Source organism: Aphelocoma coerulescens, chromosome 26 (assembly GCF_041296385.1).
Source record: "Aphelocoma coerulescens isolate FSJ_1873_10779 chromosome 26, UR_Acoe_1.0, whole genome shotgun sequence".
Classification (NCBI taxonomy): Eukaryota; Metazoa; Chordata; class Aves; order Passeriformes; family Corvidae; genus Aphelocoma; species Aphelocoma coerulescens.
Window position 1 is genome coordinate 7,439,934 of NC_091039.1, and position 142,958 is coordinate 7,582,891.

The 142,958-nt window shown below is 47.3% G+C and overlaps 2 protein-coding genes across 3 annotated transcripts in view; one reads left to right on the top strand and one right to left on the bottom strand.

Annotated features, from left to right (window-relative positions):
- Positions 1–2,086, top strand: part of DDX20 (DEAD-box helicase 20) — a 7,749-nt gene extending 5,663 nt beyond the window's left edge. The window contains exon 11 of the mRNA XM_068995868.1: positions 1–2,086. This exon is cut by the window's left edge and continues 1,927 nt beyond it. The gene's annotated coding sequence lies outside the window, so the exon portion shown is untranslated.
- A 4,155-nt stretch (positions 2,087–6,241) lies between these two features.
- KCND3 (potassium voltage-gated channel subfamily D member 3) lies at positions 6,242–107,825 on the bottom strand. Of its 2 annotated transcripts, XM_068995801.1 has the most exons (7): positions 106,717–107,825; positions 31,511–31,673; positions 17,151–17,252; positions 12,011–12,103; positions 9,349–9,405; positions 8,201–8,448; positions 6,242–6,446 (listed from the first exon to the last, which is right to left on the bottom strand). In XM_068995801.1, the coding sequence occupies exons 1-7, from the start codon at positions 107,823–107,825 to the stop codon at positions 6,242–6,244; spliced, it is 1,977 nt and encodes a 658-aa protein (XP_068851902.1). The 2 variants fall into 2 exon arrangements, with proteins under 2 accessions (XP_068851902.1, XP_068851903.1); XM_068995802.1 differs by lacking the exon at positions 9,349–9,405.
- Positions 107,826–142,958: the final 35,133 nt, after the last annotated feature.

Below are 142,958 nucleotides of genomic sequence, written 5' to 3' on the forward strand. Positions count from 1 at the left end.
ACTTCCCACACTTACAGGAAAGCTTTAATTAGAAATGGAATTACCTATTAGTGCTAAAACTAATTGATATTTCCTGTTTGGCTTGTACAGAGCTGTCCTGGGGCAGGAAAAGCTGAGAGTGCTGGCTGGCTCAGGGTGCTGACCCCGGGTTGCCTCTGCACTGATTTTGAAAGGTTTTCTTTCTGTACTTTGTTCCTGCCTTACTCCCTTTGTGTCACAAATGACTCCAGGGAGGGGTTTCCCTTTGTCTTCGTAGTTGGAAAAGGGCAAGACAGCTTGATTCTGTTTCCAAGATGATTTTTTTGTGACTCTTAACATTCCCAAAGAGGACACGGTGAGAGATGCACTTCAGTATCTGCATTATTGCTGTCCTGTGACATCCCACTGATTTCATTAATGACTGCTTGGGGAAGAGTTAATTTCTATTTAAATGCAACTTGAGTGGCCTTGGTCAACACCCAAAATTCTCCAAAAGAACTTCCCAGAAGTTTTTTAGAAGAAATTACAGCATCCTGTTGGTATTTGTGGCACATACTCTGTTTAATCCGGATTGGATACATCAGGTACAGCAGTGGCACAAGACTCAATACTGTAAATGATATACAAGTTTCAACATATGCACTACAATTCCAAAAGAAGACAACAGGAAACTTGGTTCTTCTAGAAAGTTGTTCTCAAATGAAGCTACCTGCAGTTGTGTCCAGTACATTTCGTATCTGTCCTCTGATGTTTGTAAAGCAAAGCCCATTTAAAGTACGAAAATAGAAAATAATAAAGTTGAGAGCTTCTTATAACATAGAACTCCTAAAGAAAACACCATTGCATTGGAATGCCATACTGGTTTATCAAAAATAGACCATCACACCATTTTTAGAGACTTGGTTGGCCCGAGGAGCCCCTGGGAGCTCCCAGTCATGGTTGAACAGTGGGGAAGAGCATTGGTGTGGTTGGGACCTTCCCCCAGCTGAGGCTCTGGAATAGCACTGGTTTAACCCAAAGTGGGAAGGGACACACGGATACACACAGAGGAACAGACTGAGAACAGGAGGAGGGATTTTCACAAGCTCTTTGTCACCTGGTCTTTTGTTCCACCTAAAGCATTTCTGGCACAGGTTTTGCTCCCTGAACAGAAGTAGCAGTTCTGGCTCTCAGAATTCCCTGTGGGATTTTGGGGTGTCATGAATTGAGCTCCACTCAGTGCAAGAGGAGGTGCTCATTGCTCTACAGGCTGTAGAGCTGGCAGAGAGGTGAAATGACTTCTTTGAGGTCACTTAGTGGTTGCTCAGGAAATCAGGAGCAGAACCCAGGCTGCTGATGCTCAGCTCCTGATGTTCACTGCCTCCCCTTTGCTCTTACAGTTTTAGAAAATCACCATGGACAGAGTTTTTGGCAAACACAAAGCCTAAAAAACTTGGGCTTTAAACCCATGGATCTACTGCAGTTGGCTCCAAGTGTTGGAGAAAAAAGTATGTTTTAAAACAAAAAATTAATTGAGATAGACTGGATGGGTGGGTGAATCATGTGGAAAAGGTGTTTTATTCACCTAACTTTAAGAGCAGAATTGAGTTTGCAGTTCAAAGCTATTGATATTCACCAGCCCTCCACGAGTGCTGACTTTGTAACTCTGCCTTAGTCCAACAGATGAAACACTACGAAGTCCCAGGGATGTTGCAACACATAAATTAAATGTGATTTTTCATTTCCTGAATTTACAATACATGCAAGATGCAGCATGTTTGCAACCTCTTTACTTAAAAAAGCAAAATCTTGAAGGAAATTTGCTTTCTTTAGCTGGTATTAATCTGATTTTCATGCACATGCCTGAAGCTGTCTAGATGAGAATGACAAATGCTGGGTTGCAGTACAGGTGTATTAGTAACAGGCTTAGGTTAAACAAGTGGCATTGACTAAATTTAGTCTTCCTGGCCAATTAAAGATATATATTAAATTATCCACAAACTTTATTCCACACTAAAGCCATGTGTGTTACTTGGGTTGTCTTTTCCCCTGTTCACTTTTAACAAAGGTAATTATTTAATAGATAAAAGCAGTCTCTGGGATAAGAATTTGGTGCAGAAAGTTTTATATTTCTCATGTGGAAAGGAGAGGAAATGGTGCAAGGGACTATAAATGGCAGCAAGAGAGGGAAATATAAGGAAAGAATTATGGCTGAACAGCTGGGGAAAAATCCTTGACATTGAAGTCTGTCAGTCTGGAATGAGCTCTCCAGGGAGGCAGTGGGAGTCCTGGGAGAATTTGAAGTCTAATCTAGAAAAAGCAATGCCATATCACAGTGAAGGATCTTGTGCTAGTGGAGGATGGATTCAACTGTTTAATTCTTTAATTTTTGTGTGCCAAGATGTCTTATCTGTGGCCTCTTCTTTAGGGGTGTCCTTAAGATTTTTAAGGAAAAATGAAAGCAAAGGGTGGATTTTGGAAAGAGTAGATGGATGTCAAAGCCTATGTGTGAAAGGTATTCATCATGTGCTGCCAGCTGGGTGTGAATCCTGTTAGCAGCTCAATGCCGGTGAGAAGAGAGGAAATCTAATGATAGAAGAGGCTGAAAATCGGTGAAAATATTTTTCCTTCAGAAAAAGCTTTGGAAAGGAAATAAAATGCTCAGAAAAAGGAGTTGCTCCTTTGATATTTTTAATATTGCTTTAGGAATGTCTGAAAAAATAATGCCCTTCCACTTGCTTTGTGTACAAAGAATCCATTTTTATCTCTTTTTTAAAGGAACTTTTCTAAAACTCTAAAAAGTCGTAAGGAATGAGAGGAGGGGGAAGGCTTTGAACTGAAGTGCCAGCACAGCACTGACGTTCTGCCAGGCGCATGGGGCTGTTCTCCAGAGCCTGCCCCTGATCCTGGTGCTGTTCCTGGCAGGGGCACCCCAGCTGGAGCAGCCCCTGCCCGGTGCCCCGGGGATGGCCGGGAGGGCAGGGCCAGGTGCTGGTTTAGTGCCGGGGTCCAGGGTCGTGTGTGAGCCCGGGGAAGGGTTGGGGTGCTGGTAAGGCAGGGCAGCACTGGGAGCACTGGAGGGAATGATCCACATCCTTCAGGTGAAGTTCTGCCTTAGGAATTCTCAGGAGTGGCTTGGCCTGCTCTCGGTGCTGTTTAAGGATTCTGAAGTTTGGGGAAGCTGTTGTGCCTCCCTTTGGTCAGGAGCGAGGGGCCGTAGTGCAGCTCCCTGCTCTGCTCTGTGGACACTGGTCCTTTTCCCCCTGTCCATCCCGGGGATGCTCTGTTGCTGCCTGGCAGCCCCTGCAGGGATGGATTTCTGTCCCTGCAGCTCCCGTGGGTGCTCAGTGCCCTCCCGGGGGGGCTCCCAGGTTTTCCACAGCGCAGTCCCAGGTGCTTTCGGAAGCTTTCCTTGGGCTACTGCAGAGGATAAAGGGAGCTAATGCCTCCATTAAAAATACTTTTAGCCCTCTTCCTCTAGGCTTAGACTTCCTTAATTTTGTGTGTTTTTATCCTCTGAGAGCCTGTGCTGAGGAACTGACAGCGTGGGGCAGCACCTGCCCAGTTCATGGCAGAGGCACAAGCCGTGGTTCCCCAGCAAGGATAACAATTCCTGTTTTAGGGAAGGGAACAGAGGCTGTGGCCGCTTTGGCAATCAGAGCCCAAGCAGCCAGCCAGAAACTCCTGGAACTGGCATTCCTCCTTTTTTTAAACTCTTAAAATTGAATGTTATATTTTCTTTTCCAAAAAGTTTGTTTGACAGCAATTAAAAGCCCCAATAGTGCTTTGGGCAAGGGCTGCCACGATGGCTATTTACAGGTACAGAGATGTGAAGTGCTTTGTTCACCACTCCACACTAAATCAGGAATAAGAAAGGCAGCACCAAGAATCCAGGTGGAATCCCTGACTCTTTGTAATTTTTATTCCTGTCCCCTGTCAGCACGGGGGCATTTCACCCTCACTCTGTGCCAGTGGAGATGAGGTTGCAAAGGTGGGAAGTGGTGGAGAGCAAGGCCTCTGATCTAGAAGGGCAGGGGTGCTCAGATGATGACAGTTAATGAAATTAAAGCAAAAATTAAATTAAAACATCAAGAAAAAAACTCAATAATGGTCAGATTAACTGCAGTATAACCTCCTACAGGAAGCAGCAAAAGGCAGAGCATTTTAATCTTTTAAAACAGGACTAAACATAGTTTTGGGTAACATATTACAGCACTGGAATAAATGACTAGAAGCTGGTGCAGCTACTGGAGGCTCAGCTATAGCCCTACTGTTCCTAGGATGTTGTAGGATTCTAAGGAGGGTATTGAGTTAATGCATCAGCCACCACTCACTCGCAGCAGGAGTGCTACCAAAGCAGGGTGCCAGCTCGTATGTGTAAGTCAGCGTTAATCATCTATACATGTATGAGTCTGTAATTAGTTACATGTGTATGTATATGTGCATATAAATATTACATCAGGAGAGGTTATGACAGATGTTAAAAAAAAATCATCCCTTTGCTGAATCAGCCTCAAACACGCTTTGAGCCGTTCTAACTCTGACGTTGGTAAAATCACTGCTCCGAACAGGACATGGGATGTCTTTCCCTGTTCCCTCCAGGCTGGTGGGGGCAGTGCATTGGCCTTGGAGAGGTTTGTGCCATGACCACAGGGATCAGCCAGACGGGGTGGGACAGGTGGGAGGGAGCGTGGGGGATGTTCCTCACTCTGCCCTTCACGGATCCCCCTGTAAAAGGGGGCTCCAGGAAGGCAGAACGGCAGGAAAAGGTTCCTCTTGGCAGGGGGGAATCAGTTATGTCAGGCCATGAATTTCCTCATTCCTAGGAAGGTCTCAGGACGAGGTGCCAGTCACAGGATGAGGTACCTGGCAGTACCACACAGTGTTCTTCAGTTTTTGGTTCTCTGTTAGTTCATGATTAGACTTTGCCCAAGCTAAGTGTAGAACTGTGAAAAGGAAACGCTGTCTGTACCAAACGTTATCAAACGTTTCCCAAACTCCAGTACTGCTCCCCCTTCTCAAGCAGATCCTGTGCTGGGACTGGAGAACTGAAATCACTGACCTGGTCTATCCCCAAAATCAATGCAGCCCAGAAGCCATGGATGGGACAACTGGAGCCCTAAGACTGTGAAAAAGCCAAATACCTCTCTGTCCATGCAAGATATTTGGCTCTGGGGTTAATTATTATCAAGTATAAATCCAGACATTATTTGGCTACTATTTACAGTGGGTTATACGTCCAGTGCTAGCAAAGAAATTTCTATATAGAAACCAAAACTTAAAAATCATGGGCATACATTACAAGGAACCTCTGTTAGACTCAGGAACGCTTGATGCAGTCAAGTTCAGTGCTTTCATTCTTTGCCATTTGTGTGCACAGTATTAAAAAAGAATCCTACCTTTTTTTTTTCCTTTTTAAAAATACAGAACTGTAGTCTAGTCACACTCTTACAAGTAAGTGATAACAAAAATAGAAAGCAGATACCCAGGTGGGACTAAAACTCTACTAAAGCCTGTCTCTTTTTTTTGTTGTTGTTTTTGCTTTTCTCCACAAATATGTTTCCACAGACAATAATTAGCAGACAAACACACTGTTTGCAATTGCACTGTATTGACTTAAAAGGTGGATACAAAATAGTCTAAATCCAGGGTGGGAGGTGTGTGTGTGCGTGTGGGTGTGCACAGGGGGTGCTGGCACACCTGGGGTCCTGCTGGGCACCCACCCTGGCAAGGCCCTGCTCTGCACACTCACACACACACACACAGCGATGGGGGACTGCTGTGACAGGTGGCTTCTTTTGTCTAAATCTTTTCCTATAAAAGAAAAAAAAAAAGTGAAATTTTGGTTGGTTTAAAGGTTCTGCTCCATGAAGGAAAAAAAAAAAAAATCACAAAATCCATTGTTTTTCACCTTTTCAGTCATTTCCTCATGAATAAATATTATCCATTAAAAACCTTTAAAAAGGTGCTGCGATACACAGTGTTATATTTCCATTTGCTTCAGTGACTCTCTGGTTGCCATGATGATTCCTTCCTCCAGCCTCTGCAGCTGCTTTTTGCCCCGTGCCACGGCACAACTCGCTCTCCACGCAGGTTTTTCCTCCATCCAGCCCCTTCCTCCCTCTCCCACTCCTGCCTCAGTCCGTGTCTGAAGAAGCTGCCCCGCTCGGTGACAAACGCCCGCTGGGTCCATCCAGGCACAAGGTGCAGCGAGGAGGGAGCGGGGAGTGCGGAGGGAGAGGGGCTCCGGGCTCCTTCCAGCCTCCTCCCGCCGGGACACGTCTTACAAGGCGGAGACCTTGACGATGTTGGTGGTGGCCGAGCTGGGAATGTTCGTGGCGTGGCCGGGGCTGCCCGGGCCGGGTCTGCTCTCGCCCTCGGGCGTCAGCGCCGGCGGCGTGGGGATGCTGATGATGGCTGTGGTGATCTGGGCAGCTTTGCAGTTCGGTCTCAGCCCATCATCTGATTTCATGTTGAGGCTGGAACGACTAGAAAACAAATTTAGTGCTTGGCTTGTTTTTCAAAATGAGGTAGTAGAAAGGATGGGAATGGTTGTGGTTCTTAATCAGGATCTTATTCAGCTGAAATATTCAAAGACTCCACTTAAACGTCCCCCCCCCCCCCCCGTTCCTGCAAGGCACCATTTATGTCTACACAGATTACACCAAGCTTTGGTAATGTTCCCCCTGGTTAGGATACAGCTTTCCACAGGGCAAATTATTCTATTTCCATTTCCTTCTTGCATAATTCTAGTTTATTTAAAAGGACATCTAAATACACCGTCCTGTGTACTGCATCTTTTCAGAGCACAGGTAGTTCTTTCTGAGAAAGATGTTGTCTTCCTTGCATTTCAAATACCTCTTTCATATTCACTGTCCCTTGATCTTTTCTATTTTATTTCTCTCTGCAGTAGTTTCAAGGATCTGACAGCTGGGAGCATTCTTATTAGATCTGCATCAATTGCATCCTATAATTAATTACAGAGGGAAAATGATAGGTTGATTTCTGTGCATCTGCACAGCTACAGGAGTCTGCTATTACCAGCCCAACGTGTTCATTTTCAACACAAGGCCTGTCCTTTCAGAATGTAAAGCTCCCAGTTGGGAAGCGGCTGCTGTTGTTACCTCGGAGTGACTCACCAGAGGATGGTTTCTGATCTCTCAAACACCAGGAATAGAACCCACTCCGCTCCCTGGATGCCTCGAGCACAACCTGAGAGTGGGGCAGCCTCAGGCACTGGGTGCTTCTGCCAGTGGCAACCAGTACACCCACTTGGTTGCATTCCACATGAAAAACAACTGAAAAGCTTTTTTTTCTCTCTCCATCCTTGCACAGTTTGGTAAGCAAGTGAAATAAGTGTTGACTTTTAAAATATCACCGGCATCTGATTTAGCACCCAGAACAGTTGACACTCCTGTGAATTACTGCTTCAGGTGCTGGTTTAAAATATTGTCATGTTGAAACTGAAATAGCTGGAGACTTGTTTTGCACTTATTCATTCATAATTCATGCTCTGAAATGCCCTTCTGGCACAAAGCAATCGCTTGCTGCCCTAAAGGCAGCTTTGTTTCAGTTTTTACATCCCTTTGATAGGAGTGAGGAGAAGAGGAATGGGACATTCAAAACCAGCCCTGGTGCACAAAAAAACTTAATGGGCTGAGGGGGATTTAGAAAGTAATTTAATATTTGCAGGAATTATATGGTGAATAAATGATCCTTTTTCAGCAATTTATGTATAAAATGAAATTTTAAATATTTTGTATTAAAGGACACTTCAACTGTGTCCTTTATGGCTTTTTAGGTCACAGCTACTAAGACACCATTGTGAAATTCCTCTTGTTTGTTTACCAGTGATGCTTAGAGTGGCAATTTAGATTTTTGGACCATGGAAATCAGTGGAGTGTCCCGGGGGGACCACATCAGCTCTCCAACAGCTTTGGCTGACAGACACTGCTGGCCCGTTCATTTTGCCAACAGGACCATTCCCTGGGGAGCCTGTTCCGTGCCCCACCACCCTCTGGGGGAAGAACCTTTTCCTGATATCCACCTACAAGCCGCGCTGGAGTCTGGCTTTAATCTGGTTCTTCCCAGGACAGCAAGGAGTGTGGGTCATCACTGGGAGGGACACAGAGATGCTGCGACCAGCCCCTGCCCCTGGCTGGGGAACGGCCCTGCCAGCCCTGCCAGCCCTGCAGCTGGGCACAGCTGGGCCCCAGCGCTCAGCACGACCCCTGCCCTGTACCTGGTGGTGAGGGAGGGCTGCTCGCTGCACTGGATGTGGATGGTGCTGAGCTCCTGCATGCTCCGCAGGCGCGTGGCCGGGACGCTGGAGTTGGGCAGGTGCGTGGTCTTCTTGTTGCGCCGGGAGCAGCAGGACGTGGTCAGCCCGCGGTGGCTGGACAGGGAGGGGCTCCGCGACGAGGGGTAGTTCTGCATTGAGCTCTCCATGCAGTTCTGCTCAAACAGCTGCTCGTCGATGAACTCGTGGTTCTGGCAGGGGAGAAGCAGAGCTGTCACTCCCTGGGGACACCGACAGCCTGGGCTGGGGGGTGTCAGCCCCTGCTCTGTGGGAGATGCTCTCTGCCTCCGTGCCTGCAAAGGGCTGCACCAGGCAGATCTTAAAAAGAAATGACTCTGCCCTCACTGCAACCACGGAAGATTTTGGTCTCCTGTGTCCGCAGGGAAACAGGAGGAGCTGTTGCAGTGACAAAAGCGTGAGGATGTCACTGCTGCCTTGCCCACACAGTCTGAGATTGTCAATCTGTTGTGTTCAAATCCATAGGGTTTGATTTTCTGTTCTTTTTTTTGTCTGGATTCCAGAATGGTCTCAGTAAGTCTGGAATGCCACATGGTTATGAAACCCAAAAGGAGTTCATGCTACTTTTCCTTTATGCCTGGGACCAGGATTGTATTTTATCTGGATGATCACCTGGCCATAGAACTTAATGCTTGCATTGGCTGTTGGGTTCAAAGCATCCCTGCAGTGCATGAGCTGGGAGGAATAAACATGGCAGTGGAGAGGGGAAAGTGTTCAGGGGGAAGGAAATTCAGAAAGCTGAATCTGTAAAGAGCTTTTGTGCTAAGGAACAGGAACTCCTGAAAGAAAGAACTCCTACGTGTGGCTATGAACACCCAGGTAGAGTGAACAGACTTCATCCAGTCCCTGTCGGCTTCAGAAAAGATGGGAAACAAAAGCAACCATGCTGAAGGCAGCCATCAGATTCCACTGGAACAAGTAACAACTCTCACAGGGAACAAGAGCACTGGGAAGCCAAAGGGAGCCACGTGCACAAACTCCCCAGGACCAGACCAGAACGAGAAGTAAGCAAACACTGTCCAGACATGTCACAGAGACCATACAGAAAACAGATCGAATTGAAAAGGAAATACCTTGATGGTGGAAGTTCGTACAGATAACAGGGGATCATCCACAAGATAGGACAATCCCTACGAGACAACATGCCAACAGAAGATAAAAACACAATTCATTGTCCATTCCAGCATTCAGAAGTTTAGTCCCAGCACTGCATCTCTCGCCTCAGCATTCCAGCTCAAGTTTGAATGGGCAACAGGACCTTCTCTCAAAACCCTGAACCAGAATCCTTCTGACAATTCAGCTTTTGAGTGTTTTGTTCATGGAAACAGAACAAAACCCGTAACAACTTTATTACTTTGATCTTTTGAGAGCTGAAGGCAAAGGCAAACAAAGTTTCAGCTGCTGATTCACAAATCACAGATAGGGATTGCTTTGCCATTGTGTCACCAATGGACTGTGGGGTTTGATCAAACTCTGTGAAAACACAGAAGAAGGGTTTGGGTTGAAGGACTGGGTTCAGGGCACTCAGCACTTGGAGAAAATACAGCATGTGAATGTCCAGACTTAATCTGGGAGTTGGAATGGGAGGGAAAAAAAACTCCTTTTGTTTGAACAAACTCCATCTGCTGTGGGAATATGACAAAGTAATCTCTGTTGTGGCAGCTACAAGTACTTCAGGGTCACTTTGTCATCTGACACAGCAGATTTGTGAGCCATTCACAGCCACTCAGCTGGAAGTGTGTGCCATCGACAACCCAGAGACCATGCCAATAAAGAATGTACTCTGAGAATCCTCTGCCTCGTTTCAGGAAAGGTGAATTGCCCATTAAAACAAGTTTGCAACCATGGTACATTCCTCATTCCATTCCTGCAACTGGCTCACAAAATGACTCTTCAGTGTTTAAAAATGCTTTTACTACAATTTAAATTTTCTGTTGCGTAGTGTTTTAATAGATTACGAGAAGTACAGGATCTCACACAAACCCATTGAACTTTCCGGCCCAGTAATTCCAGACCGGAATCCAAATCTGCTGATTTGGTGCTACACCATGGTAATAACTGGCTGAAAAACATGAGGGAAAAACCTGTTGTGCAGCTTCTCCTTCTGAGTTTTAATCAAAATTCAAGTATCACTGTCATTGCCATTCTTTGCTGAAAAAGAGGAACATTTGGAACATTTTCAATCGCTGAGACGCATTGAGCAGGTTTGCGAGCAGTGTGGTGGGCTGACACAGCCAGGGTATCACGCCCACTAATTAGGGTACCACGCCCACTAACTGGGGTGCCGCACCACAAATTAGGGCACACTTTGGCCACCTTACTTCAGCTCATGAGCGATGGAGCAACTCCTGCAGCCCCAGAGATGTTCACCTGCCCCTGGACAGCCTTTCTAAGAGCAGGGCAGACCCTGCAGGCAGGGCTGTCAGCTTTTGTTTGCTTCAGCCAATTTGTTCAAGTTTTCAAATGAAAGTGTTTTTGTGAAATACGGGTCATAGTACTGAAGGGTTGAGGCAGAAAGTTTTAAACTGAAGAGTCAGGTTGTGAAATATCTGTTGGTAATGTAACATTGAAATAAAGGCGAGATGAGTTGTGTAAAACAAATTCAGTAGTCATTGATACAGGAAGAATCAGTTCACTGCCCTTGGCACGGTGACCTTTAGAGCTCGTTGGGCTCAGGTCACTGTAATTAATTACTCAGCTTCTTCCAGTGTTTCTCTGAGACCTAAGTGGTGCTACTCCAGCATAAGCCAAACTATGGAAGTGAAGGTGATTTGTCTAAAAGAAACCCTTGCAAGTCAGAAATCAAAAGTACATTTGATGATGGATGCAGATAGAAAAAGGCATGAATATTTCAAGTGTTAACCTCTCTTCATTCTCTCTAGAATGAATCATGGTATAGATAATGTGTTCCTTTACTGCAGAACCTTTTCTATAAACCTGGAAGCAAAACATATGTATCAAATAAATATCTGAAATGTTCCCAGAGACTTCTGCATACACAATCAGTCAGTAATGAAAAATAAAACTCTGGCTCCCAGCACCTTGCAGGATGCAAACAGAAACATCATGCTGTACCAGCTGCCTGAGTGGCTTTGAGATAGATCACCTGCCCTTGCAAGCAGACAGAGATGAGAAAAGATGTGTGCAACCTTTAAACCCTTGAACAGAGTTCATCTTCTCTGAGCCATCTCCAAGGCTGAAGGTTATTTTTTCCCACCCTGTGGGCACTGGTGACCAGGCTGTGGTTTGGAGTCACCAGCAGCATCTTCCTCCCAAGGCAGCAGGACTGTCCCTTAGTGCTGATCAGCAGCAGTGATGGGTGTGTGATGCGTGGCTGACAGCACAAGGGAAACGCACTGTGGTTCTCTTTCAGGAGCACTGAAGAAATGAAACTTCTTATTTCTAGGATCTCCCTAACCCCTCGCTGAAAATTTGTGTTCAGATGAACTTGACCAAGAAGCTGCTGCTGGCTCTGTACAGACGTGGGTGACTGAGGGGTAGCAGATAATCCCATTTTATCCCTCTGCACGGGAATTGTTTTTATTATTTTAAAGACAACAAAATAGAAGTGCATTTAACCCACTGCAGAATGTTCCTGGGAGCCCAGAATGAGTGCCACCCTCGGAGGGAGTGTGACAGGGGTCACCTCAGAGCACCCCGTGTGTAACCTCCTCCTTGGGGCGCCCCGGCCGGGCACCCAGGGCCGTGGGTGTGGAAGGTTGTGTTGGTACTTACGGTTGTTTTTTCCAGGCAGTGCAGCAGATGGTGGTGTTGGCTTTCGATTAAGGAGGTGCCTTTAGTCATGTGCTGTTCCTCTTCGGTGGATCCCTGAATAGCCACAAAAAGAGGAAGGGAACAAACCCCAAACCAGGTGTAAAACCATGAAAACAAACGGAATCAGCAGGAACTTCCACTGGGGTAAAGATAACAATTTCAGTGTTGCCAGCTCTCGGGTTTTTCTCCTCACTCTTAGGAGGTTTCCTCAATTTTTTTCTTAATGATTTCACTTGTCCACTCAGGTGCACTCAGCTCCGATTCAAACCCTGTGTGTTTCTAGGTATTCTGTAGCTAGGGGGGAAATATGGGAAGGGCTGCTGACTTACGATGTCAAGCTCAGGAACCAGAAGGCAAAGGGAAAAAAAGAATCTGTGCTGCTGTACTTTTCCAAAATACATTAAGACTTCTAAGCTTGCCGTGACCTTTGAATGCCAACAGATGTCCCCTGACCTCGAGTCTCTGTTGGGAGGCAAAGCTGAGCTGCCTGGTTCCCCTGGCTCTGCCCGACCCGGGCAGTGCTGGGCCCTTGGAGCTCGTGTGCCCAAAGCTCCTGACCACGGCTGCACACGGGAGCAGGGAATGGCACAGTTAACATTTGGGGTTTAAGGATATGCTCTTACTGCTATTTAAGTTTCTGGTCTCGAAACCGCCTGTGATTTCACGACACGTTAATCTGTTGTGTGTCTTTGAGGATGAGCACTCTCAAAGACAATGACGTGCATTAAAGCAGCAATTAGGTGGTGTAAGATGTGTCCCTGAGCCTCAGAAGGAAAGGGGGCTGGTGTCTTCTGTAATGCCTGAATCTGAAAGTCAAAAATGGATGTGCATGGCTGGAATTGCTGCTCAGACACAAAACAGCAGGATCTGACTGCTCAGGAGAGGAAATGGGTGGCAGAACATCTTGCCAAGACATTGCTTGTTGCTCTCAAGGGGATCAAATTCAGCTGTGGTTAAAGCACTGCATTTAAATGCACCCCTGTGTCCCACTGCTTCCCCGCAAGTGCCTGCTCTGGATGCCATTCCCAGGCTGGTGCTGGGATCCTTAAGTGAAGGAATAACTTCGTCCCTGACAGGTGCCAAAACACAGCTGAAGTGGGACATTAGGGAAGCTGACTTCCTGTACACAGAATTAATAGAATCCTGTGGGAATGCATCTTAGGCAGGTTATGGATTTTTTTGTTGCTGTTGTTTTGGAGGATGAACATTCCCTGACGTATTTTTAGAAGTGGCCTAAAAAAAAAATCAGTTCCATTTTTCTTATTAACAATCCTCCTGGTGAGGTAACACATCCAGCAGGTCCTGTTGGTTCCTGCTGAGATGACTGACTCCACTGAAGTCTGGGTTGGAATATTTCCCATGGAGGCCCTTGGAAGCCCTAAAGCAGAGATGATGCTGCACTAAAACACTGGGAAAAGAGAGAGGAAGAGCACATATTGCAAACAGTATCTTTTTATGAGGATTTGCCTAAGAGGAACTCTAAAAGGGGTCTGAGAGCCAAGACAGAGCTTCCACAGCTCTGGCAGGAGACCCAAACCAGTTGTTAAGTGTTGGCAGCACAGCCCAGGCTCTCCCTCTGCCTTCCAGCTCAAGGCTGGGCTTGGTCCTGAGGGAAAGGGCTCAAGGGATGGCAGTGACCAGGAATAACCTGGAGTGTCAGGGAGTGGGACTTGTACCTTATCTTCCTTTGGGATTTTTTTTCAGTCAGCTCAGTGTTTCCAGAAGGGCAGAAACACCCGAGGCCATCCCACGTGGAAATTAGGCATGAGATCTGCAGGAGCTGCTGCCCTGGGCCAGGGCCAGGGCCAGTGCCAACGTCCCAGACACTTGGCGTTTTGGGGGTAGCACTGAGGAAAGGGAACCTACAGAGGTTGCATCTGCAGGCAAACAAAATCTGTGTCTTCAGCAGAAGAGTTTGGCTGCAATGGAAGAGCTCGTGGGGGAGGGAGAGCTTTGCTCTTTGAGCAGGGATGCCAAAGATCTGATGCCAGTTACAATTCAGTTTGCTCTTGGAAGACATTCCGTGAACTGCTGGTTGCCTGGGGGGAGGCTGCAGCACACTGTGGTGTCAGTTCTGAAATCCAAAATTCTTCCACTTCACCTCTATTTCAGTGCTCCATCACTGGGTCCTGGTGAGCTGGTTCAGGGGCTGGGCTGGCCCTGCCCAGGGAACAGCCACAGTGCTTATCTGGGGCTGGTGAAAAGGCACCAGACCTGCCGGCCTCCTGCTCCTGGGATATGCACCTCCTGGCACTGCAGCTAAAAGGGAATTTCAGCTGCTGTACAAGGAGATTAGTGCTAAGAGGATATGTAGGCTGCTGCCATGGGAAGGAGCTCACCATCCCTTGAGCACTTTTGACATAAAGCCCACTAAAAAAATCTCAAAATGAGAAGAAAACAGTCTGAGGACTTTGTGTCTAGATGGCAAATGCCACAAATCCACATGTTTGTGAAGCACGAGCCTGCATTCTTGCTGGAAGCAGATCTCCTTCCTGCTGCTGTCCTTGGATGAGTCCTTTTCTTCACTTTGATGGGAGGCTCCGGGCTGGAGACGTGCTGTTCCCTTGGAAGATGGTGTCAGTGTATTCATTCTGGTGCTAATGAAAGGACACTCCAGCACACGTTCCGGAACCCTGAGCAGCCCTGTTTTCCCAATTTACTGGTTTGGCTGCAGAGCCAGAGCCAGGGCACGGCGTGGGGCCGTGGTGACCCCTCCCAGTGTCACACAATCCGCTGGGCCCTTGCTAAACACCCACAGTGAGCCCAGAGCTGTGGGATCCCTGGTGATGGGAGAGAGAACGTCTGGTCATGGCCGTGGAGTAATTGCAGTTGGAATTACTGCTGGGGGACAAAGCAGCCCTGTGGCAGTCTGGCCATGTGCAGCCCATTACTGTTCACACAGATCCTGGGCAAGGTGTCAAAACAGGGCTTGTACCTGAGCAGGGAAGCAGTTTGACACTAATGTGACTGACAAATATGCACAGTATGGAGATAATATTTTGGTGTCTGTTACTGCAGCTACACAAGTCGTGTTCCTTTATGTTTTTACAGCTTAAAAAATTTGGCTGTCTAGACTGTGCTGTCATTCACATTTTGTACTCTTCAGAAGAGTTTGTTGTTCCACCACAAAATGAAAGGACATAAAATCTTGCCTCGTGGAGTTAAACTGGTCATGTACACCTGAAGGGAAAAACGCTCTGCAGTTCTGTAATTAATTAGTGCCACTACCTGGGGATGGAGAGACGTGTTGGGTCTTGATTCTGGCCCAAACCCTTCTGGGATTCTATGATTTAGAGCTATAAACCCACCAGGAAGGAAGTTACAGCCAGAAAACCTTGTGAAAACCTGCTATAGGAGCTCCTATAGATCTAAATTTAGTTATTAATGGTTAAAAATTCCTCTAGAACCTCTTTAGAAATGTTTCTGTTTTCCTTCCTGTGCCTACAGTAGCTTTGTAGCCAAAATGATCCTTTTCCCACTTATTTTTGCTCAAGTGCCAGAAAATGAACCCATTCAGCCAAATAGTTCTCTCAGCCTCGTGCATTTTGGACTTAAGCATTGGTGTGTCAGCTGCTCTTCCCTGAGTGGTCTTGGCAGGGAGTTTTGGTTGACAAGAGAAGTGAGGAGATCCTTGCTGGGATGACAGGCTGGAAGATCAAGTGCAAACTGAGTGATCCTGCTAAGCTCTCCTGGCAATTTTTAAAGACTAGAAACCTAAAGTTTAAAAGGAAATTTTAAATTTTTAGTCAAATTTTTGCATGTTTTCTGGGTAATGAAAGAGCAGAATCCCAGCAGAGCTGACTTCCCAGTCCTGAGCCTTTCCTGTGTGGGGATAAGCTCTGGGATAGGTGTGACCAGTCATGGCCTTTACTTGATACAGGAACTCCTCCTGAACTGCTCAGCAGTGATGTATGGTGCAAGGAACAGATTTCTGAGCGTGGCTGCCATTTGCTGATCAGGAGACAACGCTGGATGTGTAGTCAGAGGGATCCAACTTGTTTTGGAAGGGAGAACAGAGCTGCTCTGGGCCCCCCACCTTCCAAATCCATACTTGGTGTGAAGCGCTTTTGTTGAACAGTTTAGAAAGTTCCAGTTGTAAAGGGCCAGATTTATCTGTCTCAGGCTGCACTGAGCACATCCTACGTGCAGAACCAGGTGCTGCACGACTCCCCTGTGCTGAGCCCACTGAGCTGGGCTAGGAGTGGGCTCATGTCCAGGGGAGCAGCTTTTGCAGGGGTTGGAAAGGTTTTCAGCTTTGATTTTACAGAACTGTTGTGGTTGGAAAAGCCCCCCCAGCTCCCTCAGCTGCTCCTCAGAGAACTTATTCTCTAGACCCTTCCCCAGCTCTGTTTCTCCTCTCTGGGCACAAAAGCAGGGCTGTGTCCCAGGGAGAGTGATATTGAGGATCAGATCCCAAGTGAGGATGCACAAATGAGTTCTAGGCGGCTCTGGGGCTCAATCAAATATTCTTCATCTCTCTCTTCACTCCCCACGTACATGAAAGGCTGATTTATTTGAAATGAAATCCATGAAATGTGCTAATACCTGCTCTGGTGTTGATCAGGCTTAATGTAATAACCTCCTCTCGTGTTTGCTGGTTCTGCTGAGCAGTCTGAGCATTTAAAACTTTCCCCCTCCTGAGCAGCCAGAGGCCTCTGGAGGCCTTTAAAAATAAACTCACCACCAGCCTGCCTGAAACAGGAGCTAGGGAATATTTTCCTTGTCCTGTTGGAGATGATCAGGTAGTAGATATTAGACTCTTAAAAAATAAACGGAAGGCAGTGGGTATTTATAGTGTGGGCTGTGTAAATGAGTCCAGCTCCAACAGCTCCGTCACACCCAGGGATTAGAGGGAGCTGTGAACTTGCTGGAAAGCCAGATCCTTTCCTAGCTCAAGGAGGAGCTCAAGGAAGCTTTTCCCTGCTATCCAGTCGAGCAGCTGGGTTCCAGCTGTGCCCGCACACCCCACGTGCAGTGTGTGATAGCACATCCCGTGTGCCAGGCTGGGAACGAGCAGTGAGCTGAGAGACGGGGGGAGCCCGGGGAGAGGAGCGGGGCTGGGGGGGTGGGCAGCCGTGGAGGGACAGGGCTGTGCACTCACCGTGAGCTCCAGCGCCTCGTTGAGGAGCCCGTTGCGTTTGCTGTGCAGGTACGCGTTGGAGCTGCCCGTCTTGGCCACGCGGATCCGCGCCAGGCGCGCCTTCTGCAGGGACACAGAGCGGGGTTAGGGATGGGGACACAGAGCGGGGTTAGGGATGGGGACACAGAGCGGGGTTAGGGATGGGGACACAGAGCGCGGTTAGGGATGGGGTTAGGGATGGGGACACAGAGCGGGGTTAGGGATGGGGTTAGGGATGGGGACACAGAGCGGGGTTAGGGATGGGGACACAGAGCGGGGTTAGGGATGGGGTTAGGGATGGGGACACAGAGCGGGGTTAGGGATGGGGACACAGAGCGGGGTTAGGGATGGGGTTAGGGATGGGGACACAGAGCGGGGTTAGGGATGGGGGTAGGGATGGGGACACAGAGCAGGGTTAGGGATGGGGACACAGAGCGGGGTTAGGGATGGGGACACAGAGCGGGGTTAGGGATGGGGTTAGGGATGGGGACACAGAGCAGGGTTAGGGATGGGGTTAGGGATGGGGACACAGAGCGGGGTTAGGGATGGGGTTAGGGATGGGGACACAGAGCGGGGTTAGGGCTGGGGTTAGGGATGGGGACACAGAGCAGGGTTAGGGATGGGGACACAGAGCGGGGTTAGGGATGGGGACACAGAGCAGGGTTAGGGATGGGGTTAGGGATGGGGACACAGAGCAGGGTTAGGGATGGGGTTAGGTCTGGGGTTGGGGCTGGGGTTGAGGCTGGGGAACAGAGCGGAGTTATGGCTTGGGGTTGGGGCTGGGAGCACTGGGGATTTGTCCTGTGCTGCCAGTACCGGGAGGGAGGCGACTTTGGGTGGTCACTCTGCCTGGAAAAGGCTGGGGTGAAATACCAGGGGTGGTCAGGAGGACAAGAAGCTTTTGGGAATAGGGGCACAGGCGGCTCTGCGTGTCTGTCTGTCTGTCCGTCTGTGTGCAGGGGGCAGCTGAGCACAGCTCACAGCTGCCTGGAGCACATTGTCTGCCACAGGCTGTTAACAACCCCCCAGAGACAGCACCTGGGGTGCTGCAGGCTCCTTTATGCCTCCCAGAGTTCCTTTTTGGGGTGAGATGCAGAGCACTGGAGCCTCGCGCTGGCCGTGCTGCGGGCACAGGGGCCGTGGGTGCTGTTCAGGGTTCAGGTGCTCTGCACGTGAGGTGCCTTCATTTCTCACCTTCCCCCACCACCCTGGGCCCTTCAAACCCCTCTCTCTCCCCCTCAGCTCTGTCCTTGGCAGTCTCTGTCCCCTGCTCTGCTCGTGCTGCAGCAGCACAGGGACAGTGGGCCCTCAGTGAGCCTGGACCTGTGTCCCAGCAGTGGCAGTGGGACTTCATTAACTTTGGCATCTGATAAAAGAACACTCTCCAAAAATACACATCTCCAGGGGGACAAGTTAGATGATAAGAAGCAGTCCAGAATAATGCAAACAAGAAAAACTGACCCTACCTCTTCCTTTTTGATTATTTTTGAAAATTCCTTTTAGCGTTTTAGTTTTTCTTTTCAATTGCTGCCTGCTCCTCTGTCAAGTGATTTGCCTTTTTTCTTTTCTACTGTTAATTTATGACTCAAACACCATTAAAAGTAAATACATTAAATAGCTGCAGCTATTAAAAAATAATTACATTGTGCTGTAGTTTAAAATGCTGCCTAATCCCTTAAATAACATGGAGCTCGTGATTTTCCCTTCTAATTAGAGGTGCTAATGGGTAAACGCTGTAGGAAGAGGAAAGGCAGGAGGCAAATATCTGCAGTGGGTCCAGAGAGTGGAGCCATTTCAGGAGCTCTATCCCTGCCCAGGTGTGAGCCACTCTGGCCTTCAGCATTGGAAATATCTGAAATATTTGTTTAACATCAAGACCTTGTGTTCAAGCAGACAATTTCTCAGGCAAAGACATGCACAGGGTAAAGTTTGCAGCTTTAATTGGGTGACACAGACTATGACCAATCTGAAAAATAGGTCATCTTTCGAACCCCCCAAAATGGGGACATCTGAAATTGGCTTTATTTTCTATACCTCACCTAGATTTCCTTGTCCCATTTTAACGTTGAGCCTCCTAATCGGTGTGTGAGAGTGAGATCTCTGTGCTGGGCCAAGGTGCTCTCGGCCTGAGACAGGGACAAAACACAGACTGAGAACACAACAAGAAAGTGAAATTGGATCTTCACTTTTCCTGAAGACTTTCCCAAACTGCTGTGTTGCTCTAGGCCCTGAGAAGGACGGGCCTGAGGCTGCAACCTGGAACAAAATCCATGGGGACTGCTGCTATGGAATGGGAGCTGTGGGAGAGAGCCGGGATAAGGGAATGAGGGATGTTTCATATTCCAGGTACATGGCATTGTCCCTCTGTTCCTCATAGTTACATTTCCATTAAATTGTTTCTTTTAAATGCAAGTATGTGCCTTTGTGTGTGTGTTCCTCACTTTTCACAATGATCTCCTCTCTCCTGTAAGCAGGAGTGGATTTTGGATGCAGTGGTGGTTTTTCCAGGGATGCTCTGATGGTCACCACTGAAGATTCCCATTTCTCCCTGTGCTTGATAAAATATCAGCTCCTTTGCTGGAGGAATTGTCAGTGCCCAGCTTACCTCACCTGTAGCAGGAAAGGTTCATCCTCATCTTCAGTTCAGTCATTTATTAAAGTGGATTCAGTCTCAGGCTGTTGTAATGAACATTATTCCCTTTGCCTCCAGGCTAGCAGGGGATCAAATATTAATAGCTGTACTCCATGTGGGCTGGAGATGGTTCTGAGGTCTGTTCCCTTTTCCTTTTGAAACAGGGCCACTTGCTATCTAAATAATTAAGCCCCACAGCTTTTGTAGTTTAGAACAGACATTATTTTAAAAAATGTCAGTGGGGCAGGACAGAAGTTAATCCTATTCTCCTCACACAAAGGATTGGCTGGGATCATCACAGCGCCCAGCGCCGGGTCCCCATCATGATTAAATTTGGTAGATATCTTGATTAACTCAGCTAGAGAAGTTAATTAAAATTGGTGCCTAAAATTGGTTTGGCCCTCCAGACAGTTTCCTCCGTTGGACTAGAAACAACTCTGAAACAACAGTTCAGGTTTTTCTGTGAATGTCTGTGTGCAAATCTGAATTCTTTGGAAAGCGTCAAAGGGTCTCTGTCAAGGGACACAAGCTCTGCCTGGTGCTTGGGTACCTGTCCTGTGCCTGTGTGGGGTGTGGCACTTTGATCAAGCCTGACAGTAAAAAGGGGTTTAAGATCTTCCAAATTCTGCCAGTTTTTACCACATGTGGGCATGTTTTTGTCACCCCTCTCCTGCAGCTCAGCACTCCTGGTCTGGGCACAGAACATGGGCAAGTGGAATACTGTGCTTCTCTGCCCTTCTGCTGCAAGCGTCATTTTGGGGAGGATCGTTGTCTTCTGCATCTTCTCCCCCAAATGTGACAGACTAAAGGTCACCAGGGCTGGGCCTGAGATCACTGTTACTGAATATAACCCCTGCACAGGGAGGCTAAAAAAGGAAAAGCAAACGGCACACTGTGTCTGCATGGAGATGGGGAGAGGAGTTGCTAGGAAACCACAGGATCTCAAAATGCATATGACCTAATCTGGAAGATAATTTATATGATGAAAATAATAATACTAATGACAGCCACTTACAGGTTAGAATGATTAATTTGGTTATCTTGGAGCCCACGTGTTTCTCAGAGCAGGATGGAAGGCAGGGCTCAGTAACTTCTGGGGCTTGCTGGTTTTTAAGAAACTGGAGGCTCAGAATAAGCAGGAAGGGCAGGGAAGAGCTGCAGAAGTGGAGACCTGAGCTGGGCTGGGGAGGGTGCAGCATCCTGGGTGTCTGCACTTCCCAAAGGGACTGGCAGAGGAGAGGGAAGAGCCTGAGTTCATCTTTTTGCTTTTTGGAGAAGTGCAGGGAGCAGGAGCTGCTGGCTGGGAGAAATGCTTACCAGATGGCAGGCTCAGGAAACAGCTAATTATTATTTATTAATGATTTTCATCCAATTCTTATGGAGATAGCGCTCACTCTTGATTTATGTGGGATAATAAACTATTAAGCTACAACCTATGACACAATTGCATATTTGCCAGACAACTTCAGCTTTCCAGACCTTCTGTTCTCGAGCAAGCAGTGAGTGGAGCGCCTGCATGTCAGGAACTCTCTGTGCAGGCCCTGCATCCATTTCTCCCTCTGTGCACTGGAGCTCTTTTTAGCATTATCCCTCTCAGGATGAGGTTGGAAAGGATCTCTGGAATCAAATCATAGGCCACCTGGTCCAACCGTGCAGGGCCACCTCCACCCTGTGTCAGGTGCTTCTTGAATAGCTCCAGAACTGCACACCTGAAGGTATTTGTACATTAACGAGGTCACCTGATCTAGAGCCACCTCCACCCTGTGTCAGGTGGTTTTGGAGCTATTCATATGCTAATGAGTTCACCTGATCTCACCTGCAGGGCCACCTCCACCCTCTGTCAGGTGCTTCTTGAGTAGCTCCAGAACTGCACACCTGAAGGTATTTGTACATTAACGAGGTCACCTGATCTAGAGCCACCTCCACCCTGTGTCAGGTGCTTCTTGAGTAGCTCCAGAACCTGCACACCTGAAGGTATTTATCCACTAACGAGCTCCCTCTGAGCCTTCCCTTCTTGACACCAAACAGTCCCAGTCCTCAGCCTTTCCTCATATGAGGGGTGCTCTGTCCACATTCCATCTCCCTTTACTGCTAAAACCACACCATGAGGGTTCCTGGTAGAAAACACAGCTACACAAAGTAATTAACCATGTTTCACGTGCTAATTCTTCAATAATTAATAGTTTGAGTATTAGTGGTGATTGCTGCAGTAGGTGAGCACCACTGGGCCTTTAAGGCTGAAATGAAGCTGCTCTCCAAAGTTATCAACAGAGTGTTTTGGGTCTGGTTTTTACTCTCAAGGTGAAATATTGCAGCCATTCAGCAAGCACTTGATTTTTTTGCTTTTGTCTGCATTTGTTGCTTGTTTGGGGTTTGGACTTTAAATTCTAGATGGAAAGAACATGGTTGATTTTGGAAGATGGAAAAGGTGACAAGCAGATTGTAGAGTTGAAGAGGAGTTTGTACAGGCTGAACAACAGGGCTTGGAGTCTGGAATGACAAAAAAGTGTTTTCTTGTGGTTATGTTCTCACCTTCCCGAAATGATCTTGTCTCTGGAACCTTTGACTAATTTTTTAGCCTGAAATTCCAGAAGGAATTCAGCAGAGACTTCAGGTTGTACTTCTGAGTGGGAGCTCAGAGCACAGATGTAACTTAGAAAGGGAATGGATGGAACCTTCATCCGGTGCAAACCTGCTCAGCTCCCTGGCCTGTTGTGGTAGTTTTTCCTTGCCAAGCAGAACATGGAAAACCCTTCATTTTAAAAAAAGCATTCAAAAATAATGGAGCAAACAAGATATTCAATGAATCCACTGTCCATGGAGTGCTTTGCTCAGTACAGTGAGGCAGCACTGCTCATCTGTCCTGCTTAGGGCCCTGGGAAGCTGCTCTGCCATCTCTGCCAAAGGCTGGAGTGCCGAGCTGGGGCTGGGGCTGGGGCTGCTCCCTGGGCTTGAGAGCGGGGTAAGATGAGGCTGTTTGGAAAGCAAATGGCCCATCCAGTCAGGAGCAGTTGTTATTCTGGCAGCCACAGCCCATCTGCTGTGGGAATGGACAGGCACCAGAGCACAGCACTGGTACAGGACCTAAGAGTAACTTTTTCTTCTCCTTTTAACCTCTTTTTTTTCCCCCTAAGAAACAAAGTATGTACAGTTGGATTTTACTTCCTCTCAGATCTTTACATTAAACAGATTTTGAGCCAAGTTCAAATATTCTGTCGCTTTTGCTTTGGGGGAGATGTTATGGAGCTGCATATGGAAATCAGATAGTGTAGAACTCATTATATTCCTATATAATTTGATAGAACCACTTACAGTCAGGCCTTGATCTTATTTTGGGCCTCTTCATTACTTTCCAGAGATGAAAGATTCTTCTCTCCTCCTCTGTGCCTCTCCTTTTAATGCTACCTTACCCTTGGCACCATTAAAGCAACAGAACATCATTTCCAATGAACTTTATCATTTAATCTTTTCCAACACCGAGGAACATCATGTTCAGGCTATTTATAGAACAATGCACAGAATATGGAGTTTAATGGACCTGGGCCTCTCTACCAGTCACAGATATCCTGGCTGATTAAACAGGGAATTTTCAAAGGGTTGCAATATGCAAAACTGTTAAGATGGTCAGGAAGCCCCTGGAGCACTGGGCCTGGTCCCCTCCTGCTGTAAACTTCTTTTTGTACATTCTCATCTTGATCTTAACAAGCTCTAGCTCAGACTTGGGCAAGCTCTTATTCCTGGAGGACATTTATTTCAGAAATTCTTTTTTCTGATTCCCAGCCTGTGTGTATTTGTTGCCAATCTTACTCAGTTGTCATTGTACTGTCATTTTCTTTTCACATGGACCATCCCTTTTCTGGTGTTTGCTGCATTCTACAGCAAAGGAAAGAATAACCTTCCCTTGTTTTTGTAGAACTTGGTGATTCTCAATTCCTTTGCTTGTAATTTAAGTAGTAAGCTTTTCTGGAGGCCGTTTCATATTTTTATGCTCTGAAGATTCCCTGTTTATTTTTAATACCTTTAAAAAGTTATCTATGTCTTCATCCACCCCGTAAGGGTTACAGTCAGGCCTTGATCTCTGTAAGGACTGAGTCTATGGAAGTTTTCCCTTGATTGAATTATGTTTTACACAGTTGCTTCAACTTGGCTGAAATTCAAAGCTCCCTCTCTGCTGAAGTTCCCATGCTGCCAGCCCAGCTGAGTGACAAAACCCCCTCTCTTCCCTTCTCTCCCCCTTATTGAAATAATAATAAAAGAAATTCCCATACACACTTTTTTATGGTATTAATGCTGTGACAGGGTTTTAGAGCTTGGGTCAGAATTACTCTGAAGATGTGGTTAAAGAGGTGCCCAATTGTGGTGGGAATAATCTGGAATAGTTGGGATTGTTATGGGGTGTAAATCAGGGTGTCAGAACTTGTCTAGAAATGTATTACTTAAGAAAAAATCTCAGGAAAAGACCCTCATATTTTTCTGCATCATTAGTAGAGATGCTGCTGTTCTCCATTAGTCTAAAATGAGGTTTGGTGTTTCACTGGCAGCCAAGTGTGATGAGCATCTGTCTGCCTGTGATTTATCTGTCTGTCTTTTTTATCTGTGTTTCCAGAGCTCACTTTTATAACCTCTTTCACACAGCTCACACCCCCAATTAATAGCTATAAAGTATTCAGGGGATGGAGGAATTAACAGAATTTTATCTGCTGTCACATGCCAAGGTCCTCTGCCTGGTAGATGAGCACTAATTAATGGTGTGGCAGCCTGTGGCAGCTGCAGGAAAGGAAGGGAATGGCTCCAGGTAGTGCTGCCTAGCACCTGGTCCAGTGAGTGTCACCTCTGTCACCCCTGCAGGACAGGTCCCTGCTGGCAGCAGTGAGGGAACCGACCCGAGCTCCATTCCTCTTCTCCATGTGCGAGTTTTCAGCACTAACTGGGAAAATGTTGTTTGCTGGGAACCAGAATTGCCCAGAACTCCTCACATGACAACAAAGCCGTGTCACGATCGCCTTTCCTACTGAAACTGCCCCTGAGATGTGTGGTGATGCATCTTTCTTGAGGGAAAAATGCATCCCAAACCCCTCCCGTGGGGGGAGTGCAGACTCCAGAACTGGTGTCTCTGCTCACATCCCTGTGCTGACAGCCACAACACGCTGGCTGCAAGCCGGGCTGGCAGATGCGGAGGGAGAATCCTGCCTGGATGCTGTCCTGGGGCTGGACAATCCTGCCTGGATGCTGTCCTGGGGCTGGAGCGCTCCCAGGTGTCCCCAGGCTGTGGGGTTGTGATGGTTACACACTGCCCTGGCCCTGGTTTGTGCATTCCAGCAGTGGCTCCTGGCTGTCCTGCCTCGCCGCTGGATGTGCCGGGGGTCACGGGCAGTGCTGGAATTGCTCTTTCCCTACACATGTGACTGAAGGAGTCACAGAAGGGAAGGATGGAAGGGCAGTGCTGCTGTGACATCAGTTTGTCCAAACAGTGGCGGTGACAGGGACATGAAGGAGGGGAGCAGCTCTGGATCTCTGCCATGGTGACCACAATTTGCACCCACTTTCAGTGACTTTTCCCCTGCCCCAGTGATGTATCCATGTCCACGAATTCAGACATCAGCACACACCGCAGTCGGTGCAGGGGTGGGAGCTGGGCTCATTTGGGAGCTGCTGGAGGCTCAGCTGTGCCCAGCCCACCCCATTCTGGTTATTTAGGCAGGGTGGCAAAGTATAAACTGGATAATAAAGGTAACAGCATAGAATCTGATCACGAGAAGCCAGTTCCAAAGCAGGATAGGGTTCCCAACGTTCTTTGGCTGAATGCTTTGATCCAGGTCTCCTTGACGAGGCGATTCCAGCCTGCATTTATTTCGACATCTGGGATGGAGTGGGCAATATGAGCCATTACAAATCCTCCCACTGTGCTACAGGATGGAGCCATCTGGCCAGAGTCTGCCACGAACCTGGGCAGCCGGGAAAGGGACACCCTGGTGCTGAGGTGGCCCAGGAGAGCCCCTGGGGATGATCAGTCAGGTCCCTGTATTTTGTAGGCTGTTTTCTGGCTATGACTGAGACATGATGTGAAAGGGCCTCACTGAAAATAAATGTAGAGCAGCTTCTGGATATGTGTGGAAGGAATTCCAGCTGGGCATTGGGCTGCTGTTGACAGCAGGCTTTAATATTTGGACGTATGGGCTTGCTTTGGAGGCTGAACCCATAAACTGGAGCTCACTGACTTGAGCCCTTCCTTTCAGAGGAGACAACTCCTTGTCTTATACAATTTGGGACTCGGGGAATATGGACTAGCTGAACTGATGGAAAATGTTGATTTGCTTTCCTCGATGATATGAAAGAAAAGAGGCAGGATTCCTAGTTGGCTTATTTGTTTGTTTGGGTTTTTTTTCCCCCTGAACTCCAATAAGGCATGTGACAGAGAAAGAGGTATCTAGCCCAGCAAAAATGAAATGTCTTTTTAAAAAAATAATAAAAAAGCTTTTTTTCCCCTGTCAAAGTCTGTTAAATATCAACAACAACAAAAACATATTCCACACAGATTCATTCTGGTTGAAAAAAAACATGTTCTTTAAATGTCAGCCAGCTCCAGTTTTAACCTTATTGTTTCTCTCTCCCCTTAAGTTCCCAACCCCATCCCCTGCTGGAACTGAGTCATGTTCTGTTGCTGAGCTCTCCTTAGACAGCTCCAGTCACTTTTTCTGGCCGTTCTTTTCCACACTCTGAAGTTCACTAACCCACCTCCAAAATTTAGTGTGTCAGCTGAAAAACAGAACACTTCAAAGCTGACTCCCCTGCTTTGTAGCAAATCAATTATTATAATGGTCTCGTTATTGACAGGTGTGTGGGCCGCCTTCCTCATGGGTATGGGGATGACACAAATCCAGAATTAAGCCTTTCCCCAGCACCAGCTCCCCTCTCTGTGCGCTCTGCTGCTGCAGCCCTGCTTCCCCAGGGTCTGGAACAGGCTGTTTCCCACGTGCCTCTTGAGGAACAATCAGACATTTGTGTCCTTGCTCTTCCTTCCTTTTGGCTGGAGCCCCTTTTAAGCATCTCCATAGTTACCTCTTCCTCAGCTGCAGTCAGAGCTGCCTGTGTGCCACCATCTCCCGAGGAGATGGAACAACTTCCCTCCGTCCCCTGCCTCTCATCCACTTCCATCGGGAAAGCTCCAGCTCCTCCCTCGCCCAGCGTCCCTCTCTGCTGCTGGAATTGCTCTGTGATTGAGTGCTTTAATTCATCCCCAGACAATGTGTCCACTTGCCTGCCTCACCTCGTTTATGCCCTCTGCTCTCTGATAGCCTGGGATACAGTTTTCAGCTCAATGTTAGAGTTTTATGTGGGAGCAGCTCTACGAAATGATTCTGTCCTGGGTAGTCCTTGCCTAAATCTGTGTTTGGTTCTCTCCTGGAAGCTTACAGCCTGGAGGATGGAATGAGAAGTTGTCTCAAGGCTTTTGCAGTACAGTGCTTGTTCTCAGGGAGTCAAAGGGCACCAGATAATAAATGAAATGAATTGAACACACTGAGAGGCTGTAGTTGTCAAAAGCACATTTACTGCAGACTTGAAACCAAGCACTGTGATTACCAAGGGTTTATATTTGTTGGCAGCTTCCGTGCAGCCCCTGTGAAATGCAGCACTGAGGCTGATGCCAATCCCCCTGCGATTATCAGATATTCCAGCATCTCGGCTCATTTAGCAAATCTAACCATTAAATGACAGATGCACTCCAAACAGGCCTGGATTTTTCTTTTTTTCCCCACAGCATCTGAGCATTTACATTTTTCCCGATGTTGTGTGTACCTCATTTTGTGAGAGGCTCCCCTTTTGAACCTTTGCTTTCCCCCAAGCTGAGATCTAGAATGACCCTCGGGGGCTCTCCTGTTCCCCCCGTGTCACCCCCAGCCTTCCAGCCCTGCCTGTCCCTGCTGCCCTGCTCTCTGCCTTGGGACTCTGCTCACTCCTTCTCGAACTTCCAAACAATGAACTGTTCTCCTTCCCCACTGCTGCTAAAGGAGCAGCATTTCAGGAGCTGTCAGCAGCTGCCTCTGCCTTTTCTTGCTGGGGTGGAGAAGTGGGAGGTGTTGTCCTCCACCCAGCACCAGCTCCTCGTCTCCTTCTCCTCCGTGGTGCATCTTTGCTGCAAACTGAACACAGCGAGAGGGGCTCCTCCAGCATCATCTGAATTACAAAGTCGTTCTATTGTCAAGCCTTTTAAGTGTCACATTCTCTTTTAAATCCAAGGCTGTGACATTCACTGAGGAACAGCAGCGTTTCAAAGTCAGGAAGGTCTATTCTTAGCACATCAGTCAAAAAAGGAAAAAAAAGTCGTTGGGGAAGGAAAAAACCACAACAATTTTACCAAAATGAACCTTGTCACAAATGATCAATCCATCCTCCATTCACACTGACCTGGTCCTTGCTGCATGCCAGAGGACAGAATTTGATGCCACAGCGCAATGAATTAAGATTTGCCAGATCTCCTTGTAATTAATTGTCTCACAGTACAGGTTTGGCAAAGAATAATTTATCTTTAAAGTGATTAAATCACTGGTAGTTTGGTTTTGTGTTTGTTGGTTTTTTTTTCTTTTTAAGGAACATTTCTCCTCAGTTAGCTGAAGAATAGATGCTGATGAGTAACAGCCACCTCCTGGTATTTGATTCACGTTACTCAAGTACTTCTTTCTGCTAGACCAGAGCCCCCTCAACAGCTGAGAGACAAAGCTAGGACTGAGCCAGAGGGACACAGGGGGCTGGGCTGTTTTCTGGGGTTTTGGGGTACAGCCCCTCAGAAACCCCATGGGGCTGGAGAGTCCAGCTTCTCTCACGCCCCACTCTTCCCATCTGTGAGTACCAGTCCAGCCAGTCTGATGCTTGTACAGTGCTTCTGCTTTTGTTATTTGTCACTGGGAAAACTCAGTCTGAGTTCATATAAAAAAATAATATGGTCTATAGCCTTATCTTGAAATCTACCTGTACATCATAAAAGTTATGATTCTCGAGCTAAACAGAACTTCCAAAGCATTTATCCCAATACATTCCCAAGAAACTACTCTTCAATTAAAAGAGAAAAATAATTCACTAAGTTTGTGGTGTGCTAAAGGAAGACATTGCATTGATTCAGAGCTGTCTCCCAAGTTCTGTCTGTAAGGAGCTCCTGCTGGTGGTGGGTTCTTCATATTCATGGACCGAGAGAGCAAAGAGATTTTTCCAACCTTCTTGAAAAAAACATGCAAATGTCTTTGTAACTTTCACTAGATGGGGGCAGCGTTTTAACTGTTTCTGAAGATGGGATTCAGTTCAGTGTGGGATGGTGCTGGAACAAGTGTGGTATCAAAGCAGATCCTTAATGTCCCTTTGTACATCCTGACCATCTCTGGAGGGACTGTCATTAATGTGCTTCTCTCTCTTTCCTTCTTTTTAGCATTCATGCAGTGCTGATCATGTGAAAATTACTCACACTTCTGACTTGAGAAAAGTTTCTTAACTGAGAAATTCCACCAATATCAAGGGAATTAGAAATTCAAATGGGGGGAAATTATAAACTGTGTGTGTCAATACAGCAAACCTTTATAAAAGCTGCAATCAATCATATTGGCATCAAAGGTGGTGGGACTTCTCCCTGTCACCAAGTGGATCACAGGCCAATGAATAAAGGGAAAAGCTGAATCAGAGGAAGAAACGTTGGTTTGCTGCCTGGAGAGAGGGGTTGCCTTGTCCCGGAGCATGGACCCGGAGTCAGCTCTGGAGCCTCTCTGATTGTGACCCAGGGTTATGCCCAAATCTTGTCTGGCCCATTTCTTTGGGCCTGGGCTGGGCTGTGGAGCAGGTTGTGTCTCTGTTTTGGTGCTGTTTCAGTAGAACAAGGGCTTTCTTTCAAAGTTGTCAGTTCTTGAAATGGGCTGTTGGACACTGTCCCCATAAACCTCTCCCTGAGCATCTCTGTCCTTCCCATGCTTTGACACCTCACCTGCTCCTGTCCCAAGTGAAATCCCAAATCCTCATGCTGGATGCAGCCTCACTTTAGACAATTCACTCTGCAAATGATTGAAATTCTCTAAATGAATGTGCTGATCCACACTGGATCCCACTGCCAGCTGCTGACAGAACAGTGCATGCTACAGAGTGGACTTTAAGAGACCTTTACACTTCTTTTATCTCTCTTGTGTTGTGTGACTGATCAAATAAACAACTGTCCCTCAAAACACCTCCCCTGTTCCACATGTGCTGTGTCAAACCTCAGGCAGGGATTTGCAAAACCCAGCAGTGACTTGCCGAGGCTGCAGCTGATTCCTGCACGATTCTGCCTCTCTGCTACTCCCCTTTTGTGTTTTGACTGCCAAATTCTGTGGTTTTGTAGGTCTTGTATCTGAGCTCTCTGCTGTCAGCTCCCTGAGATGCAAGAAGTAGGCACAGCCCAGATGCTTGCCTGAAGCAGAAATAGCACATTTTCCTACTACTGTTCTCCATCAGGTCCCCTGAGTCTTGAATTTCTGGCAGACAGCATTCCATAGGGAGAAAAAGAACCTCAGGCCTTTAGTTTGCAGTTGTTGTAAAAACCTGATTCTGGCTGTGGTGTAATTTAGCAGATTGAAATAGAGATATAGTAAATCTGTTATACTCTCTTAGTGACTCAGTGAGCTTCTACTGGCAAAAACTGTTCAGAATTTGGAATATTCAGTAATCCCCTTCACATTTCCAGGGGCTTTTGTGTATTCCCAGTGTTCCAGTCACAGCTTTGAGGGGTATGTGTGCTGATAAGTGCATGTTGCTGGATGGGTGTATTTGAAACTACAGAGAGACAACAAGAAATGAAGCAGCCAGAAGGATAAACAGCTCCTGGGGACGATTTAAGGGTTTATGTGCACACAGATATATATTTGTGTCAGACAAGTATGCAGGAAAGGTGGGTAATAACAGCCCGGTTGCTTCTGATGCTGAAAATACAGCAGTACAGTGTGTGCAGGAATGAGGACTTTAGGCGGTGCATATTTGATGGGAACACACTCCTCTGTCCAAGGTAGGATGTATAAATTGTCTTGGTCAGACTTTGGGTCGACCAGTGTTGAAATTTTGTAGGATCATATGAGTTTATTTTCCTTGTGATAGAAATGTGATTAGGTAAGTTGTTATCTGGGTGTAATTTCGTGATATGTAATATGAAAATTTTATACGAGGATCCATCCAGTTGTGCGTGAAGTTTCTACACGAACCTGGTGGGAAATGTGGCTCAGAGTGGGATGCCATCAGAGCATTAAAACACCTGGGGGGGTTCTGCAGCTGAAATTTGACAACAATGGATTTCAGACCAGGTCCTGGAGAAAAGCCAAGCAGGAATTACTATGGCATATTTTGCTCTATTTAGGGGTGGGTGTGCTGGTTTGGGAGGATTGGCAGTTCAGTCCCTCACCTTGCTCTGGGGCAGTGGCTTTACATCAGCATCTGTTGCAGGGTGCGAGTTTGGGCACTTCCTCTGTGTTGTTTGTGCTGTGTTTGGTGCTGTGGGTGGGTTTTGTCTATTGTGTCCCTTTTCCAGAGCCTTGGGGGGATTGGTAGGTTTTGGACACAGTGTGGGACTTGTTTTGGGGATAATTTTGAGGGGATTAGCTGAGCGTGCGGGACTGAGCTGTGCCTGTTCAGGGTGTGAGGGTACAAGGTGCCCCCAGGCTCGTTCCCACAGTGTCCCTGCGCCCCAGGAGCCCCTGGGGACACTTACCTTCTGTGCCCTGCGCTTGTCTGCCCGCTGGTTCTGGTGGTAGATGCGGCTGAAGTTGGACACGATGACCGGCACGGGCAGGGCGATGACCAGCACCCCGCTCAGCGAGCAGATGGAGCCAAAGATCTTCCCAGCAATCGTCTTGGGCACCATGTCACCATAACTGCAGGGCACAAACAGAGAGGGAGGCCCCTCCTTCAGACCAAAAGCCTTGTCAGGTTCCCTGAGCAGCAAGCAGTGGGCACTGAGGCTCAGAACTCTGCCATGCAAGGGACAGTTCGTGGTGCTGCCAGCCCGGGCTGAGCACGGACGCCCTGCCCCGGCTGGGAGCTGAGCTGAACCTAAGAAAGGCACCTTTGTGGCAGAACAGAAGCGCTGGTTCAGCTGCTGGGTGCTTAAAGTCACATCCTCACTCCTTCTGTACCCACCTCTCCATGCAGATGAGCTCCAGCAAACTTAAAACTCTGTGTCTGCTGGGGAGCAGGTTCATATATTCTCATTCCCTTGTATCCAGGTGCAAATGAGGACTGATTTACACTTCCATTTCAAACCCCAGCAGTTTCCTGGCCATCTGCACAGTCAGAAATTTGGGGGTTGTTCAAAGTGTGCATTCAGTAAAAGGTGAATTCTCAGGGATATGAGACCAGCTGAAAAATATTCATACAAAGCTCTGCATTGGGTTGGACCCAATAATCTTCTGCTGTAATTTGTGTTGCATAAAGAGCATATGGAGCTGCTGGAGCAAGTGCAGAGGAGACTGTGGAGATGCTCTGAGGGCTGGAGCCCCTGTGCTCTGGAAAAAATCTGAAAACTGAAAATTGAAATCTAGAGCTATCAGATGGTATTTGGGGTGTTCTGGTGCTTGGTGCAGCAAATGTTGAAAAGAGAAATGATTTATTACAACTGAGGCTTTATTTTTACTTTTGATGTCAGTCTATGACCAACAAAGAGCTTTGAGGGGAATAGAGCTGAGCGAAGAATAATTTACATCCAAGAGGAAAAACAAATATTTCAAAACACCTTTTTTATCAACTGAACTTCTTGTCCCCATGCAAGAACTTGTTGCTACGAGGGGCTGAATAGAAGCAGGACTCCTTGCATGTTAAATGCTTCAGGCACCATTAGCCAAGGCTTATTTATCCCAAGCAGAATCCTTCTCCTGCCTCCACTCGCATCAAAACCCCTCAGAATACCTCAAATCAATAGATTGCTCTTCATGTCTACTGACTTTTTAGCTGCTGCTTTATGCAAAGATCATTTCAAAGCTCTTGCTAAGTGACAAGATCTTCTACCTCATTTAACACTGGTCTAAAAAAAATAAAACTCTCTCTTTTTTCCTGCTGGCCCTTAACACAATAAGCCTGAAAATTAATCATATGCCTCAAACATGATCTCAGTGACCTGGAGCATGGAGAGAAAGCCCTTCTGTGCATTTGTGGAAAGGATAATAATAAGTGTCTGGCTCACAGTCTGTCTCAGGGAGTTTTGTTCTTACATGCAGACTGAGAGTTACCTCATTACTTGGGACTTCAGAGAAGGTGCTTTAAAACACCACCAGGACAGATCAAACCCTTGGAGCAGGAAGGATTTTGTGGGGAGATGGAGAACTTCATTTGCACAACTCTTGCGAGAGATACTGCCATGAGAGCTCTGCAGTGGCTGGAGCAGGGGCAAGACCTGGAACTGGTAACGCTGATTCTGATCTACTGCAGCTCTCTGTGGAGGATTCTCCTGGATTCCTCGCTCTGGGAGTCTGCTGGCTTGGACATCAGGCACTTGGGGGTGTCTTCTCACTGGGCTGACCTGAGATGTGTCAGCCCTGAGGTTTGGGAATAGCTCAGCTTTGTTTATCAGAGGCAAACCCAGCCAGAGCTCGATGTCTTGCACTTATTGAGAGGCCTCCCTTTGACTTTGACAGGGCTTGGGATGAACCTCTGAAGCTGCAATTGTTCTGCTCCTCTATTGACAGCCACAGCTACTGCAATATTAATTGCTGGAGAGACTATTTCTGTCCTGATGCCACCACAAGCATAATGGCCCCACGGCATATTTATACCAGGTACAGTGCCAAATAAACTCAGCTATTGGATTTCAGTTAGTACTAATTAGGCATTTCAAACCCAAAACTTCTTTTCCCCAGACTGGAATGAGAGAACTCAACTTCCCCATTAATTTGTTTAGTAAAAGGCAACTTGTCATCTAAAAAACTTCTACAGAAAGTGCATTTTAAGTAATTCATCGATAATCTCATTAGAGCAGTGAGAAGATAGAGGAGTTGGGTAATGATTAACACTCAGAGGGTCTAACGGGGTGTTTGAGCTGCACGAGCACAACAGGAGGCCGTGAATTCCGTGGGCTTTTAATGTGACCTCCAGTAAATCATTGCAACTTTCTGTACCTCGGCTCCCCACTGAGGAAATGGCAATTAATTCCTTGCCCTTTGCTTGGTTAAGGGGGTGCTGGGTTCCTCAGAGCAGGAGCTGCCCCCTGTTCTGACTGTCCCCAGCACCAGCAGTGACCCCTCGTGCTGAGCAGTGCCAACTCTGATGATGCAAATTATCAGTGTGGGGACCTGGGGTGCCACAGCCTGCACGTGGCTGCAGCCTCGTTCATCTGCACAGGCTGAGAGGCCAGGGCAGCATCCCGGAGGGAAACACATCCCCTGTTTATTTTGCCAGGAATCCACTTAGGTGGCACCAGCTTGCAGTTGCTGAATTCAGTGGAAGGATCACCTGGTGGAAGGGGTCCCTGCCCCAGGCAGGGCTGGAGTCAGATGAGATTTGAGGTCCTTCCAACCTGAAACATTCCAGGGTTCCCTGCTCTGCTCCCTGGCTGTGCCAGTGAGATGAGCTCACTGTGGAAGGTGTGCCAGTGTCAGGGGGAGCTGCCCTTGCTGCCACATCCCTTCAGTGCCCTCTGCACACCAGCAGCAATTCCAGAGCCTGCACACGGGTGTATCCCGTGTTTCCAGTGGCACACCTTTGGTGTGTCCCCTTTCTACTCCTGCTGTCCCCTCAATTCCATTGCCTCCCAAGGGAACCCTGTGAACCCCGAGACTGATTCACTGTACACACAACATAAACTTCAAGTAAATCGCTAAACAGGCAAACCAGGGGGAAAAAAAATCAGAAAATGACTTTTAAGTGGTCACTCTCTAGACTGGAAAGCACTGCACACAGAGCTTCAACGTTCTTTTTTTAATTTCTCATGTGACTTCTGTGTTCTTTGGATAGAGAAGGGGTCATATGTCACTCACCCTAATGAGCAGCTATTAGTCTTGACAACATAATGTGCAGTTGTTTTTCTCCCTGTCAGCAGAGAAGTGTTATCAAATAGAGGTCGCTGCTCCCGAGCCCTGGTTTTAGCCACAGATGTGTCTGGACATTGCTCAGGTCCCCAGCTGGAGACAGCAGTAAATAAGGTGCCAGAGAGCTCATCAAATGACTCCCTCTAAAAATAGCCCCTCGCAGCATCTCTGATGATCCTGCATCTCTGTGCAACATCCACAGCCCTGGGAACAGGGAGCTGTAGTAAAGTAGCTGGAAGATCTTATGGGATAGGGACATCAGGAGGTACGGTGACAGCTCTGTGGTGACAAAGGAACAGCTTTGCAGAGGATGCTCTTTTCCAGCAGCCTTTTTATTGTGCCAGCTTTTCATCCTGGATTAGGCACAGAGCTGGGGAGGGGGTTCTGGTTATAAATTGCCATTAGCGTGGAGCTGTTGTCTCCATGGGTTTCTTTAGGCACTGGAAGGGGCCCTGAGGTCTCCCTGGAGCCTTCTCTCCTCCAGGTGAGCTCTCTCAGCTCTCCCAGCCCAGCTCCATAGGATTGGTGATCAACTTCAGTGGCCTCCTCTGGGCTCATTCCAACAGTTCTGGGGGCCCCCCAGGAGCAGTGTGGGGGGACACCACCTTCCTTCTCACCACCAGAGCTGTCTTTGGGCAGAGCATCAGCTCCAGCCCTCCTCCCCTGGCTCAGGGGGGTGTTCAGGCCCCTCGGAGCAGCCCCCCAGAGAGTCCAGGTGTCCCTGGTGGCCTGGGTGCAGTCCCAGGGCCAGCAAGGAATGGGGGGACAGTGGCTCATTCATGCCACAGTCAGGCTGTGCTTTTTCTTGTCGCAGTGTTTAAGTGGTCAGGGGACATTGGCTGCCCAGTGGTGCAAAACCGTGTGGTTTTCACACCCAGGGAAAGCTGAAATGTCTCCTGGAGCTGGGAACAGAAACAATGCTCTCCCCTGATTTAGTATTTCTGCCTCACATGGGCATTAACAGCTCTTTGGGAGCTGCTTTATCTCTCCAACTTTTTGCCCGGCACAGGAGACTCAAAAGAAGATTTTGCTCCAGCCTGGAAGAGTCTGCTTTTAGGACAATAAGGACAGAATAATAACATTATGTACTGTACAATAGACCATGATTTTGAAAGCCTTTTGCATGAAAGAGCTGGAATAAAGCATGGAATTAGCATGTAGACTTCCAGGTGCAAGACGTCCTTTTTTATGCTCCAAGTAATTCACTCAGCAATGTTGTAATTCGCACAAAGGAGAGGAAAATGGCTAAAATTCAGCTAGAAGGTTTCAGTGGCATTGCCCGAGTGTGAATATTGCACGTGACAGCTCCGAAGAGCTCCTGCCCCTCCATCTCAAGGGTGCAAGTCCAAGGTAATCTTGCTGATGTTGTTTGAGCCCCCAGTGAAATAATGATCGTGTCACTTCCAATGATCCAGAGGAAACAAAAGCGAATATTGCTCATTCCTCTCTGGGTTTTGCACATGATGAAAGAGCAGGGAATTAACAGCTGTGGCAAGGGGGCCGGGGTACTTGGATCTTTTGTTTAGGGTTTAATTCACCATTCCTCATCTGCCCTGCTGGAATGAGCCCCCAAAAGCCACAGCCCTGGAGCACAGCGAGGTGCTGCTCCCCTGGGCTGCTCTGCCACCGACTCAGGGAATGCTTTGGGTTGGAGGGCACCTTTTAGAGGCCATTTATTCCAACCCCCTGCTGTGAGCAGGGACATTTTCAACTGCATCAGGTTGATCAGAGCCCCGTCCACTCGACCTCGAATGTCTCCAGGGGTGTCCAGTTGGGTTTTGTACAATCACAGAAGCACAGACTGGTTTGGGTTGGGACCTTGGGGGCTCCTGGTGCCTCCTGCGAGGCTGAGCTGTAAACAGAGCCACGATGCCTTTGAAGCAAGAGAATGTGCAAACAGGCTGTCAAATGACAGCCTTGAACAGTAAATCAGCCGTGGCCGGGGAAGTACAGAGCCTATTTCATGCTAGGATTCTTTTACATTAAATATACTTATTTTCTGCCTTGTTTGGAGCTGGGCAGTTCCCCAGCTGGGTATTCAACTGTGAGATCTGGCATGGTTTCACACTACTGTTTTCTTTTTCCCTGGCATAATTCATTTGGTAATGTTTTCATGGATGCTCTAGAAATTCTGCTGCAATTCCATCCCTTAGCCAAGCTGTGAGGGATGAGGGCTGGAGATGCCTATCAGCTCTAGCAGCAGCAGCTTATCTTCAGCACTTGGATTCACTTTGATTTTTAGTAAAGCTGTGGTCAGCAGTTGCCTAGTGGGGATTTTCCAGGTAAAGTTGCCTTTTTGATATTGTTCTGTTTCATAAATTCATATTTCTTACTAAGTTTTGTGTGATGAAAGGGCTGAGATGTATCTAAAATTGTCCTCTGAGGAGATGCAAGTTCTGCTGCTTCTATAATAGTGAGAATTAGGAAGGAAGAGAGGAGGGTTACTCCCTGATGAATTTCCCAGGGTAGCCTGGACCAACCCTCACCAGAGCCAAACAAAGGGATAAGGTGAACTGGGAGTCTGTTGTAGGTTGCTCATTCCTCCAGTTGTACAGGAGAGGTGACCTGAGAGCAACTGGTGGCAGGAATATTCCTCACAACAACGGCAGGTACTGCCCAAGGAAACAGGAATGTTTGCGTGGAGTCGGGAAGCAACTAAGCAGGTTATTTAATATGCAAAGGGTGGAGAATACTTAATATATGAACACACTGGTTCCATCTATTCCTCCTGGCTTGGATCAACTCCTCAGCCTGTAGGCAGTTAAAACAGATGGTCTGAATTTGGGTAACATTCAGACCTTGAGTCGAAGCTAAAAATGGAATTTCATTGGCAAGGAAAGTAGGTCAGAAAGCTAAAGCCCCTAGTCCTAAAATGATGAAAGGCTTCTAATCAAGTGTTCCCTATTACCATTCATTAAACGGAGCAGGGGAAGAAATATTATTAGAGACCTTTGAAAAAGGGATTACAATGGGAGTGTGAGAATCCTCCTCCCTGCAAGGAGACCTGTGCCCTCGCAGTCCTGTTTCAGTGGGAGATGGGATGACCATGGGTGTTGATTCCCAAAGTCCTGCAGGCTGGACTGGAGCCACGGCAGGATGGGAATGGTTTTCTTCATGGGGACATAACAACTTTATCTTGTGCTTCAGTCACAGGAGGGCTGAGAGGAGCCTCTCTGCATATCCTCAGTTAATGCCTCTCCCTAATCCCCCTCTCCACGCTGCCTCTGTCATCCCTGACTCAGGTTCTGGGATTAGATTGGGAATTGCACAAAGCTGAGACTCTGTCCGTGCTTTCTTTGCTCTCCATCCTTTTCAAACGTGTCAGCTGCTGAAGCCTTTCTTTGCTGTAGCTGACAGGAATTTTTCAGAGCAATTGGGGAGCCTGTCCCAGCTCACCCAGTGGTCCCAGTCCAGCTCATTGTTTCAGCTCTCAGTTAGCAGCACGTCCCCAGTTCCTGTTTGCCGTGAGGATGGTGATGTGCTAAACCAAAGATGCTTTTGGGAAGTACCAAGGTGGATGTTTATCCTCTGCATTTGGCTCACCCCAGATGATGCACTGGCATCGCTCCCCTCCCTTTCCCCTCCAAACGCTGCTGGAAATTCCCTCCTCTGAGTGGGGAATGGCTGCATTTCAGCCCTGCCACAAACACATTTCCAGAGAGAGTGTTGGAGATGTCCTGCTTGCTCTCCCTCGGTGCTGGGTGCTGCCCACCTGCCCTGATCCTCAACCATCATTGTCACCAAGGCAGGTGACAAAGGTGGGGACTGAAATCTGGAGTATCCCACCCCTGTCTAGCTCAGGAGTGTTTGCAGGGCAATTCTTATCAAAAATAGCATTTTACTGCATCATACCAAACTCACTGAAGGAAAACAGATGTTGTCCTTTTTTATGATAGCTCAGGTTTTTCCATGAAACTTGTTAAAGCACTGGATATTTTTTAACAGAAAAAAAAAAAAAGGAATTCTAAACTGTTGATTTAACAGTTATTCAGAGAAAAAGTGGAATTTACTTCAATGTAGAATCAATATGAGAAAAGCTGAATTTCACTTTGGAGAAAATACCTCCAATCTTAAAAGGCAGTTAAGTGTGGAGGTTATTCCTGATGTTTATAAATTCAGCTTTTCAGAGGAAGCTCTATTCCCTTTAGTTCTTGCAAAGCTGATAGATCTGGCAAAAAGTAATCTCAGGCTTTTTTTGCTTCATGTCATCTAAGATTTTGATCCTCAGATCTCAGTTTCAGCAGCGATAGATGTATCAGGAAAAGCTCTCTAAGATTTTTTTGGTTTGGGTTTTTTTGTTAGCCTGCTGAATTTCACTGCATTTTTGGTTGGGCAGGTCTTTCCCTGACTTCTGCTCAGAGCAGCGTGGGCACCTGCGGGTCTCTGCGGCAGCCTCGTGCTCGAGGGGAATCCATTGTCAGCACAACTGAAAAATGCAGAAATGTTCACAACAAGGGACTGTTTAGCCCCTCAACTCACCATTATCCCTGCAGAAAAAGCTCCCTAGTTTATCATAACAGTGGGGATTTATTGTCATACATGAGCAAAAAAAGAGTCTCTTTGACTCTTTCTTTGCTGACAAAAGCCCACCCTCTCCACGTCGTGGGGTTTTTCCCAGTAAGGGTGAGAGTGTGATGCTATTTTCAAGCACTCCTGTTTCCTTGGTAATTGGAGCTTTTCACCCTGAGCCTGACAGCAAGTTCTTCTCGGTCAATATTTGAGTTAATTTAAGTTCTGGTGTGGGCGCTCACACTCGAATCCGTTCATGGGAATTGGCCCCGGGGGGGTACAGGGCCATCACCACCCGGGGTCCTCTCTGGCCCCTGGCCCGGAGCTGGGGCAGGGCTGTGAGGAGGCACCGGGGGCTGATCTTTGGGTTTATTTCTCTGGTTTACCCCAGGTTTATTTCTCTGTTTTACCCCTCTGTTTGCGAGTCAGGCTGCAGGGCCAGCTCTGGGGTCTCTTCTCTCCCAGCCCGGGGTAAGGAGCACAGGAAGGGCCCTTCCCACCCCGACCATCCTGGGATTCCAGGCAGCAGCAGCTTGGCAGCCCTTCAGCTGGAATTTCTTGTTGTGACCCAGAGTAATACTTTCAACCTTCCTGTTTTCCATCAAGCATGAAGAACATGATTGAAATATTAAGAAAATGTCCTGAGTATTATTGTCCATCGGATTCAGGCATCTGGCATGTGAGTGACTGAGTGCTGCTCAGTAATGCCCACTCTTTAAAAAGTGTTTGTTTTAATGGAAAATAAAATGTCCCAGATTAAGGCATTATTTATTTCTGGCTGCATACACTAAAGGTCTTTAAAATTACTTCATTCATTATTAATTCAAGAAGAATCCTCATATTACTCGGAGTGAAAACCTTACACAATTACCTGCTCACAGAATCCATTTTTTTAAGCATCTTAACTCTCTGTAAAAGGAACTTTTTGGAGAACATAGAGGCTGGAGAGGGCAGGCAGTGCATTGAGCAATTAGACTTTTCACCTAATAGCAGGGCTGAAGGCTCCCTGCCCTGTCTTAAATCCTTAACTGTGGTGTCAGCTTAAAGGAAATGCTGGGGTTTTGCTTTCTTTTTATCCTCATCTTTTTCTTTTCTGTCTTTTTAAGCAGCTTGAGTGTCCATGCTGAGCCATGTCACATTCCAAATGATCCACATACTGTGCATTTTAATGAGTTGCTAACAGTGATTATACAAAAAGCAATCTCAGAAATATTTACTGAGTCAAAAAAAAAAAAAGCCTATGGGGAACTAATTAGCTTTTTAAGAATTGGCTTTTTGAAAGCCTCAGACTCTAGAAAAGTTGAACTTGGAAGCAGTTTCAAAGAAGTTGAAGAAGTGACTGGAAGAAAAGGGAATGAGTTGTAATGGAGTATTTGTAACAGAGTATTCCACACCCCAGGCTTCTTCTTCCACACCGGCCAGAAGATGCACTGGAAGCTGAACATGGAATATATAGAGAGACAAGAAATGCAATTGTTATGCAGAGAAATGCCACATAATGCCCAGATCTTGTGTCAGGTTTCTGCAGCCTTTCTGGGGGGTTGATCAGAGAGGGACAAAATCTTCATCTCTCTGTCCCTGACCAGTTCCCTCCACCAGGATTTCTTTAAATGATGATATTGGAAACTCACTGCATAGTGGGCAGTGTCAAGAAAATTCCGGTTAGTTTGGGACAGAGCTGATTAAAGTTTCCCTTTCCTGAGATGTAAAATACAATCCAAGGTCTTCTTATTCCCTGAATATTTACTTCTGTCCCTTCCAAGGGAAAGTGATCCCAATAATGTGACATTTGTCATCAGACAGTGACAGATAAAAGGAATTGAGAATTTACTTGGATCAGGCCTGCACTGTAAATAAAAGCCATATTCCAGTGATAGGAGGGATTGCAGGAGCATCCAAATGCTCGTGGTGCAGTTAAGCTCTGCAGGAGCTATTCGAGTGCAGACTGTTCAGGTCTGGAAATGTAAGGGACAAATCCCATTAATAATGGGCCAAATGTCAATCCAGAAATTCAAACATGGGCCTGGTCCTTGTGGGCTGACTCTGTGTATCCAGGGTATTACTGAGATCAGGAAGATTTGGAAGGAGTTGGCTTCGTTGCCCTTCAGTCAAATCCCAAATAACATTGCAAATGTTGCAGAGGTGTGCTGGGGGTCGGGGAAGCGCTCAGGGCTCTGGATCTCTCCTTTAGAGCTCACGAGCTCCAGTGAGGGGCTGGGCAGGGACAGTCTGTGTGCAGTTTCTGGGCCTTTTCTTTAAGCAAAGCAGAACCAGGGGGAAGTGAAGACTGGTCATGTTGTGTTTCAATGGTTTCATGGAATCCCAGAATGGTTTGGGTTGGAAGGGACCACCCAGTGCCACCCCTGCCATGGCAGGGACACCTCCCACTGTCCCAGGCTGCTCCAGCCCCAATGTCCAGCCTGGCCTTGGGCACTGCCAGGGATCCGGGGGCAGCCCCAGCTGCTCTGGGCACCCTGTGCCAGGGCCTGCCCACCCTCCCAGGGAGGAATCTCTTCCAAAATCCCATCTGACCCTGCCCTCTGGCAGTGGGAGCCATTCCCCTTTGTCCTCTTACTTCATGCTCTTGTAAAAATCCCCTCTCCAGTGGGCACATCCTGCTGGGTTCTGTCCTTCCAGCCTGGCCTTGCCCTGCTCCTCTGGCTTTGCTCCATCTCAGCCTCGCCTGAGCAGAATCACAATGGGGCAGGGTTCGATTTACAAAGTTAATTGAGCTCGTAAGAGGGATCACTGGAGCACTGGTGCAGGCCTAATGCTATTTGCATCTTTACACACCTATTTAATTTTGCAAATCTGGCCATAGATACGCTGTAGATCCCAAAATCTGGTTTTGGCTCACGTCAGCCAGGCCAGGGTTTGGCCGCAGCAGAGGCATGGACTGAGCAGAGACCCCATGAGAAGCTGGGAGGTGGCACCCAGGGCATGTTAAACTCTGAGGTCACCCAGGGTGTTCCCTCTGCAATGCAGGAGCCTCCTGGCGCTGGCGTGGGCAGGCTTTGTTCTACCTCGGGTGAGGCACTTAATGACTCCTCCTGAATGGTCTCATTTAAATAAATATTAATGCTTCATCTCAGAGCAGGTGCAAACCTGTGCTGCACAAGGGCTGTGTTATGGCTGCAGAACCATCATCCCATCCCTCCCAATTCCATTCTCATCTCTTCCTGGGATGCAAGGAGCACGTGTGGCTGGTTAGCTACAGATTTTATTAAAAGCCAGGTGACTTCAGCATTCCTTCCTCATAGCTCTGCTCCTTCTGCTTTCTTTTCTATGAATAAAATTTGAATATTTGGAAGCCTTGAAATCAATTTTCTGCCCCTCATTTCATGTATAGCAGAATACAAAAATAAATAATAAATCCCTGAGAAATCCAGATGCCTTCTGCAAGCCTACTTAGTGCAGGGCAGCAAAGGTTGTCACAGAAGACAGTGAAAACAAACAGCTGCTCCTTATGCTATCCACTCTTTCATCTTTTATCTCTTTTATCTTTTTTATTAGAAGAAGGTGAGCTTTAAACACCACGCTGCCATAGGACGTTCATTCTGATAAGTGCGTGGCAGCCAGATCAGAGAATCTTTTTTTCAGGGCTTGGAGTGCCCTGGGACAGTGGGAGGTGTCCTTGCCTTGGCAGGGGTGGGATGAGATGGTCCCAGAGGTCCCTCCCAGCCCAAGCATTGTGGGGTTTTCTGTGTGCAGGATGGAGCAGGCTCAGGTTCCCACCCGCTGCTTTCCAGTGCAAAGGTGGGAAGCGAGGAAAGGCAGAGTCCGTCCCCTCCACAACAGTGACCGAGAGCCTCAAAGTGACCTCCTGGAAGTCACCAACCCTCTGACACCTTCACTGCCTCTCGATGCTTGGCCCTCCTCCCCTGCAGTCCCAGGAGTTCAGGCTCAGACCCACTTTATCTGTACTTTAGAACATCTTCTCCATTTGTTCTTCTAAGCAGGTGTTAATAACACACAGATAATTTTTCTGAGTAAAAAATAACATTCACCTACATGCTGCCAGCTCGACGCCTCCAGGGAAGTGTTCTGAGTCTAGAGCTGGTGGAGTATTTTATTCTATTTCAGAGTTTTTTCAAAGATGGACTAAAGGGCTATGCTCACAAATGTCAATTTCTCTTGAAACGTTTTGCATTTTTGTTAGGAAACAATTGAAACCACAAACTTTTAAAGTGAAAGTAACAGAACCCAATTGAAAATAGAGGCTGGTTTGTGAATAGTTCAATTTCCTTTGTCTGTATTTGATTAAAACCACCTCAGATTTAACAGGATTTTTCTTTCAAATAGAAAGAAAATCAAGAAGAAAAATAGCCCTGCCTGAAAGTCCCTGTTACTTCTTCTTCGTTGGAGTGTTTTATCATTCTCAGCAAAAATTAACTGGAGTTGTTGAAGTTTGCCAGTGATGGATAGTGTCACCTTAAATGTTACCAGTCAAAACTTGTTTTCCGCTCTTTGCCTCCTCCAGAATTGGGGTTGGCAGTTTGCCAGAGTGTAAAATTCTCTTTTGTGCAGTTTGAGAAGCCAGCAGCACTGGCCAGTTCTCAGTGCAAACCCACACGGGGCTGGGAACAGGGATGGGGTCCTACAGCTCTGAGCATCTCTTTGGACTCCCTCCAGCAGCCCCAGAGCCTCTGCTGGGGTGCCAGGGCTGTGCCAGAGGGTTCCCCGTGTGCCCCCGTGCACCTGCCCAGGCTCCTCCAGCCCCACACCTGCTCTGGCTGTTCCCTGCAGGGTTTCACAACGAGCTCGATGCTCCTTTCCTCGGGTAATGCTCACGAAGTTGGTTTGGAACTTCTGGCTTTACAAATGTGTTTCTCCCAGATGAGAAAGCAGACAGCTTGTGTGGAAAATTAACTTGCTAATAAAAATAATTAGTACACGAAGGGACAATCACCAAAATCAAACCCTGCTTTGTTTCTCTAAGAGTGTTTGAGTATTGCATGAATAGGAGCAGATTATAAGAATAAATCACTTGAGATCTGCATCTCGGGACCAAGCTGAATGATGCGTCTTGTCTCTCGAGATACCTCAGGTCCTTTTCTTTGTAGTTTTACATTTGAGCAGCCAGATTTTTATGCACATTCATAAGTATTTCAGAAAAAACAAATCACTCAGTTGTCTGGTTTGTTTTCTGGTACCACAACTACACAGTGAAATTACCATTTTGCAGCTTCCACCAGTAAATCTTTTGTCTGATCCTAAATCCCCTGCCTGGCCCTTCCCATCACTGCTTGTACAGTTGGGAAATTCACAGCTTCCCTGTCACCAGGTTTTATTTTCTAATTCCCTTCCTGTCCTAGAAGATTTTTCATCATTACTTGCACAATATGAGATTTAAACCATCATCTGTTACTTCTTTCCCATGTCTGCTGTGAAGAATTTCCCCTTCCCCCCCCCCCCCCCCCCAGCCTTTACTTTCTCTCAGATCTCCCAGGAGGAAGGTGAGCATTCCTGAGATATCCTTTCCTTCCTGTTGCTATTTATGCACCTTGGGAAGTTGAGCTTTTCCCTGTAGATGCAACACTCAGAGTGCTGAGTCTGACTTGATGCCTCCATAAAACACTTGCCTGTGAATTCATTCTCTTGCAATTGCTGATTCCCCATCCTCCCTGCAGGTACAAACCACCCAGACACCTTTATTGGAATTTATCTATGGGAGTGATGTGCAGCAGCCTCATTTCCCAAGGTGATTTTGGAATAAACAAGCCAACAAAACCCAAGTCGAAGCAGAACATAAAACCCCTAAAACAAACAGCCAGGAGCCCAGGTCTGCAGCAGGCATTTTACTTCTTGCCTTTGCCATAGAGAAGGGAGGGATGCCAGGATCCAGGTGCCTGGCAGTGTGTCCTGCACAAGCTGTGCAGCTTCACCTCCTGGATCTGTCAGGGATTTATGCAGTGACGGGCATGGGGGCTCCTGTCCCTTCTCCCTGCAGGTTTGTGACAGCTCTAAGAGCCCCACAGAGTGACACAAGTCACAAACAGCCCCTCCCTGGCTGGCCAGGGAATCAGGTGAGGGAGAGCTGAGTGCCAGAGATTCGTTTCTTTGGATGTCTGGGGGTTTTCCTACAGGTCTTGAACGGAATCATGGAATCGTTAAGGTTGGAAAAGACCTTTAAGATCACCCAGTGCAACCACCAGCCAGCACCACCCCCGTGTTCACCACTAACCCTCATCCTCCAGAGCCACACCCAGGCATGGTGACCCCTCCCACTGCCCTGGGCAGCTGTGCCAGTGCTTGACAACCCTTCCCATGAGGAAAGTTCTCCTAATGCCCAACCTGAACCTCTCCTGGCACAACTTGAGGCCATTTCCTCTTGTCCTGTGGCTTCTTACCTGCGAGAAGAGACTAATGGGAATAAATGGGAAACAAACCAGATTTCTCCCTCCTCCTGATTTAGTAAAATCAGTGGCTGAGCTTTAAGCTGCTGGATTCAGCACACGGATTTCCTCCGATTTCAGCACATTTTGTGCCTTTTGTATCCCAGGGGCACTTAACCCCCTGCCAGTCTAAACCCTCTTTTTTTAGAAAGCATTTTTGATCTAGCACTGGATAATACCTCACATTTCACCAGTTCTTAGGGGAATCACCTTTGCCTCATTTTGAGGAAGACAGGCAAGAGAACAGACAGGAAGATGTCCTTCCCTAAACTGCGGAGCTGCCAAAGTTTGGGATAGAATCCCAGAATGGTTTGGGTTGAAAGGGGCCTTAAAAGTCATCCCATATGGGGGCTTGAGCCAAACATTTGAGCAGCTACAGCTGTTTGTTCCTAAAAGGTTGGATTTGGAGGTCCTTTCCAACCTTTATGATCCCCTGCGCTTGGGTCTGGCTGCTGCAGGAACCCGGGCAGTGCATCCCGACTACCACTGCTGCTCTGTTGGGAGTGAAGCTTTCTTGCTGTTTATATTTTTAAAATTAAATAATTTATTGTTAAAATGAATGGCTGGGCTTAGGTTTTAATGGAACCAGAGTTTTCCCCTTATTCCCATCACTGTGCGTAAAAATTTTATCTCATATAGCAACTCTGTCCCCTGAAAACTGAGGTAAAACTTCCCTGCCTGTCAGTGAGAGTGGCAGGTTTGATGCTGTGTCAGAAAAATGAGGCTAAAACTCTGGATGGCTTCACAGAGCTCACGTACCTCCAGCCTTGCTCGGATTTATGAGTATGAGCTGGGAAGGTTTTGTGATTTTAATTTTATTTATTGAGTATAATCATTGTGCTTTGAGCAGGAAAACAGACTGATCCTTGTCTTTTCTCTGTCCTGTCTAAATCTCATCTGTAATACCAGAACAGCCAAAGTTCCTTGCCTTGCTGGTGGAACAGACTGCTTAAGCACTAAGCCCTGGTAATCCAGTTTATGTTTTCCTACCAGTAACTGTAATGTGAAGATATGCACAGCTTGTGCTTGATGTAAGCACTGAGATCACGACAGTGCTCCCAAATCCTTTTGTTTTAAGATTTATTTAGTTGATAAACTTTACATGTTTGTCCTTCATTTGTCATTTCTAGTAGGGGATTTAGCCCCAAGGCAGCTTCCCATTCTTTCCTCTCTCCTTCTGCCTGGAGATTTATTGGTACAGGAGCCCTAGAGGTGTCACCTGCAGGTGGCAAAGCGAGAGGCTCTGAGGGATGTGACTTGTGGCCCTTTATGTGACCTTGGGCAGCCTAAGCAGCTCTTTTCTCCTCCTCTCTCACCTAAGAGTGAGGAGCGATCCTTTCCTTCCCCTAATCCCAGCGTTTCCTCCTGCTCTTTATCTAAGGGATTCTGCTCTTTGCACTGGCAGTGTCCACTCACTGCTTTCATAATCATTATTTACACTTAGATTAAGCATTCATATTATTCAGTGCATGGCATTAATAATATCAAAATGCCATTTTATACAATATTTAAGATCAGAATTTCCTGTTGGAAATCAATGAGAACATCTTCCTAAAAAATCAGTGACCTGAATGTCCCTTCTTATATAAGAAGTGTCTATATTTATCAATGCTGATATCAGCTGCTGTGGTTACCTGGGTGTTCATGGCTTGCACAGAATCCTGAGATGTGTTTCTCACACAACCAGTTCCCTGTCAGGAGAGGGTAACTTTTAGTCTGCACCAAGATTTAAATGAATTCCTGTTTGGATTTAAAGCAGAAGCCTGCAGATGATAGCTCCAGCTGCCAGTAAGAGAATTATTTGGCAGCCCCTGCCCAGGACACTCTGGTACCCAGGAGGGGCTGTTCCTCTCCAGTCCCACATGGCTCAAGGTGACTGAGCAGTTCCCTGTTCAGAACATCATCTGTTAGTGGAGCTGGGTCAGGGAGAGAGCCTGGATTCTATTCCCAGTCCTGCTGGGAATGACACCTCTGTGTACCCTGGACAAGTTTAGAGTCCGAGCAAGGATGTCAAGTGATCAATGCCACTGAGAGCAAGGCTCCTCTCTCCGGTCTGCAATAAATCTGTGTACATTGCAAATGATACACAACACTTGCACTCTCAAATTGCAGAGGGATTAGGGCTGAGCTGAGCTCAACATTTTGTGTTTATCCGGGAGTTTTCATCCATACATATGTATATATCTATACATCTATCTCCTGTATCTGATTTAGTCTGGGGTGTAATCAGTAAAAAATTGCAGGGTAACCTCATCACCTGGAAGCATTCTAGTGGGAAAATGTGCAGCACCAGCAGGAATTCAGATTAAAGATGCTAAAAAAAATATGTATCTTTTCATCAGTGCTTTCTTCCTCATTAAACACAGAGTTTGCTCATACGTATTTGCCAAATAAAAAGGGAGAAATAGGTAAAAGCAAATACTCTGCAATTAAGTTCCTTTGAATTTTCCCAGAAGGTTCACCTTAGCTTAATTTAATATCCCCTCAGTCCTCCCAAGCCATCTGTTTGGCTGGGATGCAACCCAAATGTGTGTGGATTTATCCTGCCAGCCCTGGGGTGTCAGGAGCTCCAACAGCCAGGGGTGCTGGGGTCCCTGCAGGGCAGCAGGGTCGGGACGAGCCCCTCATGCCCAGCTGGAACTGCCCTTGGCCCCACTGGAGCCACTGGGGATGAAGGTACAGCCAGTGCTGAATGAGGAGCTTGGCCAGGGCCTCAGTGACTTGGGAGCAGCTGCTGGAGCCACACAGAGACCGACCTCGTCCCCAGCTCAGAGATTGTGCAGTGCCCACAGCCCTTCCACAGTTCCCTGCAGCTTCCCTTTGGACCACCAGTGTGTGTGCTGGGATTCAGGTGGAGCACAGGCTCTGAGCCCTGGCGTGCAGAAGGGTCTTACCTGACTGAGCTCCACTGAAGGGCAGGCTTGGGGGGATGTTGGACCAAGCTCAGAGCTCTGTAAGGGTTTTTTTTTCTGTTTTTTTTTTTTTGCATGCCAGTGTGATGTTCTCTGCCTTTGGACTTGCTGGCATTTCAGCATTAGTTGCAGCTTAACAAAGATCAGTCTTCTATCTAAGTAAACTGTCAACAAATTTCATTCCTTGGAGGCTGCTTTGGTGTTTCACTTCTCCAGTTTACACCAGGGGCAGGTTGTTTGGGGAGTTCTTTAATATTCATAAGGTATTAGTTCATTGCTGTTTCAGAGGTAGATTCCTGTAAGGTCCTCCAGGCAAGTAAATGGATTAGTTTGACTTTCAGTGATTTTTCACATGTAACAAACTCTGTGGCTGAGTAAGGGTTGGCCTTCAGCTGGGCAATTTTCAAAGTGCATTTATATTCATGAGTTATCTGGCAGTCACTATTTCACAGCCACAGGACAGTGTTTGGATTTACAAAAGGAGGGGACATATCTGGAGCAGTGCTCAAGTTTTTGGCCTTGGAGTTGCTGTAAGTCAATGCCATATATTATATGTGGTTACGTATTTCTGTGCAGTGCATGCTGAGGAGGGTTTGTTGTGTGTTGGGTGATGCTGCCTGGCTCTGAACACGCTGGAGCTGACCCTGCTGCAGTTTTGTCCTTGTGGCTCTCCAGCACTGTGACCATGGATGTGAAGATGCCCTTCTGGGCAGGGCAGGATGGCAGGACAATCCCCAGAACCTGCCTAAACGGTAAAATCTGCTCTTTCAGCTGCTCTGCTGCAGATTTGTTGTATGGGAGGGAATCTTTGAATTCTGAAGTTGCACAAAAAAGGAAAAAAAAGTTGCACCCAAGTGCTGGTGTTTTAAGTGATTACGCTGTGGCTCGTGTTTTAAAGAATTTGATTGCTCCTCAAGCCCATCTGTGCAGGGTTATGTGCTCCAACGAGTCATTTCTGAGGAGCAGAAGTAAAGGAATCATAACCCTCGCCAGGGAATTCGCAGTGTAACGCACACATCCCCGCGCTGAACGCTCTCTGTTTTGCTATTTTGGAATCTTTGGCTGACTTGAAAAGAACTTGATGCTTGTGTCATTTTATGTAAATCGGCCTCCGTCTGTCACTGCCTATTGTACGCAAAGGGGTTGGAAAATGCTTTTTTAGAAATGCACGAGGCTATTTCTGCAGAAATAACCACTGTACGCACTTCCATGACACAATATTTTTTCCATAATTGTAGCACAATTACCCATGGATAGAAATCAGAGGATGATTCTTACAGCTGTCCTAGAGGTATAATGGAAAAGTTGATATTTTAGAGGCAGAAGCCTTGCTCAGTTCTGCAGAACAAGAATATTGAGTTGGGACAGGGGTGTCAGGTCAGGCCAACGACCTGGTGAAGGTGCAAAGTCCCAGCAGAGGGGTTGGCATCATCGTGGTGCTGCTTCCCAGCGAGGGATTGCACCTTCTCCCGAAGGACAGGACCTCAGGGAAGTGGTTCAGGGTGTAAAGATCATGCAGAGAACAAACCTTGTGAATGAACAAAGCTAGACATGGAAAAGATTTAAAAAAAAAATATTTTCCCCTTTTCCTGTTTTTAAGGGGAATAGAGGCTCAGGGGGGACCTTGTGGCTCTGCACAACTCCCTGACAGGAGGGGGCAGCCGGGGATGTCAGGCTCTGCTCCCAGGGAACAGGGACAGGAGGAGAGGAATGCCTGGACGTGGCACTCAGTGCCCTGGGCTGGTGACAAGCTGATGTTTGGTCCAAGTTTGGACTTGATGGTCTTGGAGGTCATTTCCAACCTGAACGATTCTGTGATTCTGTGATTCATAGAAAGATGTTTTTGGTGTCTGGAAAAGCACAGCACTGCAAGGTGTTCTGGGTGTTCCAGGCAGTGATTACAGAATTACCATCGCCCTGCTTCTCTCAGCAGCACTGGATTCTCCACCAGCCCTAGGCCTGTCCATCATTACAACGTTGGGCAGAAAAACAACGAGCACCACCAAAGATAACTGCAGGTGTTAAATCTATCTGTGCAAGTCTAAGTGCTCTGGTAAAGTCAGTGTCACAGGCTTAGAACCGTGACCCTCTGGGCTGTGCTTGGTTGTGAACCAGGGGTTTAAAACCCTGGCACCGAGCCATTTTCCCACTTCACTGTGGTTTTCAAACTGTTATTAATAAAACATAACACTGTCTATGTCTTGATGCAGAGAGACCTTAGTCTTAGTACAAGCCCTCCCATTTATTATTTATACAAGCATTTAACAGCTCTGACATATTTCAACACTAACACCAGGCAGTTGTTTGCAAACCAGAATTAGTAACAAAAATATGAGATACTTCAAAAGGGATTTTTTTACATGCATGTGATTGCATGGGAATCATCCCTGGGTCACAGGAGGAATGATGGAGGATGTGTTGCTTTCTGAGATTTTCAACAGTTTTACCTCTTGCCTTCTATCTCCACGTTAGAAGAGCCATTCAGGTTGGGGTACTTCATATGTGTGTGTGTATATATATATACACACATATGACTGCTAATTTAATTTTTATATGCAGCAGGGGCTGGGTAAGAAGTGAAGAGATTAATTGTGCTGCCTTATTAGAACCTCAGGAAAGCTGATTGCCTTTCCCTGCCTGCTCTCTCTTCCTGATGGATGGATGGATGCTCCTGTGAATGTTGAGGATTCTGCCTCCTTCCACGGAGGATTACCCAGGCTACTGCTGTGGGTTCAGAGAGGTTTAACAGCAGCTTTCCAAAGCCAGGGAATAACTACTGGAGTGGCTCCTCTGAGAAATTTCCCTGAGCAAAGCTGTGGGTGAACCAGAAAATCTGACTGGGGCAGGTCACGGCTCCCAGGAATGTTGTTTAAAAGCAGTGAGGGAGGCAAAGAGCTGCAGGCAATCAGACCCGTGGAGATTTTCACTTCCACCTCTGTACCCTTGAAAACAATGACAAATCTCATGTAATAAGTAAAAATAAACAGTAGGACCCCTAGTCCCAAGAATAAAGGGAAGCTCTATCAAACATTTAAAGAAAAAACCATTGATCCTGCACTACTGAAGTGGAGGGAATTTTACGGTTGACTTTGAGGGAAGCAAAAACAAGTCTTTGAACTGGATTACTTCTTATTTTCATAGCACTGTGGAAAATATCTCCAGCTCATATGAAAACAAGTCAGTATTATCTCCACTCCCAGGGCACTGAAGCTTGGAGAGTGTGAGCCTTTGGAAAATCAAGAAGGAAATGGGTGACAGAGTTGGGAACCAGACCTAAATTTCTCCAACTTCAGCCCAGTGAAAGGACTTTGTAGAAACAGCGTGATTCTTTCTTGCATTCTCCAAACGTGAGAATTCACATGATGAGTCTGAAACTCCTTTTCCAGCTGCCTTGTGGTGGTGTAGGTTAAACACTCGGAAGTAGGTTACAAAGGACTCGAGTGCTGAAGAACAAACATTCCTCTGGTGACTTCTTGGTGGCCTAGTTCTGGGGCAGCAAAGTCAGAGGAGACAGAACATTTCAAATCACACTAAACAAATGCTGGAGGCACTTTCAGGAGAGGTCCAGAGAGATATGCAAAGCAAAGTGAAAAGATGCCATTGGTTCTTTAGGAACTGCTGGTTCTGAGCTGTTTTACAGCTCCTGGGGAGAGGAGCCGAGGGCAGCGGGGTCGGGAGGTGCCAGGCTCGGATCCTTCTGGGTCTGGAGATCAGCAGATTGCACTTGAACCATCCTCAAGTGCCTCTTCTGCACCCCCTTCTCCTCTGAAACATGGAATTGCTGCTGACCGTGGGTTAAGCCAGTCCTTTAAATTCATTATGTATTTGGATGAATATTTGATTAGAAATTGCATTTAATTCTCAGTTGAATGAAAAGGAAAAAATCCTTCAGGTGTTAAATGCTGTCTCTGGTCACTAGAAACAGATTTCAAGTGTTTTAAAGGTGCAAAGGCTGTCTGCCCTTGGAATGCCCTGAGTGACTCACAGCCACAGCAGCCTGCTTTGTATAGGGAGAGAGAAGGGATGCATGGCCTTGTATTTAAAGGTTTTATGGGACATGAAATAATTTTGCTGGTTAAAAGCTAAACTTTATAGTGTTTCTATTTTTAATTAAATATTAATTGCAGAAGATGGCTCTGGAATTGACTGTTCAGATCATTTAATCCATATAGATGACCTTTACGTTGAATTTGTTCTCTCATGCTTACACTGCCCTTCAACCCCATCTGGGGACTGACCTCATCTGCCAGGCTCTTCCACTCTTAATTAGAAAGATGCCGAGCTCACGCTCCTCTTTAATGTTTATTAATGTTCCTTTGCTGAGGATTCTGGAGGAGCTGGTGATTACTGCTATAAACTTTCCCTGGCAGTTCTTTATGTACAAACAGCCAAGTTATTCCTACACAGCTTTTGAGACTCGGGTGCACTTCAAAGGGGCCAGGAAAGGGGGAACAGTTTCTCCTGAAGTTAAAAAGCAAACCCACCTCCTATGCTCCTTTAATGGAACATAAGCATTACTTGAAAAATGGGTTTTTTCCCTCTCCCAACCATCTTAATTCATTTCTTTTGATGCTGATAAGCAGCTTTGTGCAGCATGAAATTTCCTACCATGATTCTGAGTTGCTTGAGAATTCAGGTATGAAAATGAACCACTGGCTAGCAAGAAGATGTGTGTTCATGTGCTGAAAGCTCTGAAAGGATTAGGTTCATTTGCAAAACTCTGTTTGCTGCTATGAGATGTGATTCTACTTCTCCTGTCAATGCACAAGTCACAAGCACTAGTATGGTTAAAGACTGAAAAGTTAATTAAAATGGCAATTTAAGGAGGGGAAAGACCAGTGTAAAGCAGTCTGTTCCCTTTGCTTGTCTGTGGGAGACCTGAGAGCAGAGGCTTGCACCAAAGGGGAGGGTTTAGTTTGCACTTTAAATTACTTGACTTGCTCTGGCACACCAGGCTCGTGGTTTCTACTGCTCTGCTGCTGATGTGCATTGAATTATGTGGCCTTTGGTGAAAACAAAGATAAAACCAAAAAGATCCACCCCAAACCATCAAACGGCTGCTTCAGAGGACCAAGAGACTGTGGCAGGAGCCCGGAAACACTCTGGCTGCTGGAATGTGTGAGAGCATCTCAAGGAGAGGGCTCTTGCTTTCAGAGCTTGGTTTGGATTGAGCCTCTGCCCAGGACTGAGGATTGGGCTGGTTTGGGTGCTCCCAGCAGATCCTTTGCCACACCACTGGTCCAGAGAGCAGCAATCATTCCTGTGCTCAAAAACTGTGGTGCTTCTGATGCTGCTGTCTGATGTCATTGCACAGAGCAGAGGAGGGAATGCAAAACAAGGGAAAAAATTTCAAGTTATTCCTTCAAAATCTGCTTTTGTCCTCTGGGGTGACAGCAACCACCTGCTGTTTAGGATAACTGAGGCCTATCAGGATGTTGCTTCAGTTTGGGGATTTGACACATGGATCAAGTCCCTTAAGCCTGCTCCTGAGGATTTGGAGATTTTTGTAAAGCTCAAATGCACAAAGCAGCCTCTGAGCTGTGGCTGCTGGATGGATCAATGGAACTGCATTTAACTTCTCAAGCAAAATCTGCCATGTTCCTTCTCTTGCATCCTCTCCTGGAGTTTCTATTTAATGTTTAATAATACTGTTGCTGTGCTCACCGTTGTTTTCAAACAACAGCCCCCTCAAAGCGGGCAAAAAATCCCTAAGAAGAAAGAGCAATGAGCTCTTTAAGCACATTTCCCAGACCTCTCCCTATCTCTGCTCTCCAGTTACAGCAAGGCTATTATAATTCAAATCTAGACATAAAACAGCCAAGTTCTTCAGCTGGAAAGTTAGAAATGTCTGTGCTAATGGTCTGTGGCAGCATCTGGTTCGAAGGGACCCCCAGTTCCCCACCAGTTCCCCACCAGTTCCCCACCAGTTCCCCCAGTCTCCCAGATTTGCAGCTCTGGTAACGTTTGGCCCTACACACCTGGTGCTCAGGGGGGACCCGGGTTTGTTTCACCTCCAGTTGCTGTTCTTGGTTCAGACAAAGCCCAAAGAGATTCCCTCACCCCTGGGCTCTGCCCATCCCACCTCCCTGGCAGGCACAGGCAAGCAGGACATTGATCTGTCCTGGGCACAGGAGTGGCACTGGGGCACCTGGATCTTACTGTCAGGTGCAGTTGCCAGCTGGTGTCTGCTCATCAGCCTGGCAGAAGGGTTGTAAATCCCTGCTCTGCTCCCAGCAGAACCCAGCCGTGGGGCAGAGCCCTGCTGGGGACAGGCAGCTCATCAGGGCCGTGTGGTGTGTGAGCAGCTCCGGCTGCTGGGCCCTGCCCTTTGTGCTCTCCAGGTGATTGGAAATCTTCACCTTCCCACGTGCAGGTCTTAACCAGCTCTGCACAATTATATTGATGACTTTATGAATGGATAAGAAAAGTAAATTTGATTATTTCTCAGCCATGCGTTGCTGTCTATAATTGCACAGATTTGGACTGTAATTAGTCAGATTGCTTCCTCGGCACAGGGCTGGACAAGACAAGAACATTCACATAAAAAGCTAAATGTCCTCTCCTTATCAAACCCAAACCACACCTCTGGGTCCTTGGACTTGTCTCCTGAAAGGCTGTAATTAGGTCCTGGATCTAAACATTGCCATTAGGTCACACTTAATTTCTGTTTTTGTGTTCTGCATTTGCTCTGTTCTTGTACCTCGGTGTATTTTTGGGGTATTTTTGTGTAAGCTGGTTTTGTACAGCAGGAAAAGAGATCCTGGCAGTGAAACTCAACTGAAATCCATATGTGCAGTTTGCACCTTTACTCAGTTCCTACACCTGTAATGATTTTCACAGCAGATGAATTTTGAACACAGGTGCTTCAGAAACAGATACTCCAGACCAAGGCGTGAGTTACACAAATCGAATTTTAAAATTAAATTTCTGATGCCTAGAGAAAAAGATTGCAGGGAGCTAAAAAAAGCCCTGAATCTGATGGTGAATATGAATATACCAGCAAGTCACACTTCAATAAGCTCCAGAGCTGGAGAACCGGTCCCTGGAAGAAATGCTCAGCGGGCTCTGTTTTAACCTCTGTCTACAGGGCTGAGCTCTGCCTGCACATGGCAGCCCCTGAAGTCCTCATCCTACTCCCTTTGGCTTCCTGGATGGATAATTTTCCTTCTGCAAAGCAATGCTGGGCTGCTTGACTGAGTATTTCCAACCACCTAAATCTTGGGGCAATTATTTTAATAAATATGAATTGTGGGACTCCTGCCTAGATATGTAATAGGAATCTGATCTATAATACAGATGGAAAGCAGTGCAGCTGCACTGTGTTAATTAAGTATACACCAAACATATGGCAATACACCTCCAGACCAACAGGCACGGAGCTCTCTTGGATGCAATTAGCTCTTGTGCATGCATAAAGAGTCAGCCATGAACTCCAAAAATGCACAAGTCTGACTGGTGGAATTACCGGTGCTAAACTACTGCATTTCCATGGCAGAAGTGGTTTTCTCATCACTGAAATGCTGCTGAGGTTGGGGTGTTCAAAAGAAAGAAAAATCATCTATTTTCTTCTATTTCTGGTCTTCTTTGGTGCACAGTTCCTACATTAGAGCTTTGCCTCTTAGGAACCAGAGGAGAGGCTCAGGGAAAGAAATACAGCCCCAGAGGGAATGATCTTCCATTGTGCTGCAGTTGGTGCAGTTATTTATGCAGGTTTAAAATAGATGGAAAATTGCTGGAGAGTATTCCTGTCTGATACAGCCTCACTCCCATTCCTGGTGTGGATTTGCACCAAGATGCACAAGGTTCACAACAACAAAATTTTGACCTCATCAGTAAATAAGGTAGAAAATAAGAGTAGTAGGGCCCAAAATATTCCATCATTGGCTGTTATTTGTGCAAGAGCAGTGCTGGGTGCCCAGGGATCCCAGAGATGGACAATGAGCACAATCACAGGCGGTGAGAAGCTGCCTCTATCGATGTGACAAACCCCCCCGACTCTGATGGCATCTGGGTTTCACTCAGACAAAGCCACAGGTGTTGCCTCAGCCACAGCACAAGCAAAATACAACAGGAGATACAACAGGAGAAGCAAGGAGCAGCTCTAGCACAGTTGGAACCTGTTTCCCACAGATGTTTTTTCCCTGATTCCCGAGGAAATCCTGCCAGGCTGCTCCCGGGTGTGCAGCAGCCACGGGCAGTGCTCCTTCCTCTTGCTCATAACTATTCAAAAGGTTCAAGGTTTCAGATCAATGTGGTTTTTTGCTTCACATGGCTTGAAGAGTGGGGGAACGTCACTCTTGGTTGTAAATTGGTGGGGGTTTGTTATTTGTTATTTGAGCTCGTATTTCCAGCAGTTCTTGCTGGAGTTGGCTGTGCATTTTGCCTCCAAAAAGGGCGACTTTGAGGACAGTGAAGTTTATCTGAGTGCAGTCTGTGTGAACACTTCTCACCTGGAGATACAGAATGAGATTCAGATCAACTCCTTGAGATAAAACCAGGTTCAGCTTTGCCTTGTTTCTCCTGCAGTAGAGATGGATATCACCTCTTAGGGCAGACACTTAACACTGGCTTTCCTTATTCCCAGCCTGATGCAGCAGCCTGTAATTAGTTTTCACACCTTGGCTGTGTTTAACTCCCCTCTGTCTCATCTGTTAATCTGCTAACAAGCAGAAAATGTGTTTTCGAGTAGGCTCCAAATGGGAGGCCAAGACCTCGTAGTTCACCTTCTGAGGGAGCTGCTCAGAGGGCACAATTCTTAGATAATTTTCAAATATCTTGTATTCATGTAGTTTTTACAGCCTGGACAAAAATGAGATTGTATATCTTAATATTAATGCAGAAAGTTGTAAATGGGCTAAAACCTAATAGCATAAAATAATCTTTAATTTCCTTTTGGTGCAGGGAAATGATTTAATGTCAGTAAAGGTACCGGTTTGACAGCCTGGCAGAACCTTCCATGAGTTGAGCAAACCGAGCAATTTCTATTCCATCAACATTGTGGCCCTTTAGGAGGGAGTGTTCCAAAAGGGACCTTTAGTGGGTATTTGGGCAGGGGGGAGATGGGTCTCCTTCCAACAGAATTCAGATTAGTCTGTGCAGAAGTTATGCTCTCCTAAGTACAGGTTTAGGAGATGAGACATTGGATTTTAGCTCCCCAGTGACTTTGGGGTGAGGTGAACTTCTCCCTCCCTCCTCTCGGCCACTCCCTGCAGTGCAGGAGCTGTGGTGGGAATCTCCTTCTCTCTCTAAATCTCCCAGACAAGAAGTCCTGAGACCAGTGAGTCTCCAAACTGCTTTTGCTTCACCCAACAAGCTCAGACTGGAAGTAAAGCAAAGCACTGGGTTCTGTAGCACATAAAAATACTGCGGTCCCGTTTGCTGCAGGAATTGAGCATCCACAAACTCATAAATGTGTATTTAAAAAATTTAAAACATCTATAAATTTCTCTTGTGGGTCTGTACTGTGCCTGGGTGAATTTCTGGAAGAATTTCTTCCTGGAAAGGGTGGTCAGGCATTGGAACTGCCCAGGGAGGTTTGGAGTCCCATCCATGCAGGTGTCCAGGGAACACCTGGATGTGGCACTGAGTGCTCTAGGCTGGTGACAAGGCTGGGGTGGGTCACAGGTTGGACTCGATGATCCTGGAGGGATTTTCCAACCCAGTGATCCTGGGATTCTGTACAGTGAGTGTGTTTTTATCTTGCATTGCCTGGGTCTGGTCAAACCAGCCACTGCCAGTGTATTTATCTCCCTCATAAATTTTGACTTTGTAGGTCAGATCTCCTTTGTCTGGACATAAATGAAGAACAGCTCTTTTTAAATTTTTTTCCCCCTACATTTGTGCTCACTGTTACAGCAGTCATTGCCTCTGTGTAGCTGTGTCTGGAATATCAAATTTGGAGCTGATCTAAAGCCAGCCAGAGCAGGGGGGTGACCTCTGTCATGTCCATCTCCCCACGGCTGCCATTCACAGGCTCACACAGGCGTGTGCTGCTCATCCCAACCAGAAACCGTTCCCGTGCGTCAGCCTGACTTTTATTCATTTGTTCCTTTATTTATCTATCCATCATTCCCTCCAATTGTTTGCATAAGAACGGAGATTAAAACTTCTGCAATAATAGCTGGAGCTGAAATTGGATTCTAAGCCTGCCGGGCCCTGGGATGATTGGAGTTGTCAGAGGCTGTTGCAGAGAACTCCCCTCGTTAGGGGGATGATGTCCTGCCCCGGCTCCCGGCCCCGCTGCCCCCGCAGATTAAGGGAAGATTGTTCTTTCATTTTCATATTCTGCAGCTCTCATTCGCCTGAGTCAATAAATTGAAGCTGCCTGTGCCATTTGTCCTAAGTCTCTTTTCCAAAGAGCTGCCACTGATTATCGACCTTTTTTATTTTCCATTGTTAATCCTCCTCCTTCCTTCAGTGGTCTGTTCATTTACTAATCCCAGCTGTCGTGTGCGTAGATGTCGAGAGATGGAAATCTAATCTCAATGCGGTTTTCATTCTCTATTTAATGTACTTACAGAGATTCACAGGATTGAAGCTTTTTTAGGGGGTTGGTGGCAAAGCAGATGCCCAAATGACCACTGCTACCTGGCCTGGGGAAGTGAATCCAGACATCCATGGATTTGGCTTGGCTTTATTCAAATGCAGGCAGGTTTTTACAGTTATAAATTGCACTCTTATCCTTCCTGATAATTTCACTGAGACAGAAGTGGTCTGTTAAGAGGTTTGGAGCCCTTCCCAACCAATGAGCTTCTTCAAATAGGAGATGGGAGCTCCTCTATGGAGCAGAGCAGGACCTCGTGCCTCAAGTTGCCCCAGGGGAAATTTAGATTGGATATTACAGAAAATTTCTTCACAGAAGGGGTTGGCAAGCTTTGGAGCAGTCTGCTCTGGGCAGTGGTGGAGTCCCCATCCCTGGAAGTGTTCAAAAAACGTGTGGATGTGGCACTTGAGGACACAGGTTAGGGGTGACCATGGTGGTGGCGCTGGGCTGATGCTTGGACTGGGTGACCTCAGAGGTCTTTTCCAACCTAAACGATTCCATGATTCTCTGACTCCCAGCAGCAGGATCCAAAGCTGGAGAGATGCAGCATCTCCTGAGCCACTGCTGGGCAGAGCTGGAAAAGCTGCACAGGCACGTCCCTGAGCAGAGGCTTGGAGAGGTGGGGAGGATTGACAAGTTTAACGTCACAGGCGTGTTCCTAAATGAATCTGTTGTGATAGGTATTAGTCATAAGTATAAACTGCAGGGAGATTTGCATTTTATTCTCTTTATCCTACTTCAATCCTGAACAGCCCCTTCTGCCCACCCTAATTTGGCATATTTAAGGGGATTTGCTGCATTTTTTAGTAATTAAAGGTCCCGGAGAACAGCGAGTTCCTTTGAAGGGAATGATGTGTGTGCACGCTCGGGCCTGGGTGTGCACAGCTCCTTGTGCCCAAACACTCACAGAATCATGGGCTCATTAAGGTTGGAAAAGCCCTGTGAAACCACAAAATCCATCCATTAACCCAGCACTGCCCTTTTCACCACTGAACCCTGTCCCCAAGTGCCACATCCATGTGTGGTGCTGGGTGATTCCTCAGGAATCAGACTGCTCCCTGTTTTGTGCTCATTCCCACTGGGAATCCACACTTTGGTCTTGTGGGTTTCCTCTTCTCCCCTATGGATTGTTTTGGGGGTTCTCAGCTGATGGCTGAGCCCCCACCCCCACTGCAGCCCTCAAACACAGCAGGAGTTCCGCACCAAGAGTCTGAATTTATCTGGTCTCTGTCATATGCTGGTCTCATTGTGTTTTATGACCTTTAATTAATTAAGCTTCATAAAATTCTAATCATGCTGGAAATATTAATCCTGTTTTAAATTAACTGGCCAAAGAGAGGTGAAATGTCTTACCAGGCTGTGGGTACCTGATTTGAACCCTGACGTCCTGCTGCTGTAACCCAGCAGGAAAATTCACTTCCCACAGGACTTCAGGTGAAGCCTTTGGCTCTAAAGTTCCTGTGCTGAATTCTTCCCACTGCACATGGATGCAGTTCCTTTGATCCTAAGCAAGCCATGCCTTATCCCAAGACCCAGCCACAGCTCTTGCTTTGGAAACAGTTTCAGAAGTGAGAATTCTCTCTCCTCCTGGCTGCTGTGCCACAAACTTTCACGACTCCTTAATTCCTTTCACACAAGTGCAGAAGGCAGTCCTATTTTATCAATCTGGGATTTCTTGGCATTAACTGACTTGTAATTTTCTTTGGAAGGAAAGTTTGTAAGTGGTTATGTAAAGCTCTGCTGCACCTCCCTTGCGAGGTGTACCAAATCTCTGTCCTTCCGAGGAGGGAAGCAGTGCTGATGACAATGTGTGTCCTGGCTACATTTCACTGAATCTGCAGGCAGGCAGGAGTGGGGGATTACTTGGGGATGCTGAAAACACTGTGTTTCTGCCTGTGTGTGTTTTCACAATCTTCTAATCTTCATGATCATTGCAATTTGATTTTGCCGTGAAGGGCACACACAGAGGCAGCAGTACCTGTGACCACAGGGTGGTTGTAGAAAAGCTGTCTCTCAGCCAGAGAGGTGGATTGCATAAAAGTGGTCTCACACAGCACAGAATCACAGAATGGTTTGTGTTGGAAGGGACCTTACACTCCTCTAGTCCTAATCCCCTGCCTGGGCAGGGATGCTACTCACAGATCACGTTGTTCAGGGCCTCGTTCAACCTGGCCTTGAATATTTTTATCTTAATTAAACAAACAAGCAACCCCCAAAAATACAAACCCAGACTTCCAAGTTGAAGTCTGCACTCGTATTCTTGCATGAAGAGTGTTGTGTTAGCAAAAGAAATGTGTTTTGCTCAGTGTCGGAGGAAAGCTGACAGCTTAGTGTAAGATATTATCCTCAAGGAAGCGTTTCCCAAGGACTGGAGATCCCTGTGTGACTGAGCAGCCCGTTCTGATGTCCCTTTGCCAGAGCCTCCCTTCAGGGAGACACTCCGAGAGTGGTGCCGCTGCTTTGCTGCGCTGGGTGCTGCTGGTGAGGGTCGGCCCCGGAGGGCTCTGGGGAGTGAGGTTGGTACCTGTGCTCCTGCACTTTATTTGATGCTCACATGAGTTCTTGTGTGACCTTGGGCAAATCCACATCTTCCCTCCACCTAAGAGCAGAAGGCACTTCCCTGTGTTCTCTCTCCTGTCCTTTAGCTCCCTCCCATTGTGTGCCCTTCCCGTGGAAGCCGTAAGGAGCTGCTGGGTGTCCCAGAGAAGCCAAGTGCAGCCCTGCCTGGCTGGGTAGGAGCTGGTGCTGCCAGGCTCCCACGCCACAAAGATAGCTGCAGTATAATGCCATGTGTCCTCTGTGCTGTGGTTCGGTTTCATGCTCATTATAATCCACAGGAGTCTGTGGAATTAATCATAATGCCAGCACTCCATGCAGCTGCCTCACAGCTCTTTGCACACATTCATCACATCAGTCCCTGAGCCCTGCCTGAGGTGAGAAAATGCTGCCTCTTATCAGCATCAGATGGCTGAGAGAGCTGTGCTGGGAGGGGTGCAGGAACACACACGGCGCCCTGGGCAGGAGCTGGAGTCAGCCTCTGCTTCCCACTCCTTGACCAGGAATGGTCTCACTGGATAATTCTGGGGCTGGGGGGCTGTGAAAGCTCCCAGCTCCTTCCCTCCCATGCCTGGCAAGCACCACAAAGTGCTGACATGACGGAGAATGACACAGGAGTCGCATGTTGCTGCTTCATGCAGGGATTTACTGAGAGATGTGAAATCTTTTGGGCTCTCTCCAGCTCCCTCCTTCCTCCATTCATTGTCTGTGAGATGAGAGTCACCAGTGTCTGGCAGTGCTCAAAGTTCAGTGAAAAACATCTCCACAGTTCTGCCGTAGTTTTTTGCCTTTCCTGCACTGAGCAGGATTTCTGTGCTTGGGATGACTCTGAAGCTCTCAACATGCACAGAGTGCCCTGCCAAGAGCTCCTGTGGGGTCGTGTCACCTCGGGAAATGCTCTGTGCCACAGGAGCTGCTGGCCCAGCATCCTTTCTCTGGGGGCTGGCCCTGGGCATTCCTCTCCCAGCACGGCTGAGATCAGGATCTGCTCCACGCAGTTTATGGGACAAAGGGTTATTATGATAACAAGTTCTCTTGAGCTCTTTAATGCTATATCTGTGCCAAGACTTCTGAAGTGGAGTGAAACAGGTCATAAAAGGCTCCAGAAACCAAATACTTGCTGGTTTTTGTAGCCATTTAAAGGAGTTGAGATGACCTGAAGTGGGTGCAGATGATACCAGGCACAGACTGGGACACACGAATTGCTGGTCCTGTTAAGCAGGGGGGGATGGGATGGGATGGGATGGGGTGGGGTGGGATGGGATGGGATGGGATGGGATGGGATGGGATGGGATGGGATGGGATGGGGTGGGGTGGGATGGGGTGGGGTGGGATGCGGTGGGATGGGATGGGGTGGGGTGGGGTGGGGTGGGATGGGGTGGGGTGGGATGGGGTGGGGTGGGATGGGATGGGATGGGATGGGATGGGATGGGATGGGATGGGATGGGATGGGATGGGGTGGGGTGGGGTGTGGAGCAGGGTGGCTCCAGGCTCTGGGGACACCACTGGAACATTCTGTGCTCTCTGTAGGACTGGGGAGTGTTTGCAGTCTGGGAAACCAAGGCTGAGCACACTGGTTTCTCTCTATTTCTCCACATCCCACCTTGAGCTGTGGCAGAAGGAGTCTCCTGTCCACCCCCCCGATCCACACCCCCAGCAGCAGAACAGGTACTTGAGAGCAGAGAAGATTAAACATTTCATTATTTATTTCCCTGTGGTGATCTTTGTACACTCGAGTCAGGAGATTTGATTACATTTACATTAGCATGTTAATAATTCATCACATTATCCAGACTCTTAAATCCAGATGCATAAGGTGTTAGCAGTAAAAATACTCTTCATCTGTATTTATTTCTGGACATGTTTTAAACATTTTTATTTTTCTCACTGCTCTGGGCTTACTCAGGAGTCTTGTCACTGTCTCCCAAGTACCTGCAGTATAAGGAACTAGAACTGGGGATGGGTTCCGTGGCATTTTAAAACGAAGTTTGCATTTATTGTCTATTTAGAAGGTGTCTCTGCTGTGGCAGGAGGTGGGATGAGATGAGCTTTAAGGGCCCTTCCAACCCAAACCGTTGTATGAGTCTAGATGTAATCTTGTATATATTCATATAGACACAAATACATATCTATATCTGTATGCATATTGCTTAGGCATCTTTAGACACCCACAAATTTAGATTTCATTCAGTCAAGAAGCTGCACAGAGTGGAAATGGGAGGCTCTGAGCTAAATGATGTCACTGGTTTTGGGATCACAGTGAATGCAGGGACTCACAAAATAGGAAATTTTTGAGAAGATCTAGCAAGATCATACTGGATAACCTCAGATTTGATTTGAAAAAGGAAGATTAACATCCTGATCACAAGGAATAATTGTTACAATATTTCACATTGCGCTGAAGCTTATTGCTGAAATCCTGTTTGACACTGGTGAATATTCTGCTATTTTATCATTTGCTGACTTGCACAGGAAATGGAGAATTCTGTCAGGAATGAAAAGTAACAGCGCTTTTCATTTAAAATAAATAATAAATAACAGTAGATGTTTCTCAGGCTACCTGGGCTCTGCTGTAATGAGGTTTTCCTGGTGCCTTTGGAGCCCAGTGGAGAAGGACCTGTCACAGGTTATTACCCAGCACGTCACAGAAACATCACTGCTTTCCCTCTAAACGTTCTGACCTTCCTCGTGATTGAGATTTATCTGCTGCTTGATAAAAAACGTCCCAAATTCTACAGCAAAAGAGGAAAAGTGTGTTAAAGTTAAGGAAGGTGCTGACAAAGTGGGTCATTAATAATGCTGCGAGGCCTTTGTGCAGAGGTGCTTGGGATAAATTGTCACTCTCAAGTTTGTAATTTCCTGGGTTTTGTCATTTTAAAGGAAATTCTGAACCTGGGTGATTTTGTTTGTGAAACATTCAGTTGAGTTTAATTGCCTGCTTTTCTTTCATAAATCTGATCTGATAATGGAAGGTTTAGAGGCAAATTCATTTTGTTGCAATAGATTTTCCTCTATCTTTTCCCATTGTATTTTGGATCCAGTGGGAGGTGTGGGGACCTGAGAAGGGAATGTTCTGCTCTGACTCTGGCACAGGGCAAGTTCCTGAACAGAAAAAGCCCCCCAGGCACTCTCCAAGCCTATCTCGAATTGTCACAACTGACACAACTAAAGAGCAGCTGGTCTCATACAGGCAGGTGCTGTTTGTGTACCCAGCTCCCTCCCAAAATTATTTCAAGCTGTTCTTTCCTGTGCACACTGGCGTCCTATGAAATTCCTGTAAAATATAAAACATCCTCCTGTTAGCCACGGGTGCCACTCTGAGTATCAGCACTGGCACTGCTGGAAAGGTGGCACAGAGCAACCCCCTGGTGTCCAGAGTCCCTCTGGGGCACTGATCTCTCCTCTGCTGTCCACTCCAGCAGACACCCAGAGCTGGGGGCTGACAACATGTGCAAAAAACGTGTATCTCTCTTGACAGAATTGATTAAAAATAGCCTTTCTTTCTCAGCCATGATAATGAGCTTTTTTTTTGTTTGTTTTTCCAAATTGGCTTGATAAGGACACAGTGAGTTTGTAATGGAAAAGTTATTTGGGAAAATAAATGAGGTTGCTAATCTTTCCCTTTTTCCTTCAGTACACGTGCTCCCACATCAATGCATAAGTAACTGTTAATTTAACACCTGTTTCCTTTGAACCATTATTTTAGTTTTCTCCTCATTTTAATCCCCCTTGGACAGTAATTCTCATTTCTGGGAGCTGTGAGGCCTCAGAGAAATCTGATGCTCCAAAGTGTGCTTGGGATGCTCGAGCTTCTGGTTATTGTCCTTCCCCACCTCATCTCTCCCTGTCTGCCTGTGGCTGTTTCTGCACAAGCTTTAGCATCATCCAAACCTTTGCAACAGTGTGTTCGTGCTATTTACATGGCTGTAATTCCAATTATCTTGAGGCTATTTTCCTCCAAGTAGGTTTGTTAGCAAGTGCTCAGTCCTACTGCAGGAAATGGCTCTCTTAATACCTGGAGTGTGTCTCAAAAATTGTTCTGACATCAGATGTCTTTCAATTACAACTCTTAATCTTTATAATAACAGTTCATTTTCTTAATTAGAAAATGATAACCACAGTGCTCTAATGAGAATGGCAGTGTTCTGAAACGGCTCAATATTTCAGACCCTGAAGAAAGACAAGGAGGCTTCACCTGCCCAGGCTGTCCCAGCTGCAGTGACCAGCCGGGCTTTGCTTTACTGGTGCCCTTCTGCATGGAGCCTGTGACACCGAGGGGACAACCAGGAGGGAATTATGGGCTGGAGTTGGTCTGTGTGGAAGCTGAAGAGCTGTTCCCACCCTCGGAGTGCTGAGGGTTACCTGGCAGGGAGCACCGGGGTCAGGCTCACCTGAGCTCCAACCCTATTATTGCCTAAAGTTGAAAGTTTTCCTGTCCCAGAGCCCCACATGCTCCAGGCAGGTGTAGGAAAAGGGAAACTGGCTCATGTGGGGCTCCGTGCTTCCCTTCCCCTTTCCTAAGTGAAACTCCTGGAGCCAGTGGAGGTATTTCTACTTTGTCCCATGGTGTGGCAGGACCAGGAGGAACCCTGAGGTTTTGTTTCAAAGGAGGGGCTGAGAAGTGCAGGAGTGTCCAGGTGTGTTCTCCATGGGGTGCTCTGGGAGCCCTGAACACTCTGTCAGTCAGCCCCTCCTGCCTTCTCTCCCAGGGAGAAAAGGAATGGCAAAGTCCCTGCTCCTTCCATTCCCACAGCTGGGGATTTTCTGTTCAGCTCTTTCCCAAGATGTGATGTTATAAATCCCACCTTCTGCTTTTTCAAATAAATCCCATTTTTACCTCTAAGGAAAGCCATTTGAAACACACTTAGCAACAGTCAGAGTCTATTTTTAGCTTCTATCAGGGTGTAATGTACAAAATGTAATAATCTCATGCTTGAAGCTTTTTCCCTTCTTCCCAGAGACGTGAAATTGCTGCCATTGAATGGAAGTGGGAGCAGCTCTGCTCCTGAGCTTTGCCCAGTCTCTGGCTGTGGTTCCACGTCTCACGCTGTTCGTGATCACCTTTGGCACTGGTTATTTCTGGGCAGGCACAGCCGCGGGGAATGTGCTGAACAAGGCAAACCACGTGTGAGTTTTTAGATCCCTCCCTGACAACAAGCTCCGTGGTCAAGGATGTTTGTAGGACAGGGAGGCAAAGAGAGGCTGGAAAGAGAATGAATAAACACCTCCGTGACTTCAGGAAAGGTGGGGGACAGTCTCTCCTCACCCAGTGGACCTGGAAAACTGAGCTGCAGGTGTTAACCTTGCTCCTAAAGTACACTTTCCATTCTCTACAAATGCACTGCCCTCCCTCAGATCCTGGGAACTGGGCCCTTGCTGGAGCTGTCAGGTCTGTGGGAGCTCTCAGGGTGTGTGGGGGAGATGTGTCTTCCATCAATCTGTCTGTGCTCGCTGAAGCAAAGCAGGAAGGATGATCTGAGGGCTGTAGAGCTGGGTTGGGACACCGGTGTTCCCAAATTACTGCTGTGGAATTCTGTGTGAGACCTTGGCCAAGTCGTTAACCTTCGTGTGATTTAGTTAATCACTTTCAGCTCGTATTTCCATCCCTTTTTCCAACTCTCTGACAAGGCTGTAATAAAGACAAAGTCTGGATCCCTGGAAGTGTCCAAGGCCAGGTTTGATGGGGCTTGGAGCAGCCTGGGAAAGTGGAATGTGTCCCTGCCCACAGTAGGATGGGATGGGATCTGAGGCCCTTTCCAACCCAGACCATTCTGGGATTCCAGGATTCAGTGATCCTGGAAAGAAGAGAAGCTTTCTGAGGTCAAACAGCGGAGCACAGGATGAGGGTTCTGTGCCCTGTGTTTCCAGACTCTTTGTTCACTGGAGTTTTGAATGGCAGAAGTGATGGGGCTCCCGTTGCTCCCTTCTGGAGATCGAGTGACCTCCTGTGCCAGATCAGAAATAGATTTTAAATAATTCATTGAATAAAGTCTAGGTTTTTTGTAAATGTCTGTCTGATTCTCCTTGCTCTTTATTATTCCTGGCTTTCCGACCAGCCCATAGAGCACAGAGCCTCATCCCTCTTGTCATCACATCTATGCTGCCTCCTTCCACTCACAGATCATTCCATAACTTTGAACATCAGTTGAATTTTTCCTTTTTTCTCTTGAATGAGGGAATTATTTTGCCTAATAATACAGCTTTGATTTCCCTATTGGAGTGTGCTTTGCTCTGATGTGAGAGGACACAGCCATCAACTTCCTCGGCGTGGGACCGCCTCCCATCAGAAGGCAGCGCGTTAAAGCAAATTGCAGGGTCCTGTAAACACCCCGGATCAGCTCTGCTCTCATTGGGATCCACGCAATCACGCTGAGTGGAATTCAGCCTGTGGAGCTTAAAGACGTGCACGTCTAATCCTGGGCATTTGAGAGAATAAAAGCCTGCCTGGGGCTCCAGGGCTCCCGGCCTCGGTGGGCAGGGAGATGCAGAGCAGCAAGCAAGGCAGAGTTCTGAAACTCTGGATAGGAGCAAAGCAAAGGGAATTTGTTAATTTTCCTGAATTCCAAGCACTCTTGCTTACTCCTCATACCCAAAAGGGATGGGTTTGTTTAGGCTGTTTGGCTTCTGGCTGGAACAGAACACAATATACATTTCCTTGCAAAGACACATTCCTATCTTATTTGATGGTCTGAAATTAAATCAGGAGGAATGTTATTTAATCGGGGAGAAAGGAAAGAAAGAAGGAATAAACAGGCATCTGATAAATTCCTGGTTCTCACTGTGTGACGTGGGAGGTCCTCTGGGAAGTTGCTTGGAGAGCATCAGGCTCATGTTCCCTCCCTGCCTGGCACAGGTTTGAACACCTGAGACAGAACTCCAGACGGGCTCCGTGTGTGCACTCCTGCCTCAGGGAGATGCAGAACTGGAACTCTTTCTGTCTTTTTTTTAAAACTGCTACAAACTTGAAGTGATTTATTTCCATCACAGCTCTCCTGACTGTCTCACTAGTGGGGAAGTGAGGCCAGATTTATTCCAGCCTAAGCAGGAGTAAAATGTACCTTCCTTCATCCCCAAAACCTTGTGTGAGCTCCAGTTTTATCCCCTGGATGAACAGTTACGCTGGGATGCTGGGGTGAATTTGTAGGCCATCAGTTTCTACCTTTTCCCTTTATTGTAGAGATTTAACCCAAAGAGGTTTGTGCTTGATAAATAGTAAAGTCCTGGTGGTGGTACTGCCAGAATGTTTCTTGTTCTGTGGCTTCAACAGACTTGGCTTTTCTTTTGACAGTTATATTTCTTTTGTAATATAACCCCACGGGTTTCGTATGGATTATAGCATCCTGCTGGGTGTGTGTACACAGGGAAGAGAGAAGCTGGAGTCAAACCCAGAGCCCTTTAAGTAACAAAACAAAACCAGAAACGCAGAAGTAGAATTGCACTGGAGCTCGTTTAAGCCTCCCTGAAATTTCCATTGTGCAAGCGTTTGAGTGGTGTAGTTACTGTGGCACATCTCATTTTCCTTTATTCCCTGGTGGATGTTTCCCTGAGAATTTGGTACAGATGCTGAACAATAAAGCCTGTTGCAAATTGCTTTCCAACTGCTAGGTAATTACAGCAGATTTTATGCTAAATGTAAAGAATGTACTGCTATTTTTTAATAAAGGGAACATCTTTTCTTATCTGATGCCCTAATGCCGTCTCATTTGTCTCACTTTCCAGCTGAAGGGTGACTTCCAGTCGTTCACACCCAGCTGGAGCTGCTGGCATGGCTGCCTTCCCATATTCTTCCCTAGAACCTGCTTGTTCCAATGATCAGCTGGAAGTTCAGACCCTGTGTGTATTCAGTAAGTAACTTTAAATATTTAATATGACTACACGGAGGCCAGGGAGCATGTTTCTATCTGCACTTGTTACCAAATCAGACAGAATATTTGGTTCCAGCAGGCTCCAAGGATTAGCTTCACGTTTTGTCACATTTGTCAGTGTTTACTAACGACCAGTGACATTATCATCTCTCATACACCAGGCTGAGTAAACATGAAGCTCCTCATCCCTTCTTGGAGAGAGTTTTCTCTCTCTGCCTCTGTACACAACTGAGCATCTCGAGCTGCAGGAGGAGTGTTACTGATTGCACTGCAAAGCAGATGTGTGGGATGGGTGGGATTCATTTTGTGGGGAGAGACCACCAGCAGAGTGGGGTTTGGGGGAGCCTGCTTCTCTAAGCACTGAGAATTTCAATCTGCTGATGCACTGATTGCTTTGAGAGCAGTGGGACAGGGTTGCTCAAGAAGCTGATACTGAGCCAAGGAAAGAAGCATTGCTGCTCTGCCCAGGGTTATTTAGTAAAGTCAGGGCTTTGTGCTCAGCCCTGGGCTCTTGGAAGGCACCTGTGTGTTCTGCTGGGCTGGAGGTGGTGACGTGGGCTCTTTGTCCTGTGGTTTCATGGGCATGGTGGGACTTGGTCAGAGGCTGGGCTGGATGAGCTTGGATGGCTTTCCCAACCTTTCTGTGGTTCCATTCTATGACTCTGAGACTTTCTGGGAGGAGGAGGAGGAGGAGGCAGCTCCAGTGCCCTCCTGCTGCAGGGGGTGGTGGAGTTTCCCCTGCTCCCATCTCAGGATGGGTTCACTCCACCCACGGCTTGGCCTCCGCAGGGCGAGTGACAACGGGCTGGGGCTGTTTCCATCTGCACGTGCAGATCTCTACCTGGAGCCGTTGTAAACGTGCACTGAAATGTATTTTAAAAATGTGTCAGTCATTAGCATCTAAAAATTGATGTGAGCTCAGACGGGGAGCAAGTGCATGAGAGGGGACGGGAGTAACGTGTTGATTAAACACAGCATTAGAGAGAGTGAAGTTACTGCATTTTAGGCCCTGAACTGATGGAAAAGAAAGGGATACAAAATCAACGCCAACACCCAGGAATCTGCATTTCTAAACTGCATGGGAATCAAGAAATCCTAATGGAAAGATGTTTCTGTGCAGTTACTTTGACATCGGGTGTGATAGTGGTGAGAGGCTGTGGGATGTTCCCCGAGTTGCCCAGTACTTCCTGATGGTGTTTTTAGTCACCTGCTGCAAGCACCTTTCCAGTGGCTTCCCGTCAAGAAGTGGGATGGTGTTTGGGATTTGTTTAAGAGCTGTTTGGCTGTTCTTAGGAGGAGCTGTGTGCTGGTGGAACACACAGCAGCAGCAGCAGCCCTTGGTGCCAGAATCTGCAGTAAAAGCCTGTGCTGGGGGAGAATTGCTCTCAGGTCCTTGTGGATATTGTAGTGAGGTTTAAAATGAATCTCTGCTGTTGCTGTTTATGACCTTCTTTATCTATTTCCATTAACTTTTATATGGCTGATTGATGGGAATGCAGGAACAAAGAGGTGCAAACCCCGCAGTGTGATTAGCACAGAGGTTTCAAGCTCCTGGTAATCTGCCACTCAGACAGAGCAGCACCAAATCACTTGTCGGGGAGGGAGCTTCTCCCGGCAGGTCCCTGTTCCTCTGTCAGCAGAGCCTGGGAATGCCATCGGCATCCGCTGCTGTGACAAGCGGCTCTGGGAGGCAGAGGCCTGACCTGCTCCTCTGCCTGGTGCTGGGAGAGCTGGCAGCTGAGAATAAACACAACCAGGAGAGATGAAATCAGATGCCATGAGGTAGGGGGAGAGGAAGGAGAGAGTCCTGCCCTGCCACCAGGTGACTTCACACCTAAAGCAAACCCCCACATGGCTCAGGAGACAACAGAAACCCCGTCCAGATCCATTCTGACTTTCAAACAGCACTGCTGAGTGGTTGAAATGTGCAATTTAACATATGGCTAATAAAGTACTAATTAAAACAAATAGGAAACAGTCAACTAATCAAATCTCCTTGTTGCCATATGGCAAAATTCCCTGGCAGGCTCCAAGAGAAGAGTCACCCAGTCCGGGGAATCAACAGGGACCCAGTGACTGAGCAGGGGATTAGGGTGAAGCAGGCAATTTGGGATGATTATTCATCAGCTGTCAAGCATAAGAATCTCCTCTTCTCTCTTGCTTTGGTTGTTGTGAGGCTTTTTGTCCTTCTTTCCCCGTTCTCCCTCGTGTCACTGGCAGGGTGGGGCTGGCAGATGCCCAGTCCCAGTTCCCAGCCCCAGCACCCACTTGGCAGTGGGAGAAGGGTGAGGGCAGCAGATAAAGCATTTGACACCCTGCAGTGGTAGCTGAGATGTTCTCCTTGAGTGCAGCACCTTTCCAGGGGCTTCCACCTGCACCCAGGCTGCTGAGGGGAGAGTTTGAGATAAGTTTTGTAAATGCTTGCAGAGAAATTGTGGACTCCTTGTCCCTGGAAGTGCCGAAGGCCAGGCTGGATGGGGCTGGAGCAGCCTGGGCTGGTGGAAGGTGTCCCTGCCAGGGGTAGGGGTGGCACTGGATGAGCTTTCAGGTCCCTTCCAACCCAAACCATTCTGTGGTTCCATGAAATCTGTCAGGGGGGTGCAGGGGGATGCCTGAAGCTCTTTTCTCACAGGTGTCCCTAACAGACTCAGAGCAGAGGATGTCACCAGGGGAGAGCCTGATGGCACTTCACAGATGAGGATCTGCCTGCTCCATGTTTTGGTTGAGAAATGCTCTGTGCTAATGCTTGTGGCAGCACAGCAGCTGGGTGGAGGATAATTGAGAAGCAGGAAAAGGGCCTTGGAATGATTCAGCAAGAATTAGCTCTGCTCCACACACGGTCTCGATACCACATATGGCTGAGGGAGGGAGACAGCAGCTGGGGAGCTGAGGGGTTTTTCAGACTCTGCCCCACCACACCTGTGCCATTTCTTGTCTCAACTACTGACAGTAGGGTCAGTTCCTGTGGTGGCATTGTATAAATGTCATTGTCTTTTTGGTATGAAGAACAGAATTTAATGGCCCTGGGGAAGCAGAGGGGCAGGCACTGATCTCTGCTCTCTGTGACCAGGGACAGGACCCCAGGGAATGGGCACCGCCCCGAGGCTGCCAGAGTTCCAGGAGCATTTGGACAGCACTCCCAGGGATGCCCAGGGTGGGATTTTGGGGCGTCTGGGCAGGGCCAGGGGCTGCACTGGATGATCCCTGGGGGTCCCTCCCAGCTCAGGACATTCTGCATGTTTCACATATGGAAGTGGTGATGGACCGTCCTACAGGGAGAGAGGGATGGTTAATTAGGCTGCATCTTAGTCAATGATAGGAATTAAGAACAAAACAGGATGTTTGCCCTCTCTCTTTTATTAACTTACTCCAGCAGCAGCTGGATGACTCACAACCTTCACCGAGGCACAGAGACCCCGTGGTCACGTAGGCTCAGAGCTGGAGAGCCTTGAGCTCACACAGTCACACCCCTGCTTTGGCACTCGGGCTCATTTTCTGCATATTTGTACCCCAAAAATTTAATTTGAAACCATTAGCAACAGATGAGCTTTAGAGTGGTGTGATAAAAGACAACAGAGATAGTAAATCCTCCCATGAGTCAGGAAAACTGTGTCCCCTTTCTAAATTTATGTGTTCCTATGGAGGGGATCTTTTATTCTCCCTTGAACAGGACTTTCTAGTTCTTAAATGGAATCATTGCTTAAAAAGAAGCTGTAACTGGATTTTTTCAGACCTTTTGCCCTTGTCTTGGTTCAGCTCTAAGTCATGTCCCAGGGACTAAGAATGCAATGTAAAACTCGGTGTTAGCAGAGCACAGCCCTGAGGTGTGGGAAGGGTAATTTTCTATGGGCATGTGAGGTCAAAGGGGCCAAAAACATGGATGGTGGGAAGATTTCTGCACTGAGACCTCATTAAGGAGTTTTATTTGGCTTCATTTTGCAGACAGCCAGTAAGAGATAAAGCTTGATATTCTTCGTAAAGTGACAGAATTATAACAAAATGAAACAAAAGTGACTTAACTGCCACAGGGAAGTGCTGGGCTGGATCCATCAAGGCCCTCAGTGTCCCAGCCATCATCCAGGAAAGCACTTAAGCACCTCCTTTACTGTAAGCACTGCTTAAATCAGTGCTGATTGGCTTTGCTGCATCAGGAGCAGAGTCCAGGACAGTTCAGGAGTCAGACTGTGGGCCCCTATTTTTCATTTGCACAGGATTTTCTAAATCCTCTCCTCCTGGGCTGGGAGGCTTTTGGAGCAGAGAATATCTCTGGGAAGCTATGGGAAAGATCCCTAGAAGCCTTGTATGGAGAAAAGGAATCACTTGAGTCACCCAAAAAATAATGATGGTGAAAAGGGGGGCTGAACTCGACAGAAAACCTGAGTGATATTCAAAAGTCAGCAAAGGAATCATGAGCTCATTCTGGTTATGACATACCTGCAGTACGTGGGTGTTTGGCCTCTTGCTGCCAACCCCAGGGCAATCACAATTTCCCTTCTGGCCCTAAAAGCTGTTAATGAATTCCTGATCTCCCATGGCCACCTTCTGTTAATTTACCGGTGCATTCTGCCTTGCTTCTCCCATGGGGCATTTGGGTGCCCAAGCTTTGGAAAGACATCCAAAATGAATAACTTGCTCTTATATCCAGCTATAAATACCAGTGCTGGGCTGTGAGGGATGGGTTTTATAGGAAAGGGACCTCTCTACCTTGATTGGATGCTCAGGTTTAGGAGAACATTGTGCAATCATTTAGACATAGATAGAGATAAATATCACACACGATTTTCTCCAATGAATGTGAAGCCAGGGAAAGGTAATTTAGTTACATTAAGTAAGTCTTATTCCCCAGTAATGGATTTTCTGTGGCTGGACCTTGAGCTTTCACTGGCATCCAAACCTTCACTGCTGTCTCTTCTTCCCAAGCTCAACCAGAAGCCAAATGCTTAAATCTACACCATATGGTCCCTTTTAGATTTTACTTCTGGACAAAAGTCAGGTCCCCAGTGCTTCCCTCCAAAGCGGCCCAGACAAGCATGGAGATGACAGGATGCTGTGGAGCAGGGCTGTGTTCCCAAAGGAGCTGCAGGAGATTTAATTTTCCTCCCAAGGGTGTCTTGGCCCTCAGAGGGATGAGACAGCTCATTTTTCACTTAGAGCAGGGCTACACCAGACCTGCCACCTGGAACAGCAGGATGCAGAGCACTTGGGAACTCCTTGGATGCACAGGAATTTCTGCCTCCCATCGTTTACAAGACCCCGCTGCTGAAAAGGGCTGTGCCTTCACTGCCCAGAGAAGCTGTGGATCCCCATCCCTGGGAGTGTCCAAGGCCAGCTTGGAGAGGGCTTGGAGCACCCTGGGACAGTGGAAGATGTCCCTGTTGGTGTCAGAAGCAGCACAATCCCCTGTGAGTGAGAAGGATCTGGCTCTTTGTTCCCTTTCCCTGCACAAGTTACTTTAGGAGGAGTCTGGGTGAACGGGCAGGGCTTGGCAGCGCAGTCGTTCTGCAACTCAGCCCCATCAAACGAGTTAGCTGGGAGTGAAACCACGGTGGTGAACGTGCAGACTTGGCCACGGGGCTCCAGACTCATCTGGTGTTCTTTTGCAAGCACCACCGAGCTCCGAGGCTTGAAGGGAAGATTTGAAGAATGACAATGAGGTCATTTTCACAGATATTCACAGACTGCTCTTCAATGTTTGATGAGCAGCATGGGCCTCTTGGTGGAAAATGACTACAGAGTTTTATGGGGTTTTTTAGTTTGCTTTGATTTTTATTTCTTCCAGACTCATAAGTGTTTGGAGAGCTGACTGAAAGCCTCCACACGAGCAGGGCTGTGTGATACAGGCCTGTCCTTGCCTTGCTGCTCCTGACGTGTCTGAAGCGCTGAGTGATCGCACCCAACGCTCCCAGGGGTGCTGCAAATGTTCAGCAAAGTGTTCAGATGCCTTTAGTACCTCCATGCAGAGTTCATCTCGTGCCTTCTCCATGATTCAGTAAAAATACCCTTGCATCAAATATTTATGATACACAAATGAAGATTTAGGCCCTCAAACCTTGGGCTGCAAACGCTGGGTTTATGGCATTGGGGAGGGGTCTGTGGTGCTGGAATCCGCTCCTATGAGGCAGCCAGGGCTGCTGGAGCCAGGCAGTCCTGACACATGGCCCTGCTCCCTCCTCTTGCCTTTCCCTCAGTGCTACCCCAGGGCAAAATGATTTATTTGACATTTTCAGAAAAAACCTCCTCTGCTGGGCAGATGAGTGGCTGTGACCAAAGTAGGGGCCACTGCCCCATGTTCTGTCCCTCCTTCCCTTGTCCAAAGCCCCTCTCCAGCTCTCCTGGAGCCCCTTTAGGCGCCGAGGTCTCGCTGGAGCATTCTCTTCTCCAGGCTGAACACCCCAGCCCACCTGCCAAGCCCAGGCTGGGGGTGGGCCCTGTCAGCAGAAAATTCTGTTCTCCAGCTGGGGCAAGCTCTGCTCTCTGTCATTTGCAGTTCTCCAGGTTTCTTTCATTACACCTGGGTTTTATTCTGGTTGGCAAACACTGGTTCCTCACAAAGTGCCATTCATTGCAGGGTCTCAACCTGATCCCTGCTGGGTTCCAAATTGACAAAACTCTACCTGGCTATTAGTGAGATACATAATCCACAGCTAAATATAGAAGTGACAAAGCTCTCCCTGAAACGGTGCCAGCATGGGGATAAAATCAATGCCAGTCCTTGCACAGCTCCTTGACAGGCGTGTGCTGGGAGAGCCTTATCTGTGCCTGATTCCCCTCAGGAAGCACAGAGCCCTCAGTGCCCAGGGCAGGGCTGACCCCTCCCTGGAAAAGCTCCTTCTCCCTCCCTGCAGGGCTCTCAGGCGTTATCCCACAGGAGTCACCGTATTGAGATTTGCAGTGCTGCAGCTGAGTTGGTATTTGCTCTTAAATTATATTGTTTCCTTGTGTACTCTTTCGTGAAGGTATTTGCTTCTCTTTGGAAAGGCACAGTATCCTTTTGGCATTTCAGAAAAGGTGGGCAGGATGAATTATTCATTTTAAAAGTGTGTGACATTATGATGGAGCTTCAGCAAAGTACATTTAAACATTACAAAATAGGATGAATCAGTTTAAACTCATCTGAGCTTATAATATATCAGATAAAATGTCTGATATAAAGGCTACAAAGGAAAAAAAAGCTCTTCTCAAACCATTTCTAAATTAGACTCCAAAACCACACCAAATATAAAAGGAGGTTTATTTTCAGAACTTTTAATGCCAAGAGGTTTAGGGAAAATTGATGAAAATACAGGGTTAAACCCCTCTTTGCTAAAAAGCCATGCAACTCTTGGAACTGTGCTGAGGTACATCCCTGGAGGCAGGAAAGGGGCAGATGGGGACAGACCACCGGGGCTGGTGGATCACTGGAGACCTGAGAACACAAGTTCCTTGGGAGAACTCATGTAAAGAAGAAAAGAAAAGGCTCTGGTCAAAGCCTGAAGGATAAAGTGCTAGAAGGCAGCTGAAAGAATCTCATGGAGGTGCCTCAGGAGCCTCCTCGGGCTCGAGTCGACTCAGGCTCCTTTATTCTGAAGTGGTGCTTTGTTTTGTTTTGTTTTGTTCTGGAAACATAAATATGAGTATTTCTGTACTCCCCTGCAAAACCTTTCAGGTGCATCAAATAAGGATCCTTTACCCTGCAAAATGGATGTCTTGAAGTACAAAGCATTGGGAATAGGATGTTTAGACTCAGAATTTAAACTCATTATTTTCATGAAAACAGTGTCTTTAAAAGTCAAATTCTGGGGGGAAATCCTCTCTAAGCAGTCACTTAAGCAGAACTGTTGCTTACCATCATGCTTTAAATATTGCTCTTTTGGTGATCATTGTTGTGCTTCTTTCCAGGGCCTCAGGCTGCCCCGGGGCTCCCATCTGGACTGAGCACAGCAGGAGCTTCCTTGTGAGGCTCCTGCTGAGCCCTGGCTGGTGCTGTGGTCTGTATCCCAATTCCTCCCCTTCCTGCACCTTTTTTTTGCTTTGACTTCCATGATGCTGAAATCTCCTGCCCTTGTGAAGCTGCTCCATCATCTCTGCCTCCCTGCCCGTTCCAGGCGAGGAAGAGCAGCTGCAGCCCCGAGCAGCTGCCCTGCTACCTTCCCCGGGCCCTGCTCCTGCACACTGACCTTCCTTTCTCCGTGCTGCTTTAGTCTATCCAAATATTTATTCCTTGACCACTTCTTTTCACTTTTCCAACAAACAAGACCGTTCTAGCTTAAAACTGACCTTCAGATCCTTTCCCCTGCAACAGCTCCTGCAGGAATAACACAGATGCTGCACAAGCACTCAAACATGTGCTTTTGGTTTCCCAGACAATTAATGTTGCTGTTCTGCTTTACCAAAATCCCCTGGAAAACTCCCTTAAAGCTCCCTGATGATAGATGTAAATCCAACATCCGACTCCTTGTGATCATTAGGATGGGGGGGGAAGATGAGCACAGGCACCCTCGTGAGCAGCCGCTCCAAAAATCTGTCCAGTTCAGCATCCTGTCACTCACAGTGACAAATGGGAATTGCTCCTAAAAAAGAGACCCTGAGCAAGTGGAAAACCTGCCAGCAGGGCTGTTTCTCTATGAATTCAAAAGAATTATAACCTTTTCCAAATTCACGTTGCCTTATTTTGACAACAGCTCCTGGTTTTGATAGAAATGTTGGTTCTTTCACAAAAGGCAGCTGAACTCCTGCTCCCAGGGAGGTGTTGTGGCACTGACTCCCCAGGTTAATCCTGCAGGGATGCATCCATTGCTCTGTTGGTTGAATTTGTCATTTGGATTCGAAGCCTCTGAGCCCCCTCCCCTCTCGTGTCTTTAAGGCCGATGGGAATTACACATTCCTCATCCACTGCCCTTTCCCACTCATTCCAGATGCAATCCTAGGCACACAGCAGTGCTGCAGCCCAGTCAGATCTGGGGCTGGGTAATTGCGTTCTGCAGGCTAAATTTCCCTGCAATTCCAATTGGATGCAGTGTTACTCATTAGGTGAGGTCCTAATCGCCTGTGCCGTGTTGCTGTGCAACAACTGCTGCAATTAATCCCCAGGGTCAGGAGACGCAGACACTCCTCCTGCATATTTGTAATTTGTAAAGCTGTAATGGGTCTTTTCCAAGGAATATTACTTAATATTTAATAACAGTAATACTAATGGACTCTGCATTTACTCCAATTAAACACTTGGAAGGGTGGATTGTGTAAACTGTTCAGCTGCTGGAGTGTGGCACTTTCTGAGAGACTTTGTACTTCAGGATGTGAGTAGAAAAGTAGGGTAATACGATTTCCAAGCAATTATGCATTGCATCCACATAGTGTAGCTGCTGAAAGCATTTATCATAATTAATGGAACCACACTGATTATCAAAGGATGTTTGGATAATGATTGATTTGTCACTTGTAAAGCCGTGCAGGACATCAGAGCACAAATTACACTGATTTACTGGAAGAGTTATAAGCTTTCAAGTGCAGCCATTCCTTAGGGGGGAATCTGGGGCTCTCCTGCTCCTTCCTTGCTCTCTGGGTCCCTCAGAATCATTTCAATGTGATAAAATAGAATTAGGAGAATTACTGCTGAGAGGAGGCTTGAATGAAGGGACAGAACTGCCAGGGATGCTCCACATCTTTCCGGAAAACAAAGATCCTTCCTCCCTCTCACCAGAGGGAAAGAGAAACACAAATTGCACTTGGCTGTACTGAGAGCTCTGCAAGGCTCTGAAGCCCCCGGGCAGTTTCCCACTTTCACCTTCCATTATTGCCTTTCCTATTTTTAGTTGAATTTCCAGGTTTTCCCAAGCCAATTCTTTTCAGCCATTCAACATTTCTCCCATGTCAGAGGGAAGGATGGCTTTACATGGTGTTGCCATGGAAACACCTGCTGGATGGAGATGGGTGAGAGAAGGAAGTGCTCGGGAGGCTGAAAAGCCAAAGTGCAGGAGCCCCACCAGGATTCTTTCCTCACAGGGATCCCAGGTTTTTGTGGATTTATTTGCACAGTTCAGAACTTTGTGTCAGAACCAGGGAATGTGGCACATTGCAGCGATGGGAAAAAGGACAAATGTTATCCCTGGTAATTTCCTTGCCCCCTCCAAAGTCACTGTCTGATTTTTTTCATGGAAATCTGCTCCCAGCCCTCTCGACCCCTTCCCCTTTCCTCAGGCACTGATGCTCTGTGCAGCCAGAGCAGGGCTCATTCCTTGTGGGTTGTCTTGGCAACATGGGATGTCCAGAGAGGGCCAAAGACACATGCAGAGATTTCCTAGGGGGATCCTCTGCTCCCAGCCCAGTGTTGGGAGGTATTTTTTAGGGAGGGAGAATTAACATAAGTTAACACAGTGACTGCACAGGAGGGTTATTTTTAATTTTGAGCGTGCACATTTTACATTCCTGACCCCAAAAGCAATGCTCAGCTCCTCCATCTGACAGCCTGAGCCAGGGCTTTCTCGAGTCAACAGGACTCTGTTTTCCCCAGAAGCTTTGGCTCGAGCTTTGCCATAAAAGCTTTTGGATCAAAGCACTCGTTGTGCAGAGAGTCAGACAGGTATAAAGAGCATCTGCTGTGTTGAGTCATTTGAGTTTGTGCCATGCCTCAGACCACTTGTGGATGAGCTCTCAGCTTTCTGCTGTGTACACGCCACTTTAAACCAAGCTTAATGCCTGCCTCTCTAATTTTAAGCAGAGGGAAAAACGTTGCCTGAGTTTGTGCTTCAGCAGCAGGGGCTTCACAGAGGCTGTGGGAGTGTGAGTGCTGGGAACAGGGCAGAGAGTTTAAGGAGGATTTTAAGATGAGAAACTCACTATTCAGTGCTTCTGCAGCCCTTGCAGGACACCCAGATGCCAGTGAAGAGATCAAAAGCCACTGGATAACTGTGAGGGATACGTCCATGGATGGTGGATGGCCAGTTCAAGGTATCACTTCAAACAGCTACAAGTCTTGGATGTTTCCAGACCTGTCTTTCTAAGCTCGTGCCTGTGTGGTCTTTTATCATATTCAGAAATTTAAGGCTGCAATATTTGGGTAGAAGTGCTGACCTGCTGTTAGACAGTGGCCAAAGCAGGAGGGAGAGATGGGAGTCTCCCTGAGGATGGATCAGCTTCTCCGTGCTCGTGCTGCTGGGGGGAGCAGCACTGGTTTGTGCAGCCAAAGCTGCCTTTTCCTGAAGATCTCTGCCTGGTTGTGTCACCCAAAGCTAAACTGACCTGGGTAGCTCTGGAATGCAGTTATCCACAAGAAATAAAATCCTTCTGGGAACTGGTTTTGAAAACCAACTCTCTGTCGTTGCTACAAATCGTCTGCTGAGTGTTCAGAGAAGTACTGCAAGAAGTTGAGTACTGAGTCTGTGTTTCCTGACTTTTCCCTCTTTCTTTCTGGTCATCCTTCATCCTGCTCTGGTCCCTTCTGCTGTTACATTCTCCCCATCACCAGGTCTGCCTCTCTGCTGGGAACCTGAGGTTGTGTGTTCAGCTAGAGGGCTCAATTTGCCTTTCGTGCCTCCTGCAAATCTTATTAAGCTGCGTTGTATTAAATGGGAGAAACATGCAGTTAAGTCTCTGGTTTTCAAAATGCATTAGACTTCTTTTCAAGTATGCAAAGTGTAAATGGATTTTGTGCTTTGGGAATGGAGCAGTGTGTTTACAATTTTGGTTAGATAAAAGGATGTTGAGATGGCCTTTAACATTGATTTCATGTTACGTTTTTCTCAGCTTTAATATAGCCTTAGAGGTTCTTTGAGTATTTTGATTTACAGAATACATTGGAAAATGAGTTTTATTTTATTTATCAGTCAGTAATGGGCTTTTCTTTCTGTTCTTCCCAAGTGCAGTTAGCCCTGAAATAGTAACCTGGGTAATCTCATTAGGTCAGGCTTTCTTCTCTCAGGTTTTCTGATGTAGAATGGGTTGAAACACTGGGAAATGAACTTCTTGCACTGTTTTGTTATTTTTCTTGTGAATCCAACTGAAACCAAGCAATTGAGTGAGCCATGACAAGTATACATTAAACCTAGGCCTTTCTGAAGCTGAAAATGAAATTTTCTGAGTAATGAAGATTTAAATATCAGGAGAACCTGAGCTTTCTCTGGGTTGGTTGTGTCACTCTGGAGCAGAGCTGGGCAGTTCTCTCCCTCCCCAAGCTGCAGCAGCAGAGGCTGCTGTTGTTTATTCATCTGGCAGAGGCACTTGTAAGGTTATGTTTGTTATAAATAAACTGAAATTTGACAGTGAAAGTTGCCATGAAAGTGTTCTGCATACCCACGGGACAATTTGTCCAGGGAAGCTGACAAAAATACTGGCAAAATGTTAAAGACTCTCCTGGGTGCATTGGCACAATCTGTGTGTTACTGGTCCTTTGAGGGAACTCTGGAGCTGTGGGGTGACTCCTGCAGGAAGGAAAGGGGGGGCCACAATAACAGGCCTGGAGTTTTGACTTTTTCAAGTGCCTTCATTATTGAAATCTAAATTTAATTCCAGTTATGATTACTTTGAGAGTGATGCCAAGTCCTATATTACCTGACCTACTTCAAAGCTGTATGGAGAAATACAGCCACCAAATTGACCTTCCTTTTGCCTTTTCGCATCTCAGGTGTCACTGCAGGAAACTTGGCATTAATTTTTGACAGGAAAGAGAGAGAGATTGGGTCAGACGTGGAACTTTGCAGGTAACGGGATGCGTGTTTGTACTGATCAGCAAAAGGAGATGCTGTGCCCAGGCTGGTGAATCTCCTGCTTGTTCTCTCTGCCTGCCCATGGAGCTTGTGTAGGTGACTAATTATTGGTTTAATGCCCCTAACTCTGTAGAATGCCCTTAACTCTGTAGAATCCCAGACTGGTTTGGGGTTGGTGGGACCTTAAAGCTCAGCTCATGCCACCCTTGCCATGGCAGGGACACCTCCCACTGTCCCAGGCTGCTCCAAGCCCCAATGTCCAGCCTGGCCTGGGACACTTCCAGGGATCCAGGGGCAGCCACAGCTGCTCTGGGCACCCTGTGCCAGGGCCTCACCTCCCTCACAGCCAAGGATTCCTTCCTAATCCCTGACTTAAATCTACAACAATGCAGTGTCTGCCAGGCCTGATGCTGCCTGACAAACGTGTTTGTTTTCTGTGAGGTTTTCTCTCAGTCCAGGTCTCAAATCCCACTTTGTGACTGGAGCACAAGTAACTGCCTCAGCAGCCGAGTCTGGTCAGAGAGTGAAACATTAAAGCAGCTCTTCGCTCCTCCAGCCAGGAAAATAGCCATGTTTTATTCATAGACGAATACTAGTCAACATCCCCCAGTTCCCTGGATACAACCGTGAGTCTATAAATAGCCCTGCAGTGACACAGCAAACTGGCCTGGGGACAGCAGCCAGCCCGGGAGCCTCGGGGGAAACATCCCTGGGGTCCCCTCCAGCAGCAGGAGCAGGGCTGGGGCTGCCCAGGGATGCTGTTCTTCCCCCTGGGGGACCTCAAGGTCCCCACCCCTTTCCTCTGCCCTGCCGCGCTCTGTGCCCGCTGGGGGCTGGTCCCTGCTCCTGCCCTGGCGTTCCATTCAGCTCCAGATGAAACTCACCTGGATTTCTCTTGCACGCCCAAGGCAGGTGTGTGAATGTTTAGGAGAAGAAAGCTTGAAGGAGTGGATAATCTTGGGGTGGAATACAGCTGGGAAATAGAGAATGACTGCGTGCCTTACTCCCTAATGATGCTCTGCCTGATGGATGCTCAGTAATAATTCTCTCTGTAGCTAAAACTGGCTGTATCCTAATTTTATGTAAACTTAGGTGAGTACAGCTGTAATAATTTACAGGGATGAAGGCCTGGGAGACTTGCCTAGAGTTTCTCACTTGTGCCTCAATCATATTTTAGCATTGCTTTAACAGTTCAACAGGCAGAGCTGGCATAACAAATTCATCATGTGAGCCATGATTTATGGACCTGTGTTGATCTATATCCTTGCTCTCCTTATTTTCCAACGCATTTATCATTCTCACATGGTCATTCCTTTCCACTCTGCAATTCTTAGTGGCTTCTAACTTTTTGGCTGCTCCTGAGAATTTCTCAGGAACTTTATCTGGAGCAGAAGAGCCTTCAGACTGTTGTCCTGCCCTGGTTCAGAGCTGGATGGGTCGAGGCAGGGAGGTTTTACGGAATGCGATTAACGCGTTGTGTGATTCCAGCACAAACACAGAGCTCCATTCTGTATTTCTACCCTTGGGGTTTTAATGAGCTTTCCCCCGACTTTAATATCTGTTGGACCAGAATAACACAAGATTCAGGGTTCCCTGGTAACTCAGTCGGGCAGGAGCCCGGCTGTGATGCAGAGCTCTGCTGCTTTCAGCCCCAGACAGAAGCAGCTCTTTGCAGCCCGCCATGCGCTCGCAGGAAGGGAGGGAATCCCACAGTCCAGATGTGCAGCTGCAGCTGCCTCCTCGCCAGGAGCAGCCTCAGCTCCGTGTGCCCGGCTGGGGCTCGGGGGGACTTCTGGGCTGGGGTTTGGGTCTCTCCCAGAAAGCTGCCCCACCCTTCCCTGTGGGATCCTGTTCTCCAAGGGTGAAGCTCTGGTGAAGGCAGATCTGGGTGAGGGCTGGGGGGAGCTTGGTGTTACTTGCCTCTCTCTAATTGCTCTGATGCACACTGAGTACTAGAAAGTTGTACAAGTTATTTTTAAATTGTGGAGGAAGTTATGTAAGGCAGATCATGCTAAGAGTTTATTTTATTTTTAATGACTATATTTAAAAATTCATGCAGAAGCATAGAGGGACTTTTAATTACTACATTTAAACCTTCAGGTGATGCTTAAGTAAAGGGGAAAAAGTGCCTTTTTCGTTATTTTTTTTATGTCCTCCTTTTCTTTGTGAAGCAAACGTAGGAGCAGACTGGGAGGTTACCCTGAGCTGAGAGAGAGCTTCAGCTTGGGCAGGAGCTGCAAAAGCACAGCCATATATCACAATATCTTATACTTCACTGATAATGCAACATCTCTCATTCTCCATTGCAGAAACTGGCTCCAACAAGAGCACTTTGATTTCCTTGGGGAGGGCACGATATTACTGCGAGCAGCTTCCTCTGCCTGGCTCCTGGGGGAGGCTGCGGTGATGCCTTGGGCAGGTACCGGGCAGGGCTGAGCTGGAGCCAGAGCTCGGCAGAGCTGCTCTGAGCCGGTCTGTCCCACAGCCTGCGCGGGGAGGGGCTCACTGAGGGCAGCAGGGGTTAAACGCCCGCCGAGGGGAAGATGTGCTGAAGTGCCTGGTGGAGCCAGCATGGAGAGAGCTGGCACCTTGTTCTCATGAGCAGAGCAACCACAGCTTCCAAAATTCCATGTTTCACGCCAAAAGAACAACTCTCCTACCTCCCCAAAAGAGATTTTAGGGCTAATGAAGAAACACACCTGAAAGTATTGTCTGGGTTGAGTTTCACAGGGTGTTCTGGTTAGGATGTTAGGATTTTGATCAGAGATGGAAATAATATTTTCTTAAGGAAATCTTTTAGGAATTTTAATAAGTTTTGAGCCAGGAAGAGGTCCAGAGATTTGGTGGAGTTCCAAAAGTCAGCAACAAGTCCTGGAGATAAGATCATAGCTATGGCCTCAAATCAGCAAAGAGTTTCTATTCAGGGTAGAATTTTAAACCAGTCTGAATTCATATCTGTGCTTCAAATTAAATGTAAGTTGGAGGGGTGGATTAATTTTTAAAAATTAATGTATTGTAGTTTTTTGAGTCGTACCCATTTTTCTGCATGCCTTCCAAACACAGGATTACAAATCTTTTAATGAGGACCTGCTTTAAGTCCTCTGGCCATTCTGAAATGTTTAGGCAGAAACATATTTCTATATGTTTATTGTATTTCTATAATAACACCAGAGGGACACACATATACCCAGAAATAAAAGTCATCAGCTCAGCTTTTGTGTTTGCTGTCTAATGCTGTAAAGCATCTTTGAGAGCCCAGAGTGCACAGTGCTCTTTGTGTTGCTCTGGCCTGTGTTTATCTTATTGACCAGCAGAGAGAAGAGGAAGAAAAAGGGGATTTTAATTGGTCCTGAGAACTTCATTTGTCTGGAGGTCAAACTTGAGCTTGGCTGGGTCTCGCTTGCACTTTGGGAATGGATCCGTCCTTTGGCCAGACAGCCCCAGGGTCAGGGAATGGGATGGGTTGGGAGGGACCTCAAAGCCTGTCCAGTGCCACCCCTGCCCTGGGCAGGGACACCTTCCACTGTCCCAGGCTGCTCCCAGCCCTGTCCGGCCTGGCCTGGAGCATCTTTGCCTTTGCCTTTATAAGAGGAGCAGAAATGATTCCCACTCCCAGACCCCTTCCCACTGTGCCTCGAGTTCCTCACCTGCAGAGGGAGGTGCCAGCACTGACCTGCCTGGGACAGCCCTGGAATTGAGTGAGGACAAACTGCTCTCTCAGGAACAGGCAGCTGAAATACTCCCAGTACTGGTTTCTCCTTTCTCCAGCTCGTGCCTTGGCTTTGTTCAATTGACAGCCCTGAAGGGGCACAGAGATTTTATAAGCCTTGAGCTTGTATTGCCTGAAGGGAACAAAAATAGGTTCTTCCATCTTGTTTTATTGAATATGACCAATCAGGCACAATTGATCGCTCCAAAGTAATCCCAAACCTCACCCTCCCCTGAATGGGACTGGATAATTGAAGTCATTCAAATCCTCGTGAGAAACAACCTCATTGTCTCCTGCTGGGGATGCTTTGTCCTAATGGAGATGCACTGGTTATCTGCTCATCCTTCTGCCAGGGGACTCCAGGGGAAGAGGGACTGTGGAGTTAAATGGGCCAAGAGCCGACTTTCAACCCTCACAACACGATTCAGATAAATTCCTGCACTGGCAACACAAAATATTCCCATTAGAGACGCACAAAGGCTTTTGTGGAGTTCTCTGAAGGCAGCACGGGATGGTTTCCCAGCTACCTGCCTGAGGAATGGCAGTGAAAGGATTTGGAAGAGATCCCATTACAGATTTTCAGCCTTTTTTTTCCTTGGAGCTGATGTTGTCAGGTCTCCCATCCTTCCTGCTTTGCCTGAACAATTTAAAATCGCTGCTAAGCTCAGGAGCCAGCCCCGAGCCGCTGCTGTTCTTGGGGGAGCATTTGCAATGCTTCTCTTGCCCTGTGCTCCTGCAGCCCTCGGGTGATCCCTGAGCTCCACCTCCTGAGCCTGGGGCTTTAGGGATCAGGTCATTGCTCCACAACACACAAACGGGCCTTCTGACCACCCCAGCTTCTTGCAAATCTTCCTAAAATTCAGATCAAAGATATGTGCAAGTAATGAAAATCCTCAGGAACTGCTTCCAGCCCTTAAGTTGTCCCTGTTTAAAACACATGGGAACTGTGAGATGAGTCCAAATGTCCCTGGTCTGACACATCCCAGAAAATGATGAAGCTGAAGTATAAAGAAACCCGGTTTTTTCCTCCTCTTTTTGCATAAAGTGCTCATTGTTAATTTAGTTCTGAAAGATCCTTGATAGATGGCTCCAGGTAGGTTTCTCCATTTTTCTTTCTAATCTGCTTGATACACAATTTGAGGGAGTTGAGGAAAAAATAAGGAGGCTGAAGAAATTCAAATCAGAATTCATTTATGCAGCAATTCCAACCTCCATTAAAAATAACCCATTAAATATTGTCCTCTGCTAAATTTAGAAAATGCTCAGGTGTGTCTGCTCTTGTGCTGCACAGAAAGTTTTAATACAGATTTAATCATACTGAGTGTTAGGGGAAAGGGCTAATTAGATTGGCAAATTTAGAAGGCAGTAGTATATTATATGGGAAGAAATGGGTGATTAGATATTATTCACTGTAAAAGTGACTGGCCTTGGGGAATATCTTTAAGAATGTTATATGACATAATCCTAGTTTAAAAATTGAGAAAGCCGAAGTTCACATCGTCCTCAAAATTCCTCCATTTTTCAAAAGAAGTTTTCCCAAGGTTAATTTTTAGGGGTTTTTGGCAGCTGGAGGAGGGAGAGTCCAGCCTGGCCAGTCGGGCTGTCCGTATCCTTTCGTCCCTCTGCCCAGGTGTGGGACACCACCCCCAACCCCACATTTGCAGCCCCCAGGCCGATGCTGTGGGACATCCCCTGCCAGCTGCTTCAGTGCATCCCATCATGATCTTGTGGGATTTCTGCCAATAATGGTCTTTGTTTATCCCCATAAATTGTATATTTCTAGCACTCATTAAATTGTTGATTGGCTGTAAACAAATGGTCTCCTTCGCAACACTTTCAGTATTGCACTGCCCCCAGGAAAGCCGGTTTGGGAGAGGAAAAGCGAGTTGTTTTCTTTAAACAAGTAAAAAAGCCTATTTCTGAACGTGATATAGTGAGGGAAGTCTCAGTATTAATGACTTTGCTGAGCTTTAATCACCATAAAAGATAAATGTAGCACATTGGGAGCTAAAGCCCATGGAAAGCCAGAGGAAGCTGTGTTTCTGTAGGAGCCCTTCTCACTGCATTTTCCAGCTCTGTTCACATCAGTTCGTGGCGTTTTCTGACTGTGGTGCTCTCGGAGCCATTGTCCCCACGTGTCCCCAGACTGCCAGGACCCCACTAACTCTCCCTCCTTGCCCCATGAAAAGATTCCCAGTCACCTTTAGTGCCTTGTTCCATCTCCTGAGGTCATTTTATAGTGCTCAAAGCAGGGTATAAAAAGTGTCAGGAGATGTGCTCACCCCACAGACCCCGCAGAGCAGTGATTGATAGAACGTGTCACTGCGGAATTGCTCACATAAAAAATGATTCATAGGAGTTCCCTCACACTTGTCCTTCCATTACCCAGCCTGGTGTAATTGCAGGTAGAACCCCGCTATTTGCAGAGAGCTTTGCAACTCTGCTCACAAACAAAGGGAGACATTAGTTTGGGTAGGAACAGTTTGATGGTGTGAAAATGACAATAATCACAGAAGCGTGTGCTATGCCATTAGAGACTTTGCTGCCACAGTTCCCAAATACAGAATTATGGCCACCACAGCAGCACTGGGTAAGGTTGGCTGGCTGCTTTGCACCAGATGTGTTAACTTTATCAGGAAAATAAATCAGGAGCTTGTTTTGTCTTAAAGCACACATTATTTTTTTTCCCTCTTCTAAAGCAAATTTCTGTTTCATCCTTCTGAAGGGGGTCATTTAATAGCGTGTGAAATGAAATGTCAACAAGAATTAGAACAAACGGCACTGTAAGCCCCAAGAGACACCAAGTATCTGCTGGGAAATGTTTCCAGCCAGGCACTGCGGGGAGAGGAGGGAGAGGTCTCAGGTGCTCTGGCTGCTCTTGGAGCCAGAGCCCTCCCACCGCCCAGAGCCCCTTGTGGGGAGCCTCACCGGGGCTCTCCTGGAGCCTTTGGGATCCTCACCCTTAAAATTCACGAGCTGAATCTGCTGCTGTGCCCAGGACATGCTCAGGGGCTGGGTTTTCCCGCAGTCCCTCTGCAGAGCAGGGGGTTGGTGGGGCTGGCAGGGTCCCAGGGCTCCCGATCCCAAGGGGCTCCCAATCCCAAGGAGCTCCCAATCCCAAGGAGCTCCAGCAAACAGCTGGAGGCACGGGAAGGAGCAGGATGAGATGGCCAGGAAGGAAGAGGAATTGTGTTCCTATAGCTGGGGTTCATGGAATCAGAGAACAGAGTCACAGAATGTCCTGAGCTGCAGGAACCCACAAGGATCACCAAAGTCCCACTCCTGGCCCTACACAGACGCCCCAACAATCCCACCCTGTGCCTGGGAGCGTTGTCCAAATGCTCCCGGAGCTCTGGCAGGTGAGCTCCAGACACGGCCAGGGCTATGCTGAGCTCCTGCAGGATCAGCCCCTCGGGTGTCATGGCACAGATGGAGCCAAGGCCATAAACAAAGTTCCTGCCCTTGGGATTATTGCTTTTATTACCACAGAGCCTGTTGTTTATGGGAAGCTCAGAAATTACGTGAAAACATAAATGTGAGGTATGCAAATAAATCTTTCTGACAAAATTGTTCACTAGACTCATTATTATGGAAATAAATTTCAAATGTGACTTTTCAGAGCTGCCGAAAGACATCACTTTGTAGAGCTGTTCTGTGCCTCTCCAATGAGCAAATGCCAAAATCTGTGGTGTGTCGGGAATGCTCTTCAGATGTTGCTTGTTTTGAAAGCAATTCCAGTGAAACAAAGGCCACTGGATAATTAGGAAGTCTCTGTTGAGGTGGGTGAGACCATGAGCTCCCGCTGTGGCTGGGGCTTGGCACACTCAGGTGCTCTCCCCTCGTTGTAGCCCATTTGCATTCTGCACAGAGGGTGCAGACCTATTATTGTGATGTTGCTCACTGCATAAAGCCCAATTAATGAAAGGTTAGGAGGCAATTAAAAATCACAAAGTGTCCTTTATTTCAAAGTGAAGTTTATACTGCAGTGCGAGTTCCTGGAATGCTACAAAGTCCTTTCGGAAGGCTGAGGCAGCTGCTGTTCATGAATTTGTGTGTTTGTTTTGACCTCTGTAGAACTTTGTGGATTTCTCTAAAGGGATAGAAACAACACACCAGTCTCAGTTGCCCTTAATAAACAGCTCCTTAATGGATTTGTGCCTCTGCTCTTCAAAGGGTCGTGAATGTGGGGGAACAGAACTGAAATGAGCAGTGTCAAAACGACCCACCTGGGCAGCAGAATTTACAGATGTTCTGGTAATGAGCAAGAAAATTACAGGTGGAAAGGTGCCAGACTGACTCTGAACACACATCAGAAAATCTCAGTGCCACCCCTTGCCTGTCTGCAGGAGGTGACCCGTTCTGGTCACCTTCTGTGGACATCAAGGTCTTTATAGAAACAGAGGATGATTTGATCAAAGCTGCCTCAGGCCGTGGTTCTGGAGGAGGTGCTGGGCTGAGGGAATGCACAGGTTCCCCTGCTCCACTGAGAAATGTGCCCCAAAGCAGCTGCAGGGAATTCTTTATTGTGTGGGTTGTGTAGAAGTTCAGTCTTTCTCTGACTTGGATTTTACACCTGCAAAATAGAGATGTCAGTGTTTATCTGGGGAGGCAGTGAACTTGAATAAATGGTTGTAGCGTACTCTGACAGACTTGGTACAGAAATGTCATTAAAATTCACTTCTCCTGAGTTATTTATTCCTTTTGTTATCAGTCCAGTGATACGTCGAGAGGTTTCTTGACTGCAAAGGAACCTGTTGCTATTATATCTGGTGCAAAAGTCAGTAGGAGTGTGCAAGAGTGGCAGCTGCATGAGCACACTTTGGGTTGCAAATGGTGCTGATGTGTCTCACATCTGTAATTAAACTGATTGACCTTTCCATGTGCAGCTGGAGGGGAGAAAAGTACTAGAGAAGATGGATTGAGAAGTGAATGAGATGCCAAAGCAGATCTCATTTACCCATCCCATGTGTCAATAGTGAGCTGGGAGAACATCAGTCTCTGAAATCATCTCACGTCCCTGAAATCGCCTCCGACAGCGGCTGTGGCCGCAGAGCTGCCCCACGTCACAGCCCTGGCAGCTGCTGGAGGCACCTCTGTGCTCGGGTCCCCCACCATGCTCAGCACAGGCACTTCCCCTCTAAACCAGTCCCAAAACAGAGCCACAAAATCACTGTGTGGCTTGGAGGGAAAAAATGACACTTTGGGAGGATGCATATCATGAAAAGAAGCAGCAGGAGAGGCAGCAGAAATGTCCAGCCCTTGGAACCTCGTTTCTTTCTGTAGCAGCTCTTTTCTTCCCTAACTCCCTAAAAAAGAGTCTTTTAGGCTTAGGAATTAACCCCCTGAGCTTGCAGTGGCAAGAGTGGGACAGAAGAAAAGTGGTTTTGAGCTGTGCTGCCCTGCCCCTCCCTGCTGGGCAGCTCCCATTCCTGAGCTGAGGACAGGACAGATGAGCAGTGAGCAGGAGAGATGCTCTCCCTGTAGTGACAGGATCTGGGGAAGGAAATACGCAATTTATCCTTAACCTCTTGTGCCCTCACTGTGTTCCCTTTCCCCGTGTCCCTGGGAATGCTGATGCAGTGTGGGAGTGTGCAGGGGTAGCCACGAGGATCCGTGTCCGTGGTGGTGGCCACGAGCCGAGGGCAGCCCCGGTCACCTCTGTGCGGGCCCAGGGCCTCGCTGGGCGCTCCAGGCTCGCAGTGGTGCCTCGAGAACGGTTGTGTCTGTCTGAAAGACAACCCTGGGCAGTGCTTGGTTTTTAAATAGATCATTCCTGACAAAGCCCATTACTCACGGTGGGCAAAAAGCCAATACCCCTTCGGTTCAGAGAACCCTCCTGCCACGCTGCTGTGAGTGATCTGTGACCGCGGGGGGCACGCGGGGAGAAGGAAAAGGCCTTTCCCTGACAGCTGAATGCAATCTCTTCATCAGCCAAATCTCTGGAAATTTAGGCTTCATTTGCTACCGCTCCTTGTGGGGTGTGACGTGTTCCAGGTGTCTCCTCAGAGCAGGATTCAGCCCGTTCCATTCACGTCAGCCCAGACAGGACCTGCCCAGCACAGGGGCCTCCAAGAGGGGCTGAATTCCTCTTGAGGGCTGACCAGTCCCAGATCAAACTTGGAGTGTATCAGCACATCAGGAGCAACTTTTTATCTCTGTACTAAGAAATGATGATGATTTTATTGTAAAGTCCCCACACGTGATACTTTTCAGAAATGAATGACAACCAAACATACACAGGCCCAGCCCTGTTGTTTCCCCTGTTCTGGCAGCACATAAGGAGCTCCTCTTGAATTATGTACAAGTTTGAATACCAAGAAAGAAAAAGAATTTAGAAAAGATGTGCTGGGCAGAGGAGACCTGTCCCTCTGCTGTGTCTTTCCTCAGGTCTGTGTTTTTTTTCCTGCCACTCAGTACTGGAGGTTTGTTTGCAAGAGGGATATACTTTTCTACCATATCTGAATGGTAGCATTTAAAAATCCCTGTGCTTCAATGCCAGATCCTTCAGGCCTTCAGTGCTTTATTTTATGGTTATGTTTTACCATATCTGGTGGTGTGGTTGCTTTTCACATCTTACACATTATCCTCAAGAAGCCTTTTCATATCCTCTCAATCTGATTTACTCCCAAGCAAATCCCTGTAGGGTCATGGATACACTCACTCTACTCATGGGACTTCAGGATTGCATATTAATAGTTGGTATTAATCCCTATTTTTAAGTGCCTGTTGTCTGTTCACCTGGGCCTGGGACACCTCGCCCTGTGTGTGAACAGGTTGGCAGCTGAGGAAAGGCAGATGCTCTGTCCTGTGAAAGGTTATTTAAGAAAACCAAGAAACTCTTCTGAAATGGATGCAAATGCAATTTAAAAGCCTTGAAATCACTATTCTGTACCTGAAGATGTGGTGCTCTTGATAAAGGTTTTTTTTTTTTTTGTGGACGAGGGGTCTGGAACAACTGAAAGTCAGGGGTGGTGTCAAAGGGGTTCAGTGCCTTGTTCCTCTGACAAGCAGAGAGAAAGACACTCAAAGACCTGCAGAGTTCCATGAAATCTGGTTTGGGTTTATCACTTTTACAGCTCCTGACTAGAGGCAATGTTAGTCTTTAGCCACAGGATATAATATTACAACACTATTTTTATTTCATTGATTTAACCTGGTCTTCAACAGAGTGGGACAGAAAATTGCATTCAAAAGATAAGTGGAAAAAAAGATGTAGAGGATGCATTGCATCTTCGATGGCAAACTGACTGCTGTGATTACAGTTTGTTATGCTGAGCATTTGGGCTGTATTTTTGCTAAAAATCCAATTTTACCATAGAGCAACATATCTAAGAGTACTTTAAAATGGATTATATAGCAAAAGCCCAAACCTTACATTATATTGTAGCTTAAATGAGCTGATTTTGCTGTTATTTAGCAGTTTCCATCCTCTGTGGCAGCACTTGTCACAGAGTGCATCTATTCCACTTGAATAAGTCACTGGGTGAAATACTGAGGAATGCCCAACTGCCTGGGCCATGGCAGAGTCTGACTTGAACTCAAAACACAGCCTGGTGCACAGATGAACTGGCTTCCCTTCTGGCTAGAGGTGTAACTATCATCTGTTAAAACCAATAATTCATGGGTGAAGTTGAATCTGAGGAAAGGGCAGCACAGTGACAGAAATCGCTGGGAGCTCATGGCAGGTGTGGAACAGCCCCGGCTGTGCCGCCTGACAACCTTCTGGCACAGCCTGCTGAGATGTGTGGGGCTCTGCACATGCATCCCTCCCTTCCTTGGCTGGATGATTCTGCAGATTTGCTATTTATAGTATTTCTGTATTAAATAATAAATCAGCGTCTGGGAGAGAAACAACTCCTGTTTGCATTTTGCTAAATCATGTTCCCTACAAAGCCAGAAAACCCAGACCTGTGGAACGTCTTTCATTCTGACGTCTAAAATGCTCTGTGATTTTTTTTCACCATTCTCTCCTTTTATCTGTGAGAGGAGGTGGAGTTCTTTGATGTTTTATTTAGATTGCACACACGTTTGGAAGGAAGCCACTGGAGCTGGTTCCTGTCCCACTCGCTGGGTGACCACGTCCCCTTCTCTCTCTGGGCCACTCTGAGCTGTGTGCTGGGGACAGAGCCTGGCTGGCAGCAGAATTGTAACTGCAGCAACCCAAGCGTGGATGAGAGGGACAGCTGACTGTGCATGTTTACCTGATTAATTCCAGAGGGCTGGGAATTCACAGAATCGTTGAACGGTTTGGGTTGGAAGGGATCTTAAAAGCTCCTCTCATTCTGGCCCTCCTGCCGTGGGTGCAGGGCCACGAGTTGGACTTGATGCTCCTCATGGGTCCCTTCCAGCTCAGGATATTCTGTGATTCTGTGAAATCCTTGTCTGACTTGCTTTTAGTCACCAATTGTTTTCATCCTGAGTGTTTCACCTTGTAAACAAAGCACTCGGCATCCAGGGATGTTCGGATAAATGCCCTTTCTCTCAGTTTGTGGTGATTTAACGGGTGGATTTAATTTACTGTACAGTCACGTGCCATAGGTGGTGGATGTGCTGGCTGCCCACTCTGTTTTGATATTGCTAGGGAAGCAGTTATTAATGGCACAGAAATTTTATCCAACAGTTTTCTTAAGTGCCTTAACGGGAGTGCAGCTGATACAGGGAGCTGGGGATCAGCACCTCTCCCGGGGCCCCAGGGAAGCCCTGGCAAACAGGAATGATGAGATGGGGCTGTGAGAGGACCTGCCCCAGGAGGCATCTCCTGCCATGACGGCTTTCCCATAAAACCAGTGCATAAAGTGTCTCCCAGGCCCCACCCTGGCCTATTCCAAGGCAGTTTCCCTGCCAGCAGCACTTGTTTTCCCTGCTGTGACTCATGGCTGTCACAGAGTGACTCCCCTGCACCTTGGGACCAGAGTGGGCAGCACCAGCAGAAATGAGTTCACAGATGGCATTCCAAGGGGGTGTCCAAGCTGCCAGAACCCCCCTGGAAGGACACACAGCCACAGCCTTTCCTGCATGCAGGGTTTGTGCTGCTGGAACCACTGGACAGGGCACACGAGCAGCTCCAGCCACAGCCTTTGTTTCTGACAAAAAAATGAATCATAAAAGCTGCTGAAATTCATTTTCGGTTCACAGTACATTTGGTGCCAGACTTTCCTGCTGCAATCATGTGAATATATCCTGACACGTACAAGGAGCTGCCTGCGTTTGTTTACTCTGGGCTGTGCACTTCAGGGCATGCGTGCAGAGCTTTACAGATATATCTTTTTAAACGCTGAACACCCATATTCTACTCAAAATCTTTTTCTCCCACCAAACTAGCCATTATATTTTACTGGAAAGCTCATGTATTTTCCTTTCCTTTTCCAACATTTTTTAGCCCTGCTCAGATGGTAACGGACAAATGATGGACAGTGCCAAGGTTTTGGAGTGGCACAACTACAGGAAATGAATGCTTTAGACAATATTTCACTATGTGCTGAAAATCTAAGAAGAAATGATAAAAATAAATGCAAATGTTGCTATGTGAAGTCAAAATGAAGATTTCGTCTGTAGATCTCTTCTCCTTTTCTGAAATCCCATTTTCCCTTTTCACTTCCAAGTCATGAGAACTGAAAACGGCACTAAGCAGCCTGTGGGGATGATGGGCCATTCCTTACAGGCACTCCAAGACTCCTCTCTGCCTTTCTGGGTAATAAATTGTCCACAAGGCAATGTGGATGTGAGATTTCCTTTGGGCCTTTTCCAAACCCTCGGAATTGGCATCTGCTCTGGCAGATCTCCCCAGGCACCAAAGCAAGGCCGGGGTTTTAGATGGAGATTCACAGAGATGAACCATTTCGGGAGCATTTTTGGATACAGTTTTGGTCCTTTGGAGGTTTCCTAGTCCAGCTCTGCAGTGTCTTAGGAGCAGGGTGGAGCAGCCTGATGTAAGTGGCGAAGGAAAGTTACCAGGCCAGGGGTGTGGTAATGAGTCGTGTCCGTGCATCCTCGTTCGTGTCACAGTTTGAGCAGAAAAGACAGAACTGGAAAAGAGCCTCTGCTCTTTGCTGCTTTTCTGATCCTTCCTGACATCCACACCTTCGGGAAAGGCTCAGCCAATGACCCTGAGTTTGCTGCTGAGCTTCAGATGCCCGTGTGCGTGTAAACTGATGGAGCTGTTTACCTATGTTTGATCTGTAGCAGGGCTTTCCCCAGGCAGGAATTCAAGCTTGTTCAATAGAGCTCATTAGATAATGAGCTTATTCGCTAAGCTCATTAGTGGTGGAATTCATCCTGCTCAGCCCTCTCCAGCCCAAAATCTTGTGTCCCTTCAGCCCAGCTTACTACTCGTCCTGACCCTTAGCTAGAGGGATGACTTTTACCAATTTCATCCATTTCCATGTTTTCATTCAACGGCTGCTTTGCTGAATGACTGTTGCTATTATTTAATCTGGCCTGCTATTCCTCTCTAGCAGAAAAACATCTAAGAGGGCTGAAATCTTCTGCATCGAGTGTGCCAGGGCTAGAATATCTTGCCAGCTCATTTCATGAACTGAAGCAGAGTGTCTGACTCAGTAGGACTCATCCTATTCCGTGATGGATGCTCCCAGGATTGATGAACAGACGGTTGGGCAGATGTAAGTAGGCAGGAAAAAGAAAGAGGCACCAAGTAAAAGTTGTGATTGCCTCCTGCGAGCTGCCCGTGATTGCCCATCTGCACACAATCCTGTGGTCTTGGGGGAAGTTCTGAAGCACACACAGGCATGGCAGAAGCTGGGAATTTCATATTTTGGTTAATTATGCAGAGATAAGAGAGCGAGATTGGTAAAAAGGGTATCTCAGATGCAAAGCTGGGTGGGAGACAGGGTTTTAAATCTTCCTGAACCAGCAGCACAACTGAGATGTGTGACAGTGAAGAATGTGTTGGCAATAATGCTTCATTGATTCGTGCTCAAAGTGGTAAATTTAGGTGCTGTTTCTACTCATTTCAGACGCTGACTACTAGAAAAAGGCTCTGATGCAGTGGAGTAACGGAGGTGTCAGAGCCTGTTCCCATCTTCCCTCACGAGAGGCAGAAAGAAGCAAGTGGAGCTTTTCCCACATTAATATTGATGACAAAGCCCAAGAAATGATGTAAACATCAAAAAAGCCCCACTAAAACAGGATTATAATTGAGAATGAGTTTTGAGCTCAATGGTAGGGAAAGGATAAGTTTATACCTGCACTATCAGGCGGTGCAGGTCAGCAGGAGCTGGAGCTGGCGTCCCCTGCACACACCTGGGGAATATTCATTGGAGGCCAGACCTGTTCTGCTCAGTGCTTGAAAGCCCATCAGCAGTAAGAGCACATCAAGTGTTCTTGGAGTGCCTCTTCCAGGGGTATTTCATCCAGGAGGGATCAGTCCTCATGCTCTGCACTGGGAGCCAAACTGCAGCGGGGACAGGAGGGCTGGGTTTGCTTCCACGGAGCATTCCTGGTCCAAACTAAGACCCCAAAGAAGATGGACTCAGGAGAAAGCAGCTCAGAGCAGCTTTCTCTCACTTTAGCTTTCCCTTTGAAGACAGCTTACTTCTGCCCAGGTTGTGAGAAGAGCTGGCTTGCACAATCCTTTTCCATTGAAAAATAAAATGCTATTTTTGTTCTTACCACAGTGACTGTAATTAATATTTGAGGAGGATGGCTCCCTTGTGCTCCAGATCATACAAATATAGAGAAAAATGTGCATGTGTTGTCTCCAAATTACACCCCAGAAGTGCATGTGGAGCATACAGACATGGAATTGAGGATTGTGGCCCCATCCCTGGAAGTTCCAAGGCCAGGTTGGATGGGGCTCTGGGATAGTGGAAGGTGTCCCTGCCCATGGGAGGGGGTGGGAATGGATGAGATTTTCCAACCCAAACCATTCTGGGATTCCGTGATTCTAACTACATTAAATATAAGCAAAACTAAATGATAGTAAGAAGTGTTTTCCTTAGCATAAAGAAATTTAAAAAAAGGGCTGCCTGGTGCTGGGGTGCAATCTTGTTATCAAGGCTGCACATTTGCATATTAAAGGCTGAAAGTGACTCAAGATTTTATCATCTGCTGTTTTCCACATCTGATGTGGAACCCTGTGTCTACAGGCAGGATGAGAAAAACAGCAGCAGTTTGTGACTTTTCGTTGGCAAAGGGGAGTCACACGGACACCAGGAATACAGCAAGGGGCACGTGGAATGCAAAGCTCGGGGCTCTTCGCAGTGCTGGGATGTGTGATTGGGCTACCAGGAGCTGTTCAAAGTGACCCCAGCAGACTGGGCGAGGCTGGGGAGCTTTGGGGGTGCCAGGGTGCCACTGCCGCAGGAGCATTCAGCAAACCCCAACGCGGTGCACAGTCAGCAACAGCAGCTGCCTCCCTCCGTGTGTTTAAGACTTATTACTTGAATTATTTGACCTTTTTATGAGGAGGCTCCACAGCACAGATCCACCAAGCCCTCAGCAGCCCTGCTCCAGCTCAGCTTCCAGGGGCCCGAAGCCTCATTCCACGGGACTGCTCTCTTTAGAGGCAAACAATCCTCCTCAAGGGCTTTCTGGGCATGCACATCGGCCAAATTTCGCAAAGTCCTGAAGGCAAAAAGTTAAGCTGATCTGTGTTTTAGTTTTGCTGCAGATGCCAGCCCGAGATGAAAGCAGCAGCTTCCCCGGGCGAAGCCGCTCCAGTGCTCCCGGAGCGGAGCGGGAAGGGCTGCTCGGGAAATGGCTTTGAGTGCCTGCCCGGCTCGGGCTCGCTGCTGCTCCTCGCAGATGCTTTTAGCGGTGAGAGGCAATTCATCCTCAGAGCTGCCACTCGGCATCGGGAGTGACAGCGGGGACAATGCCCTGGCAGCGCCCGGCGCCAGCCCCGAACCCCGCACGGCCCCGTGTGGAAAGCAAGAAAAACCCACAATGGAAAGGCAGAACAAACGAGCGAAATCAGGGAAGAATGAGGGAAAGAAGGAGCCAGATGCTCCAGCGTAATTTCTGAGGCTGCAAAGCAGAATGAAAAGCCAGTAAAGGCTTGCACCTTTAAAAGGAGTAATGAATTGTTTCCTCCTCTGGCAGGCAGTGATTTGACTTGCCACATGCCTCCCAGTAATTTCCCAGCAGGTTTTAATGTTGGAACAATGGCATTCTGTTAGATATTGATTTTAAAATACCTCTTCCACACTTACTTGTAACTTTAAGAGGTGAATTACAGCCCTTGAGTGTGTTCTAATGTAGCAGTGGTAAATAGTTAAAGAGACACAATCTGTTTCTGCAGGCATTGTCTGTCCAGAAGAAGGCAGAGCTTGGCTGAATGCTGCCTGTCTTCTGGTCTGCAGGAAAAACATTCATCTGCCTTCACTGGAGGAAAATATTAACAAATTCACGATGGATGTGGTGGGATTTGACAGAAAAAATTTCTGTGCTGGGTGGTGAAGCAGCGAGAGTGGGAGGCAGTGGGTAAAGGACCAAACTGCAGCTCTTTTCCTCTTCAACTTCTACAGAGCAGCGATGCTCACGATGGGATATCACTGCCAGCAGCCTTGCCTGAGCCTCGAGAGCTGCCTGGGGCTGGCCCTCCTCCTGTGGCTGCACTTTGTCCACGGGCGGTGCCAGCACCGCCTGCCCCGCTCGGATATCGCCGCCTGGAGCTTGTGCTGTGTTAAAGATAAATAAACCATAAGCCTGCCCCATCCTCTGGCAGTGAGCTTGGGCAGCTCCTGTGTGCTCTGCAGGCACCGGGGACAAGGGCGGGAAGCCACGACCTGTGTTCAGTGCCAATGGTTCATTGCTTCCCCTGACACCAAACCCGTTCCGTGGATCAGAGGGCAAATGTTCCGTGAGCACCGAGGTGCCGAGCTGGGTGTGAGATGGCTGGCAGGGAAAGGTGCTGGTTCATGCTCAGGAAAAGTTTCTCTGTTTATCTTACACCTTTTTGTATTTTTTTTTTCTTGATGAGGTGATTCCATTACAGCGCCTGGGACACAGCCTGGACATAGGCTGGCTTTCGTCACAGGTATCCCCATACTCAGAATCACAGATTTGAGGTGGAAAAGACTTTAAAGATCATCTTCTTTTTAATCCTCCATGGGCAGGGACACCTCCCACTGTCCCAGGCTGCTCCAAGCCCAGTCCAGCCTGGCCTTGGACACTGCCAAAGATCATGGGGCAGCCACAGCTGCTCTGGCACCCTGTGCCAGGGCCTGCCCACCCTCACATTTCTCCCCAATATCCAATCTAAACCTACTCTCTTGCATTTTGAAGCCATTCCCCCTTGCCCTGTCACTCCATTCTCTTGAAAGCACAGATCCCTTAAGAAATTGCAGTAAAAACTTCTCCTGTTATTTTCCTGACATCAAAATGTGGCGGGGATTTATCTCAGGTTCATGCCCTATGCTAAACCCGTGCCAAGGGAGCAGGGCTGGGCAAGGATATGGGGCCTGGATGTCCCTGTGAGGATGAAGATGGATGTTGGCAGGATGAAGCTCCTGCAGAGACTCGGGGCACTCAGCAGCTCCCTGTGCTCCTCTCCCTGTCCACTCCCATGGGCTATAATCAGCTAAGACACGTAATTAGTTTTGGCTAATTTGTTGCAGGGCCTTTAACTTCTCTTCCCCTCTCCCTGCTCTCTAACTGACAGTGGCTACTCTGTCCCTTATTTTCAGCTGATGTCTGTAAACTGATTACTTTTACTGGGTCAGCTCTGTTATGAAATTATCGTTTTATGCGACTAAAAATAGCCCAGATCCAGTCAGCACGCCAATCACTTCCCTTCATCTCCAATGAAAATGCAATGTTATCTTTAATCTGTATTTCTCAGGCACTTACTGTAAGGCAGGTTAGAAAGAAAAGGGGGGAAAAAAGAAAGAGGAGATCAGAAAAAAAATCTGTAAATCAGTTGCTATAGATGCATCCCTGCCAAGGCTTCCACTGGTAAATTTAGCAGTCACGTTACAATTTTAGTCAGCAACATTTCTTAGCCTTATTCAAAATAATTCACTTCTCACACAATGAGTTACCCTAAAGGCAAGTTATTTTGTCTTGCACATTAAAAATGGTGCGTTTGCACATACGTGCAATCATTACAAATATCCAAAGCCACGAAAAGCGCAAGGATGGATAATTTTTTTTTTAAGAGAGGAAAAAAAATCCAGTGAATTCCACTTGCTCTGAGAATGAATAAAGGTGTCTTAATACTTCTGGGGTTCTGGTGAATACAAATAGCTCAAAAATGAGATGCTTGCCTGAGATTTATATCAAGATGGTGAAGGGAAAAGGTTCCATCTGTAGTTTCTGATACAAAGACATTTCGCACACAATATCTGTAAATCCATTAGGGGGAGAGAATTGATACACGTTTGGTATAAGATGAAGCTGGAGTGAAGAGAATGAAGGCTCAAGGAAATGGCCTCTTTGTGTAGTTCCATCAATTCATGGTTTGATTGGACTTTCTGTGTATTAAATTCAAGTAGTTCTTTGGCCCATGGATATAGGAATTGTTGACTGTGTGGGAAATGGTGAGAGTGATGAAATTCCAGCACCTTCCTTCACAAAGGAAACGTCCCACATCTCATCCCTCTTCCCATTGGTGATGATAAGTATGCAAAGTGGTGTTTCTATTCAAGAAGTTTTTCCTGATTCAGTTTAATGGCAGTTCCCAAAGCCCTGACATGCACAGTGTGATTCCTGGCCCAAACAACAATCTTTCCAGAGGAGTGGGAATGGCAGTGCTCCAGAGATGATTTATTATTTTCCTTACTTCGCAAACTCCTCTTAGTCTGCGTGAAGGAGGGTGAATGAAGGTTACTATCAGCTTGAGTGGTTTTGCTGTGCAGAAATCAGAGCGGAGCTCGCTCTGCTCTCACAGTGCCTGGCAGCAGTCGCTGAAACGTGCTCAGGGTTCAGCCCAGCTGGCAGCACTTTGGCACCACGGCCCTCACGTGCCACTGCACTGCTCACACTCCCTCCCCACTCCTGTCCACAACTGAACACCAAGAAAAAAAGAAAACCCAAGGAATAAGGAAAACAGAGACTGATGTTTCTTTCAGGGCGGTTGCTCAGGCGCCCGTTCGCTCCTGTTCCCTCTGATCCACATTCCGCAGAGGCAAAACTGAACCAAACCAGACCCTACCCCCAAATCCCTGCTCTCTACACACTCAGCTAACAAACCCTCTAAGAAATTTCAGCTTTCTCCAGATCAGGCTGTTGACATAACCAGGCCAGCAGGGCTGTTTTATCGACTTTCCAGCATTAACCTGGTTCCTTAAATGAATTATACAGATGGGCCTGTGTTGTCCAAGTGCACTGAGCTGTGTCTTTCAAACTGATTGACCAATGCAGCTGAACCTGAAAGAGGGATAGTGCTCTCAAAGCCATTATGTTCTTGCAGATTATGAGGGCGACACTCAGCCAGAGAGATTCTCCACGGATCACCCCGAGGGTGCTGAGCTGAGGGAGCTCAGCCTTTCTATGCAAGAGAAAACCACACAGTATGTCCCTAAGGACAAACCAAACCCAGCACCAGCCTCTGTTCCCTGGCCTGTGGTGCTGCTGCTTTCTTGACAAAAATGGCCCAAATTCCCCCATGACAATGACAATTTCCCCCAGGAATATTCCCTCCTTGTAGCACCTTACAGCACCTAAAGGGGCTCCAAGAGAGCTGGAGCAGGACATTTTACATGGGCATGGACTGACAAGACACAGGGGGAATAGTTTCCCACTGCGAGAGGGCAGGGTCAGATGGGATATTGGGAAGGAACTGTCCCCTGTGAGGGTGGGCAGGCCCTGGCACAGGGTGCCCAGAGCAGCTGTGGCTGCCCCTGGATCCCTGGCAGTGCCCAAGGCCAGGCTGGACGGGGCTTGGAGCAGCCTGGGACAGTGGGAGGTGTCCCTGCCCAGGGCAGGGGTGGAACTGGATGAGCTTTAAGGTCCCTTCCAACTCAAACCATTCCAGGACTCTCTTCTCCTGTCTGGGGCACCATGGGCAGCCTGCCTGTGATGCCCAGCAGGGCCCTGGGATGCTCTCCGTGCCCGCAGTGGTGCAGGAGGATGTGGCACTCAGGGTTTCACAGCTACAGTTTGATGCCTCTGCTGCAGGTCATAGACACTGCCTAGGAGTCTGAAACATACTGCTGCTGTCAGATGAAATGAAAGCAGCTCTAAAAAGCTTAGAAAAACACATTCTCTGGGCAAAACTGGCATGGGGTTTAGTGGGGTGAGAGAGGTCTCATGTTTGTGTTGCACACGAGGGCCAGCAGCAGAACCTGAGGCTTCCCCATCCATATCACTCCCTAAAAGTGAATAAAACTGATTATTGGGTGGAGCTTGGAGCAACCTGGGCCAGTGGAAAGTGTCCCTGCCCATGGCAGAGGGTTGGAATGAGGTAGCCTTTAAGGTTCCTTCCTACCCCAGCCACTCTATGATTCCATGAAAATCAATGCACTGGTAACAAGGGAACCAAATTCACTCTAATTAACACATTTATCTATAGATGTAAACCCAGTGATCGCATATGGAATTAGCTGAAAGCCAGGACAGGGATCGCTCCTCTGCTGCTCTTGGCAGCACTTGCATTCCCGAGCGGGGGGTCCCAGGGGTCAGAACCCCCCACAGAACACAGGAAGGGTCTGGCAAAGGCAGAGCTCATTGCACTGGGGCTTTCGAGAGGGACGAGAGAGGAGATGGGAGCTGTTGGCCTCTTGAGAAAATGTTTCTGCATGAACTGGAGAGCTGATTTTGAATTAATTTTGAATAGTTGTTTCAGTAATTCAGATTGATTTAAGATGCACCCAAGAATAATGCTTTCATTATAAAGCCTCCTGAGCAAAATTTAAATCGTGTTAAATTAAAAACAGCCTCTGTTAAACCAGGGCTGATGAGCACAGCAGAGGGATCAGAGATGCAGGGTCAGTATAATTTAATTCCTTTGCTTTGTTTCCCACTCCAGAAAAGCTGCTGTACCTGTCTCCCTGGGCTGTTAACTGCCTAAGGAGCCCCAAAGCCATCCCGAATTTCTCTAAACTGATTTGCATGGTAAGCCCACCAAAAGCAGTGGTTATTTATTGATGCTGGGCTTCACCTTCAAGAATAAAAACACTTCTATTGCCTTTTTTTTATGAGACAATCTGGAAATGTGATTGTATCCTAAAGATACTTGGGGATCTGGGAGAGCAGCGGATGCACAGTACAGGGGAGGGTTTATGGTTTCCTACTGTTCACTTTGGTTGTTTGTTGTAAGTAAACTTTTGTTTTATACAAATGGAGCTAATCTTAGTAACAGGGAAGAAGATATCCTGCATGTTCCAGATCACTCCTCTAAGGCACTCTGTCAAAGCAATGCTGAGATTCCAGCATCAGGGAAACCCTCACTTACCTGGATTTAAACATATTGCTGGTGAAAGCAAGCTACATATATATATATATGGTTTTGAGTTAAAAACTGTTGTGCTTTATAGTTTCTTGTTTTAAATGCTGGCTTGAATTACTAAGGGCAAAAGGCAGGAAATATTTAAGATCTCGATAAAAGCTCTGAGTGCTGCTGAAATCCAAGCAGTGAAGTGGCCAGCACCAAGGAGGGGAAGTCTGATGGATTAGGGAGACCTTGGCTGCATTTCTGGCAGCGTCTGTGCAGGAGGAATTGCCAGGACTCTCATTAGTAACAAGATCCTTCCAAACAGATTGAAATGACTTCTGAAGAGAGATGTATATGAAATATTGTCTGAAAGTGCCAGTTTGTCAGCACTGGAAGGACTTTTGGGGAAATGAAGGGGGCCAGGAGGGTTAGCCCTGGGTAGTGAACTCCTCCAGGATGGGAGTCAGGAAGGTGGAAATGACTTAAAAGTCCCAAATCAGTAACACCAGAAGTCTCAGTTTTAAGACTTTGGCAGCCTTTTATAGGTCCCTTCCCAATGAACCCTTACAAGGCCATGTTTAAATGTCTAATTTCTTAAATCCATGTCAGCTCATTTCCAGCACTTGTACCTCTATGATTTCTGTGATTACAACAAATGGAGAACCCTCTGAGGTCCTTGGGAGCACTCGGATCTGTCCCTGCGTTCAGAAAAGGAGGGAAAGGGATGCAAACCAAGGCACTGCCCTGGCGGGAGCAGAGCCTCAGCTGCTCTCCAGCACATTCTGCACGTACTGGGGCTGTTCCCAACCAGCACAGGACGGCCCCTCGGCCCCAGGCCTCCTGTCACAAAGATGTAACAGCACGAGTGTGAATGGGTGCAGGCCTGTGTCCATGGAAGGATGGGTGTGATCATTATTAAACAGCAATCTGAAAACAGAACTGGATTTTCACGCATCTCCCCTTGTGCAGGGACACATGAAGGAGCCACCCAAGGCAGGTGTCCCCCTGAGGCTGATCAGACACAGTGGTGGGGATGGGCAGGGAACAGACCAGTACGGACCAGTCAGAATGTGGGAAGTTGAGCTACAGTGTGGGGCAGTGCTGGGATGCAAAGCCCAGCTTTGATTTCTAAATAAGTGCTGGCCTTCCCAGGGTAAGGAACAGCTTTTGCCATAAATTTGTAAACTTTGCTTCGATATTAAAAAGGAAGAATAAGAGATCTTCAGGTGACTATGACAAACAGGTTCTACATTTCACCTAATGAAGAAATTCAGACTTTCAGTTGTCATATGCCCAGATTCGGCGCCTTTCTGACAGCTGAATTATGATTTTAATAATTTAAAAGTGCTACTGTGAGCCTGTTCATGTATAATAAGCACAGAGTAGTGTTTAAAATCAAAAGCAGTTTAGAGAAAAAGTGGTCACTGCATTACAAGGAGGAGAATTGTCTACCTCTGAATATTAAACTATGTGAACTCTCCAGTGGGAAAACTCTTTGCAAAGTAACTCTAAACTTCCCATACGAATGGGATGCAGAGATTGCACTTGATCCTGGCTTTGTGTGTGCCCAAAGCAGCAGCCTGCAATGCCCACTTTCCTCTACATAACCTTGTCAGGGTGAGGGTTTGGCCGCTCTGCTCGCAGAGGTTTTAGTTCAGAGCAGCAGAAGCTCAAATCTATAATCTCAGTCGCAACATCTGTAAGATGGAAATGAAATATAAGGGGGAAAAGTGCCCTCCAGGCTACATTCCCCTTGCTTTGATTTCATTATCTTTGTACCTGTCCATGGGAATGTTTGAAATTCTACTGCAACTGCTGCAGCACACTCCGTTTTCAAACTCACAGCTAAACACAGACAAGAAGCCCCTATCCTGCTCGATTAAGTAGAAACCAGATCATGTCCTGTCCATCACTGAGTATTTTCAGGACGGCAACCCATAACATCCACTTGAATTCAGCAAATCTGTAGTTCCTGGCAAGTCAAGTGAAGAAACAACGACTGACATCGCAACGAGACACAACAGATACATCAGCAGCTTTGTGTGAACAGCATGGCTGGAGTGAATGTCAGAGAGAGCAGAGCTCTCTCTCCCAGGCCCTTGCACTTGGGCCAGCTTTTCCCTCCTGCAAAAATGAATCAGGACCTGCTACTCCACCACCTTGCTCCTCCTGAACTCATTTACCAGGGTGCCGAGCATTTGCCAAGTGGGTGTAAGTGCTTTTTCTGGTTTATACAACTGCACACAAATTGCAGGAGTTGTAAGGCAAAGAACAGTCAAACCCTCAACACTTCCAGCCCCTTCTCGAACATGCACCCAGGAAAATGCTGAGGAGGAGCTGAAGTCAAGCTCCCAGTACATGCTTGCCTGCTGCTCAGGAAAAGGAAAAGTAATACTCACCCCAGTGTTGTCATGGTTACAATAGTGTACCAAAAGGAAGCAGGAATACTGGTGAATTTGCTTGCCGAGGACCCTTTCTCTGCATAAAACATCACAGTTGCAAAGATGATGATTGCCATAGTGAGGGAAAAGAGGAGAAAGCCAAGCTCGGAGGCACAGCTCTTCAAAGTGTAGCCCAAGATTCTCAGGCCTTGGGAATGGCGAGAGAACTTGAAAATCCTGAAAACCCTAAAAACCCTTAGTGTGACAAAGGCTCCACTGACATCCTCGTTGTTGGTCATCACCAGGCCAATGTAGTAGGGCATGATGGCCACCACGTCGATGATGCTCATCACGCTGCGGATGAAGCGGTAGCGGCTCGGCGCCGCAAAGAGTCTCAACAGGTACTCGACGGTGAAGATCATCACGCACGCCGTGTCCAGGCAAAAGAAAGCCACCGCGTAGCGCTCCCCGCAGGGCAGCTCCTTGTTCCCCGGCACGGTGCCGCAGGGCACGGTTTCCACGACGTTGGTGATCACAGAGACGGCGATAAAGAACCCGGTGACGTAGTAAAAGACTAAGGCTAAGGTGCTGGTGTGGGGGTTCTCGAAGGCTCGCCACATGGTCTGCCGGAAGCTCAGCGAGGGCATGGAGCCCTCCTGGTTGTTCTCCGAGTCATTGTCATCCATCAGCCGCTCAGCGTTCTCCCGCTTCCTGTCCTTGTACTCTTCGTAGCAGCAGTCCCCGATGATTTCAGGGAGGATCCCGTAGAAGGCGAGCTCTTCGTCATAAGCAGAGATGCACTCGTACCTGGGGTAGTGCAGCTTGCCAGTTCTATAAAAATTGAGGATGCACCTGAAGACCTCGGGGTCCCGGTCAAAGAAGTACTCCTTGGTGTCTTCGTTGAAGAAGAACTCCTTCTCCGTGCTGCCCAGGAGAGTGTCCGGGTACCTCTCCAGTGTAGTCCTCCAGGTCTGGAAGCGCCTGCCACTCACATTGAGGATGATCAGCTCATCTTGCCTCTTGTTTTTCTCCGTTGGAGCCAGCGGCATGGGACAGTTGGCCACTGGCATCCATCCTATGGCAGCCGCCCTGGCGAAGGGCAACCACGCTGCTACTCCTGCTGCCATGATGAGCCCAGGCCGTGTTACTGGAGATGAGGCTTGGGATGCTCCTGGGACCTGCTGGGAGTCAGACCAGTTCCATCTAAAACACAAAACAGAAGAGAACACAGCACACAGTCACACAGGGCGTCCTGCCCCGTTGGGTTGAAGAGTCCAGGATCAGCACAGACGCGAGAATTTAAAACCACTGGCTTGCCCCCACCTCCCAGGTGAAGAATGATGCTGAACAAGGCACATGATAATCAGCTCAGCGGGGTTATGGCATTATTATGGATTGAAATTTTGAATAGCAAATGATTCCTCATTAAAAGCATTTTAAAAGTAGCATAAACACAGTAATTTATATTTGCTTCCTCACAAACAAGACTAATCCATAATTCCCCAGGTGTAAGCCTCATGTGCTCATCAGTTTAACTACAGCTGTCAAGAAAGAGCTGGGAACTCCACTGAAATCAGCCTGCAGTGGAATCGTACACCACGAAAACCCGCGACTGGGCTTAGCTGCATTTCCAGTCCTAAATAAGCTCAGTATGTTCTGAACCTCGCACTAAGAACGTCTTTAGTTGAAAGAAATGGAAATTTTTCTCTGGTTTTCACCAGTTGTCTTCCATCTTTAATGCTAGGCCTGGCCTCAGCAGCAGTTTGCTGCTGCTCTCTTTCATTTAGAGGTGGGGTTTATTCTTGGGAAATATTGCAGCCCTCCACTGGACCAGAGCAAAATTCTGATTTTTGGGGAAACTTTGTTCAGAATACCTGAGCACCAGTAAGCTTCAATCCCAGGTGTGACGGCTGATGGATTAAGCTACCAAGTACCAAGAACATCGGAATGAAGGAAGGCTCCAAAGCTTGAGAATTTCTTTCCAGCAGGAAGATGCTTTGCCTGTTTCCTGGTTAACAGGGGCAGAAGTCCTTCAGCTGAAGAACTGAAGGACTCTTAGGCTGAAACAAAGTATGTTCACTGCAGTCTTGGATTTTTGTATGAGAAATATCCCAAGTGGTCCAGATCCTCAGCCACTGGAGGCCAACATTCTCTTGAAGTTTGAGTAGTTTTTGTGTTCTGATGTAGCCATGAATTTATCTTTCTGATCTTTGGTCAGAGTTCTTACAGTCTTTAACTTTTGTTTTAACTTGCATTTACTTTCACTTCCCTAGAGCTTTTCTAATTCTACCATGAAGTTATCTGAACAAAGGTGCCATCATCATATGAGATGCATTAGGAGCCCTATCAAAAATCAATTTATCAATGGAAATTCCATTGATTCCACTGACTCAGGCCCTCAGAGCTTAATTGTGTCTTTGTAGGCAGTTTTACTCTAAAGTTTTTAACTTACATGAAAGCTGCCATTCCAGCCAGTAAGGCTGCAGCATTATTGATTCCAACAGGCCATTAAAATACTGAATAAAAAAATGATGGAATCAGTCTGTGGTGAAAACGACTGAAGTGCTCACAGAAATGCTCTTCCTCTTCGGGGCAAATTAATATTCATCACCTTAATGTGGAGCATCTTTCTCTGCAATTTTACTATCTAAAGGACAATTGAAATCCCTCGTGCGAGCATCTTATTGCTGCTGAGAGCTTTTGTAATTACGAAACATATAATAATCCATAGTGATGCTTATCCCAAGGAGACACTTTGCTTATCTACATGGCACTGGAGCAAACATCCCACAATATTTCCCTCTAAAGAATTGTTCAGCATTACAAAGCACCACTTTTTCTCTCCCCCTAAAGAGAGAATTTATTGCGTTGATCGTGCCAGACTGGCCACCCTGGGGACCAGGCTCTGTCATCTGCGCGAGGCAGAGCTCAGCACTGAAAACTTTCTCTGCATGACTTTGAAAATCTCCCCCAGCCCTCAGCTGAAAAGGCATCTCCAGGGGCTCAGTGGGCTCAGACTGCAGCTTTCTACCACCAGTGGTGGATCTTTTACCTTTTATGACACATTTAAGAACAGGAGGCAGCAAAATAAGAACTATTTCATTCATTGATCACCAAATATATGCAGGCAAATAACCGAGAAACCAAGAAAGGGCATCTCGTTCCTGCTTTCCCTGCTGGCAAACTGTCTTCCCTGGGTTTTGATTTCACTTAGCACCATCACCAGTGTCCTTCTGCCAGGACTGACTGGTGACCTGACCAGTTTCAGTGCACTGGATCCTCATCTTCCCTGATTTCTCAGGGGAACCACGTTAGAAATCTCTTCTGTACTTTCATAACTTTGGTTGTGGATTCCAGGTTACCTACATTAGCTGCTGAGGCACTATAAATACTTCACATATAATTGTTCCAATAAAGCACTGGTAACTCATACGTGACTTACACATTTTTAAATCCATTTTTAAAAGATAAAATGGGTCCTTTCATGCTGGCAGGATATGTGGGGAAGCTATAAATATCTCAGCTATGAAAGGGACAGGAGATTAAAGCAAAAGAGAAAGAAAGGGGAATTCTTCTGTGGAAGTTTAGTTCCCATTTCTCTGGGTCCAAGAGATGCGGCGGGACAGGAAAACAGAGCGCACCCAGCTTAATTTTCAAAGTTACATTGAATCTGTCCCATTTGATCCTCAAAATACACAAAAGATTACTCTTTTTCAGCTATAAATCATCTGAAGGAACAAGAGTGAGAAGAGAAGTGAAATTCTCTCTTGCAGAGGTTTTGCTTTTTCTTGTCCATGACTCCTTGGAACTCTACCACTCCCTGAAGGAAGTGAAAGAAAATTGGGAGAGAGAGAGGACTGGATTTATAATTCTGAACTGCACAACCTAAGCTGAGTAAAAAAAAAAGATGAAGTACCCAGTTTATCTAGAATGTTGAATTCCAGAATGTAGAAAGAATCCTCCTTTTCTGCCTGCTTGGATTTTGGTAACTGCTAACCACCCTGTTTGGGCTGGTGAGCAATTGGCTGGACTCAAAATCTAATGTACTGTTGACAGTCTCTGGAGCTCTCATAGAAAACAGACACACTTTAATTCTAACAAGCATATATTTAGCTATATCCATATTTCTAATTTTAATTACCATAATTTCTGCATGTAATTTAAAAGGAACTGGTTGACAGCAGACCGGCACCCTGTTGATGACATTTAGAAGACTGGTACACAAAATAGAATGATTTGCCTCCTGATTTAAAAAAGTATCTGTAGAGAAAAGAAGCTGTTTTCTTTAGGTAACTCTGGGGACAGTGAAACAGTCAAACAAATCTGATAGAAAAGTCTGAGCACGAGCCCCCTGTCCCCTCCCAGGACTCCCGACCCCATCGGATCCCTCCCGACCACTGCTGACTCCACTGCAGCCGCTCCGGGGGGACCGTGGGCTCATCCCAGTTTGGAACAAAACCCCAACAGCCAAGGCTGGGCCAGGAAAGCTCTGGAGGAAAACTCGATAGAGAACAGTTATGACTGTTCACCTAAAGGGTCAAGAAATAAAGGATGGATTCTTACCACTTCAGCTCCCACAGCAATGCCACACTGATCAATGTCTCTTCATCATCTCAAGAGAGCAGAGACAAACCAAAAATCTCAGTGTTTCCCTTTCTAGAAGCAGACAGGGCTGGTCTGAAATCCAACCGATAAACATACTGCAAGTTCCTTGATGAAAACTGCTAATGGGAGTGAAGAGCCTGGAGATCATTCCTTCTTCCCTCTCCTATCCTTGTTGGGTCAGGCTCAGGTAGCAAAGACACCTTTGCTTTAAAGCAAAATATGCCAGCCAAAGCCTCGGTGTCTTCTGTCAGTCACACATTCCTTTCCCTTCACAGCAACACCAGAAAATAAAACTTCCTGCAAAACACTCACTCCCTCAGTCTGTTGGGGAGATTTAGGAGCAAAAGCAACAGGCTTAGGATACATGCATGCAAACTTCTCCCCTCCCTCCCTCTCAGCGAGCCCAGAGAGCCCCATCTTGCCGGCTCGCAGCGCTGCCTTACCTGGCAAGGAAAGACACCCAAAAGTAGGGCTGGATGTGGGGAACGGGAAGGAAGGGGGAGCAGTCACTCCTCAGGATAAAAGGTGAACTGTGCTGCCTGCCTCTTGACTCCCTCTCTAAATGCAGTCAGAAGCAATCAGTAAATGTGATCATCATTGTGAAAGTATATATAGAGAGATGACTAAACAGCTTCTCCCTCATCGCTGCCGAGACGGAGGCTCTCCCTGCCTCTCTCGCCTGAGCTCGCTTCGCGTTGCCCCTTCCCCTTCCAGCACCGCTCGGAGCTTTCCCTTCGCTGCCCAGCCCAGCTGGGAACGGCACCCGGGTCCCGGAGATCCGCCGCGGTGGCCGCGGCCGGAGCTGGACCCGGCTGGTCCAGGGAGGCAGGCGGTGGAGCGCGGCTGGAGAAGGGCGGTGTGAGCTGACAGAGACGCCGGCAAATGGAGTCGTTAAATACACACCAGAGCCTACCCTGCATGCTAATGTGCCAAGGGGGAGATGAAGGGGGGAAAAGTACGGGATGAACTTCGCGGGTCTCTCCCGGAGCTCCCTGTGTGTCCCTCCTGGCTCTCGGTCAGGCGGGGACAAGGCAGGAGGGATTCCTTCTGGACCAGGAACTGAGCTATTCCTCCGGCATCACAAACCTACAACCAACACCTTGGCCAGGGCAGAAGGCTACATTCAGGAATAAAAAGAAATCATTCAGATTTAAACCGATCTTTCCCTATCTTCTCCCTTCTTCCTTCCCACCACCTTTCCCTTTGCCCCTCGCCCTGCTGTTCTGGCTCGCTCTGCTCCTTTGCAGCTCTTACCAGTCCTGTCTCCACACCACCTCAGCATCCCTCTTTCATCCACGGCCAGAAGTTGGACTCGGCACGCTCAGAGACCCGGCAGCCTCGCTCATTTATCTGTTTGCTGTCGAATCTCCATTAAGTAAATAACCATAAGCCCAAATCAGAGCGAGCCAGCCTTGCCCTGCTCTGCCGGGCAGCTCCCGGCGGTGACTGATGCGCCGCAGCGATAGTTGATGACTTCCATAAAGTGAGAGCGATACGTACACGAGCGAGCGGGGCTCGCCTGCCTCGCCATTGCCTCGCCTCCCTGCGCGGCTCAGCTCCGCACTTTATCGCCGGCAGTGCGGGGCTGGCACGGGCTGTGCGGCCACGGGCCGGGATCGGCAGCGGCGAGGGGCGGGAGGGAACCGGGGCCGGGGGTGGGAGCGGCCGGGGGCACCCGCTGCCCCCGCCCCGCCCGCAGGTGAACCCCCGGGCCGGCGCGCCCCGCATCCCCCGGGGCCAGTGCCCCCCGCATCCCCCGGGGCCAGTGCCCCCCGCATCCGCCGGGGCCGGTCCCTTTCCTGCCCCCGCCCTCCCGGTGGACCCTCTCACCTCCGCAGGGCGCTCCCGGCCGCGGCCGCCCGCCCGGTGCCTCCGCGGCCATGAGGCTGCCGGGAGCGGAGCGCGGGGCTGCGCGGAGTGCGCGGGCGCGGGGCGGCGGCGGAGAGCGATGGGGAGCGGTGGGGAGCGGTGGGGAGCGGTGGGGAGCGGTGGGGAGCGGTCGGCACCGCGCGGCGGAGAGCGGCGATGGGCACGGGGCTGGCGAGCAGCGGCGATCGGCGGGGCCGGGGACAGCTCCGCGCAGAGGGGAGGCGGCGCGGGGCGGGGGGCGGCGGGGGCTCCCCGCACACGGCCACGTCCCCGCACACGGCCACGTCCCCGCCCGCCGCCCGCCCGCAGAGCCGCCGGCAGGTGTCACCCGGAGCGAGCGGCGCCGGGCGCGGCAGCCCGGGATGGAGGAGCTGGGCGAGGGGAGCGGGTGCGGGACCCCCGGGATGGAGGAGCTGGGCGAGGGGAGCGGGTGCGGGACCCCCGGGATGGAGGCAGCGCTGGGCGAGGGGAGCGGGTGCGGGACCCCCGGGATGGAGGGAGCGCTGGGCGAGGGGAGCGGGTGCGGGACCCCCGGGATGGAAGCAGCGCTGGGCGAGGGGAGCGGATGCGGGACCCCCGGGATGGAGGCAGCGCTGGGCGAGGGGAGCGGATGCGGGACCCCCGGGATGGAGGCAGCGCTGGGCGAGGGGAGCGGGTGCGGGACCCCCGGGATGGAGGCAGCGCTGGGCGAGGGGAGCGGGTGCGGGACCCCCGGGATGGAGGCAGCGCTGGGCGAGGGGAGCGGGTGCGGGACCCCCGGGATGGAGGAGCTGGGCGAGGGGAGCGGGGTGCGGGCCCCCCAGGGCAGAGGGCAGCGCAGGGCAGGGGATGGCCGGTGGCCACAGCACTCCCGCAACGGGGGCCCCGCACCCGAGTTCCCGAGCCGGGCAGGAGGGGTGTGTAGGGAGGGGGTCCAGCGGGTTCCGGGGGCTGCAGGGGTTGCACTGTCAGGGGCAGAACATGCTCCCTCAGCTGCATCACTGTGAGCAAGGGGTGTGTGTTGGGAGGTCCGATGTGCCTCTGGTGCCTTAAAATAAGGGAAACAGGGACTTGGTACGGCCAGCAATGACCAGGGGCCGTTTTCCAGGTGCCTTTCTTCCCAGAGCTCTAAACCCAAGACCTTCTTAAAGAAAAATAAAACAACAACAAAAAAAACCCACCAAAAAACAAAACAAAACAAAACAAAACAAAAAAAACCAAAACACCAACCAATTAAAAATAGGGAAATACCTCCAAATACTCAATATTTCAACACATCAACGGTCTGGTTCTAGAAACTCTGAAATCAGGACCCTGAGCATTGAATTAGTAAGACCACAAAAGACCTCCAAAATCATGAAGTCCAACCTGTGACTGAATCCTACCATGCCCACTAAACCGTATCACAAAGTGCCACATCTACTCATTTTTGGAACACTTCCAGGCTTGGTGACTTCACCACTTCCCTGGACAGCTTGTTCCAATGCCTGACCACACTTTCAGTGCTGAAATTTTTCCTAAGATAAAACCGAACCTCAACCTGATAGATCTAATTCAGGGTCTAATTTCTGATAATTCAATGCAATTATTAAAAAAATAACACTGATTTCTGAATATCAGGTCCTGGGTAACCCTTCCCAAACCCAGTCCTTCCCCAATAACATTTGTAATATGCATTACAGTGTCTGCAGAGTAGTTCACAAGTTCATGCAAACACAGTGCATTATAATCTTTGGATCACGGGTATTAAGAGTTGTATACTGGACACAAGAATAGTTGTGTGCAAACTGAATCCTAAAACTTCTATGAGAAACTTTCAGCGGCTGTAAGAATTTAAACATATCCGAGAACCCTGAATCCATCTTTATTAGATGTCTTCAGAACTGCTTTCCACTTTTAAACCCTCCCTGTGTCTCCACTTGCTCTTTCCCTCTTGCAGATGCTCAGAAGAAAGCAGAACCAGAAATGTCATTTGGCTTTTGCTGGTATAAGAGATTTTTCTGTGATTTACAGTGTCACCACTTCATAAAGCTTCCTGACTCCTCTCTCTCTGGGGCGTGCTCTGGCCTCACTCTCTGCTGGTGCTGCCCTGGCTGTGATTCTGAATCGCTTTTCCCCCATGACTCGGCCCCTTTTAACTTCCCATCTCTATTAAAAAGCTAATTTGGGAACTCTTTTTCAATGCTCCCAATTTTGTATTTTTAAATAGAGTATGAAAGTCAAAAGCAAGCTTGCTGCAGATAGTCTGAAGTGAAAATATTCCTTCTTCTCTTACTTTTTTTATCAATATATTTTCTCTGTTTCTTTTTCTCTCTTCTCTCTTTAAGTCTCTCTTCTTTCCCTCTTTTCGTTTTGCTCTCTCACTCTGCTTTCCCCTTCTCTCTCTTTTCTAGGAATTACTCCTTAGGTTCTACTGCCCCAATTATAGATTTTATTAAAACTTTTTGAACAACTTTTTCTCATTCTACTACTGAAAAGTAGAACCTGCTGGTGTTAAAACAAGCCATGTAACCAGGGAAATTATGGAATGAACTATCATGGTTAAATATCAATATTAAATATAGTTCACTTAATTTTTTTCCCCTTACATTTTCTTCTGTGTTTATATCCTATGCCTCTACAGTGTATTTTATTTATTGTGTTTGTTCTCTACATTGGGTACTCTTCTGCATAAATTCTGCATCTAAATACCCCATTCACCTCGTGGCTGTGCTGCAGAAGTTCTGCAGTGACAGTTGCAGGAACACAGCCTGGCTGCCTGAAATTACAGCTCCCATAACACCGGAGCTCTGTAGTCTGATTATGTCCCATAGACTGTGCTAACAGTTCCCTTGCTTTGGCTCCAAGCTGGTGGAAACACCTGCATAGCCTAAAGAAAGGTCATTAATGTGATTATGCAAAAGAGTCGGTCTTTGTAACCTTAAAATTAAATGTTTGTTTCAGCGCCTTCATGCCACAGGTCTGGCAAAATCGGTTCAAGCCCCTTCCTTGTGTGTCTCTCATGCAGAAAATGCAGTGTCTGCTTTGGGGGTGGAAATGGTCTTCACTAGGACCAATCTAAATTTTCTTTGAGACAGAAAAACACTGCCAAAAATTGGATCCCGATGGACAGCCCCTATCCCAGCCCCGCTCTGCAGCCTTGCCGGGCCTGTGGGCCTTTGGAAACCAAGGGCTTTGGTTCAAGGCCATCTCTGATTCACATCGTGCTCAGTTCTTTCCCCCTCTGTGTCTGGAGATTTTCCAACCCAAAATAAAGCCTCAGCTGCATTCTACCACTTCTTCCTAAAAGGAGAGAGGAAGGAGCCGTGGATGGGGTCCAGCAGCAGCGAGAGTTACCCAGCAGCTGCAACATTTTCTGCTCAGCTGATGTTAATGAATCGAGAAAGGGTCACACACGACAGTGGAGGGAAAAGACCCTTGAAGGGCAGGAGTGACACCGAATCAGGGCTCTGATTGATTGTCCTCTGTCCTGTGTCCCTTCCCGGTGCACTCCATGGCCCAGGCCCATTTCCTGTGCAGTTTTCATGTCTGACAGCCCAGGCAGGACTTTACACTTTGCTCTTTATCCAACTGCTCTGCAGCAAGTTCCTTTTGCAAGATTTGCTTCCAGCCAGTTGGGAATTCTTGTAATTATGAGGCGACCCAGGCTAAAAAGCTCCAAAGTGAGCAGAGCACAAGGCAAGTGCACTGCTTTGATCTCACACTCGTGGGTTAACCCGTCACCATCAAAGCAATCATCCTCAGTTGCTGCCAGTGGAGAGCCCAATTAAAGAATAGCAAAAAACCCCAACAAAGCCCAAGCCAGCCTGAAATAAATGATCAATGTTAAATTATCAGGTTTGGAATGATTACCAGAGATTGAGTGATGCCAAGGGTTTTGCTGCCACAGTGAACAACACAATAAATTGGAATTGCAGTTTTTTGGTGGCTCATAACCAGTAAATCAGGTCTGGGGAACTATACACTTACTGCAAATTTAAGGAGTTGTTCTTTCATTTCAAAGAGTGCATTTTAAATCAAGTCAACAGCCATAAAGCAATATCCAGCCTGCCTAGATATTGTCTGGGGAATGAGTCCTGTACTATCATAATTCCTTTTTATTATTATTATATGTGGGGGAATGGAGAAGAAATTTGGTAGTGAGATTGTCCATGTTCCTCCACCAGGTGAGCCTGGACCTCCAGACATGGACAGGTTTTCCCAGCATTTCCTAATGGCCAGGGTTAGATGGTCCCCACACATTGCTGAGGAAAAAAACCCCAAGAGGTGGATTTAGCCCCAAACCAATTTATCATACTGAACTCCTCTCTATATATGAGAATCCTAATAGGCAGAAATAAATTTATTCCTTTATCTTGGAACAGATTAAAAATAACTTTACCTGCAGACAAATTCTTTAACTAGAATTCAAGCTTAATCTTATTTTTTTTAAAATATTGAATCTAATAAGATCATTATTTCTGCCGTGCTCTAGCAGGATGTAGTCTCCCAGCTAAAGGGAAGGTGCATCTGTGTCTCAGTAAGGGCTAACCTGGAATTCAGATCTTAATCCTCAGTACAGACCTTTGAGAGAGAAAGAAAGCTTTTGTTAATGCATAAATTTAAACTTGCTCCCAGCAGCAGCAGTAGCTGATAGCTTGAAAGTAAATTCAGTTAGTATTTTTGGATAGTCCAGAGCCAAAGGAAGCTCTTCATGAATGGAAAATCTCTCATCTAAGCCTCTCAAGGAGCTCAAAAGGGATATTTATGCAAACATCTCTCTGAGCAGGAGGTGTTCTTGCTCTTCATGTAAAAAGACACAACTGTCGGGCTTGTTAGGAAAATGTGTCACATCACCCAAAATGCAAGATTTATTGGTGCTGAGTGATGTTACCTTTATTGCAGGGAGAAGGGAGGCTAATCAAGACCTACTGGCACATCTTGTTAAATACAACTGGGTTTGCTTATAGCAAACTTCAGGGCCAAAGTCATTGGTAATTCTGGGTTTGTATTAGGGGAGAAGCCAGCAAATCAAAAGAATGGGATTTTTCAAAATCACTGTGCTCATGTTTCTGACCAGGAAATCCTCTGTAATGAAAACTCATATTGCTCACCAAGGAATGAGTTACACCAGCTCCTTTTTTCAATTAGATAAGATAACCTTTACTGTTGTAGCTGAATGCTCAGATAATGTATTTTCTAACCCTGTGTACAAGGAAGAACATGCAGAACACGGCACAGTCTGGGATGATGCAGCAGGACAATACACCCAGCTTAAATGGGAATACAGCAAACGTTGAAATGGCCAACAATAACTCCATGTTATAGCACTTGAATGGAGTTCCATCCAAATGATGGCTTTGCTCTTGATGAAATGTCTCAATTTATGCCACTTCTTGTTTGGAGAGCTCTGAGTTTGCAGACATTGTTCAGTTTCTCAGACCACAAGAAGCAGCTCTTTATTTCTGTTGATGGCAGAAATGGAGGCAGATAAAATTCCTCTTTTTCTCAGTTTTGAAAATGTTGAAGAATCTTTCCTCACAGTTTATTTGTTGCAAAGGCCCATTGCCTGGGATATGGCCTTCATCTGCAGGAGGAAGCTGAGGAACAGGGTTAAATTATCCTGGAGGAATGACACGGGTGATTAGGAATTTGGATCTGACAATGCCTTTATTGCTACTGCAAACAGCAGCAGAAAGAAAGGAATTAATTTATTATCTATTATCCGTATATTATAGATCCAAACAAGACTGTACCTTATTCCCTGGCTGCGTTAGGGGCCGGGAACAGGCAGCACTCTGTGCAGGCACTCAGTGGGTTCAGGATCAGATCCTCAGGTGTAAAGCTTAATGAAAAGCAAGATAAATATTCATGAAAGGTCTGATTTTATGTGACCTGCTTTCCACCTGAGCTGTGATCCAGGCTGCTGATCCAAAGAATAGATTCTGATTTCCATCTGATAAGGCTTACATTTTTTGGCAAAGGGAGGCTCAAAAATAATCCTTCTCTGAGCAGATAAATCATCTAAAGCACTCAAACATGCAGGCCAAGGTAGGGGTAAATCTGCTTGCTGAGTTCCTGTGATTGCTTATTTCCAGGAGTCCCTCCTGAGAGCTGATTTTGGGGGAGAGGCTGGGGGTGGCTCAGTCCATGGCAGAGGACACGGAGCAGGGCTGTGCCCCGGGGCCCGGCAGAGCTAACCCTGAGCACTCAGCCCTGCGAGGCGCTGGCTCTTTGAAGCATTCAGAAATACTTCAGTGTTTGAAATGAAGATCCTGAAGGCCCAGCCAGTCAAGAGGCTGCTAACACACGGAGTAGACAGGCACTAAGTGCTTCGCTGGGCTGTAGCCAGGGGCTGACTCTGTAGGATCCCAGCCCCTATCAAAATGTGGATTTTAGACCCAGCTGATAATGAAAGCTCTCACATGGCACTCGGACCTGCTGCTGCAGTGGAGGTTCTGTGCCGTGGGCTCCTTGGGCAGCTGAGTGGAATCAGCTACAGCCCTTCCTTGGCATGGCAACAGCACCGAGGAGAAGAGAGGGGTTATGATTATTTACTAATTAATCCAGTGCAAGTAGACTCATGAAAAATGTTCATTTAGAGTTGCTGGTGGTTCACAGAGCAAGACCAGAGCCCCACACGCCATCGAGACATTTCCCTGGGTTCGTCCTGAGGGACCCTGCAGGAGAGCAGGTCTGAAAAACAAATTCTGCTGGCAAGGAAAACAAGCATTTACAATTCTAAACAACAAAATGAAATCATGAAATAAGCAGGACTTTAGGTTCTAACTAGTGCTGGAATGTTGTCTAAACCAATGTATGCATCACTTACCTGAGCCCCCAGGTGCTCAAGGGACTGGGATCACACTTCCAACACATTTCTTTGTGAACACAGAGCTGTGCAAGGGATGAGTTATGGTACAGGCCCAGATCTCCCTCCTGGAGCAGCAGCTGCTCTAATTCACTTCCATCGAAATCCAGATTCGGCATTAGCAGCTCCTGCAGGGGAGAATCAGAGCAGAAGAGAAGAGAATTTGGCTCAGGGACTGGTCAATCCTGCCGACAGCCCTGCCCAGGGCTGCTAAATGAGCCTTTTTCTCTGCACCAGCTCAAAATCCAGGAGTTTTCACAAGTGCTATAGTAACAAAAAGTGCTATTAAAAATAAATAATTATGATTACCACTTCCTGACTTCTACTCATAGTTTCTCTTCAGGAACAAAAGTAGGGATGGAGAATTCTCATCTGACCTTCAGACAGAAGGATAAGATGCACAGCCACAAAAAATTGCAAACAGGACTCAGGATAATTTTACCTAATCTTGAGAATACAGCAACAGGCTTCCCAGGAGGATGATGACATTCAGAGCGTGAGCTGTTGCTAAGCTTTTGAAAAACATTTATTCTTTGGCCACAAGCTACTTCTGGTCTTTGTCATTAGCAGAGACATTTATGTCAGAAAATGTTGTTCCTTTTAAAATATTCTGTGATAAAAGGCACTTAGATGTCCAGTGTGAGCTTTAAATTAATGCTGAAGTGGGGCTGTGCTGCAGGAGCTGCTGACTCCTCCACGTTCCCATTTCACTCTCAGCAGTGCCAGTCTTCCCACAACGGGTTATTGCTGCAGTCTGAGGCACAAAGACCAGAGTCGAATGATTTTTTTGACAAGGACACACTTTGCTCAAACAATTTCCCTCCCAATTTCTTAGATCAGTGTCTGGTCTACTTCCACAACAGCAAACAAGTGCAAACTCTAACAAACCACAAACTGGCTGTTGCCATCTCTGCTGGCTGACTCCTGGCTCCAGAAATGTCACTGCTGAAAGGTGTCACTGAAACACCGGGGCTCTGCAACAGCCCTGAACCTAAACTCATTTGTTTTGGATGTGATTCTTTTCTTATTTGTTCTCAGAAAAACCTTTCCTTTGGCCGTGTGTTTAATTTAACAGCACTGAGTTCTACTTAAACAGAGGAGCTTTAATTCCCTAGGTTTTGCAGAATTAAAGCCTACTTATGTTATTTTGTTCTACCTTGTAGTTATTTTGCTCAATTCCTTTTGAGGACAAGCTAACAACATTCTCCCAGGTTACAAAAATTACACAAATTATTCCTAAATCTGGCATGGAAACAGCTGGTTGTGAGCCATTTGCACTGGAGGATTGAACCTTAGATCACAAAAAAAAAAATTTGGGAGAAGTTCAGAAAAGCACAGAGAGATCAGATGAACCTTGGCTGTGACGCTGATGGGACCGTGTGAGAGTGGGATCTCTTCCAGGAAGCTCAGCTCTTCCCCTCCCAACCAGGGCCAGAACTACCTGGGAGCAGTTTTCGCTTTTCTTCCCCCGGCGCTTCACTTTTCCTGCCCCTTTGTTGGTGTGAATAGAGAATTTCGATATCCAGGCTGACCTCTGAGTCCATGTGAAGGTTCAGGGGCTGGATCCTACTGGAGGCTCACTGGATGCCCCCATTGTAGATATTGGCTCCAATTTATCCTGTCAGCTTTGGCATCTCCCTGTCTCCATCAGATCCCGTTTGCTCTCGGTCTCGCCAGTGGCAAGAGGGTCTCTGGGATGGTGACTCACAGCAGGATCCTGAATCTTTGGCTTTGTTCTTTGAATGATGCTCTGGAGGTGCCTGTTCCCACAGACTGCAGAGGAGGCTTGCATAAATCACAGCTCTAAGAAGGATGAATTTTTGGAATCTTGGGATGGCCGCTGGAGTGAAGCACAGACAGAGCTCTAAAGGAGCTGGGTGGGAAGGTTGGCGTGGGGAGAGGATGGAGAACGTGGGATCAGGACCTTGTCGTGCTTTCAGTGATGTGGGAGAGAAAAGCCAGGGCAGGTGCACCCCGAGGAGCTGCCGTTTGTCTCCACACTCTTTGCTCCAGCCTTGTCCAGTGCAGTCCTAGATTTTCCTGCAGTCAAGTCTGAGGAAAAAAAAACCAACCCAGTACTGTGAGTGCCTGACCGTGTGTGTGCCCTCACCCCAGAGCTCCACAGAACCTGCACTGATTTATCTCATTCCCCCTCATTTCCTGCATCCAAAGAGCCCGGTGAAAATCTGCCAAGGGCTGCACTTCCTGTGAAGGACAGTGCCTGGCAATTACTTGGACAGAAGCTGAGTGTGTTCAATTTGGAGATAATTATAAATCTATTTAGGAAATCAAAGAAGCCACAACGTATTTTTAAAGCAGAGTATTTTCTACTCAATGCGGATAAAAACAGATAAACATGGCAATAAAAGAAATATTCAGCCTTCTCATGTGGGCAGTCTTCAGCACCACGTAAAAGCATTTACCCTTTTCATGATTTAAAGATAACATTCTCTTATTAGATGCTGATGATTAGTCATCAGATGCAGAACAGAGCACGTACCAAAGTGAACCCACAATTATTTCATTCCAGCAGATTAATCTTTCCTTTCAGGAGCTCATCACCCAAACACTTTTGTAACGTGGCCAATGTATTACGAGTTCCTCAGAATTCTCTAACAGCATTGCATCGTCCTAAAACCTTTCCGTGGTGAAGCAGAAATTGGTGTTTGGCAGCTCCCTTTTCCTCAGCCCAATACTGATGATTTATTGGACATGGTGGGATTCAGTCAAAGGCTGGACTCGATGATTTTGTAGGTCTTTTCCAACCTTACTGATCCCATAATTCTATGAACCTGTTTCCATTGCACAGTCACAGAGTGCTGGGAATGTGTCCCCTTGTGCCACCGGCATCTCCCTGCTGGGCTCAGGCACCACAAGGCACGGTCATAAATCACTTTCTGACCCTCCTAGTGTTATTGCTGTAACCTCTGGGCAACTCCCCCTTCACATCTGTTTGTTCTGTTCTCCAAATGAGAAATGCCAAATCCACCGATTTATGGAATCCCTTTGTAGTTCATATTAAGACAAATAAAACAGTGCAGGGGTTGTTTCGGGTAGGATGGCAGGGAGCAGCAAAGGCAGCAGAAGAATGAAGTGCAAGGCTGGAAAGGAACAAGATGATCAGAAAAGGGTGGATGTGGCACTTCACATTATGGTTTAGTGGGCAGGGGGCTGGACTGGAGGATCTTGGATCATCAGTGGTTCTGTGCTCCTGGGGCAGGCCTTGCTCACGGGCAGGAGGGATCTGCAGGGCCCTGGTGCCTGTGCCAGCCCCAGCGCACGTGGGAGCAGCCGTCCCCAGCGGGGTGTCCCGTCCCTGGGGAGCTGCCTGGGCTCTCCCTGGGGATAAAGAACAAGCAGGGCTCAGCTCTGGTACCCTGCCTGGCTCGGCTGGGAGGGAAGGGAGCTGCTGGGGCCAGTGCCCTGCAGGCACAGGGGGCTGTGCCGGATGGAGCTCCCAGGGTCCGCACGGGGCCCCCACAGAGCCCCAGCCACGTCCCCCACGTCTCCTCTGAGCACCCCAAGCACCCTCTGGGCTCCCCATCCACTCTGGGTGCAACCTCCATTTAAAGGCATTTTTCTCCTTGTTCAATGGCATTAAAGCACGCTGTGAGTGCTGGGTGGTGATGCCACAGCTGTGCCAGGTCCGCCCAGAACACGACAGTGAATCAAATGAAATATGAGATTTATTGATCTTGTCTGTGCCGCATTGTTATTCACACTGAGCGAAATTCACCCCTAGGCACAGGACAAACATTAGAGTTGGGAAAAACATTGCAGCTGAATGTTTTATTTGGTGAAGAAAATGCAGGTTTGAATCAGTTGCAAGTGCTTGTAAATTCATGTTGCATTTGTCAAAGGGTTTCAGTACATAAAACATTTTTCAGAAAATCAAAACATTTACTATTGATGCTTATTAAATGCAACATCTACATTTTAAGATCTGAAATAGCTTTTCATTTTAAATATTAATAAGATTTACTTTGAAACTAATACTAACCCCTGAAAAACAAACCAGTATTTTGCTTAGGTTCAAAAATCAACAAAACACAAAAATTATAAACAAATATCAGGTAACTTCAATTTGGAAAAAAAACCTAACATTTTCCAGGTTGATTCAAAATATTCCCCCATTCTTTTGGCTTAGCCCATGAGAAATCCATCACCCCAGGTCTGCTGAGCTGGAGCAGGGCGTTTGTGCCCCTTGACTGCAGACACGAGCCCGGCGGGTGCTCCAACACCCCTTGGCCTCAGTGGAATTTTCTGTCTCTGGGCTTGTCTTGCGCTTGTTTTTCCAAGCTTTTCCCAAGTGATATGAAACTAGAGGTGGATATCAGGATGTTGGGGTGCTGTGGCACAAACTTGTACTTTGCTGAATGTGTTGAGGCTACAGAGAAATATGTGGAAGAAATAAAATAATAAAAAGAAATGTGTTGGAGGATTATCCTGCATTGGCAACAGATTTACATCAGTGCTACACAGAGTCAGCTTTTTAAAAAGTCTGTAATAATTTAATGGGCATTATTAAACAATATAGATCCCGATGCAGCTGCTGGGGCTCCTGCCTGCAACAGTAGCATCTTGTACCTTTTATTTTTAATCGCTGACGATGTTCCCCTCTGTTCATTAATCTTGCATTGAGGTGTTGTTCTGCAGTGGGCTGGCGCGGCTGCCAACGCCAACAGCGCTCCAGCGCATCCTCAGGGAGGGCTGAGGCAGGGAAAACCTCCTCAGGCACCAGTTTGTGGTGTCTGTGCCCTGGGAGAGCCGGGCCAGGGGCACTGGCAGTGCTGGAGGTGCCCGAGGTTCCTGCGCCGTGGTGGGGACGCGGCTCTGGGAAGGGAGAGGGGAAAGGTGGGACCCTCGTGGAGGAGAGGGGACAGAGCAGGAGGGTGGCTGGGGACCCCAGAGGTGACCCTGTGCCCACAGCACCGGGGGTTTCTGCTGTCACCGCGATCCCCTGGGAGCACCAGGGGTCTCTCACAGAACAGCCGTGGGGTGACCTGATCTGAGCCGCCAGTCCCCGGCTCCTGCAGCTCCTCCCTGTCCAAGTGGCCTCTAAACTCCATCACTGCCTCTGCCCTGGCACTTGCACAGGGTGTTTGCACTGCAGGACACAATGGAAACAGCCCTCAAAAAGGGGAAAGAAAAAAAAAAGAATTATGTAACCCTAAAGGAAAGAAAGTGGAGAAGTGTGGAGATAAACCAAGACAGCCAAGGATTTATTCAATGAAATCCATCACATTTGTCTGGGATCTGCTGAATAGGAGCCTCATCAGCTGACGGAGCCTATTTTTCCAGCACCTCCTCAATCATCTACTTTGTTCATTTTTCCCATCAACCATATATGGCCTCCGTGTCAAAACATCATTTTACCATTATTGTCTATTTCCAGGATGTCTTTTATTATCCTGATCTCATTTTGCAGCCCAGAAAGTGGCACAGGGTTGGCTCTATTCCCTCAGGTTTATGAAAGACTGCGGCAAGAGGGAAGAGTCTTTCTGCTCCTGTTCAGCACCAGTCCCAAGCCCAAGGCTCCCCACCAAACCCACTGGAGAAATCCAGGCTGGCCAGGTCTCCTTGGCAGCTGGACTTGCTCCTGTGTGCCCACAGCTGGGGGAGCTGCTTTAAAAACCAAAAATAATAATAAATAATGATTTAAAAAATCTGAATCACACACAAAGTAGATGTGATGGGATCAAACTTACTTGTGGAAGAATAGAATCACAGAAGCATTAATGCTGGAAATTGCCTCCAAGTCCAACCTCCAAGTAGTACATGAGTAATTATGTAAGTAATTACAAAGTGCACATTTTTCAGCTAAACAAGATAAAGCTGGAGATGTGCTAATGCAGCCTTTCCCAGATTTATTAAATATTTTGCTGTTTAGGTCATTAAAATTTTAAAAACAGCCACAGCCAAACAGAAGGGGAGGAGAATGTTTGAAGGGTATCCTGACTTTTCCAAGTATTAATGGGAAAATGTGTCCCTGCATTGCTATATGTGATTCTTTAGGCTCTAATCTATCAAAGGGATGCAATTCTTAGGGTCTGGACAGCTAATTCTCTGCCCTGGAATTTACAGATCATCATGAAAAACATTAAAAACATTGGGGAAATGAGTTCAGGTCCTCCAATTGCTGAATAATTAAGGGTGACCCTTGTCCCAGGCAGGGTGTGTGCTATCCATCACTGCATTACCTGTCTGCTTGGCAGGGTTTTGCAGGTGCTTTAGAGCTCTTATTATATGTTGTTTTTCATTTAGATGCAATTTCTTTTGTAATGAGGCAGAACTTATTTTCCAGCCCCTACAGGTGCCTTTGTCAGCTCTCCAAATTGTGCATGAAGAGGCAGGTTCCCAATTGATCTCTCAATTAGGGCTCTGTTGATATTGAATAAGTGAGGGTTCACCTGGCTTGGACACAGCCTTGTCTGATTGTGGGCCAGGACCTTCATGTGAAAAGCACACATTAAAAAGGAAGGAAAGAGGTTTGGAGGTTTGGGTGTTGTTTTTCACCCTTGACTGTACAGGGTGGGCACGTGGGCTGCTGGTTTGGGGCCGAAGCTGCGGGGTGGGTTCAAGTGCTGACCACAGCCTGTGGTCACCCTCCCAGTCTGTGGATGCAAAGGTTCTCCAGGCTGTGGAAAATCCAACATCTGGGATGTTCCCAGCTGCTCTCCCAAGTCCTTACGGTCCAGGGTGCCAGGTTCCCAAGCCCTGCACTGGAAAAATGTAAAGCAAATTGTGGCTGCAGCTTCCAGGGGGTTGTCCTGGGGGTTTGGCTTCACCTTTAAGAAGAAAGAAACGCAGCATTTGCAGCACAGATGAGGCCCCAGTTTGCACAGCAGTGATCTGGTTAGGCAGGCAATTAACTCAGCCTTATTGACCACAGCCCAAACGCCTAATGGAAGAAGTCTGGAAAGTGCTCCAAAAATTATTTCCTGCTAAATCAAAAGCTGAGATGAAAGAGAGGTTAATTTACAAAGATGGGCAGAAAGTTTAATAGCAATTTAATTTTTGTGAAAGATGTGTGTGTTGCTATAGCCTGACATTACGGAGGAAATTGCAACAGTCCTGGAATCAAGCTCTGTCTGATTTTCCTCCTGACTTTGGACGGTTCAGTTTTATGTGCAACAATTCATTTGATGGCAGACTTCAAGTATTAGATTTACAGTAAAAATCGATGTGAGGTTACAGGCCCAGGCTGAGTTTATGTCACTTTGACACCAGACACGAGACTGAATCCCTGCTCCGTTATCCATGCAGGGATGGGATGGATCTGCCCCAATCTCTGACATCCTGAGCACAAACACTTCTTCCTTGTGCCAGGATTTCCCTGCCTGCTGCCAGCAGCTGCTGTCCCCCCCCAGCTTCTGGTGCAAAGCTGACCTTTTCTGACTCCTTTAGCCACTCTGCAGAACTTCAAGCAACAACAACAGCTGCTCTGGAGATGGGTCACCTCTTCTAATCTGATGGAAAAGTTTGTTTGCCGATGCGAACACATGCCCAGAGAAATTAAATCACATCTTTGCAATTAATCGTGCGGAAAGGATGGGAAGAGGCTGGGTGAATTCCTTAACATCTCTTACAGACAAAATCTTCCCTTCCATTGGTTTTCCACAGCTAGCTGCAATTCCTTCATTTCTCACAGCATTCCCCTATATCAAAAATCTTTAGCTTTATTTTCACTGCTTTAAATTTTAAAGGCAGCACTTATTGCTGTTCTTGGGCTGTGGTACTTGTGCTTTATAAAGCATTTTTTTCCCAAAGGACAACTCCGTGTGTGCCAGACATGTCGCTGCCATTGATCCCAGAGACCAGGCACAAATCCATGCATTTTTGGAGGTGTGCTGTCTAATATCAAAATGTTTGAATTAGCTTGTTACACGAGACTGCCAATGGACTGGCATCTCTCTTAAAAATATTATGAGCTTTCCTAGGGAGCTGTAGCCTCTTTGGTATACATGAATTCAGTAATAACTGTAATTATTATGAAGTTAATATAAAACATGATGTCTCCCTCTGCCAATTCAAGGGCAATAAGTGTGAAAAACAGCTTTTCTTTGGATTGCACATGGCTCGCTCTTCCCTGGGCTGTGGAGCAGCTCCCGGGTTTCCAGCAGGAAGAGCAGCTCCTTTTGCCTTTCCCAGCACTGGGGGATGTGGGGAACACACGCTTCTCCCCCCGGGCCCCCCCGGCTGTGCTCTGGGGGCTCCTCAGAGCCCCAGGAGCTGCTGTCCTGCTGCTCCTGCGGTTCCCAGCCCAGGAGCCCCCGGCTCAGAGCAGCACCCCCGGCTCGGAGGCTGGCGCTGGGAGCAATCCCATCACTTGAGCAAATATGTGTGCTCTGGGCATTTATGGCTCTCTTGGCAGCCACCAGAACTGAGTCCATCTTCCTTTTATGTCTCCAGATTGTTCTTTAAACACAGAATTTCCTGGAGGGGGCATCCAGCCTGCCAGGCTCTCGCCGCAGCCTCGCCCTCCCTCTATTTATGGCCCTTCTCGAACACCTCCACGGACTCCATTTACTTTTTAATGCAGCAGATGAAAACCAATTCTGTCAGGCTTTTCTTGTGATTCTCTGCCAATGACACCATCGCGGGATGCGGGATCAGAGCCCGGCAGGAGCCGGGAGCTCTCCCGTGGGATGCGCTGCCTTCCAGAGGATGCTCCCGGCCCTTTGATGCTCGTCCTCAGATGTGCCACCACAACGCCCCGCTTGGATCTTCCCGCAGAACGAGCTGAAGCAAACTTGATAATGAAAAGAGCCTTGATGTTCACCTGCTGCCTCTCATCCTGACAGGAAAACCAGAGACACTGCCACTGAAATGATTTTCTGGTTGCACCGTGTGCCTCGGTGCCGAGGGAGGCACAGCCCCCCGGCGGCACTGCCGCTCTCGGGGTTCCTTCTCTGCAGGTCAACACCCCGCTCCTCTTTTAGATCAAAATGCTGAGCACAAACCTTTGATTCATCGCGTCTTTTTAAGGCAAAGCTAAAAATAGCAGTTTCAAATCCTCAATCATATATAATTAGTCCTGCATTTATTTTTCAACAGATGTTCTCTCCCTGTTGCTTTTGAACAGCGAGTGGTGAGTGGTGTCTGTGTCTGCACGAGCAGCCAGCGAGGGAGGGACCTGCAGCACTGCAGCTTTTCCATGGGAATGCTTTAGGAATCGCTGCAGTGACTCCCCGCAGCCCCTTTGCTCTGGCCTCCACAGACAGTTTCCTTCTCACGGACAGGGACTGAGTTCCCCGGAGAGTTTTCACTCGAGGTTTTAGAGGCATAGTCTGAGGAAATCCATTTCTCCTGCCTGGAGGCACTAAGGGAATTAAGGCTGCCACAAGATGATGGATCAGCAAAATTTTCCCTAGGAGATCAGATTAATAGGGATTATAGAAAAGTTGCAGTATATTTATCAAAAGAAAAAAAAGAATTAAATTCCTCCTCCCACCATCAGAACTGATTGTAAATTAGGTAAATCTATTTTCCTTTAAAAGAATAATAACCATAGATCAGACTCCCAGAATCTATATCCCCGAGGGCTCTGAAAATGTATTGAATTAATCTTGGCTACAGGAGCAGCCCAGATCTTCTGTGTTAATTATTGTGCATCTAATTTGCCTTTTATATCTGGTCTGATAAGGCACAGGAGCTCGTCAGATAAAACGAGCTGTCAGGTGAAGCAGGGACTTGGGGTGATTCAGCCGTAGATCATCCGGAGTTAAAACTCCGGAGGCACAGACAAGAGCCTGAGGAGTGTCAAGAAGGGCTTAAGAAGTCCTAAAACCCCTTTCCACTGAAAGTCAGTGTTTGCTGCTGCCTGGCAGGGAGGGAAGAAGAGCTGCACAAAGCTGTTGTCATTTCCTCCTCTTCACTGCTGTTGTGGATTTTCCTGAATGAATTAGAGGCTGCCAGCAGACACTGTCACAGCAGAATGGCAGAACAAAAACACTTCTGAACCTGGACTTGTAATTTGCCTGCAAAAACAAAGATGCTGTTAAAAGAGTTGTGACATTTCCTTTGCTTTCAAAGAGACTGCCAAGATTTCCAGGCTTTTGTTTCATCTTTTCCTTTCCTAGTGTTAAATTATTCCTCATTTTCATACTGTAAATTTACATTAAGATGGTAAATGAAATGAATTAAAGTATCTGAGCTTAAAAACTTGTGGAGGCCTGGCAGCAGCAGTGGCTGAGGAAGAGGAACTGGAGCCTGGGTTCCCCCTCCTCCTGCCATTGGGGCTGCTGGTTCCCTGCCCTGCTTCAGCCTCTCTTCCCTTTCAGCTCCCTGTGGCTGTCTGTGAGCACATCCCTTCTCCACAGAGAGCTGGGATCTGGAGCTGTGCTGCCTCCATCCTGGGATCCAGCAGACCAGAGCTGATCTGCTTTCCCAGGGTTCTGTTAACACCAGTCTCTCGTCAAGAAACCTGCAGTTTCTTCCTAATTCCAGTCCAATTATTCTAGAGTGAGGGGTGTTTATTCCATTTTATCTTTTCTGTGCAGCTCTTTTATAATGAAGAGTTGGATTTCCCTAAAAGCAGAGACATTTTACACAGAAGCTCTGCACCAAGGTCTGAAATGTTTAAAGCTGATTGCTCAGTGATGGTTCCAGCAAAAATGACAGAGGGCTGAAGGTGCAAAGCACCAAAGTAAGCCTCACTTGATTCCACTGCCCATGAATGTTTTAACCTCGTTTATCCTCTCAGTACTTACAGAACCATTTCACATTTGTGCACTTAAAAGATTAAATAAAATAAATGGAGATGATTATGACTGCCCTGAAAAGCTAATGTGCAAAGGCACGGTGTTTCGTGGCTGCTGGAATTGTATTTGTGCTCTTTCCGTACTCTGCAAGCTTTCCAAAAAGGGGATGATGAATCACGCCGTCCCCAGCTCTCTACTACTAACGAGAAAGCTCTTAGCAAGATGCTCTTTATGGTCCCCTCTCAAGTGATAACCAGCGATGCTCCCCTCCTTCCATGTCACAGGGAGATGCCAGCTGGGTGGCACATGCCAGCACTGGTGCACAGCCTGCAGCTGGCTCCAGGCCTCTTCAGATCCTCGAGGTGATGTGTAAGGAATTTGGCTGTTACCCTGTTGCTCACTTCAGCTGTGGGTGGAAATCACAGACTTGTTTAGGTTGGGAAAATCTTTAACATCATTGAGTCCAACCATTCCCCCAGCACTGCCAAGCTCATCACCAACCCATGTCCCCAAGGGCCACATCCACATGTCTTTTACATCCCTCCAGGCCTGGGGACTCAGTATTGCACTTTCACATGAATATTACAAAGCTCTGGTTTCTTTTTGCGAAACAATCCAGTTGAGAGATTTAAACCTGTAAAGTTTAAACTCGCCTCGAGATGATGATGGCTCACTCTGTATTTTCTTGGTTCCTCAATTCATGCCACAGCCTGTGGATGCATAAGGGAAGAATTAATTCAACTCACCGTGTAGCTGGGGTTTGTGGCTGGGGTTTGGAGCAGGTAACACCTGTGGCTCGCGGAGCCGGGGCTGCAGAGCTGCTCCCTGTGCAGGGAGATGGGGGCAGCCTGGGCAGGCTGGGGCTTCCCTCTGCAGAGCCATGAGCTCTCTCAACTCCCCCGGGGCAGAGGCAGCTCTGGAGCCCTTCCCTGAGGGCAGTGGCCGCGTGTCCGTGCGTGCTGGACTGGCGTGGGCTCCATGGACACAGAGCTGCCTGCCGGAGCCACTGCAGGGCTCCTCAAAGCACCAAAACACAACCTGCTCCAGGCAGCCTGAGCTCCTTTGGTGCTTCCTGGGGGAAGGAGGCCTCTGTTTCCATGCCTGTGTGATTCAAAGCTTTCCTAAATGGAACAAGAGGAGAGACCTGCTTGTCAAACTCCTCTCAAACTGCTTTTCCATCGGCTGTCGCGGGTGCTGAGCTGTGCAGGCGAGCCCTCTCTCGGGTGCAGCTAATGCAGCTCCATCCCTTTGCTGTATTAATGGCATTATTTTCCTCTGGCTGGGAAGTACTCAGGGCTTATGTTGTGACAAGATTCAAGCACTCAGTTGTCAGTCTGAGGTGCTGGATGTCTGTTTTCTAGTCTGCTTTGCAGCCGCAGGGAGGGGAAGAAGATTTTTCCAAAGGCAGGGAAGCACATCACCTCCTGCCAACACCTTCGGACCCTCTTCCCTGCAAAAAGCCTTTTCTGGGAGCACCAAAGGGCTGGGATTTTTCAGAACTTCCCTACAAGTTTGTTATTCCTCATCAAATACCCGTTACTTTAAGCAACTAATGTCAGATCAAGATCAAGCAACACTCTGGTCTAAACTTTATGCCTTTCCCTGTAATAATTACTGTTCAACCCAGTGCTTTATGGAGGCCTTTGACTTTACTTTGAAACAGGCATTGCTGCCTGGTGCCAAAGACAGTGACTAAAATGAAAAATCTTTGATCTAACTCAATATCACAACTTCTTTTTTCATGTATTAACATAATCTCTGTACTGAAATTAATCTGTGGTGTGGCTGCAGTCTGTTGAAGATTATCTGTATTAGCATTCAAGATGATGACTTTTTTAAGCAGTAGCAGTTCTTACTTTACAAGCAGCTCCTATTTTAGGAGTGTATCTATTTCACCCTACAAAACATCCTCAGGAAAAGTTTAGGAGGCATTGGCAGAGGAACTGGGTTTACTTCTTTGGATGAAATTGGCTGCGTGACTGTGCAGCTGCTGAACCGTGCTGGGCCAGTTCATGGAAAACAGATGGACAAGGCCCGAATTTTTGACCATGTTGTCCTTTATTCCTGCCCTGGACACCAACTTGGACCCTGCAGTGAGACTCCAAAGCTGAGGGAGGTACAGCAGCTTCTCAGTTCAGCTGGTTCAGGTAACAGATGACTCCTGGGGTGGCTGAGGAAGGACCTAGTTAGGAAGGCTGGAAGGGAATTAATGAAGCACAGCCCCCCCCATGTAGGGCTGCCACCTGCATGGGCTGAGGAACTGATGGGTGCCTGCAAATTATCCTGAAAATGTGTTTTTAGTGAGGAGGATACAATCAAAGCCTGCTGCCCGATGGGCAGGTGTGGTCTGGTGTGTGGCCAGGTCAGGCCAGGACAGAGCAGCTGCTGAGTGCCACCGTGGGGCTCACCCCAGCTTCTCCTGCCTGCTGGTGCCACGTGCATCCTGAGCAGGGGTTGCTCCCAGCCGTGTGATGCTGGAGGGCTCGGCCCGGCTGGGCTGGCGGGTCTGGCAGCACAGGTGCCTCATTCCAGGTGGGTTTCAGCTGGAAAAGCATCCATGATTTATCCTGTGAAGATCAAACCTCTCACGGGGCTCCCTCCTGCACTGCTCTGCTTTTCCTTCATGATCTCACTCGAGTCAGAAGCATTCAGCTGCTTGCAGAGGCCTGGAGATCTTGTTTTGCAATGACAAATTGAATTATCAGAGGAAAAATATCAGCTATACATAAAACATCAGAACACATTTAATTTGCAGCCTTTTGTTGCCTCTTTAGGTAACAAAATAAGCAAAATGTGTATTGAAAAGTACAGGATTTTCCAACAGATTCATTAAAAGAGATTGTAACTGACAACTGATGCCATTAGCAAGAGAATATATATCTCTTATTTAACGTATTTCCATCCTGAAAGTAAAATCTCTATTCTATAAGTCAATTAATATACAGTTCATTAAACTAGAAACAACTGTATAATTAGGAAACAACAACAATTCATTAGCCTTAATGGGATTTAATAACGTTCCTAAGCAAGGATTCTTCAGAGAATTAATTACAGTATATGAATCAGGGAAAAGTCCTGTTCCTCACTGATATATCTATATTATATCTATATTATATATGCATGTATCACTTGGAGACTGGGGACTGTGAATCCCATCCCACGGCCATGGCTGTGCCTTTACCACCATCCTCAGGAAGGTCCAGGTCTCAATCCAGCAAAAGTGGAAATGAGAATGTCTGAGTTTCATGGTCCTTACCAAGATACATTTTTCATCAGGGATCTTCATCCAGGCCCATGGTTTCTTCCCTTATAAGCCATTTTCCTATTAATTAAACAACAGCTTTTAGCTGGCATCAATCGAATTTTCAAGCAATACTTGCCACAATACAGGGACTAAAAAGACAAAGATGTGTTATTTTTAATGCAAATGGTTTCAATTCAGACATATTTGATCAAATTGAACTGACAATTAAATTATAAATGAATCAAGTGAAAGGGTCAGTGATATAATAAATGACACTGTCATTGTCACTATCATATGTAAGTGAACCAGGTTTTAAAAATGAAATGAGAATTGCAAGTGTCAACTGGTGCTGGCTATCAAGAGTCGAGAGCAAGGATTTTTAGGAGATAGGAATTACTCTGGCCATATTTTCCTTCACTGCATCTGCCAAAGGAGCAAAAAGGAGCATTAATTCTCAGTGTTGTGGCAGAGGAACCATCGCTGTGTCACAGCTACGGCTGGGGCAGCGTGGGGGGACGGGGGTCCTGCTCTTCCCGCTGGCCTGGGGCTTCCAGAAAAGGGAAACACAGATGGGTCTGGTTCTCTGTCTGTGCCGTGTTCCTTGGGCATAATCCAGCACCTGCACAGCCCCTTGGACATCTCTGTCCATGGAGCCAATCCCAAATTTCCCTCTTGGAGGAACTGTGATGACCAGTTCAAAAAAAGTGACTTTTATTTTGGTACCAAATGAATTCTTCCTGTTTTCCATAGTAGGGCATTCCTGCTGTGGGCTTCCCTGGGCTGGGAAAGGAGCAGCTTGTGCCTCAGGGCCAGGTGAGCTGCTCTCACCATCCCTGAGGGAATTTGGCGGCTGTGGTGCCCCTCTGGTCTGGCACAGCAGTTGTGAGCAGAGGAAGAAGCTGTGTGTGAGCACAGAGCCCTGGGAATTCCCAGTGGGATCTCAGGGGGCTGCTTTACCCTGGGAGCACTTGCTGACTTGCACACTGCAAATAAATCTGTAAATCAATAACTGTAATGTGCAGAAATCCCAGCTGACTGGTTTGCACCACCTAATTCAGGCCCAGTTTATGTTCATTATGAACTAATCTTTGAAGTGGTCCCTGCTGCGGTTTCCCAAGTGCTGTGATAGGAACCTGCCTCTTCCTCTGGTGTTGATGTGCATCTGTGAGGCGTTTTGTAAGATCATGTTGAATTCCACGGTGAATTCCATGGTGAATTCCATGGTGAATTCCATGGTGACATCCTTGACGTTATCAGTCCCACTCCAAGTCCCTGTCTCAGACACTCTGAGCAGTGCAGGGGATGTACATTTATCTCAGCCTGGCACAAGGCAGCTCCCTTGGCTTCCTGTGCCTCTCTCCACTCAGAGCAGCAGTGCTGCACCTCGGGAAGTCTCTGGAATAAATTTCTAATACAGCTGTATCACAATTTTAACACACTTTGTGAAATCCTAGGAGATCATATCCTTGTATCTCCTTTCTCTTTTCCTGCTTGTTTCCGGATTTATTTATTTATTTTACCTTTCTGCTGCCATGTCACCGAGCTGAAAAGATTAATAAAGAATGATTAAGGGCTGCAGAGGATATTTTACAGTGATAGACTTAAGGAGCTCAGTCTGTGTATCTTATCAAGAAGAAGCTTGTAACTTAATTTCTATGGATAAGTACCTTCGCAGCTCCAGGTCCTGAAAGGCATTTTCTTCAGAGAAAGTCACAAAAAGACCTAATAGATTTAAGTTGAAGCCAGAAAAATCCAATTAACAAGGTAGAAATTTTGAACTTTGAGGACCATTATCTACTGAGAAAATTTGGCTGCGTACTCTCTACTCTGGATGCCTTCAGATCCAGATCTGATGCTTTCCAGAGGGACCTGCTCTGATGTCACAGGCACTGATTGCCTGTTACCTCCCAGGCAGCCCAAGATAATTTTACCCTCTGGATCCACAAATATCCCAAGATGTTGCCCAGGTGCTTTCCTGGGCTGTGACATCCTTCCTGAGGTGTCCTGCCTGGGCTGGGGCATGCAGGGCTGCTCTGGCAGCTGAGGCTCTGGCTGAGGCAGGGCTTGCAGGGACCAGCCAGCAGCAGGGGCTGGGCTCAAACCAGCGTCACCCTCCAGGGCTGTTCTGTGTGCTGGGGTCTGGCCAGTTCCCCCCGGGTCAGGATCTGGTTTGTGTGCTGGGAAAGTCTCGAAGTAGTTCAGACAGGAAAGGATGAGACCACAAGCCCCAGAGTTCCCTTAGCAGGCAGTGATGGGAGAGGGGGCAGCTGCAGACATCCCACGATAAACTTCGCATTTTAAAGGTTACTGACTCAACCTTTTCCAGCTGTGAAAGCAGATTAAAAGGACCCAGGGACAGTAATTGGTCATTTGAGATTTGCCTGGAGGGTCCCTCCAGCAGGGCCAGCCTGTGAGGCTGCAGTTCAAAGAAGACACCTCCCACTAAACAAGAGCCAACAACCCAGCAAGGCCAGGGACAGGGACAGGGACAGGCATTTCCAGTTCATGTGCACAGCTCTGCCCCTGGGCACAAACGTGGAAAGCTTCCCTTCTCCCCTGGTTTTGTTCTCAGTCCTACTCAGGTTTCAGCCCCAGGAGATGAGCACGGACATTCCTCTGCTCTGTACTTGCCCAGGCCAGCCCATGGAGGAGCATTTGGGGTGGGAGGAGCAGGTGTTGGACAGATGTGCAACAGCAGCTTTCTCCGGCTGGGGGTTGGAGGAGGGGCCTTGTTCTCCCCCTGTCCCGTGGGCTCGTGTGAAGCCATTTAGTGCTTGTGACCCTTAACAAAAACCTGCGAAGTCACAGCTTGGACACAGAAATGGATTGAACTGTGTTTGCAATTACTGACTGGAAAACCAGGATAAATGAAGGATGCTCAGGTGTACAAGGGCTAAAATCAGGCTGTGCTGTCCACCCAGGGAATGTGCTAAATACTGTGGACTTCTTTGTGAGTGATAATGTATAATTTTTGCAACAACTAACCTACAGTAATAGGCTCTGGGAAGCATTTATCAATTGGAGCCAGAGCAGGAGGTTGCCATGGAGATGGGAAGTAGCTGGGCGATATTTTTTAGTTCTGCAAATACATCGCTGTAAAACACAAACGGGGAAGGAAAAGGAGCCACGTTGTCTCTAAAGAAGTACAAAATTTGGGTTTAGGTTGTCACACAGAGGGAAAAATGATTCCCTTGGACTGTGGGGGTTCAGATGAATCCCATTAAATGTGAACCTCAAGCTGAGCTCTGCAGAGCAGGATAGAAACCTGGAAGGGCACCTGGGATCCTGCAGCCCTCAGTGAAGTTACTGAGTCAGAAATAAAAGCAGTCAATTTCCTGTGACCAAAGGCCTATGTAAATCCAAGGTCACCAGAACCACTTCTGTGGCTGCTTCTTATCATTTAAGGGAGATAAAAAAGAGCAATTAAGTTTATGCTGGCAATTTGGCACATTAGCATTAATCTTCAATGAAATCAGAAGGTGTTTGTTTTTGTGTAAGCTCAGCTAACGTTTCATTTTATTAGTAACAAGCAGACGCCATAATTACTCTTCTATTTGACAGAATTTGAGGATGACTTTATTGACAGCTCCCATGTTATTTATGCACACAAGTCATTTACTTAAGTGAAACTTCAACTTCACTAATTCCCATCCCTTCCTACCCAGCAAATGGCTTTGGGTGATCTCCATTAAAAGCTTGAGTATTAATCCAGAAATTGCATAACCTACTTTAAAAATCTGGGATCTTGTATGAAAAATACAAAAATAATTAATTCAAATACTTTCACCCCAGCATGGGCACGACCCCCTCCTGCAGCAGGGGCTGCTGCATCACTGCACACGTGGCAGCAGAACACAGCCCAAACTCCAACACTTTGGCACTGGAACTTCTCAGGAAGACTTCAGGACTTAATGTCCTAAGAAAAAAAATCCATTTTTGGCTTGTTATTTAAATGTAATGGATGTAGCTACAAAATACTGTCATTTTCAAATATTAATTTTGTTAATAACTTTATAAATTTTGAAAGGATTCGAAAAGATTTTTGAGAAATAAAGCCAGAATATATCCTTCTTGGAAATGTGTTGGAATGAGCTGGAAAGTGTTTCCTGAGCCTGGGGAAGGAGCAATTGGATGTGTTATTACTGGGACTGGGTTGGTTTCTGTGTTTGTCTGGGAACCTGCAGGGTTTAGCTGGCAAGTGAGAGAGAGGAGAGGAACAGCAGCAGCCAGGCAGCTCTAGAACTCCTCACTGGGAAAAGCAGCTGAAAATTCCCAGTGGGGGAGAAGGGAATGAAAGCTGCTGGGCTGAGCAGAGGCTCAGGGGGCTGGGCAGCGGCTGTGTCCTCACCCTACGGCTGCAGAGGGATGGGGATGGCTTGGCTTGGACCTTCTAATAATGACAGGTTCAGCCCAGGTGTTTGGCCAGATGTGTTGGGTTTGGTGCTCCTGAGTGATGACTCCATCACCTCCAGCATCCCACAATGGCAAATCTGGGAAAACTCTGGTTTTCCTGGATGGACTGCAGCAACAACAACAGCATTTGCATGTGCAAGAATGGGCCTGGCCCTGGCCTTGATTTATTATTCAGTTTACTTAAGTACTGGTACCATGCTAAAGTGACCTGCACTTGCTGTTTATTCATACAAAAAGAATAAATTTGAAATCTATGAGGAAGGGCCCAGACTTAAGGCTGGGATAAAGCGATGGGTTGCACAGATTGCATTTGGCATTCAGGACTACTTCCAGCACTTAATGGCTTAGCTTTAATGTTTCTGATTTCTTTTTATTAAAAAGTATCCCACAAGACCATGGCATTTATTACAGGGCTGTGTTGGGGGCATACAAGGCATTTCTAAACTCATGGCAACACTCTATGTTAAATATTCATAACTGCAGCTACCATTTGCTGTTGATAAGGACATTGATTTTCTTTGGAAGCACCGGAATTATTTGTGGCCCTTATTGTCTGCTGTGATGGTTATGCATAAGGTTTGGGAAAATATCAAGCATCGTGCATGCTTTTGGGTTTATACCCTGCTGCAGCAGGGAGAAGAAAGCCCAAATATAATGAAATGGTGTTTCTCAGGGCTGGGGTAATGCAGGAGATGCAAACTGGGAGCAGAGCAAGCCCAGCCAGTGTGGCTGCGTGGGCAGTGAGGCAGAGGTGTTCCTGGCATGGCTTTGGGGTTTGTGTGGGAGCCCCAGCTCTGCCGAGGCAGCCAGGACTGGGGTGTGCCCCACATAGCCCTCACCATGCTCCCCCCAGTCCTGAGCCTCCTGCTCACCCTCTTACCGAAGGTCTGCACTGGAATTTAAACTGAATTCAGTGAAACCTTAAATTTGGAGTGAAGTAAAGGTAATTAGGCAGAGCTTGGAACAGATCAGTAGCTTGAAATAGTGCCTGATCCATTGCCTTCACAATGCCCCATGCTCTGTGCCCTGCAGGGCCCACCACGCTGGACTCTCACATCTTTCCTGTGGCTGCTGGAGCTTTTCTTTATCAGAAAAGAACATGTTTTCCTTTTTTCAACCCACCTACATTGACTGTGACTGCAGAAGTTGGGCCCTCCAAGGCGCCGTGAGGGCAGGGCTGCATGGGAGGGCACGAGCTGGGGGTTATTGTTTTAGCATTTATGGTGTTTCTTGCAGATTAGGGGCTGCTGTAAAGGGTTCTCCCTGCTGGGATATTTGCAGATGATCCCAGCCCTGGGCTGGTGCTGTGCTGTGAGGTCAGGCCTGACGGGAATGTTCTTCCCAAGCTGGGGGAGCTGCAGGTTCTGTTCCCTCCCTGGTAGGGAAGTTGAACTGATTTCAAAAAGAAAAGCTGATTTTTCTCTCAGCAGCAAAGTGCAACTCTTTATTTCCAAAGATGTCAGTGTTTCCAAAACCAGAATGGGCCATTTCACCCCCCCGTGGGCCCCAGCCCAGGAGTTTTCTTGCCCTGGTTCTGTACCCCTGGCCTGGCTGCGGGAAGGACTCCGGTGCCTGGGGACTCCTCGTGGGGGACAGGCTGGTTTGTGACACAGCCATGTCCCTGCCAGCGGCTGTCCCTGCTGGGAGCAGCCCAGCTGAGGGTTTCTTTGGCTGTTTCCAGTTTGCAGCTAAGAACAAACGTGACAAGTGCATGGAATCTGCTGAGCACGGTGCCTGTTCCTCAGTGCCAGCTCAGCCAAGGTGCTGCCCTTTGCACCTGGCTCCTTGTGAAAAGCAGCAAGGAATTAGGAAATGGCCAGGGAATGAGCACCAAATTATTCCCCTCATTTGACCCTGATTAGCCTCTAAAATGTGTTGGGGTTGGCAGGCTGGGGATGTCTCCTGATGGGATGACTCGAATGAGGTGCCTGGCATTTCCTGCAGCTGCGAGAGTCACCTTAACTCAGGCCCTGGAAAGGTTACAGTGCTTACAGCAAACATCTGCTCTGGCTTTAGAGGTATTATACCGATAAACTCTGTAAGAAGGGCCAATACAAAAGCTAAAAATCCCTGCTTGGATGTGTCACAGTCCAGGTGTGTTCTCCATGCAGAGGTACAGCTCCTGAAGGAAGTGCATGGGGCATCATGAGGAGCTCTAATTTTATGGAGAAGCACCTACTCTTGCTGTTGTTGGTCTGTCTGCTGGAAAGGGAATTAGAGCCACAGGGGAATGAGAGCAAACCTCGAGCCACTTCCCCATCTGAGCCTGCTGGGTTTGTTTTAAAAGTCCTTGTTCTGCAGGAGAGCGATTCCTGGTCCAGCACCGCCTGGTTTCCACCAGGATGGGACGGCAGAATAACAAGTGTTGGCTGCACATCCAGGGGAGCCCCATGGGAATTAATCCTTATAAATAATCTAGGTACTGTCAGCTCAGATCTTCTCCTGTCTGCTATGGAGAAAGGTAGGGAATGACAGAGGGAATGTGCAGCCAGCCTTGGGTTTGGGGGAGGCACAGGGAGAACTTTGGTATTTGCGCCCCACCTTAGTGCACAGAAAGAGGCATTTCTTCACTCCAAGGCCATTTGCTCACTTCATTTATCAGACCTGGAGCATCTGTTACTGACATTGGGAGCACTTCAGCCCCTTGGGACAGAAGCACCAACCACAGAGCTGTGTCCTGTGCAGGACACCCGGGATGGGAGCTCAGATTTCCCTTTGGCTGCAGAGAAATCAGAGAATTAGGGTCTTGTGCGTTTTGAGGTTTTGTGGGATTTTTTTCCCCCTGCTGCAATGACAAATGGTGTGAGCAGATCACTGGGTGCTTCCTGTGGGTATTTCTCATTTAGGATTTAATGTACAGAAGTAGCTCAGCTCTGGGTGTGTGGACAAAAATACTTCACAGTCCAGGGCAACAATAACTCATGTCTCTTGTGCTATTTTCCCTCCTGATGTTGCAGCTGTTCAAGATATGCAAGAGCTTTTTATGTAAGTTCTTTCTTCTTGCTTATTTCAAGTTTCAGCGGGGCAAGACACTTCTCACTGTGAGAAATGTCATCTTTGCTCTGCTGCTCTTTCTGTTCTGAGACCTCTCAGCACTCTGCTTCCCTATTCACAAGACACTGGATTTGCCTGATTTTTCCTATTGGTACCATTGTCAGGAACTGTTGGGATTAACACATTACATGGGAAAATACATGGGAGGATTTCTGTGTCTTCTTGCTCAAACAATTTGTTTTAAGATTTAGTTCAATTCATTTGAAGAGTTTTTTTCTTACTCACATTTAACATTTTGTCACAACTCAGCTCATAGAAAACATGCAATTTTCAAGGTGGTTTCAAAAGCAGGGGAGGTGTGGAATTCCTCAGCCATTTTGAAGAAAAACATCTGACACAAAAGAGACAATTGAAAAACTCACATTTGCTTTGTACAGAATATAATTAGGCAGATCCTGAAAATATCTAACATCAGTTTCCTTCAAGAGTGGGAGATGAATCTGAGTCTTTACATCTATGGGCTGCATTTCCAGATAGTCAACAGATCTGAGTTTGTGTCACAACCAGCAAAACAAGCAGGGGACGTGTAACAGAAAAATTACTGATCTTATTCCCAAAATTAACATTGTGACACTTCTCCTTGATGTATGTTTTTGAGTTATGACAGACTCGAGATAATGTGCAGTATTTTAGTGTGATCACAGTCCTTTCCCAGAGACAGAAACCCAACGTGCTTAAAGGAATCCAAAATTAGAAACTGAAAAACAAAGCAGTAAATGTTTAAAACAGAGAAAGGAAACTTCAGCAGCATGAGGGAGTTCTCTCCTAGTGCACACTGAGCACTTCCCACCCTCTGGAAATACCTGTCAGGGCTTTGGTAGGACTGAGATGACAAAAAGGTGTATTAAAGGAGCAAAAAACAAGCAGGAACGTGTTTAGAGTCTGACCTACCTGAAAGGTGTGTGAAGCACTGGTTTCACTGACTGTACAGATCCTTTTGATGTGTTGTATTTCAGTTCTGCAGCCCCTCAAGTATCCCAAGTGGGTAGGTTTGAAATTCCATTGGAAAATTGTTGGGTTGTTGTAGATTTTTTAAAAATAAGGATGGTGTTGATAGGACTTTTGAGTAGCAGCTGATCCTTGGGCACAGATGGGGCCAGTATACAGAATTTACACAACTATTCTCAAACCTAAACCTGGCAATGCTTTAATGTGTGGAATCCTTGTTCCCCTGAGCACTGCAGTGGAGTGTTTGTGCTATTGCCTGTGTTATTTCCAATGTTATAATCTGTCAGTTCAGACTATTTTTTAAAGAATTTTACTTAAATGCCAACTAATTAATAATTTCAGGTGCACCATGGAGAAAAATTTAATAACTTCTTTTCCCTGATGTTGAGCTGGTTTTCTGGAACCACAATCTCTAATATATTTTGTAAATCTCTCGTATCTAATCAGCTAGTTGGTAAATTAATACAGAATTACAACTCATTAGCGAATGATGCATTGATGTCTCATAAGTCCCTGCTTTCTTACTTGGAAGAAAGTAGGTTATGCTGTTACTGACTTAGTGCATTGAGTTAGTTTCAATGCTTTTTTATCATAG

Bases quoted from the DNA above. Each gene is read 5' to 3' on its own strand.
- KCND3 (XM_068995801.1), bottom strand. From the start codon at position 107,825: ATGGCAGCAGGAGTAGCAGCGTGGTTGCCCTTCGCCAGGGCGGCTGCC. The intron at 31,674-106,716 runs GTGAGTATTACT...TGTGCCCTGCAG, and splicing joins GTAACCATGACAACACTGGG to TTATGGTGACATGGTGCCCA. The intron at 8,449-9,348 runs GTATTTCCTTTT...CTCCCCTGCCAG, and splicing joins TACGAACTTCCACCATCAAG to AACCACGAGTTCATCGACGA.